The sequence below is a fragment of the Ursus arctos genome, unplaced genomic scaffold (assembly GCF_023065955.2).
Source record: "Ursus arctos isolate Adak ecotype North America unplaced genomic scaffold, UrsArc2.0 scaffold_37, whole genome shotgun sequence".
Taxonomy (NCBI): domain Eukaryota; kingdom Metazoa; phylum Chordata; class Mammalia; order Carnivora; family Ursidae; genus Ursus; species Ursus arctos.
The window spans coordinates 9,655,684-9,799,862 of record NW_026623053.1 but is presented as its reverse complement, the minus strand read 5'-3'; positions in this window follow the sequence as shown (position 1 = coordinate 9,799,862).

The following is a 144,179-nucleotide window of genomic DNA, read 5'->3' as shown; positions in this document are numbered from 1 at the left end:
TTGAGGGAGGCTCAGGAATCTCTATTTTTAATAAACATGCCACATGATTCTGATGCACACAGTCTAAAAACCACATCTTTAGTACTTATTTTAATATGTTGTTTCCTGAAAAAAGTACGCATGTTGTTTATATTTAAATTAGTGTCTTCGTAGTTCAAGAAACTGGGATTCAATTAAGGAAACAAGGAAAATATATATCAGACATAAAGGGTTAAGCAACAGCTCTCTCTGGTGTCTTACTGTCTGTACTTTACAAGCTGATACCGATGCTGGACCACAGCTGACATTGATGCTGACATTGCATTCCCTCTATGAATATATTTTATCCCTTCTGGTGTCATTTCTGGGTCATCCCTCACTAATAATATTGTATTATCACTAGACCTCAGGCTCTTTGAACCTGGGAAACTGGCGGGAAATAGGTGATCCCTGGGTACACACTTCCATCTGGGGCCTTTGGTCTGATTTCTGAAGGCAAGCGTCCAGATGTCATCTGTTATTCTTACTCTGTATCTTTTTTTCCCCCTCTCTCCTTTGCTATGTCTTTTTAAAGAACTTTTCATCTATAGATATCATTTCTAATTGCCTTATTTTCTCTGTGTTTTTCATTTCAAATTTCATAGAGAAATACGGATTGATCAAAGTCACGTTTGTTCTGTTTTTTGTTTGTTTGTCCAGGTAACATCAGGTCATTCTCCCACCTGTATGTCTGCTATCTCTATGGCAAGAACCCAGGGCTTAATCTAATAAACTGTGGCTGGGGCATAACATCCACATGAGGTGTACTGTATTAGAAGGGGACATGGATGGAAAGCTTTCACTTAGAAACCACTAGCATATCAAACATCGTAACGGAAAACCTAATATACTCATGAAATAAAAGGAAAGGAATATGCAATATGCCATCAATTTTCTTTACCAGTTTTTTTTCCTCATTTTATGCATGAGACCAAGGTCCAATGTCAGAACATTCTGAACTAAATTCTAACAGTGACAAATCCTATTAGCTACAGAATAGCGTTAGAAAGTTTCCCACAAACTGAAGAGCCTAAAGCAGATAAACTATGGGATAGAAATTGGGAACTAAGGAAAAACAGTAAGGTGAAAGCAAGTGTGGCATTGCCTTATGCAATTACCAGGGCTTTTTTTTCTTTTTTTAATATTCATTCAAAAGTAGCAGATAAGAGTGACAGTTGGGTTTTGGATGAATATTAAGGAAGACATCTTTAATTTTTTCACTAGAGGAAAGCAGGTGTAAAATCACCAACACAGTAAGGGGGGGGGTGAGGTGGAAAGAACAAAAACCAGAAGCAAAGAGAAATGAACTATCCTATAATAGCATTTTTTTCAAATAGGATTAATATGATATATTCTTTTACATTAAGCCAATTAGAATATAAAACTAAATTATATTTGGAATAACTGACAATAAAACTTTACAGCAAATTTATTTTACCACACTAGGAAGTTTCACGCATTTGTGATTAAATTCTGATTTTAGTAGTCAACGTAATTTATGCACAAGTGTATAAGAAGAGTATTTATATGAATGCATTTAAAGCCTTTAATGACATTGTATGGCCTATCCCCCAAAAGGAACAAATCAACATTTAAAATTTCACAGGCATTCCCACTGATAACATTATTCCACTCAAATGGAAGAGAATTAATGAGTTTGACAAGCTCTTCCTTCTTTGATAAAGGGTAAGCAGGAGAAAGAGATTAGAAATAAAGTCAGAATATATCAAGTCTCCAAAGAGGAAATATTTTCATCTATAGATTAGATTATAACACGGATATGGTATTACTCTACAACATGGGTTCAGCTGATGGGCCAGGGGAAGCTTTTGAGTCCAGAGCCTATGGGAATGAAATTCAGGAAAGTGGCTATGACAACTATCTTTCTCTTTTGTAATCTGTTCTTTGTTACTGGGTTTAGATTGATAGTATGCTTTCTGCTAGACCAGTGGCCTATGTCAACAGGCCAAGGCGATAATACTAAAGTGAGATTTTGAAGACGGGCAAAGAAAATGTGTAGCAGATGAAAATGACAAGGCAGTGCTGATAACTGGCATAGTAAAATGAAATCCATTCCCAACGTCCCTTAACAAATGCAGTATCAGAACGCTCTATTCCACAGGCATGTTGGTCAAAAATGATGAAAAACTCCAAAGCTCTAATAGTCTTTCTACCAGTAACGAATTCGCAGGCGACCTTATAGCCCTAAACGAGGTTATCTTTTTTACTGTAAATCCTATTTCTCTTTTTCACCATAAATTATATGAATGCCATTTGAGTATTTCAGCAAAATAAATGTCAATTTTATGGCATGCAACATGTATGTTAATGCAAGAGTATTGTGCGCTGATAAGGATTTTGCTACAAATATTTTAGAGATTCTTTCAAAATTCACACTCTCAGTTACCTAAGTTTCTTAATTTTAATCATAATGGAAAACCATTCTATAGTAATTGAGTACCTACTGTATGTAGACTATGGTACTACACTCAAGGTTATAAAGACAGCCTCAGGCAATTAACCCTTCTAGTATCCATAGACCTATTCATTTGTGTTTTAATTAAAAACATGGCAGTGCCCTTCAATATACCTGCCATACTTTGTACTTGAGATAGACTGCTATCATGCAGATAAATCACATAGCAACAACCTGAGAAAATTATCTAGATAATCCAGAAAACAGAGAATTGTGAAGAAAATAGAGAAGGAAGGAAAAATCCAGTTTAATAATCTGTGCTGTGAGCACGCCTAGGTGGCTCAGTCAGTTGGGTGCTGGACTCCGGATTTCGGCTCAGGTCATAATCTTAGGATCGTGAGACTGAGCACCCTGTTGGGCTCTGCGCTCAGCAGGGAATCTGCTTGAGATTCTCTCTCCCCTCACCCCTGGTTCTTCCCATCAAACAAATAAATAAAAATCTTTAAAAAATTAATAATCTGTACTGATTTTCAACTGCATTTGAAATAACATTATACTACATATCTAAATTTTCATGTTTATACAGATGAGAGAATTGATTTTTAATACTTTATTATGACAGAAACAATCACGTTCAACTTCTCATTTTTATTAGTTGACCTTTGAAAATGTTCAGTTATAAAGAAATTAATTTTAAAAGTTTCTTTAAATATTCTTTATGTTTATAAAAGATTTTATTTATTTATTTGATTTTATTTATTTATTTGAGAGAGAGAGAGCGCGCGCACAAGCAGGGGAAGGGGTAACAGAAGAGGGGGAGACAGAGAATCCCAAGCAGATTCCATGCTGACTGCAGAGTCTGAGGTGGGGCTCAATCCCACAACTCTGAGATCATGACCTAAGCTGAAACTAAAAGTTAGCCACTTCACTGACTCAGCCACCCAGGCACCCCTATATATTCTTTAAATATCATATTCTATTAAATACAAAGTTCTCAAAATAATGTAAGCTACTCTTAGGTGTGAAATGCTCCTTGAAGTTCTAATTCGTCCTTCAAAAGAAGAAATTTTTCTCCTCTATTTCAAGTATGCAGAGTAATTTTTTTCTATTGTCTTGTTTTTGCTTCTTTTGTTATTTCCAGTATTACTGTTAACGCCAAAGAAAGTTTGTTCTCCCCTTTTTGGGTTACAATGAGGACTTTTATGATTCCGTATGCAATGAATTTTTGCATTTTTTTCAGGATTAGGAAGAAGGTTTGCGAAGATTGAAGGATAGGAAGATAATCTGATATTTACTCTTTTTCCTGAACCACCTGATTCTACGTATACCTGAGCCTCTGAACTACAGATTTATAAAACCATATAATTAGAACAAACAACCATCTTTTAAAGGCAACATACACCTTTCAAAATGAAATCTAAAATTAAAAGTAGGGATGCCTGCGTGGTTTAGTTGGTTAAGCGTCTGCCTTCGGCTCAGGTCATGATCCAAGCGTCCTGGGATCAAGTCCCACATCGGGCTCCTTGCTCAGGGGGACCCTGCTTCACCCTCTGCCCCTCTCCCTGCTTGTGCTCTCTCTCTCTCTGAAAAAATAAAATCTTAAAAAAAAATAAAAATAAATAAAATGAAGAGTATTTGGGGGCTGAGTTTGCAGCCAAAATCAATACATAGAAAAGCTAAAGTGATCTGACATAACACTGTCTGGAAAATAAATGCAAGAATCCAGAGTAACAGAGCTTAAAATACAAGAAAGTCTTCAAAAATTCTAAAACAATCACCGTCATGGGCCTATATGAAAAAGTTTTAGGGAACTCTTTCGAACTACAAGAAAATATTGGTTGCTGTATTGACCTCATTTTACGACCAGCTAATTCCCATATTCCCAATTCTGACAGAAAAAAATCTGATCCTGATTTTGATCATGCTTCAGTCTCTGTGGACTTGACATTTGAATATGTTCCCATTACCATTTGACTGTAGACTCTGACTTCATTCACTTGTATCTTCAACTCTCTTGGCACAGCATGTGGCTTCACTTGAACTATAGTTTCAAAGCTCATTGAGCAAAATCTGTTGACCACAACCCCTAAGACACTCATATAAAAGAAGGTTTACAACATTCTTTGCCAAAGGAACTAATGAATAAGTATGTAGTTTTTCCCATAAATTTACAAGAAACATGCACTGAATGCGTCCTGTCCTATGTGCTACGATCATAAAGATTAATACCTCTATCCGTTAAAGTAATTTTGATTTTAAAAAAAAAAGTATGATTCCAAACAAAGTAAATGGAAATTATTGGCTCACTTAAATTGTAAAGTGTGTGTGTGTAGAAATAGCTGATGGGGAGAGTTGATTCTATAGCTCAACATGGATCAACTTTATTTCTCTTGCTTCTTTGAAATCTTAGTATTACACATATTTATAGTTTGAATCCTTCGTAAATTCAAGACAGCTTCCAGTAGCTTTGGGGGGTAAACATTCCCTTTTCCTGGCAGAAGAAAGGGTTAAGTCAGCACTCCTAGTAAAAGTCCTGACTCTGCTCACAATCGTTTAGGTCGTATTTTCTTAGAGAGATCACCAAACTACAGCCCTTGGATAAAATCCAGCAAGTGATCTGTTTTTCTAGGGGAAATTTAGAGTGATTTTTACATTTTTAAGTGATTATAAATAAATAGCATGAAGGATATGCAGCAGACAACACTACAGTCTGAAGCCTAAAATATTTATGTGGCCCTTTTTAGAAAAAGTTTGCTGACCATCATCTTGAACAGTCAAATTGGTTAGGTAACGTGATACAGTAATTTGCGTAAGGTTGGGGCATATGCCAATCCTTCAATAACTTATGTTGATTAAAGGGTTGAGTTATGCTGATGGAGATTGGGAATCAATTCCATGGACACTGAAAAGCTGAATTAGGAGAACAGGTACATTTCCAGACTAAAGGCAAACACATGGATGATGGATAGAAAATGAAAAGTTGCCTACCATCTCACTGTTGAGGAAGTTATGCAGGGGTAAAGACAAACACAAGTAAAACATGACCAACAGCATGCGAGGAGTAAAAATAAGGATGTGTGGTTTTAAAATACAGATGAAGAAATAACCAATTTCATACATATAGGACAAGTTAACTTCATTTAGGGAACGAGGTACTTCACAAGGCAGTCGGAATGATAAAGATATGGAAAATTTAAAGGAAATCTTGAAAGAGGAAAGAATGTGGAGAGAGGTCTAAATATATACACGGCTAACTGTACTGCAGTTGCAATAGTCTTCTAAGACATCAAATTCAAAAGCTGTAAACTGTGTTTGTTTTTACAGAAGGACTGAAGGAGACATCCAAAATCATCTGGACTGCCTCTGGTGTTTTCGGAATCTGGAGAGGCAACTGAAGAATCTGTGCATACACATCTTTAATCTCTTCCTTAACTTTCATGGATATGAGGAACTAAACCACGGGTTATATTAATGATGTTAAATAACATGTTTCATGCATTAAGGCTTAAGTGACTGAAGTCATGGCTTTTATCAGTAAATACAGTATTCTCTATAAGAACTCAATAGGAATGTCTAGGAATAGAAGGAACTTTCCTCAACATGATGAAAGACATTTCTGAAAAATACACAGCTAATATACTCAATGGTGAAAGACTAAAAACTTCATTAAGATTAGGAACAAGACAAGGATGACCACTTTTACCACTTTTGTTCAACACCAAACTTACCATTCTAGCCAGAGCAATTAGGCAAGAAAAATAAGTAAAAAGCATCCATATTGGAAAGGGAAAAATAAAATTATTCTGATTCTCTGAAGATAGGATTCCAGTTTTAGAAAACTCTGAAGAATCCACAAAAAGTACTAGAGCTAAAAAAAAAAAAAAAAATCAGCAATGCTTCAGGGTACAAAAATCAACAAACATTATTTGTTTTTTTTTGTACACTGGTGAAGAACAATCCAAAAAAGGAAATTAAGAAAACAATTCTATTTATAATAGCATTTAAAGTATTCAATACCTAGGATTAAATTTAACGAGGGAGGTGAAAAACTTATACACCAGAAACTGAAAAAATATTTCTAAAAGAAATTAAAAAACACTTAAAGAAAAGACATCCTGTTTTTATGATCAAGAATTCTTAGTATTTTTAAGATGTCAATATGACTTAAAGCTATAGTTTCAATGCAATTCCTATCAAAGTTCCAACAGCCTTTTTCACAGAAATGGAGAATAACCTTCAAATTCATATGGAATCCAAAGGGCCCCAAATAGACAAAACAGTCTTGATAAAGAACAAAGTTGGAGTACTCACACTTTCTGATTTCAAAACTGCAATGTCAGAGTAATCAAGACAGTATGGTACTGGCATAAGGATAGACACATAGACCATTGGAATAGAATTGTGAGTCCAGAAATAAACTCATACATTCATGGCTATTTTTGACAATGGTGCCTAGTCCACTGATTAGTAAAAGAATATCTCTTCAATACAGGATGCTGGGCAACTGAATTTCTGCATGCAAAGAAATAAAGTTGGAACCCTACTTTCACCATTAACAATTAAAAATGGCTCAACAACTCAAATATAAGAGCCAAAATGATAAAGCTCTTAGAAGCAACATACAGGTAACTCTATGCCTTGGCAATAGATTACAAAAGCACTAACAAAAAAAGAAATTTAAGTAAATTGAACTTCATCAAAATTAAAATCTTTTGTGCATTAAAAGTCATTACATAGAAAATGAAAGACAATCTACAGTGTAGGAGAAAATAACTGCAAGTCATTATCTGATAGGGCTTAATATCTAGGATATATAAGGAACTATAATTCAACAACACAAATAACCCAATTAAAATGGGTAAAGGATATCAGTAGACATTTACCCTAAGAAAATATACAAATAGCCAATAAACACATGAAAGCTATTAAATATCCTTATTCATTAGGGAAATGCAAATAAAACCCACAAGGAGATGTCAATGCACACCTGCCTAGGTTGTCTATAATACATAAAATTAGTAAGAGTTGGTGAGGATGTGGAGAAATTGGAATGCTCATACGCTGCTGGTAGGAATGTAAAATGGTGCGGCTGCTGTGGAAAACAGTGTGGCAGTCCCTCAAAAAGCTAAATATAGACTTACCATGACCCAGCATTCTACTCCTAGGTATACAGGAATGAATTGAAAATAGGGACTCAAAGAGATATGTGTATGCCAACGATCACTGTAGCATTTTTCACACTAGAGAAAGGTAGAAGCAACAGAATTATGAATCAACAGATGAATAAACAAAATGTTGTATATAAACACCATGTAATATTATTCAGCTATAAAAAGGAATGAAGTTCTGATACAAACTACAACATAGATTAACCTTGAAAACATTACGTTAAATGAAATGAGCCAGTCACTAAAGGGTAAATGTATAATGCCACATATATGAACTATCTGGGATCAGAAAACCTACAGAGAGAAAATAGACTGGGGGAGCTAAGAAGAGAAGGAAGAGGAGGAATGGGGAATTTTTAACCTAACAGGTACAGAATTTCTCTTTGGGGTAATTAAAATTTTTTGAAAATGGATACTGATGACAGTCCCACAATAGTGTGAATCTAATATCTCTGAAGTGTACACTTAAAAATGGTTAAAGAGAAAAAATTTATGTTTTATATATTTTACTACAATAATAAAAAAGAGAACATGAGGGGTGCCTGGGTGGCTCAGTCTTTAAGCGTCTGTCTTCTGCTCAGGGCGTGATCCCAGAGTCCTGGGATCGAGCCCCGCATCAGGCTCCTCTGCTGGGAGCCTGCTTCTTCCTCTCCCACTCCCCCTGCTTGCGTTCCCTCTCTTGCTGGCTATCTCTCTGTCAGATAAATAAAATCTTTAAAAGAAAAAAAAGAGAGAGAACAGGAATGTGTTGGTAGAATCACTGCAGACCTCATCAAGACATTTTCAAAAGTACTTTTTTCTATTTATCATAGAAAATTTTTCATCCGTAATATATGTGGTATCATTGCAAGGCAATTAGAAAAAACAAGTCTATTTCCATAAATAACCACATCTGTCCACACTTGTTATTTTGTATGTTTATCTGTGCATGTGTGCGTGCATGTGCACGCGCGCGCGCACACACACACACACACACACACGTGAAATGAATGTAATAAATCCTGGGGCTCCATATGACTTAGTTAATAGACAGATGTGTATGTAATGGGGAAGAAAAGGTTGATTTTATGATCCGGGAACTTAGAATAACTATGTAGCCCTTTACTGATTTTATTCTTAAAATATCCTGCTTAGGGGTTTTCAGAGAAAAACAGGGAGCTTCCTATAAATCCTAAATTTACTAGCTCTGCTATTTTGCAGTGAGGAAAACTACTGGAAATCTCCTCTGTGTTCTTTTGACCACGGGGTTGCCATACTGACCTACCATTCCATTCCATAATTCCACATTTGCTCCCATATGTCTCCTGGCTAGATGTATCTGCTGAGACTTCTGGTTCCCCATGACCTCTCCACCCCAAGCAGACTAACAATTCTGGGATTTCTGCATACTCTCTGTATCACCTTCTTCTTCCTAGAGTAAAACGAGGAAAACCTTAAGAAACATAGCCTTGTCCCCCTCTGAATATTATTCTCGATTTTTAAAAAAATAGATAAATTAGCTGGCCAGAAATGGCCATGTAATAGCTCTCTCCAGTGAAAACTTGGTGCATACACAGCAAACATTATCATAGCTACTTGGGACTTTCAGGGGCTCACCAAATTCAAGTATACGTGGTTATCTTTTTACATTCCCCATAGGGTAATGCTAAGACACTGGTGAGCTGAGCTTTATTGTGTCATTTAAGTTTCCTTTTTGAAATTCTTGGAGCTCAAAAATGTAGATAAAAACCTAAGGTGCAATATGACAGTATTACATTTATCACCTCTACATCACAGATGTGGGTTTCTAAAAGTTGAGGAATGTGCTGCAGCCACTGAGTTCTGTCAGGAAAAGAATTACATGATTTTAAGTCCCTTCAAGGAATGTGCATTTAATTTATTTAGATGGTTATCCCTAGTGGCACGGTGAGTAAGGAAAGAAAGTGAGAAAGAGAGCATGAAAGGGTACTAAAGTTTAAATTAACCATCAAGTTGCCACTGTGTGCCACTGACATAGAACCCCTCTGGAAACACTTAGAAAAGCTTCATAGAGCACGTCCCATAATTTTCCTACAAAACAAAATGGTAGCTGGTTTATTTTACATTTCCCCACTGACTCCCAACCTTCACTAGTTGCAGATTATGGCTGGGGCATTCAATACCTGGCCAAACACCTGGCATTTCTGTGATGTCAAAAATATGAGCTGACCTAAGTCCTCTGGCACTAGAGAAATCTCCCAAATGGACAAGCAGAGGCTCAGGGACTTGAATTGGGAAGGCATCAGAGTACTGGCAACTATTTAACACACCCACTGATTAGCTCAGAAGTGGCCCTAGGAGATAAAGAGTGAACTAGCAATAAGGAAGTATCTCTATATAGTCTACTCCAAGCTATCCTTCACTGCCACACTTATGACAAGTTCAGAGCTCTTTCCAAATTCAAAGTTTGACAATTTTGGAAGTAATTATTATATTGTCCCCAATTATGTCTGTATCTCATGAAAACAGATATAATTGTCTAAGCAACCAAAATAATTCGGTTTATGTATTACTTTGCTACCCAGAACCTGGAAATTAGCAACCTTAGTTTCCAACTTAAATTCAGAGTTGTTTCTTGGGCTTTCAGATTGAGGCCTCCCCCCACACACAATAGCACCTCACTTGTCTACTTCCAATCTCAAGAGATTGAGGCAAATATTCATTTTCTTATGTTCCCAACTCTGCCTTGACACTATGAATATGAGCTCCATTTGCTGGTTTGGTCATACAGAGCTGCTAAATCCACTTTCCTCTCTTCCTCAAATTTCACTAACAAACATCAGCATCTATCACAAGTAGGAAGTTCACACATTGAGACTATCTGGCCTACTATTATATAGTAGTATTATATATTTTCACTTGCATAGCTGAGCTCAAAAGAGAATAAAAGAAGTATTCAGCAACATAAATGCTTATAGTTTTTCTCCTCCTCTCGGGAAAATAATTCATTCAAATACAGAAATACAAGAACATGAGGACTTTTCAGTTTTGGCTTCAACATGTAAAGAGCTTAGAAGTTGTCATTCCTATCGTTAGGACAAGAAAAGTTGGACAAACTAAAAATCAGTGACTTTCTTGTACCCATCAAAGAATTAAAGTCTCAGGGATAACTGTGACTCCAATAATCTGGAGAGATAGATTCAGAGAGATATAAAAGAAATCTACAAATTTGATTTCATGGAGCAGAAACCACTGTAGCAGAAAATCACTGATAGGAACACAAATTATAATTTCAAGGAATTGCTGGAAGCTGAGTATGAACTAGCATGAAAATGAGAAATTCCTGGAGACTATGGTCATAAAGGTGTGGCCGTATATCTATGGACACTCTCTCCCACCAACTTCAAATAGTTAGGATTGATAAAGATTCCACTGAGGCCCTGGAAGGAGAAAGGAAGGAAGATCATTAAGAAATAGGTCCAGGACCTTCTCAAGAAATGCCTACTATACGGAGTAAAATAATTTGGTAGAGCCTTATCAGAGCTAGGGAAAATGTTGATTCACCAAAGCTTTCCTCTTTTACCTAAAGGAAGAAGAAACATAGTCAACTGGGGTCAAGACTTCAAATAAACAGACTGGGAATAGTGAAGCCAGGAAAGAGAATAGCCGTCAGTAGGGAAAGAAGCTAACCCACTAGAACAACCCTTATTTACCACAAGCCCCAAGACCCAGGCCCATTGATACACAGATTTAATCCAAAGATGAGTTCTCTTTCCCAAGCATTACTACTACAACAATAGGGTCTCATCATCCTAACAGTAGATTGTAACAGAGAGAGCTGTAAGACACAGACTGACTTTGAAGAGGAATGCTTATGGAAGTAAAATGTTAAGAGGAAAGACAAAAACATAGATATTAGAAGTATTTGAAGCCTCTGCCACCTATAGCTACAGAAACATCAAATACAGCCCCATTCCTGACCACAATGACATAAAATTTCACTTAAGAGTCCTAGATGTCTCAGTTCCTCTTATCTGATACAATAGGTCTGGTTTTCAATAAATAATTAAGAAAATGACAAAACAAACAAACAAACAAAAAAAACCCCACCAAAACCCAAAGGAGAAAAAAAACACAGTTTAAAGATACAAAGCATGTATCATAACTAGACTCAGATGACATGGACATTGAAATGATCAGATAGGGAATTTTAAATAACTATGATTAATATGTTAAAAATAATAATAGTAAAAATAGACAACATATTAAACTTAGAGAAACCGCAAGGAATTATCAAAAGGAAATGCTGGAAATTAAAACACACACACACACACACACGCTAATGAAGAGAACTTCTGATGGGCTAAAAAGTATACTGGACAAAACCAAGGAAAGATCCAATGCCTTGGGAGATAGATCACTAGAAACCTCCCAAACCAAAAGTCAAGGAGAAAATAGGAGTGGGGGGATGAGACAGAACATCCAAGGACTGTAGAACGATTTCAAAAGGTGTAATATACATGCAGTTGGAGTAGCAGAAGGAGATGAAAAATAAAATGGGGGAAGAAATATTAAAAATAATGAGCAAATCTTCCCAAAATTGACGGACACCAAGCCAGAGACACATGAGGATCAGAGAAGACTGAGAAAGATAAATACCAAATAAAACCAAGGTCAAAACAGAAAACAGGCATAACATATTCCAATGTAGAAAACGAAAGACGAAGAAAACTTAGAAGAATTCAGAGGAAAAAAGGAAAATTTATACTTGGAGAAAACATAAAGTAAGAATTACAGTGGACTTCTCATTAGTAATCATGCATGCAAAAATACAGGGAAGGTAAATATAGTATCGAAAGACAAAAACACACTAACCTAGAATTCTCTATGCAGTAAAATTATGCTTCAAAGATGAGAAACTACTTTCTTAGACAAGCAAAAGGTGAAAGAATTCATCACCAGCAACCTGAAAGGAGAATTTTTTAAAGTTCATGAGTCAGAAGGAAATGATACAGGTTAGAAACTTGGATCTATATAAAGAAAAGAACATCATAAATGAAGGAAAAGAAGGTAAAATAATGTTTGATTCTTAACTGATCTAAAAGATGACTGCTTAAAGCAATAATAGTAATAATTTATTTGGTGACGTAGCATGTGGATAAGTGAAATGAGTAACTCGATGTCAGATGAGACAGTGGGAGGAACTGGAAATATCTGTTACAAAGCAACTAGACTACACATAAAATGGCATAGTGTTATTTGAAGGTGGCCATAGATGATAGAAATGTATACTGGGAAATCTAACATCCAGTGTCTACCCAAAATTAATGAAATAAGTATAATTAATATGTTAGGAAAGTAGGTAGGTTTAAGTTTATAAAGTTCTCAGTAAACTTGAAAAGGCAAAACAAAAAGTGGAAGAAAAAAGAACAAATGCAAACACAAATGTGGTGGGTATTAACCCAGCTATTTCAATAACCACTTTATTTTTTTTTTTAAGATTTATTTATTTGAGAGAGAAACAGAGAGACACAGAGACATAGAGAGCATAGGGGCAGGGGGAGGGGGAGAGGGGGAATCCCCAGGCAGACTCCCTGCTGAGCAAGGAGCCCCACACAGAGCTCAATACCAGGACCCTGAGATCATGACCTGAGTCAAAATCAAGAGTCAACCACTTAACCAACTGAGCTACCCAGGTGCTCCTCAACAATCACTTTAAATGTGAATGACCTCAATCCATCACTTAAAAGACAGACTTTTTAGAGTAAGTACAAAAATCATGACCCAACTGTATGTTGTCCATAAGAAACCCACTTTATTAAATATAAAAATGTATTTAGGGACACCTAGGTGGTTCAGTTAAACATATGCCTTCAGCTCAGGTCATGATCCCAGGGTTCTGAGATGGAGTTTAGCGGGGGCTCCTTGCTCAGTGGGGAGCCTTCTTATCCCTCTGCCACTCCCCCTGCTTGTGCTCACACTCTCTCTTTCCCTCTCTTTAAAATAAAATCTTTCAGAAAATAAAGAATTAAAAAATAAATAAAAAATGTATTTAGGTTGAATAAAAAGGGATGAAACAGATACAACATCCTAACACTAACTAAAAACAAGTAAGAGTAGCTATATTAATGTCAGACAAAGCTAATTTCAGGACAAGGATGATTATTTGGAACAAAGAAGGGCATCACATAATGATAAAGAGGTCCGTTTTCCAAGAAGATATAACAGTCTTTAACATGTATATACCAAACCAAAGAGAGTCAAAATACATAAGGCAAATACTGATAGTACTAAATGGAAAATCAGAAAAATCCACTATTACATTAAGAGATTTCAGTATCTCTATGGCAGGAAGGGGTAGATTAAGCAGTCAAAAATCTCCACAGGTTGGGGTGCCTGGGTGGTTCAGTCAGGTAAGCATCTGCCTTAGGCTCATCGTGATCTCGGGGTCCTGGAATCAAGCCCCATGTCAGACTCCCTGCCCAGCTTCTCCCTCTCTGCTCCTCCTCCCGTCCGGTGCTCCTCTCTCTCTCAAGTAAATAATAAAAATCTTTAAAAAAATCAACACAGATATAAATGATCTATGGGCACAATCAGCTTGATCTAACTGATACTTTTACAATACTCTATCCAACAAGGGCAGAATGCACTTTTCTTCTCAAGCTCCCATGTTTTATTCTTTAAGGTACACCACAAAGCACACAACAAAAAATTTAAATAAACAGAACACACAGAAAGTATGTTCTTATACCACAACAGAAGTAGAAATCAGTAACAGAAAGATAGCTGGAAAAATCCCCCATCTCTAGAAATTGAGCAACAGAGTTTTAAATAATCCATGGGTTAAAAAAGAACTCTTAAGAGAAATCAATATTTTGAACTAAATAAAAATGAAAATATATTTCCTAAAAATTTTGGGATATAGAGAAAGTAGTACACAAAGAAAAATTTGTATCAATAAATACACCCATTAGAAAAGAAGAAAGATCTAAAATTAGTAACTAGGCTTAACTTCAGCAAATTAGGGAAGAAAAACAATCAGTCTAAAGCAAGTAGAAGAATACAAATAATAAAAATTAGAGCAAAACACAATACAACTGAAAACAGGAAAACAATGGGGAAAATCAATGAAATAAAACCAAAAGCTGGCTTTTTGAAAACATCGATAAAATTAATAAGCCTCTGTTATGGACTAAATTGTGTCCCCCACTCCCCAAATTCACATGTTGAAGTACTAACTCCCAATGTGACTATTTTTTAGAGATAGGGACTTTAATGACATAATTATAGTTAAATGATGTCTTAAGAGTAGGGCCCTAATCCAAGAGGATTAGTGTCTTTTCAAGAAGAGGAAGAGACCGGAGTGTACATGCATAGAGGAAAGGCTATGTGAAGACACAGTGAGAAAGCAACCATCTGCAAGCCAAGGAGAGAAGGAGACAAGCTTCACCAGAAATCAGTCCTGCTGATGCCTTGACCTTGGACTTCCAGCCCCCAGAGCTGTGAGAGAAAATAAATTCTGTTGTTTTAATAGCCATCCAGTCTGTGGTATTTTGTCACAGCAGTACAAGCCAACTTATGTATCTCTAGCCAGGCTAACAAAGAAAAGAGAAAAGACACAAATTAACCATTACTGGAAATAAAAGAAAGTTAGCACTACTGATCACAGGGACATTAAGAGGATAGTAAAGTAACTCTACAACTAAATCACTACAAATTTGATAATCTATACAAAATTGACCGATTCCTTTAAAGATAAAAAATACCAAAATTCGGGGGGGGAGTTAAGATGGCAGAGGAGTAGGGGACCCCTTTTTCAGCTGGTCCCCTGAGTCGAGCTGGATAGGTAACAGACCAGCCTGAACATCTACGGAATCAGCCTGAGACACAGGAAGATACATCTGGATCTCTACGAATGAACATCTCCAGCGCTGAGTATTAAGGTACGAAGCGGGAGCCGTGAAACCGCGCACAGATATCGGAAGATAAATGGAAGGGGGAGGGAGCCGCCGCGCTCGGGCGCCAGGAAGTGGTAGCCACCTGCATGGGGGAGCGGGCAGACTCGCGGACCGGCACCCCCGAGAGAGCTGACTGAGACCGTGAGCCGGGGAACACGCGAGACCAGACTGAAACGGAGCTCCGGTGCGCTCATTGGAACCAGACTGAGATCGGGAGCTCCGGGAGCACGCGGGGACAGCTGGTGGCTGGGGGCTGGCGGTGTTAGAAACACAAAGGACAGAGACGTGCTGGCCCTGGAAGTGAGGGCTGGGACGCCGGGTGTGGGGTGCACATCCCAGGACGCTGCAGGGTTGAGCAGCACCAACAGAAACAGAGTTAAAGTGGCCAGAACATCAGTGGAAAACTGTCCGCGATTCCTCTGTTCTGAGACAGAGGCTGAGATTCGGCCACTGCTGCTCTGACTCTCAGAAGAGGCACAGCAAACCGTCAGGGAAAACCGCCAGAGAACAAAAGCCTGAAAATACCGGCTCACAGCGTGCCCATCCCCATCCCCCCTCTCAGGGGACACGGAGACTCTACCCAAACAGGGTTGCCTGAGTATCCACGGTATCAGCATGGCAGGCCCCTCCCCCAGAAGGCAGGCTGAAAAATCAAGAAGACCACATCCCTAAGATCCCTATAAAACAAGGGTGCACGGCCTGGGTCCTAGTCAATAATTTGGGCTCTGGACAACACCACACCCTCTCCTCATCAGAATGACGAGAAGGAGAAATGCCCCTCCAGCAAAGAAAAGACAATGAGTCTGTGGCCTCTGCCACAGAACTAATGGATATGGATATAACCAAATTATCAGAAACGGAATTCAGAGTAACAATGGTCAAGATGATGTGTAGACTTGAAAAAAGTATTAACGAAAATGTTAATGAGAATATAGAATCTCTAAGGGTGGAAATGAGAGCGAAACTGGCAGAAATTAAAAATTCTATGAGCCAAATGCAGTCAAAATTAGAGGCTCTGACGGCCAGGGTGAATGAGGCAGAAGAATGTATCAGCGAATTGGAGGATGGGTTAGTAGAAGACAAAGCTAAAATAGAACCTGGACTTAAATCCACGCTCAAGAATGTAGGTCATGGGAGATTACTGACTCAATGAAACGTTCCAATGTCAGAATCATCGGCATCCCTGAGGGGGTGGAGAAAAACAGAGGTCTAGAAAAGATATTTGAACAAGTTGTAGCTGAAAACTTCCCTAATCTAGCAAGGGAAACAAACATTCGTGTCAAGAGGCAGAGGGGACCCGTCCCAAGCTCAACCACTACAAACCTACACCACGTCACATCATAGTGCAATTCGCAAATATTAGATCCAAGGATACAGTATTGAAAGAGGCCAGGGCAAAGAAATTGCTCACGTACCAAAGCAAAGTTATCAGAATTACGTCAGACCTGTCTACGCAGACCTGGAATGAGAGAAAGGGTTGGGGGGGGGGGCATTTTTAAAGCTCTTTCAGAGAAAAACATGCAGCCAAGGATCCTTTATACAGCAAGGATGTCATTCAGAATTGATGGAGAAATAAAGACCTTCCAGAATCACCAGTCATTAACCAATTTCGTAACCACGAAACCAGCCCTACAGGAGATATTAAGCGGGGTTCTATAAAAGTAAAAAGGCCCCAAGAGTGATACAGAACAGAAAGTCACAATCGATAGAAACAAAGACTTTACTGGCAACATGGCATCATTAAAATCATCTCTCTCAATATTCAGACTCAATGGAAATGCCCTAAATGCTCCTATAAAATGCCACAGGGTCGCAGATTGGATAAAAAGACATGACCCATCCACTTGCTGTCTACAAGAGACTCATTTTGAACCTAAAGATACATTCAGACTGAAAGTAAAGGGATGGAATACCATCTTTCATGCCAATGGACCTCAAAAGAAAGCTGGGGTAGCAATTCTCATATCAGACAGATGGGATTTTAAAGACTATAGTTAGAGACACAGAAGGGCACTATGTTATTCTTAAAGGATGTATCCAACAAGTGGATATGACAATTATAAATATATATGCCCAACAGGGGAGCAGCAAGACACACAAGACAACTCTTAACCAGAATAAAGAGACATATAGATAAAAATACAATAATACTAGGGGACCTCAACACTCCACTATCAGAAATAGAGCACCTACGCAGAAAATCGACAAACAAGGGCTTTGAATGCCATACTCGACGAGTTGGACCTCATAGATATATATAGAACACTACACCCCAGAACCAAAGAATACTCATTCTATTATAATGCCAATGGAACATTCTCAAGAATAGACCATGTTCTGGGGCACAAAACAGGTCTCAACCGATACCAAAAGACTGAAATTATTCCCTGCATATTCTCAGACCACAACCCTTTGAAAGTGGAACTCAACCACAAGGAAAAATTTGGAAGAAACTCAAACACTTGGAGACTAAGAACCATCCTGCTCAGGAATGATTCGATAAACCAGGAAATCAAAAATCAATTTAAACAATTTATGGAGACCAGCGAGAATGAAAACACAACGGTCCAAAACCTATGGGATACTGCAAAGGCAGTCCTAAGGGGGAAATACATAGCCACCCAAGCCTCACTCGAAAGAATAGAAAAATCTAAAATGCAGTTTTTATATTCTCATCTCCAGAAGCTGGAACAGCAACAGAGGGACAGACCTAATCCATGCACGAGGAAGCAGTTGACCAAGATTAGAGCAGAAATCAATGAATTAGAAACCAGGAGTACAGTAGAGCAGATTAACAGAACTAGAAGCTGGTTCTTTGAGAGAACCAATAAAATTGACAGACCACTGGCAACACTTATCCAAAAGAATAGAGAAAGGACCCAAATAAAATTATGAATGAAAAAGGAGAGGTCACAACCAACACCAATGAAATTGGAAGGATTATTAGAAGCTTTTACCCACAGCTTTATGCCAATAAATTAAGCAATCTGGAAGAGATGGAGGCCTTCCTGGAAACCTATAAACTACCAAGACTGAAACAGGAAGAAATTGATTTTTTAAACAGGCCAATTAAGTATGAAGAGACTGAGTCAGTGATAAACAACCTTCCAAAAAAACAAAACTCCAGGCCCAGACGGTTTTCCTGGGGAATTCTACCAAACATTCAAAGAAGAAATTATACCTATTCTCCTAAAGCTATTTCAAAAAAATAGAAACAGAAGGAAAGCTACCAAACTCATTCTATGAGGCCAATATTACCTTGATCTCCAAACCAGGCAAAGACCCCCCTCAAAAAGGAGAATTACAGACCAATTTCCCTAATGAATATGGATGCCAAAATCCTCAACAAGATCCTGGCTAATAGAATCCAATGGTACATTAAAAGGATTGTCCATCATGACCAAGTAGGATTCATCCCTGGGATGCAAGGGTGGTTCAACATTCACAAATCGATCGGGGTCTTAGATTTTATCCAGAAAGAAAAATTCAGAAATCATATGATTCTCTCAATAGATGCAGAAAAAGCATTTGAAAAATACAGCATCCTTTCCTGATTAAAACCCTTCAGAGTGTGGGGATAGAGGGTACATTCCTCAATCTCATAAAAACCATCTATGAAAAGCCTACAGCAAATATTATTCTCAATGGGGAAAAGCTGGAAGCCTTTCCCTTAAGATCAGGAACACAACAAGGATGCCCACTCTCGCCACTATTATTCAGCATAGTACTAGAAGTCCTTGCAACAGCAATCAGACAACAAAAAGGGATAAAAGGTATCCAAATTGGCAAAGAAGAAGTCAAAATGTCTCTCTTCGCAGATGACATGATACTCTATATGGGAAACCCAAAAGAATCCACTCCCAAACTATTAGAAGATATAGAGCAATTCAGTAATGTGGCGGGATACAAAATCAATGCTCAGAAATCAGTTGCATTTCTATACACGAATAATGAGACTGAAGAAAGAGAAATTAGGGAATCCATCCCATTTACAATAGCACCAAAAATCATATGTTACCTTGGAATTAACCAGAGACGTAAAGGACCTATATGCTAGAAACTATAAATCACTCTTGAAAGACATTGAGGAAGACACAAAAAGATGGAAAAATATTCCATGCTCATGGGTCGGAAGAATTAACATAATTAAAATGTCCATGCTACCCAGAGCAATCTACACTTTCAGTGCTATCCCGATCAAAATACCGATGACATCTTTCAAAGAACTGGAACAAATAGTCCTTAAATTTGTATGGAACCAGAAAAGGCCCCAAATCACCAAGGAACTGTTGAAAAGGAAAAACAAAGCTAGGGGCATCACAATGCCGGATTTCGAGCTGTACTACAAAGCTGTGATCACAAAGACAGCATGGTACTGGCACAAAAACAGACACATAGACCAATGGAACAGAATAGAGAACCCAGAAATGGACCCCCAGTTCTTTGGGCAACTAATCTTTGATAAAGTAGGAAAAAACATCCGGTGGAAAAAAGACAGTCTCTTCAATAAATGGTGCTGGGAAAATTGGACAGCTACATGCAAAAGAATGAAACTTGACCACTATCTCACACCATACACAAAAATAAACTCCAAATGGATGAAAGACCTCGATGTGAGACAGGAATCCATCAATATCCTAGAGGAACATAGGCAGCAACCTCTATGACATTGGCCAAAGCAACTTTTTCATGACACATCTCCAAAGGCAAGAGAAAGAAAAGATAAAATGAACTTGTGGGACTTCATCAAGATAAAAAGCTTCTGCACAGCCAAGGAAACAGTCAAAAAAACTAAGAGGCAGCCCACGGAATGGGAGAATATATTTGCAAATGATGCTACAGATAAAAGACTGGTATCCAAGATCTACAAAGAACTTCTCAAACTCAATACGCAAGAAACAAACAAATCATAAAATGGGCAGAAGCTATGAACAGACACTTTTCCAATGATGACATACAAATGGCTAACAGACACATGAAAAAAATGTTCAAAATCATTAGCCATCAGGGAAATTCAAATCAAAACCACACTGAGATACCACCTTACGCCAGTTAGAATGGCAAAAATTGACAAGGCAAGAAACAACAATTGCTGGAGAGGATGTGGAGAAAGGGGATCCCTCCTACATTGTTGGTGGGAATGCAAGTTGGTACAGCCACTCTGGAAAACAGTGTGGAGGTCCCTTGAAAAGTTAAAAATTGAGCTACCCTATGACTCAGCCATTGAACTACTGGGTATTTACCCCAAAGATACAGACGTAGTGAAGAGAAGGGCCATATGCACCCAATGTTCATAGCAGCATTGTCCACAATAGCTAAATCATGGAAGGAACCGAGATGCCCTTCAACAGATGACTGGATTAAGAAGTTGTGGTCCATATATACAATGGAATATTACTCAGCTACCAGAAAGAACGATTTGTTAACATTTGCTGCAACATGGATGGCACTGGAGGAGATAATGCTAAGTGAAATAAGTCAAGCAGAGAAAGACAATTATCATATGATTTCTCTCATCTATGGAACATAAGAACTAGGAAGATCAGTAAGGGAAGAAAGGGATAAAGAAAGGGGGGTAATCAGAAGGGGGAATGAAGCATGAGAGACTATGGGCTCTGAGAAACAAACTGAGGGCCTCAGAGGGGAGGGGGGTGAGGGAATGGGATAGGCCGGTGATGGGTAGTAAGGAGGGCACGTATTGCATGGTGCACTGGGTGTTATACGCAACTAATGAATCATCGAACTTTACATCAGAAACCAGGGATGTACTGTATGGTGACTAACATAATATAATAAAAAAACATTTAAAAAAATACCAAAATTCATATAAGGAGAAGCAAGTAACCTGTATAGAACTACACACACACACACACACACTTTGTCAATAATTAATAACCTTCTGAAAGAAAGCATCAAACTCAGATGGTTTCACTGGTGAATTTTTCTCTAACTTTTATAGAAGAAATTATACAATTCTCCATCATCTCTTCCAGAAAATTGAATGCACTTAACTCATTTTATGCGTTACCCTAATACGAAAATCAGTAAGGACACTGCACAAAAGGAAAACTACAGATCAACATCTCTCATGAATGAATATGGATGCAAAAATTATCAACAAATATGAAGAAATTGAATCCAACAATGTATAAAAAGAATTACATACCCCAACAAAGTGGAATTTATTCCACGTATGTAAGATTAGTTCACCGTTCAAATATCAATATAATCCACATCATCAGGCTAAAGTGGAAAAATTATATGATCTTAGCAATTGATGAAGAAAGAGCACTTTACAAAATTTAGCACTCATTTATGATTAAAAACTCTTAGGAAATTAAGACTAGAGGGAAATGTCCACAACTTGATAAAGAGCATATTCAAAACAACCTACAGCTAACATCATACATAATATTGAGGGACTGGATGCTTTTCTTCTGAGATAGGGAGAAAGACCCCAAAAAAGGCCAAAGAAGCTGCATTCACTATCATACTGGAAGTTCAAGCTAGTAAGAAAAATAAAGGTAACAGGTTAAAAGAAGAAATGGAACTTCTTTTATTCTCAGAAGACATGATTGTATATGTAAAAAGTTCTAATAAGTCAATATACAATCTCCTGAAAGTAATAAACAAGTATAACAAGGTCTCAAGATTCAAGGTTAACATACAAAACCCAATTTACTATGTATCAGCAATGATTAGAATTTGAACTCAAATATGTATGTATGTGTGTATATATATATATGTACAAAATATATATATACACACACATATCAGTAATACATTATATGTATAGTATTACACACAAATATTTATATACTAGATATAAATATAATATGAATATAAGGTTAATATGCAGAAAACTATCAATGAACATACACCCAGTTCTGAACATACACCCCAGAAAGCAAGATACACAAATGGCAAATACGCACATGAAAAGATGCTCACAATCATTTGCCACTACGGAACTGCTAATTATAACAAACAAGAAAAATAACAATGTCCGTTAGAATGGCTCAAGAAGTGGACAACACCGAATGCTGACAAAGACGTAGCACAACAGGCACCTAGGTGGCTCTGTTGGTTAAGCATCGGACTCTTAATTTTGGCTCAGGTCATGATCTCAGTGTGGGGTGAAGGAGCCCCATGTCAGGCTCCATGCTCAGCAGGGAGTCTGATTCCCTCCCTCTGTCCCTCTCCCCACCCACACTTGCTCGTACTTTCTCAAATAAATAAATAAATAAGTAAATCTTTAAAAAAAAAAAAAAAGATACGGCCGAGAAAGAACTCACGTGCACACCAGTGGCAATGCAGGCTGGTACAACCCCTTTGAAGACAGTTTAGAAGTTTCTTACAAAGCTGAACATTGGCTTGCCATGTTATCCAGCAATTATATTCCCGGATATTTACCCAACTTATCTGAAAGCTTATGTTCAGACTAAACCAGCACACAAATGTTTATAGCAGATTTATAATCACTCTAAACTGAAAGCAACAAAGATGTCCTTCAACAGGTGCATGAATAAACAAACTGTGATACATTCACACTATGGAATGTAATTTAGAAATTTAAAAATCAGTAATTTTGTTGTGAACCTAAAGGTGCTCTACAAATAAAAATATAAAGTATTTTGATCAAAAAAATTAAAAATGAAATACCAAGCATGAAAAGACATGGATGAATGTTAAACGAATATTGCTAAGTGGATGAAGCCAGGCTTTTAAGGGTACATCATCTGTAATTCCAAATATATGATATTCTGAACACAGCAAATCTATAGAGCAAGTGAAAATATCAGTGATTTCCAGGAATTTAGGGAGAAGGACATGAATAGATGTTAACACAGGAGATTTTTGAGGGAAATGAAACTATTCAGTATGATACCATAACTGTGGATAAATAACACTATGCATTTGTGAAAACCAAAACACACAGCACAGAATGAACCTTAATTATCTCAAATAAAAAAAAGCCTTTAGGGGATGAGGGCATACCAGGATGAAATTCATAATTTACCAGTAATCTGTCTTAAAAATATGTCAAACAACCTCACTGAAGGGGGTGGAGGGAGAGGTGGTGTTCCATCCGAACTTGAAGATGACTGATACCAGTAAGACTACAAAGCAAAGGAACTTCACATAAGCACTGCGTTCTGTTGATGAACTTGTTTTCTACAAGAGTACAGATTAACAACTGTGACACTGTCTATACATGTATACTTGGATTGAAAATTGAGTAAATAAATGATGCTCATGGGAGCCAGGTTTTTCACTGTTGGAGTGGGAGCTTACAGACAGGCAAGGGGAGAAGCCTAGAATGATTCATGTGGTGGTGGATTAAAATTCAATATATCACTATGAACTCATGCTTAAAACAAATATAAATGGCTACACAGAGAAATATTTATAGGAAAATATACAAATGTGGGTTAGTACACACACACGTATTTCCTTTGTCCACTGAGAAAGCTAGAAGGAAGGAAAGATACCTCAGCACCAACAAGTATGCCGAGCACCCAAATCTTAGTTTTGAATACCATGATCCAATTAAAGGAATCAGAGATTTCTGGAGAAATAACTATTTCTAGGAGTGGAGCAAGAAATATACAAGATGATGAGCTGGTATATCTTACAGTGGCAGAAAATATGGAAATGCTAAAAAAAAATAAAAACAACAACAAAAAAATAAACCAAACAAGCAACAAAAACCCATCCACAATTATGGGGGTAGGTTAAAGGAACACAGAATTCAAATGAAAGAGCTCAACATCTGATGACCAGAGCTGGAATAATTTAAGAAGCAAATATAATGTTAGATTATAACCCTAGATATAAAACGATTTTCTACAAGGCTGCAGTTATATAAATTAATTATTAAAGAAATAAATTGGGAGAAGAAAAAGATCTCACATGCAGAGGAATTCCAAACAGTTTATGTGGATACTCTGTTCTCAGTAAGGTGGAGTTGTGCTCTTAATGACTTCCTTCCAAAGAAGGTAACATAAAGGGAGAAATAGAGGAACTTCACAGTGGAGAATTCTGACAGATGTGATCCTCAGTCAATTGATCAATATCGATATCAAGTAGTATTGACTGCATGTGCAGTCAATATGATGTAATAAGAATGACACTTTACTTCTGTAGTCTTTCTCCCAAATACCCATAACTTGAATCTAAACATTAAAAAAAATCAGATAATCCCAACTGAAAGACATTCTACAAAATACCTGACCAGAGCTCTTCAAAACTGCCTTAAAACTCCTCAAAAACTTAGAAACTGTCATAGACAAGAAGAGCCTGAAGAGACACTATGACTAATTTTAATAGTACCCAGGATGGAATATATAATAATAGAAAAATTATACCAGCTAAAACAGAAAAATCAGTAAATCTGAATCAAGTATAGACTTTAGTTAATAATAATGTATCAATATGGATCCAATAATTATGATCAGCATACTGTATTAACTTAAGATGCAAATAATGGAGGATAGTGGGTATGGAGTATACGGGAGCCTCTGTGCTATATCTGCAACTTTTCCGTAAATTTAAAATTAGGGTAATATAAAAATTTTATTTAAAAATATAGTAATAGGGGTGCCTGGAATAGGTCAGTCGGTTAAGTGTCCGACTTTTGATTTCAGCCCAGGTCATGATCTTGGGGTGGTGGGATTGAGCCCTGTATTAAGCTTTGTCCTCAGCAGGGAGTCTGTTTGGGATTTTTTTTTTTTTTTAAATGATTTTTTATTATATTATGTTAGTCACCATACAGTACATCCCCGGTTTCCGATGTAAGGCTCAATGATTCATTAGTTGTGTATAACACCCAGTGCACCATGCAATACGTGCCCTCCTTACTACCCATCACCGGTCTATCCCATTCCCCCACCCCCCTCCCCTCTGAAGTCCTCAGTTTGTTTCTCATAGTCCATAGTCTCTCATGTTTCATTCCCCCTTCTGATTACCCCCCCTTTCTTTATCCCTTTCTTCCCCTACCGATCATCCTAGTTCTTATGTTCCATAGATGAGAGAAATCATATGATAGTTGTCTTTCTCTGCTTGACTTATTTCACTTAGCATTATCTCCTCCAGTGCTGTCCATGTTGTAGCAAATGTTGAGAACTCGTTCTTTCTGATAGCTGAGTAATATTCCATTGTATATATGGACCACAACTTCTTAATCCAGTCGTCTGTTGAAGGGCATCTCGGCTCCTTCCACAATTTAGCTATTGTGGACATTGCTGCTATGAACATTGGGGTGCATATGGCCCTTCTCTTCACTACGTCTGTATCTTTGGGGTAAATACCCAGTAGTGCAATGGCTGGATCATAGGGTAGCTCAATTTTTAACTTTTTAAGGGACCTCCACACTGTTTTCCAGAGTGGCTGTACCAACTTGCATTCCCACCAACAATGTAGGAGGGATCCCCTTTCTCCACATCCTCTCCAACAATTGTTGTTTCTTGCCTTGTCTATTTTTGCCATTCTAACTGGCGTAAGGTGGTATCTCAGTGTGGTTTTGATTTGAATTTCCTTGATGGCTAATGATTTTGAACATTTTTTCATGTGTCTGTTAGCCATTTGTATGTCTTCATTGGAAAAGTGTCTGTTCATATCTTCTGCCCATTTTTTTATTTGTTTATTTGTTTCTCGTGTGTTGAGTTTGAGAAGTTCTTTGTAGATCTTGGATACCAGTCCTTTATCTGTAGTGTCATTTGCAAATATATTCTCCCATTCCGTGGGCTGCCTCTTAGTTTTTCTGACTGTTTCCTTGGATGTGCAGAAACTTTTTATCTTGATGAAGTCCCACAAGTTCATTTTTTCTTTTGTTTCTCTTGCCTTTGGGGATGTGTCATGAAAAAGGTTGCTTTGGCCGATGTCATAGAGGTTGTTGCCTATGTTCTCCTCTAGAATTTTGATGGATTCCTGTCTCACATCGAGGTCTTTCATCCATTTGGAGTTTATTTTTGTGTATGGTGTGAGATAGTGGTCAAGTTTCATTCTTTTGCATGTAGCTGTCCAATTTTCCCAGCACCATTTATTGAAGAGACTGTCTTTTTCCCACCGGATGTTTTTTCCTGCTTTATCAAATATTAGTTGCCCAAAGAGCCGAGGGTCCATTTCTGGGTTCTCTATTCTGTTCCATTGGTCTATGTGTCTGTTTTTGTGCCAGTACCATGCTGTCTTTGTGATCACAGCTTTGTAGTACAGCTCGAAATCTGGCATTGTGATGCCCCCAGCTTTGTTTTTCCTTTTCAACAGTTCCTTGGAGATTCGGGGCCTTTTCTGTTTCCATACAAATTTAAGGACTGTTTGTTCCAGTTCTTTGAAAAATGTCCTTGGTATTTTGATCGGGATAGCATTGAAAGTGTAGATTGCTCTGGGTAGCATGGACATTTTAACTATGTTAATTCTTCCGATCCATGAGCATGGAATATCTTTCCATCTTTTTATGTCTTCCTCAATGTCTTTTAAGAGTGATTTATAGTTTCTAGAATATAGGTCCTTTACGTCTCTGGTTAAGTTAATTCCAAGGTAACGTATGGTTTTTGGTGCTATTGTAAATGGGATGGATTCCCTAATTTCTCTTTCTTCGGTCTCGTTATTCGTGTATAGAAATGCAACTGATTTCTGAGCATTTATTTTGTATCCTGCCACGTTACTGAATTGCTCTATAACTTCTAATAGTTTGGGAGTGGCTTCTTTTGGGTTTTCCATATAGAGTATCATGTCATCTGCAAAGAGAGACATTTTGACTTCTTCTTTGCCAATTTGAATACCTTTGATCCCTTTTTGTCGTCTGATTGCTGTTGCAAGGACTTCTAGTACTATGTTGAATAATAGTGGCGAGAGTGGGCATCCTTGTCGAGTTCCTGATCTTAAGGGAAAGGCTTCCAGCTTTTCCCCATTGAGAATAATATTTGCAGTAGGCTTTTCATAGATGGCTTTTATGAGATTGAGAAATGTACCTTCTATTCCTACACTCTGAAGGGTTTTAATCAGGAAAGGATGCTGTATTTTGTCAAATGCTTTTTCGGCATCGATTGAGAGGATCATATGGTTCCTGAGTCTTTTCTTGTTGATGTGATGTATCACGCTGATTGATTTGCGAATATTGAACCACGCTTGCATCCCAGGTATGAATCCCACTTGATCGTGATGGATAATCCTTTTAATGTACTGTTGGATTCTATTAGCAAGTATCTTGTTGAGGATTTTGGCGTCCATATTCATTAGGGAAATCGGTCTGTAATTCTCCTTTTTGATGGGGTCTTTGCCTGGTTTGGGGATCAAGGTAATATTGGCCTCATAAAATGAGTTTGGTAGCTTTCCTTCTGTTTCTATTTTTTGAAATAGCTTTAGGAGAATAGGTATTATTTCTTCTTTGAATGTTTGGTAGAATTCCCCAGGAAAACCGTCCGGGCCTGGAGTTTTGTTATTTGGAAGGTTGTTTATCACTGACTCAATTTCTTCATAATTAATTGGCCTGTTTAAGGAATCAATTTCTTCCAGTTTCAATCTTGGTAGTTTATAGGTTTCCAGGAAGGATTCCATCTCTTCCAGATTGCTTAGTTTATTGGCATATAGCTGTTGATAAAAATTTCTAATAATCCTTCCAATTTCAATGGTGCTCGTCGTGACCTCTCCTTTTTCGTTCATAATTTTCATAATCTGGGTCCTTTCTCTTTTCTTTTGGATAAGTCTTGCCAGGGGTCTGTCAATTTTATTGATTCTCTCAAAGAACCAGCTTCTAGTCCTGTTGATCTGCTCTACTGTACTTCTGGTTTCTGCTTGATTGATTTCAGCTCTAATTTTGGTCAACTGCTTCCTCATGCGTGGATTAGGCCTGTCCCTCTGTTGCTGTTCCAGCTTCTTGAGGTGAGAATATAAAAACTGCATTTTAGATTTTTCTATTCTTTTGAGTGAGGCTTGGATGGCTATGTATTTCCCCCTTAGGACTGCCTTTGCAGTATCCCATAGGTTTTGGACTGTTGTATTTTCATTCTCATTGGTCTCCATAAATTGTTTAATTTGATTTTTGATTTCCTGGTTTATCGAGTCATTCCTGAGCAGGATGGTTCTTAGTCTCCAAGTGTTTGAGTTTCTTCCAAATTTTTCCTTGTGGTTGAGTTCCAATTTCAGAGCGTTGTGGTCTGAGAATATGCAGGGGATAATTTCAATCTTTTGGTATCGGTTGAGACCTGTTTTGTGTCCCAGAACATGGTCTATTCTTGAGAATGTTCCATGGGCATTAGAATAGAATGAGTATTCTTTGGTTCTGGGGTGTAGTGTTCTATATATATCTATGAGGTCCAACTCGTCGAGTATGGCATTCAAAGCCTTTGATTCTTTGCTTAGTTTTTGCCAGGGTGTTCTATTTCTGATAGTGGAGTGTTGAGGTCCCCTACTATTAATGTATTTTTATTTATATGTCTCTTTATTCTGGTTAAGAGTTGGCTTGTGTATCTTGCTGCTCCCCTGTTGGGGGCATATATATTTATAATTGTCATATCCACTTGTTGAATACTTCCCTTAAGAATAATATAGTGCCCTTCTGCATCTCTAACTATAGTCTGTAGTTTAAAATCCAATTTATCTGATATGAGAATTGCTACCCCAGCTTTCTTTTGAGGTCCATTTGCATGAAAGATGGTACTCCATCCCCTTACTCTCAGTCTGAATGCATCTTTGGGTTTGAAATGAGTCTCTTGTAGACAGCAAATGGATGGGTCATTTCTTTTTATCCAATCTGCAACCCTGTGGCGTTTTATGGGATGGTTCAAACCATTTACATTAAGACTGATTACTGAGAGATATGATTTTAATGTTGCCATGTTGCCAGTAAAGTCTTTGTTTGTATTGGCTGTGACTTTCTGTTCTGTATCACTCTTGGGGCCTTTTTACTTTTATAGAACCCCCCGTAATATCTCCTGTAGGGCTGGTTTCGTGGTTACGAAATTGGTTAGTGACTGGCGATTCTGAAATGTCTTTATTTCTCCATCAATTCTGAATGACAGCCTTGCTGGATAAAGGATCCTTGGCTGCATGTTTTTCTCTGAAAGAGCTTTAAATATGCTCCCCCAACCCTTTCTCTCATTCCAGGTCTGTGTAGACAGGTCTGACGTAATTCTGATGCTTTTGCCTTGGTACGTGAGAAATTTCTTTGCCCTGGCCGCTTTCAATACTGTATCCTTGCATCTAATATTTGCGAAATGCACTATGACGTGACGTGGCGTAGGTTTGTCATGGTTGAGCTTGGGAGGGGTCCTCTCTGCCTCTTGGACACGAATGTTTGTTTCCCTTGCTAGATTAGGGAAGTTTTCAGCTACAATTTGTTCAAATATCTCTTCTAGACCTCTGTTTTTCTCCACCCCCTCGGGGATGCCGATGATTCTAACATTGGATCGTTTCATTGAGTCAGTAATCTCCCGTAACCTACATTCATGGGCGTGGATTTTTTTAAGACCATCTTCTATTTTCATTTTTTCCTCTATTAACCCATCCTCCAATTCACTAACCCGTTCCTCTGCTTCTGCGACCCTGGCCGTCAGAGCCTCTAGTTTTGCCTGCATTTGGCTCATAGAATTTTTAATTTCTGTCAGATTCGCTCTCATTTCTGTCCTTAGGGATTCTATATTCTCAGTAACCTTTTCGTTAATAGTTTTTTCAATTCTACTCATCATTTTGACCATCGTTACTCTGAATTCCATTTCTGATAATTTGGTTACATCCATATCCATTATTTCTGTGGCAGAGGCCACAGAATCACTGTCTTTTCTTTGCTGGGGGGGGGCTTCTCCTTCTTGTCATTCTGATGAAGAGAGGTTGCGGGGTTTCCAGAGCCCAAATTATTGACTGGGTCCCAGGCCGTGCCCCTTGTTTTATAGGGATCTTAGGGATGTGGGCTTCTTCTTTGAAGATTTTATTTATTTATTTGTGTGGCAGCCAACCAGCGAGAGAGGGAACAGAAGCAGGGGAGTGGGAGAGGAAGAAGCAGGCTCCCAGCGGAGGAGCCCGATGAGGGACTCCTTTCCGGAACGCCGGGATCACGCCCTAAGCCGAAGACAGGCGCTCAATGACTGCGCCACCCAGGCGCCCGGGTTGTGGGCTTCTTGATTTTTCAGCCTGTGTTCTGGGGGAGGGGCCTGCCGTGCCGATACTCAGGCAGCCCTGTTTGGGTAGAGTCTCCGTGTCCCCTGCGAGGGGGGATGGGGATGGGCACTCCCTGAGCCGGTATTTCCAGGCTTTTGTTCTGTGGCGGCTTTCCCTGGCGGTTTGCTGTGCCTCTTCTGAGAGTCAGAGCAGCAGCGGCCGAATTTCAGCCTCTGTCACAGAACAGAGGGATTGCGGCCCGTTCTCTACTAATGTTCTGGCCACTTTAACTCTGTTACTGTTGGTGCTGCTCAACCCTGCAGCGTCCGGGATGTGCGCCCCACACCCGGCGTCCCAGCCCTCACTTCCAGGGCCGGCGCGTCTCTGTCCTTTGTGTTTCTAACGCCGCCAGCTGCCAGCCGCCCCGCGCGCTCCCGGATCTCCCAGTCTCAGTCTGGATCCAGTGAGCGCACCGGGATTCCGGGGTTCCGTGAGATGCCTGGTGGCGCGCGCACCCAGCTCACGGTCTCAGTCTGCTGTTTTGCGGGTGCCGACCACGAGCCCGCCCGCTCCCCCGTGCAAGTGGCTACCGCTTCCCGGCGCCCGAACGCGGCGGCTCCCTCCCCCTTCCGTTTATCTTCCGATATCTGTGCACAGTTTCATGGCTCCCCGCTTCGTACCTCAATACTCAGCGCTGGAGATGTTCATTTGTAGAGATCCAGATGCGTCTTCCTGCGTCTCAGGCTGGTTCCGTGGTTGTTTAGGCTGGTCTGGTACCTATCCAGCTCGACTCGGAGGACCGGCTGAAAACGGTGTCTCCTACTCCTCCGCCATCTTAACTCCTCCTTCTGTTTGGGATTCTTTCCCTCTTCCTGTCCCCACCCCGCCACCCCACTGCTTGCACCATTGCTCCCTCTCAAATAAAGAAATCTTTAAATATAATGTATATATGTAATATATATGTAAAATGATCAAAATTATGCAAGAAACAAAAAATTCTGTCATCAGACTGGGGATTTCAAGAAATTTTTCTTGATAATTTATAGGTCAGTGGAAAAAATTAGTAGGAATATAGAATATTTGAACTAACTCATTAATATGGGGAATATATCGAATTTTGTATCCAGAGACTGAGAAGTTCATGTTCTCCTCCAGGACACATGGAATAATTATAAAAATTGACCATGTACTAGGCCACGATGCAATTCCAACGTATATCAAGAAATTAATACCATATATACCAAAATACAGATTCTAATGTTATTTTTAAATCAATAACTAGGAAACAAACACAAAAGCACACACACTTCAAATAACTTTAAATAGCTCATTGGTCAAATTAGGTATTATACTGAGAATTATAAAATATGTAGAAATGAACAAAACTGAATAAAATGGTCATAAAACATAGCAAACTTGTATGATTCAGGTAAGGTGGTTCTTAGGGGAGAAATGTATAACTTGAAGTGGTCATATTAGGCAGAAATATGCAAAATTAATGAGCCATTCTGCAACTCAAGAATTTAGAAGGATAAATAAATGTAATAGCCTATATTGCAGGAAATAATACAAATAACAGATACTATTGAGATAGAAAGCAGAGATACAAGATAGAAAAATTGGTCCTTGAGAAGATGAATACTATTGTCAAATATCCAGTGAGATTAACCTGGAAAAATAACAGGTAAAAAAAAAAAAAAATTAAGGATGAGAAATATGGACAATTAGAGGCATAGTTTCTATGAAAATTTCTATGAAATTTTCATGTTGTTTTGAAAATGCAAATTAAATGGACAAGTAGTAGGAACATATTCTTTAATACATTTTTTTAAAAGTAGGCTCCACACAGCGCTTGAACTCAGAATACTGAGATCAAGACCTGAATTGAGATCAAGTGTCAGATGCTTAACTGACTGAGCCACTCAGGGTGCTCCTAAAATATTTTTTAAACAAAAGAATGTTTTGACATATTTAGTGATGGAGTTTAAGTTCTTGCAAATATTCTTGTCCTGTGTATTTCCATGCTTTGAAGATATGACATTTATTCTTTCAAGGGGAGGGTAAATACCACCCAGAAGGAAAAGTCCTCCATTGACTTATTTATTCATTCATTCATTCATTTACAAGTATTTACTTAATAGTACAATGTCCTGACACTGTACTAGGTACCTACGATACATAGATGATCGTGACACTTTTGTTTTGGTCTTAGTGAAGCTTACATTATAATAGGGAAACTCTTCAACAAACAAAAAGAAATAAATGTACAATTTGTTTTTGGTAAGTGCTATAATAAAAAATAAAAGGGGAACATAAGTTAGAAAATAACTTGGGCAATAGAAGGAAAGAAAAGTTTTAGGTAAGGTATTCAGAAAAATTCTTTGAGCAGATACCTAACTAACTAAAGATAAACTATCCAAAGACTCGGGAATGGGTTTTAGGTGGCAAAAGCTGTCAAGTGGAGATGGATTTGGGGTGTTTCAACGACCAGGTTAGGATGGCTGCAGCACGTTCAGAATGAGTAGGAGCAGTCGTACACAGGATTGGAGAGGAAAACAGGCATTCCACTGTATGGGGCCCATTAGACTATGTTAAAGAGTTTAAATTTCATTCTAAGTATTTTAAGAAACTGTGATAAGAGACAAAAGAAGGGCATTACATAATGATAGAGTGGCTACTCCACATGAATATATAGCATTTCAAAATATTTATATATCCAACATAGGAACACCCAAATATATAAAGCAAATATTAACAGACCTCAGATCTAAAGGGAAAAATAGACAGCAATACAATAATAGTAGAAGACTTTAATACCCCTCTTACATCAATGGCTAGACCTTCCAGACACAAGATCATTAAAAAAAATCAGTCCTTAAATGATACATTAGACTAGAAGACCTTAACAGATACATACAGAACATTTAATCCAAAGGCAACAACATACACATACTTTGAGTGCGTATAGAACATTCTCCAGGATAGGGGCGCCTGGGTGGTGCAGTCGGTTGAGTGTTGGACTCTTGATTTCAGCTCACATCATGATCTCAGGGTAGTGAGATCAAGCCCTGCATCGGGCTCCATGCTCAGCATGAAGTCTGCTCAAGACTCTCTCTCCCTGTACTTCTGCCCTTCCCCCCTATGCTTTCTAAATTTCTCTCTTTCTCTCAAGTAAATAAATCTTAAAAAAAAAAAAAAATTCTCCACGATATATATGTTAAGCCACAAAAAAAGACTTAATACGTTTAAGAGGATTAAAATCGTATCAATCATCTATTCTGACCACAATAGTATGAAACTAGAAATCAATTACGTGCAGAAAACTGGAAAATTCACAAATATGTGAAAATTAAATAACATGCAATTGAGCAACCAATGGACCAGAGAACAATCATCAAGAGAGAAAAAAAAAATACCTTGAAACAAATGAAAAGGAAACTATAACAAAATTTACAGGACACAACAAAAGCCGTTCTAAGAGCAGTTCTAAGATACCCACCTCAAGAAACAAAAAATAATCTTAAAAAATTAAGAATTAGAGAAAAAGATAAATAAAGCCCAAAGTTAGCAGACGGAAGGAAATAAGAAAGAGCAGAAATAAATGAAATAGAGACTAAAGAGACAAAAAAAAAAAAAATCAATGAAAGTAAGAGCTGATTCTTTGGAAACAAAATTGATAAGCCTTTACCTAGAGTCACCAAGAGAAATAGAGAGAGGGACAGAAGTAAATCAAATCAGAAATGAAAGAGGAGATAGACACTACAACTGATACCCCAGAAATGAAAAGGGTCAGGGGTGCCTGGGTGGCTCAGTCAGTTAAGTGACTGCCTTCAGCTCAGGTCATGATCTCCAGGTCTGGGATGGAGCCCCATATCAGGATCTCTGCTCAGCGGGGAGACAGCTTCTCCCTCTCCCTCTCCCTCTGCCTCTCCCTGCCGTTTGTGCTCTCTCTTGCTACGTCTCTACCAAAAAAATAAATAAAATCTTTAAAAAAAAAAAAGATAAGACACTACTATGAGCAATTGTACGCCAAGAAATTAAATTACCTAAGAGAAATAGATTAATTCCTAGAAACACACAACCTACCAAGACTGAATCAGGAAGAAATCGAAAATCTGAACAGACCAATTACTAGTAAAGACATGATTTAAATCAGTCTCCAAACATTCAAAGACGAATTAATACCAATTCTTTCCAAACTCTTCCAAAAAGAGAGGAGGGGGAAATTCTACCAAACTCATCCTGTGAGGCCAGCATTACCCTGATACCAAAAGAAACCAAGGACACTACAAAAAAATTACAGCAATATCCCTGATAAAAATATGCACATATCCTCAACAATTTGAATTCAGCAAACCAAATTCAACAATATATTCAATGACTCATACCTAAGTGGAATTTATCCCAGGGACATAAGCCTGGTTCAACATATGGAGAACAGTCAATGTGTTATACAACATTAGCAACATGAAGGATAAAAATCATATGATAATCTCGATAGATGCAGTAAAAGCATCTGACAAAATTCAACAACCATTTATGATAAAAACTCCCAACAAAGTGGTTAGAAAGGGAATGTACCTAAACTTAACAAAGACCGTATATGACAAACCCACAGCTAATGTTATACTGAAAGGTGAAAAGCTAAAAGCTTTTCCTCTAAGATCAGAACCAAGACATGATGCCCATTCTCACCACTGTTATTCAACATAGTATTGAAAATTCTAGTCAGGGCAGTTAGGAAAGAAAAATAAAACCATCCATACTGAGAAGGAAGAAATTAAACTGTCACTACTTGCAGATGACATATTATATATAAAAACCCCTGAAGACGCCATCAAAAATACTGTTAAAACTAATAAATTTAGTAATGTTGCAGGATACAAAACCAATATACAAAAATCTGTTGCATTTTTATACACAAATAATGAGCAGTCAAAAAGAGAAATTAAGATAACAATCCCATTTGCAATTTTATTTTCTTAATGGCATCCTTCAGAATATATTTAGCCAAGTAGGTGAAAGACCGATACACTGAAAACTATAAAACCTTAAGAAACTGAAAACAACACAAATAAATGGAAAGATCCATTGTGCTCATGAATTGAAAGAATATTGTTAAACTGTCCCTACTACCTAAAGAAATCTACAGTTTCAGGGCAATCCCTATCAAAATTCCAATGACATTTTTCACAGAAATAGCGCAAACAATCCTAAATTTGAATGGAACCACAAAACCCCAAATACCCAAAGTGATCTTGAGAAAGAAGAACAAAGCTGAAGCATCATGCTCCCTGATTTCAAACTCTATTACAAAGCCACAGTAATTAAAACAGCATGGTATTGGCATGAAACACACACACCAATGGAAGAGAATAGAGCCCAGAAATAAACACAAGCACATATGGTCAATTAATTTATGACAGGTGTGCCAATGATATATTATGGGAATAATAGTTTTTCTTCATTTATCTTCAATAAGTACTGTTGGAAAAACTGGGCAGTCACATGCAAAAAAATGAAACTGGACCACTATCTTACATTACATACAAAACTAAATCAAAATGGATTAAAGACTTGAACATAAGACCTGAAACCATAAAACTCCTAGAAGAAAACATAGGTGGTAATCTTCTTAACGTAAGTCATGGTGATGACTTTTTGAATCTGACACCAAAAGCAAAAGCAGCACACCAAACTAAAAATCTTTTGCACAGTAACAAAACTATCAACAAAACAAAAAGACAATGTACTGAATGGTGGAAAATATTTGCAAATCGTGTATCTGATAAGGGATTAATACCCAAAATATATAAAGAATTCATTCAACATAAACAATGAGCAGATCTAAATTTTTCCAAAGAATACATACCAATGGCCAGCAAGTGCATGGAAATGTGTCCAGCATCATTAATCTTCAGGGAAATGTAAACCAAAATCACAATGAAATATCACCTCTCACTTATTAGGATGGCTATTATAAAAAAGACATTTCTTGTCTTGTTATTACAAGTGTGGGCAAAGATATGGAGAAAAGAGAACCCTTGTTCTTAGTAGGAATGTAAATTGGTGCAGCCACTATGTAAAACAGTATGGAGATTTTTCAAAATATTAAAAATAGGACTACCATATGATCCAGCAATTCCACTTCTAGGTGTTTCTCTGAAGAAAACAAAACACTAACTCAAAAAGATACATGCACCCCCATGTTCATTGTAGCACTACTTACAGCAAACAAAATATGAGAACAATCTGAGTCCATCATTGGGTGGAGGGATAAAGCGAGGGGTTTGTGTGTGTGTATGTGTGTGTGTATACACACACACACACATACATAAATATGTACAATGGAGTATTATTCAGCTATAAAAATAAGAATGAAATCTTGCCATTTGTGACAACATGGATGGAGCTTGAGGGCATTATGCTAAGTGAAATGAGTCTGACAGAGAAAGACAAATACCATATGATCTCTGTTACATGGGGGGAAAATGTTTACGGATACAGGGAACAGATTGGTGGTTGCTACGGGGTAATGGTGGGGAGAAATTGGTGAAGGGGGTTAAATTTTTAAAAAAAGAAACTGATATGACATACATATTTAAACTATTATTGTAGACTCTAGGATCTGTTCTAAAATAGCAGTCCAAACAGTCAAGAAAAGCAGCAGAGAAATCATGAGGCTATTTTAGCAATGGAGGCCATACATTCATGGTACCTGTCAAGATGATGCAATGGTTAGACTGAGAAAGATATGAAAAGGTAGATTTAGATTCACCTGCTGATTGATTAGGTAGGAGGTATTATAAGATTAGATTAACTGAGACTTTTTTTGTTTACCTAATTTAACTGATGAATGGTGGTGCCAATTACTGGTATGGAAAGATCTTGGGATGAATCAGGATTGGCATGGATATTGACTAGAAATCAAGAGATCTATTGTACACGTACCAAACTTGAGATGCCTATTACATGTCCACTGTAGATATTGATAAGCAAGTCCAATATATGATTCTAGAGCTCATGATCCATGGAAATGGTTGGTACTAGAACTAGCAACAGATCTGAGTCTTCAAAGGTTACTCTTTTAAACATACAGTGAGAAAACGGTCTTGAAAGACAAGTTTTGTGGCAAGAATGTCTTTTCTAAATGCCAGTCATTTCCTTTGTACTCTTTTATTCTAGCTTTACTCTAAAGTAAGAAGAGTTAAGTCATTCAAGACTGCTTCCCTGCCAGCTAAATTCCCAGAAAAAGAGTTGGCCTTCCGTAAAACTTAATGGAGCCTGGTTATGACTCACAACTTGGAGCCTAGGCTCTGACCATGTCAGGAGAAAGCCTTTTCAACTTGAAAAAGCTTACTTTAAAGAAGGAGACAGAGATATCTTTGTGGCAATTTTAAGATCCTTTTAACTCCTACTTTAGTATCCAGTGAGAGGATAACTGTATGAATAAAGATAAAGGTACTTACAGAAAAAATACAGCATATAGTTTCAAAGCCTCAATTTTAGTGGTGAAAATTTTGACCTCATTATAAATTATTCCCACCCGAACTTTATTCAGATATCTCTAAGGTACCATGTCCTTTCAAGTGACCTCAAGCAGACAAAGAGTAATTTTTTCCAAAGTAACTACAGGGCCTGAACATCTTTCTCCCTGGGAATGATGCCAATTCATGTACTTGACCCACGAATTCTAGCTACTGTCCACCCTTCATAGAAGGCATGGTCCACTATAAGAAGGCAGTGCCCTAAAGAAACTGAATTTTATATGGGTTTGGCTCTATGAATAACACTAGATAGCCAAATCTGCAGCCCTAAGATGACTTAATTGAGGGGCTATTTGCAGACCAGATTTGGTCTACAAATATGCTTTTGGCAAACCAATTATTTAATAAATTTGTTTAGTTGCCAACAGGTAGAGATTCAAATATTTCTCACAAATTGTGGATTGACTTCTAGTTTTGTTAGAAAAGATACCCAAACTGGACATGTATTCCCTTATAGCAACAAAATCTATTTCACAGCAATTTCCCCTTCACCTCTGGCAAGAAATATTAAGTTTACTACAACCTCTATCACTATTATATTAAACTCAATCAATTTACTTATTTACACTGCCTTCCCGACCCCTTCAAGCATATAAATCTGTAGAGCCTTGACAGATACCCTCACTTCTGTGTTAGTGTATCCCTGTGCAATTTTTAGTAGAGTCCTAATGATAAATCAAAATCCTATACTGATTTTCACTGCATGGTACTCCCCACTAATTTCTCAAGTTTCTGAGAGAAATTCGGTCTGTACCATATTCCCATACCTCATTTATATTTATCACAGCTTCCACAGTAGCTGCTAGATACTCAGGCATACTGTCTTGTGTGGTGAATTTGTTTAGCAGCCTTGACCTAGTATGAAAATGTATGACAAAGACTTTTTCAACTATCAAAACCAGCACTTTTTTTCCTGATAAAATGTTATTTGAGATGTGGGTAAAAAAAAAAAATACAGCCTTCATTTTATAAAGGAGATTTTTTATATTTTAATTTTAATATATTTCTATAACATTGCCTTAACCTGATCTTTGACTGAATCATCTTATTCTAGACCATAGTGTTACCAAATATAGTTATTTCTAAGATAATTCTGACTCCATCATCACCAACCCTATGAAGTCTCTTTGACTTTTCCCTTGCATTTCAAAGAAGCCCAACAGTACGCATCTAATCATCCCACAACTCCTTTTTAGCTTGAATTCTCCAACCGGGAAGTCTCTGTCAAAGATGCTCTCAGCTTATGTCTAAGGTTAAACATTTAACATACAAGGTAGCTGAGCACTACTTATGAGGTGCTAAATACTGACATTAGTCCCCCAAATACAACTCTAATTATAGGGTCCTTTTCTTAGCTTAGAGACACATTAAAAAAAAAACCACAGATCTGAAATATACCTTGAGGATTAATGCAGATATTAACAAGTTTTAAGGGTGTAACTTGTATGCTTTTCACTCCAGAAAAAGTTTCCTAAAGGCATATCTACACTTAGTTTCTTCTCCCAAAGTAACATTCATGGCAACTACTTATCTATTCCATTTTTGGTCAATCATGAAATCTTCTTCCCATTTCTAGACGCTTATTATTTTTACCTTCTCTATTCCTCATGTCATGCTGGACACTTCCAGACCTTCTCCTTGCCACCAGCTTGACCAGACCCCTATACTATAACAGAAGGGTGTGCTGTATTCTGTATCATTGGTCTTTTCCTTCTGTAATTGGTACTTGACCCAAGGCCAAACAGTTTATATTATGGGGCTCCATCAATTGACAATGAGAATAGAATTGCTAGGAAGGACAATTATATACATAAAAGATTCACACAGAAATCAGATGGTAGCCAACATAGGATAAAAAAAAAGACCGTGTTGTGGGGGAGTAAAATTATGAAAAAGAAAATGACACCAATTAGTAAAAAAATGAAAGTGGACCACAAAGACAGAGAAAAGAAATCAACATAGGTAATTATAAAAGATACCTGAGGAGTTGGTTTACTTTTTGTAAATCTTTCTCTGTTTTTCAGTTTGCAGTTTTATCCTTTGTCTTCCAGGTGTAGACGGAAAAATAGTTTGAACTGATGGCATGTTTTTCTGTTTCCCTTTCCCCTACCTCTATTCAAGCAAATATATAGCACTGTGCACATTACTTTGAGAGAGGTATGAGTCTCAGTAGGGCAAAAGGAAGATATACCTTAGAGGTATACGTGCTTTTTTATGTTTGTTTTTAGTTCCCTGAACTATACATTAGGAGATGTAGTAAGTTTGTTAGAGTAAGTTAAGGGGAAAGGAATCTATCGGCATGAGTGAAGCACGTTGGCCACAAAAAAGAAATGACGTGTGTATACAAAAAAAAAAAAAAAAGAAAAGAAAAAATAAATCTACCTCTTCCATTACTTCAGGTGTGGGTGAGAGGGAGGGTGAGGAAAAAAAGAGAAAAAAGCAAGCTTGTTCCTTGGCTTATAGATGGCTGTCTTTTGTGTTCACACTGTCTTCTTTCTGTGCCTGTGTCCTAATCTTCTAAGGACACCAGTCATATTGGTCCGTTACATGACCTCACTTTAATTACCCTTTAAAGGCCCTATCTCCAAATACAGTCAGACTCTGAGGGATGAGAGGTTATAACCTCAACATATAAATTGTAAGTTATACCATGAAGTCCCCCCAAAAAGGGGTCTACGGATCCTAAGAGTAGAGGAGCATGTGAACTAAAACAGGCAGTGCCACCAGGGGATTTGCAGCTCAAGCAGCAGAAAGGCTCTAACTACCTGTTATCTCTTGACAGACAGGTCCCATAGGCACAAAAAAGTCTTCTGCCCTAAGAGTGGTTTGCAATCAGTAGGAAAAGATCTGAAGGGATCTAAGCATCAGTGACAGTGGATTTCCAGTAGTAACAACTTGACAGATGATTAAGGGCCTGATTTGTTCCCTTTCTCCAACATCTGGAAGTGAACGGGGGATCCTGGGCTGTGACATGAACTTAGCGGAGAGATCTGCAGTTACAAAAGTAAGTTATATTTCCCTCCAAATAAAAGGCATCACAGAATCAAAATTAAAGTTGTTTTTAGAAAATAAAGACAGAATTCTTTTAGACCTTAGGTTTGTTTAGACCTAAGTTTAGGGACTACATTTAAAACCTGCTGTCATAACAGATTCATTTAATCTTTTGAAGTAACTTTAGTAGGCTTCTATCCTTATGACCACAGGAATCTAAAACAGAAAATAGAACTTACTAAAAGTTGCTGACTATGCATGGTGGTGAAGTACACAATCAGGAGATGCCCCTCTCAATCCCGTGCTGATATATACAATGTAGTAATTAAACTGTCCACCTGTAGTACAAGGATCGCATGCTCATTGAGTGTAAAGTTCTGAAGGACCTTGTAGCTAATGTTTGAGAGAAGGTCCAAGAGAATAAGGCATGCACTGGTGAGAAAGGGATTAACTGCAGACCATGTTGCCTGCTGGAAGCAGATAAGAAAAGGCAGAGATAGCTTCTGACTCTGTTTCTGGAAACATTTCCTGCTTGTAGGCAAATTCTGAAATCATTAAAAACTCATTATGCACGTTACTGAATTCAGACAAATTTCCACTTCTGTTACACTGGTGAAAAATGAATTCCTGGTATGTTGAAGGCTAGAATTTTAGTTCACAGGAGGGGCTGGACCCTCCACAAAACTCCAATCTTTCTAAAATCTTTCTATCCTAACATACCTGTTGTACGAAGAAGGAGGATCAAAGAGAATAACCCCCCCCCCTTTTATTTTTCATTCCAATTGAGCAACCTACCAATCCCTGATAAATGTAGGTATTTCCAAATTTATCGATTAGGGCCTAAGGCTTGAATATAGTGAGATCCAAAGAGCAATAGTCAATTGTAAATAAAGTCTCTTTGATGTTGTATCTCTGTATCTCACCCTTAAGAATCATGGATTATTCACCATTATTAGGAAGATGGATTACTGAGGACTGGGTTGTCCCTAAGGAACATGAAACTTGCAGACATAATACTCCAGGCCCCTTCACAGTAGTTAGGCTTCACTGGTCAAATCAATATGGTTGTGTGATGCATACTTTAATACCCCAAAAGACTGACTCAAATCTTTACCAAATCTTAGATGCTCAGCAATTTCTTGACCAGGTTATAAAAGATGTTTTCAGCAGTCCAAGTCACTGCTGGCTAGAGAGTCCCCTTGGGGGAAACCAATCCCCCAGAAAGTAGAATGTGGAAGAATTAACACTGTGGACCAAGGGCCAGACTCTACTCTCATTGAATAAGACAATGATCAGATACCCATGGGATTCACCAGTCGTAGACCATGCTTTAATAATAATGTTGATATTAATAGTATTACATGGGGAATTATATTGCAGGGCAAGTTACTGTTCTTTGGAACAGAAATTCAAATGATTTTCTTTATTTTCTAAATGGCATTTTGACTTTTTAAAAAGGTATATTACTTGAGGTTAAATTTGCAGTTTAAGTATCATATTTAGACAAGGAGTGGAGAATATACCAGATGATTGTGCCAGAAAAAGAAGATACATGGGCACCTGCTGGAGAGTGTGGATCCAGAGACTGACAGCAGATATGCATCTGGACTGTGACTCTGGCTCTGGTATCATCATGGCATTAGTCTTAGACTTTTTCTTTTTGAGGAAGAGAGGGTGTTTCAGTGGTAGATAGATCCTGTTGAGAAGGGGTATATATGGGTTTGTTTTGTGAAGCAGATAATGTGTGTATATGGACAAAGGAACATCAATTAATGTCTAGCTGGCTTAAGCATCTTCAAAGGGCATCACCTGCCTGCTTCTTCCTGATGCCTAAACAAACATACTCGTCATAGAACTGTCTCGCCTGGGCCACAGCTGATTTGTCTACAGGTTGGGTACATGAACTATGGAGAGTCAATCTATTAATCTATTAGGTTGCCTTGTCACCTCTTTGTGTAAAATACGCAAAGATGAGGTAGGTCAGCCAGATTCTTTCTTCAGACTTTGGACTTGGGTTACTAAGAACCTGTCAGTAGCAGAGTAACTGAAAGCAGAAAGATTATGATGTAGGAAGGATATCAGGGAAAAAACAAACCAACAAAAAAAAAAACAACAAAATACAACTGAATGCCGCTGTCTAAAGCTATGCAAAGCTGGGGCGCCTGGGTGACTCTGTTGGTTAAGCATCAGACTCTTGATTTGGGCTCAAGTCATGCTCTCCAGGTGGTGAGATTGAGCCCGCATCTGGCTCAGCTCTCAGTGTGGAGTTTGCTTGAGATTCTCCCTCCCCTTCTCCCTCTTCCTCCCTCCCCACTCTTTCTCTTTTTCTCTCTCTCTCATAAATAAATTTAAAAAATCTAAAAAAAGAAAAAAAAATCCATGTGAAGCCAATGCAAGGAAGCAGAATCTATGTGTCAATTGGTGTAAAGAGGAGACTGCAGCAAAGGGACACTGGGGAGACCAGGCCGTACGAGTGCTGAGCTCAGTCCCCAGTGCTGTTTGCGGTCCATGTTTCCCTCGGAATAATTGCACTTCTCCCCTGCCTCCACCCACCTTCCTTGAGGTAGTTTTTAACTTTCCTTTCTTCTGATCTACTCTAAAAACAAAAGCATAGTAGCTAATAATCTGTTTTTTTTTTCTCAGTAACCACATGTAATATATGTATCTTCACTGTCAATATATACATATTTACTACTCATTAAATGGTTGCTTCTCATCCAAACTTGACGTTGAAAATTTTTCTGTCAAATTTAAATCTGTGGAGCCGAGAGAAAATTGTCACTTAGACACTCTGGATGGAAATACAAAATTTAAAAAGAAACAACAGATGAGGAGTCCAATAATTAAAAGGAATACACTATAGAAGAGAAGATCTGTAAAGTACTTACAAACTCAAGTCTCTACAAGCCACTGTACAGCTACAATGCAGTAAATCAAGCAAGTTTTTTTTTTTTTTTCACAGATACTAATGTAATCCTCTACTTAGCACTATGATTTAATGAGACAGATCCACGGGTCAAACTGCGTATATGAGGGAGGTCATGTTCCAATAAAACACATCAATCAGAAAGGTTGAGGATGGAGTCTCCATATAACAAAAATATCAATCCTATGATGCAGAGATGAATCTAGTATCTGGTGCAAATAGGTTAGAATAGAAAGGACACTGAAGGAAGGCATTTCGAGAACATGATATAAAACACTTGACCAGATGGTAAGTATGGATGATTATCTCCCAATCAATATAACAAAATTTCAACAGATGGTATATCAACATTATATTAATACTAAACCTCTAATTAGAATTACTACATAATAATTAGATAATAACAATTAAAATTATTTTAGGAAAGGCGGAACAAATATGTATTTTTTAAGTTGCCATTGATGACAACTTACTAAGTTATAGTTAGCAGTAAGAAAACCTGCAAATCTGAATTTTTAATAAAATTGAGAAAAAACCTCTTGATAAATTAGAAAACAGAGTGTGGGTAATAAAATGATCATGAAATTTTAATACATATTAAATTAGTAAAGAATCTGTGAGCATTGTAGGGCATTTAATCTCCACCAGAGGAAAGTAGGGTTTTTTTTATATGTATGAGTAGATAGCTAAGACTCCATAATTGAAAAAGCTATGACTATACAAAAGTCCCCTGGGGATTCTCAAGAAATATATTTCTAGCAGTACATTTAAAAAGAATATAAGGGAAATAAACGAGGACAAAAAAAAAAAAAGGAAAGAAAAGAAGAGAAGAAAAGGAATACTAGGGCATTCCCTGAACTTAAAAGTATATAAGAATTTTACCTGAGAATGTGCATTTGGCCAAAGGAGAATCAAAGCCTGACAGGGAATGTTTAGAGTAGGCGCTTATGAAAATTTTTAAAAAGGCCAAAATAATCTAAGGACAGTAAAACAGTGCTTTTAAAAAGCAGTATCCAAGGCAAAAGGGTGAATAAAGGGTAAGACTCACTTTTTTTGTGATGAGATAAAGATAATTGGTGGCAGAATGACAAAAGAATTACCCAATACTGTTTCTGAGAGATTTTCAAAATTAGAAAGGGTAGAATAAACATGTTTCAGAAGCAATTTAACCCATGAGAAGCAAATCATTAATATGAAAGTTCCAACAGGCCTTCAAAATCAGAGGAACTACATCCCAGACAGAATACACCCTTATGAGAGTTCAACTACTGTCAGCCCTTCTTGAAACATTACAAAAAACATAGTCTCTCATGCTTCATTGAGACTATGGACTCTGAGAAACAAACTGAGGGCTTCAGAGGGGAGGGGGCTGGGGGAATGGGATAGGCCGGTGATGGGTAGTAAGGAGGGCACGTATTGCATGGTGCACTGGGTGTTATACACAACTAATGAATCATCGAGCCTTACATCGGAAACCGGGGATGTACTGTATGGTGACTAACACAATAAAAATATTATAATAAAAAAATTACAAAAAACAGCACAGTGTTCGAAAATTGGGAGTAGAAAAAAGTTGACCTTCTTACCAACATGAATGAAAAAAAAAATTTTTTTGATTCTCAAAACCTTAAAACATGTTGCTGTCAATCCCTACAAAATATTTTAATAAAAGAAAAGTACATGGCTTAGCATAAAAAGGAGGCAGGAAAACAGACACAAAGCAGGCCCTGGAAAGGAGAACACCTGCCCTAAGAACTGGCTACTCCAAATACTACTTGCCTTGGAATTTAATTTTAATTTTGCCCTTTAAATTTAACCTTCTTGCTCCTAAGTCTTCTCATCCACAAATGAGGAAAATAACAGTACAGAAGACTTAGATTTGTGGAAAGCGTTTAAATAAAATAATCAAGGTAAGGTGCCTAGAACAACGCTTTCTATGCAATAAAACATTCAATGAATTTAAGGCCTGACTACAAGTACCGCTACTATCACCACTAGCACTATCAACATCATTACTACTACCGCTAATACTACTACTATGGCTCTCTAAAGTATTAAATGTTTGTTATTAAACTGGTTTTTTAAGGTAATATCCAAATTCAACATTTCTATCTGGATTCAAACAAAAGCTGAAATCAACACATTGTATTAGGTGTTCCTGCAATGGATAGGAGGTTGGAATGTATGATTTCTATGACCCTCCCAATGATTAGTAAAATTGGTTGTCTTTTCAATGGCTTATTAGCGAATGTATAAATGGCTCTGAAATGGATAAATGTGATGGCTGCATATTTAATGAACTAAGGAAAATATGATCCACTCATGCTTGGAAGGGTCAGATATGACCCATTCAGGCAGAAATTGTGGCATCTGTTTGCAGTTCAGAATTTCACAAGTACTGAATATTATCACTTATGTGACACATTAAATGAATGTGCAATGCTCACTGGTTGAAGTGATGAGAGCTGTTTTATATCAAATTTCTCCCTCTGTTAAGCCACAAAATATAGTTGATGATCAGATGATCATTAAGATGTTCTTAACGCGCTAAAATTTTGCATGAGGTTGAAACCAATACTGTATAGTTGATTACCTTTTTTTTTCTTAAGATTTTATTTACTTATTGACAGAGATAGAGACAGCCAGCGAGAGAGGGAACACAAGCAGGGGGAGTGGGAGAGGAAGAAGCAGGCTCATAGCAGAGGAGCCTGATGTGGGGCTTGATCCCATAATGCCAGGATCACGCCCTGAGCCGAAGGCAGACGCTTAACCGCTGTGCCACCCAGGTGCCCCTGATTTCCTAATTTATATATATGAAGGATGAGGAAGCCTTATATGTAACAATTATTTACAGTAGATAAATGTATGTGTCTGTGAATATTATTCAAAACAGATAATTCTTAAATTTTTCTGACTAAAAACAAAATTTTACAAGAGTTTTCCAGCTAGGACTTGAACAACTGTGTTTAAGTTACTTTGTCATGCTCAGGGGATCACAAGGAATCTATGATGGTATCATTCAGTAACGCCAAAAAATCATTAAGAAGAATGCCAACACAGAATAGAAGCAGACTCATTGTGGAGAATGAAACAGACATAATTTGGTATCTTAAAGTTTTCTACAATTTTGGGCGGAGCATTAATATATATTTTTAAATAATATTGAAATAGATCTTTACAAAGAATGGTGATCCTTTTTTTTTTTTTTTAAGTGGAAGAATTAGTCTTCGCCACGTTCTCTTAGAAATGATCTTCAAGTAAACAGCAAAACCAGAAACAGAAATAAAAACCTTCTCTTTGAAGGAACTACACTGGTAGTCCCAAACCAAAATATTTGTAGGCTGCCAAAAACAGGAAAAATCAAATGAGCATGGAAAATGTCAGGAAAGGATGATTGCAGCTGATTGCAGATACAGATGGTAGAACGCAATTCCCCAAAGTGGAATATCCTGAGGGCCAAGACAAGCATAGTGAGCACGGGCTGGTGGTGAACATTTCCCTGGACCCTGTTGGGTACCACTGAGTATGGGGGAGGTGGTGCTGAATGAGTAAACACAAAGCCACAATCTTTTTAGGATGCAGCACATCGGCAAGGTTGCTTTTGGTTGGTAAACAACGAGCAACCCTACAAAGGTTAATCTCATTTAGGTGAAAGAAGCAAGGACCAAAACGACTCTTACAGGGGCGCCTGGCTGGCTCAGTGAGTAGAGCATATGACTCTTGATTTTGGGTTTGAGTTAGAGCCCCATGTTCGGGATACAGATTACTTAAAAAAAAAAAAAAATGACTCTTTTACGTACACACAAACATATACACATTTATGTTTTATAGGAAAAATAGTGTACAGTACAAACCAGTGTTAACTGCTGTCAGCTTTATTCTTAAGAATTCAATCTGTTCAAAGATAACATATTGAAAAAACAGATCTACAAAGATAGAAGATAAACTGAACAAAGACTCAAGAATGAAAACAGATAAAGAACACTTATTGGAAAAACTTATTGCCACTGAGCAAATGCAAAGTGTATACAAGCGTGCCACCATGAACAAAGTGGTTAAGGAAACTAGTAAAGAATTCAAATCAAGAAGAGAAGAATGAATGGAAATACTTAAGTCTTCTGTCTTTTTTTTTTTTTTTTTTTTAAGTAGGCTCTGCATCAGGCGTGGAGCCCAATGTGGAGCTTGAATTCTCAACCCTGAGATCAAGACCTGACCTGAGATCAAGAGTCCGACTCTTAACCAATTAAGCCACCCAGGCACCTTTGCCCCTTTTTTAAAACTAGGGGTTTTTTTGTTGTTGTTGTTTTTAAGATTTTATTTGTCAGAGAGAGAGAGTGCGCGCACAAGTAGGGGGAGTGGCCGGCAGAGGGAGAAGCAGGCTCCTCACTGAGCAAGGAGCCTGATGCAGGACTCCATCCCAGGACTCTGGGATCATGACCCGAGCTGAATGCAGATATTTAATGGACTGAGCCACCCAGGTGTGTGTTTGTGTTTGTTTTTGTTCTTGAGCATAGGAATTCTTCATATATTTTAGATATTAATCCCGTCAGATGTATCATTTGCAAATATTTTCACCTGTGCTGTGACTTGCCTTGTCACTGTTATGTCCCTTGATGCACAAAAGTTTTAAATTTTCATGAAATCTTTTTGCACGTGCTTTTTAATTTTTATTATGTTGTGTTAGTCACCATACAGTACATCATTAGTTTTTGATGTAGTGTTCCATGATTCATTGTTTGTGTATAACACCCAGTGCTCCATGTAATACGTGCCTTCCTTAATACCCATCACCGGCCTATCCCATTCCCCCACCCCCCTCCCCTCTGAAGCCCTTAGTTTTTTTCCCAGAGTCCATAGTCTCTCGTGGTTCATTCACGTCCAAGGAATCATTGTCAAATCCAATGTCAAAGATTTTACCCTATATTTTTTTTCTGAAAACCTATAGTTTTATTAGTTTAGATCTTTAATCCATGTTGAATCAATTTTTGTCTATAAGGGTCCAACTTTATTTTATTCCATGTGGATTTCCATTTGTGGATATCCATGTGAAACAACATTTGTTGAAAAGATTGGCCTTTCTCCACTAAATGGTCTTGGGACTCTGTCGAAAATCATTTGACCATGTACATTATTAGGGTTTATTTCTGGGCTATTTCATTCATCTTGTCTTTATGCCAATATCTCACTGTCTTGATTACTGTAGCTTTGTAATTGGTTTGGAAAATAGGAAAAGTGAGAATCCAAATGTGTTCTTTTTCCAATTCCTTTGGCTACTGGGGTCCTTCCAGATTCCATATGCCTTTTATGATGGATTTTTCTATTTTTGCAAAAGAACACCATTGGAATTTTGATAGAGATTGTATTTTGAATCTGTGGATTGCTTTGGGTAATGTTAATATTGTAACAATAGTAAGTCTTTTAATCCATGTGCACAAGATGTCTTTTCATTTATTTGTATCTAATTTCTTTCAGCAACATCTTGTAGTTTTCACTGTACAAGTGTTTCACCTCTTTGGTTAAGTTTATTCTTATTTTACTTTTTTTTTTTTTGATGCTATTATCAGTGGAATTGTTCTCGTAATTTCCTTTTTGGATTATTCATTGTTAGTGTGTAGAAACAACACTGAGTTTTGTTTAGTGATTTTGTATTCTGCAATGGTGCTAAATTAACCTACTAGTCCTAACAGGTTTTTTGTTTTTGGGGAGAGTCTTTAGGATATTACACATATAAAATCATGTATTCTGCTAACAGATAATTTTACTTCTTCCTTTCTTATTTAAACATCATTTATGCCTGTGTCCTAATTTTCCTGGCTATACCTTCTAAGTACCATGTTGAATGGAAGTAGTAAAAATAGGCATCCATGTATTGTTCCTCATATTTTGATCTCTGAAAAAATATTTTTATATGGAATAATCTTAAGTGAAATATAATGATCTGAGTCTAGGACAAAAAACAAAACTGAAATAGAATAGTTTTGGTACTAGCAAAGAGATTAGTCCAAAGAACATAGGTCTCTAAAAGCTAACGGCCTGCAATAAACAAATTACAGTCTCTACATCACCTAGAATCTTACACTAGAATACATTTTTTTTTTTAAGATTTTATTTATTTATTTGACAGAGAGACAGCCAGTGAGAGAGGGAACACAAGCAGGGGGATTGGGAGAGGAAGAAGCAGGCTCATAGCAGAGGAGCCTGATATGGGGCTCGATCCCAGAACACCGGGATCACGCCCTGAGCCGAAGGCAGACGCTTAACAACTGAGCCACCCAGACGCCCCTAGAATACATTTTCTAAATATCTACCTTCATAATTTTTTGGCATAATACTTGGCCACTTAGAGGTAATATATATTTGTTGTCATCATTAATTTTGAAACAGTGCTCACTGGAATTAAGACATACCTTGGTAAAATGTGCCCTCGCAGCTACACGGTGTATACATAGTGCACTTGCTGAACTGCTCTTATGTATATTAAAATTCATCTTACTTCCTTGCGAGCAGGCTCATCCTTTAGGGAAAACTTTCTTTTCACTTCTTTCAAAAGCCCCAGGACTCTGGCTAATACACCAACTGGTGATGGATCCCATGAAATACTCTTAAAATGCACACCTCATCACCGTTATCGATAGGACTGTCTTACATTTTCACAAACTTGAGCGTGGTGTGTCTGTGTACACACATACGCATATAGTGCCTCAGCATCACATAGGGCATATGTCTCAGGATGAATATGAGCAACTTTAGTTAGAAAGGTAATTACTAAAAACTTCTGTCTTTGAGGAAGGGTTAAAATGTAAAGTTGATATGATTAAATTTTTAGAATTGAATGAAAATTAAATCTCGACTCAGCAAAGAAGGTTGAAAATAATGATTAGACTTAGCATAATATAAGTGCCAGTTGACCTTATTAACACACTTGAAAGCAGTACTTTATTATTCTCAGAAAGATGCCTGTGGTGCAAGAATACTTCACTGGCCAAAGACTATTTGAAAGTATTAGGTTCTTTCTCTACTGGAATAGTTTGAGAGGCCCCTTGTTCACATCATGTGGTTATGTGAAGGGGAAAAAAATCAGCAGATTCCTTATTTCTTATTTATTTAGAGAGTCCTTGCCAGCACAAAATAATTTTAGGTAGTATTTTCTCTGATTTAGGCAATTGAATATCTCCCCTAAACATTCATAAAATTTACCAACGGAATCTCTCTCCTCTGAAAAGAAACTAACAGGAAAGCTCTTCTCATTAAAAAATACAAAATCTTGGTATTCCCCGAGTGGCTCAGTCAGTTAAGCATCTGTCTTCCTCTCAGGTCATGATCCCAGGGTCCTGGGATCAAGCCCCTCACATTAAGCCCTGCAGGCTCCCTGCTGGGCGGGGAGCCTGTTTCTTCCTCTATACCTCTGCCTGCCACTCACCTGGCTTATGCTTGTGTGCTTTCTCTTTTTTAATTAATTAAAAAAAAAAAAAAAAACACCAAAATCTTACCTGGAAGCAAATGCTACTTTCAGTTAAATTTAATTCAGCACATACTTGTTAAGCACCAACAATCCTTTAGACACTAGACAAACTGATACAGAGATAATATTAGGCAATAAAATGTTTTCGATGTCAATAGTAGGGAGATTAAATACGGCCCACAAAAGAAAATACTAAAAAGATTGAATTAATATTGTGAGAGAGGAACAGAAGTGCCTTTTACCAAAACATCCTAAAACATAGATGCATTACTTCGGTACTTACATAAGGTAAAATTCAACTACAGAGAAGACACTGGGCTTTACAGTCAATACTACACCTACCTGACAGTCACAATAAATGTAAGCATGTAGATAAATTTTGGCCAATAGTCACTCTACAAAAATGATCATTTATGATTATGGTTATGATTATTATTATAATAATGTTCCCTTAATGGATACGTCCTATACCTCTCCTAACACATCATCAAGAAAATAAAAGATAGCATTTTTCAATTTCTTAATGGCCCATTTTAAATAAAATGACAGTAATAATCTGGAACTTTCTTTTCCTATCTGCAGAGTGCAAGTCAATGGCATTTGTCCAGCCGCAAACAGAGGAACACTGGGAGAGTTCACATCAGCATTATCCCCAACATTATAACCTCCAAAATAATTGTAAGGTTCCCTTTATCTCCATTTTGATTCCTCAAAATGAGTACATCTGTAGTAAGACAAAAAAGAATCTTGGTGGAAAACTATAAAATAGCATAAATTCTTTTTCACGTCATGGAACAGGACAGTTAATAGGGAGAAATCCATAAAGGCAAAGATTACTCTGATCAGGGAAAAGTCCACCATGAGAACAGGGCCTGGTATCAGCTCGCTGCCCTGAAGAGGCATGACGCATCAAAATGCCATCGTCGTGTGCTGTTGTGAGGTAATAAAAACGTTGGTCTGATAAATCAACTTAAATGTATGCACGGTCATGCATAAGGTACTGGAAGAGTCTATACCTTTGCTTGGCGTGAACATGCTGAATGCTTAAGATCAGCATTTTATGTCATGTCCACACTTTCAGATCTACAGGATGTTACTCTTTTTAACATCTGGAGTCTCTAATGATTATGTCTTCCTAATGCTTAGAGAGGTCAAAATATTTTTCCACTTTTTCCTTTTTCCAAACATTGCCTTTGTAGCTTTTTCTTCCCCCTTATAGTTCACGACCAGAATCATATCCTGCGGTCCATACTGAATGACTTTCCCTAAATATTCAGAATATAAAAAAATAAAGATATGAAATTTTGATATACCCTTTGCACCCTGTACTAGTCTACTGTCTATGGCCACTTAGCGAACTAGGTAGAGAACAAATTAAGAAATCAGTGAAATAAGATTTATCCTCTTGATCTTCCCATGCATTAGACGTGCAGTGTAGGGGAATAGGATGATGTTATTTTCTCAAAATGAGAGAAGGAGCTTTAAAATAACCCTCACAAGCTTGACTTTTACAACTGATAAGAGCAAAACTTCTAAAGTTGACATTTAGGTAAGATATTGCCTCAGGGGAAGTTGGTGGTAGAGGAGGACCCCATTCCCATGGACACAGCCAGGTAACACCCACATCAATGACCCAGAAAATGACCCTAAGACTGGCAGAACAGGAGTAGGAGTTCCTTTGTCTCTTACAGATTTAACGTATATTCAGCTGGTTTTGATCACTTGAGTTAGATTTTCAAACACATGATCTACCATACGTGACACTCTTAAATTTCAGTTTCATAGAAACAAAAATCTTCATGCCAACTTGCACAGCACAGACAGCCATTTTCTGCACAAGAAATACAGTACTTCAAACAGCCTGCTTTGTAACACAAGATTTTGCACTGGGAGCAACATATATGTGAGCCAGTAATTTTTTCTGCACTTCCCCATCTGACAATTGTTGCAAAATTGTAGGTGATATGCCCTCGGATAATAGAATAAAATAATTACAGCTATGTAAAAACCTTAAAATTTTAAACTTTTTTTCTCCATTATGAATAATTATCACCTTTTGCTACTGTTTTTTAAGTAGGCTCCATGCCCAGTGTGGAGCCCAACATGGGGCTTGAACTCACGACCCTGAGCTCAGGACCTGAGCTGGGATCAAGAGTCGGATGTTTTACTGAGCCACCCAGGCATCCCTCGCCTTTTGCTATTTTGTGGAAAATCTTGACAAGTGCTAACTGGAGTATATTTTTGGTTTTAGTTTTACTAAATAATGACAATAATAATGACAGCTTATGCTGGTACCATTTTAAGTACTATCTATAATAATTCCCAAAGACTTTGCTGTAGATAACAGCTTGTAAACTCCTATGCTTCCCTCAAACATTTGTCATATTCGTACCATAATGACCTTATAACAAAAAGCCTAGTTGCCTTGCATAATTATTTATCATCTTGTATGAATGTTAAGATCCTAACGCAATTTTGTAATTTGTTAGTATTTAGTTTCACTTTAATAATTACAGAATTCCATCACCAAATAGAACAAGAAAACTTGCCAGTTATGGATGTGGTTGGCAGTATAGGGTATCAGATTATTAAGAGATTCTGGGACTAGCCAGATTCGCCAAGGCAAGGCTATGCTTGCTGGGCGCCACGTTACCTATAGATGTTGGAGTGTATGTGCTTGCAGGCAAAACACAGCTCTGAGAAACAGGTAATAGGAATTTACTCCAAACTGGCAGTAATTTGGAGACTGAACTCCATTTTTGAAAGGAAACCGTTTACAACCTGACTGTTGGGAGAGAAGGATGGGTAAGAGGTGACATGACCTGCTTATACTGGAATTCAAAGAAATTGAAAGAAAAATCACTTAGTATATACGAAACAAACCCATATGTGTCTTGGAAGCTTTTCAGAAAATAGATTAGAATATTTGCATTTATGACCAGAAACAGAACCCATAGATTGCTTTATTTGCCCATTAGTCCTTAAGAGCATGCATTTGAAACCTGAGCTATTGTCCCTCACAATTAAGCAAATTCCACAGACATATTTAAAATATTTAAATTGTATTAATGACTTAAAGCCACTAATTGTCTCTGTACAAATTTCACATTCTTAAGGATATTCGTTTAAACATAGATATTCAAGAATGCACCACTTAAAAATTAGACATTTTTAGAAAGGTAGATTGAGCAATATTAATTTTTGGTTTTGTGACAAAAAGGATGGCAAGTATTTAATAGACAATTAACTGAATTGTATTTAGAAAGACTGAGATTCATGAAAATGAATCAGCACTTAAGGACTATTAATTTAGCAACTGATGTGTAATTGATAACTATTAGAACTACATTTTATATTGTTACATGAAATTGAAATATAATCTAAGTATATCACACTGAAACTTTTAATTGGATTTAATAAAATATTTTGAAGTGAAGTAGGCTTAACATTGACCAGAAAAATAAAAGAAAATTAAAATGTTCTTCGAATTATACTGTGGCTTCACGTAAGTTTGAGCAAACTGTACAGAATTCACGCCTACCATAGTTCCACACCATTTAACCCTGTGGTCCACGGAGATTGTCACTGAAATTGGTGTGGTAAATTCTGCCGTGTTAGGCGTATCAACTGGCTATTAATTAGCTAATGAAGGGAAGAGCATGGAATCGTACTGGGATTCTCTTAGTGAGTTGTATTGCATTGGGTGGTCAACATCTTTAAATTGCTACCATGTGATATTGTTTTCAAGAGGATAATATTACCACTTTCCAAATCTGGAGTCTGTCATTTCAACATCTCAGTCATGTGCATTGCGTTACACTATCCCTTTTCACTTTGAAATGGGTACCTTCTGGAGATCTTAGATAAATGTAGATGTTCAACATTGGACACTAATAACCTTCCTTTTCTTGAACTAATGCACCCCTTGGATCCTCTTTAAGAAACCCACCATTTGAAAATACTGAATATTTCAGATTAAAATATTTACTTCAGAAAAATATCATTTGACTTTATAGATACAGAGACCTATGCAATGTCCTGTTTTATTTAATCCTCCCCAAGTATGGCAGGCATGAACTTTTCCAGTGTTGCTTCTTTATTTGCAAATTTAAAGGTGGTTTAAACACTTGCATTAAAAATGTCAAGCAAGCCAAGTCACTGAATAGATTACATCTTTGTTTCTGTTAAACAATAAAAAGGTCTTTGTTTTTGCTCTAGTGGGTAGATACTTTCCTAGATATTCAAATAAAATTCATTGTCTTTCCCAGAACATTCAAGAGAATACTGTATTAGTCTTATCTTATGGAATAATTTTTTCAATAAGGATTGTATCATACTGGACGGGTCATCACTTTTCATTCTCAGAGATGTTTTTCCTTCTATTTTATTGAGTGAATGGAGGTCAATAGGCATGAGCTTCCTCATTTCTGCCTCTAAGTTCTTTGCCTTCCTCTCTCAGTCTTACTTTCATTCTGTCCTAGCTCCAGAATATGAGCCTCTACTGCTTAAGACTAACTCTCTAAGGTCTTTGTTTCTCTCCCTTTTAACCCTTCTAGGATTACCCTAGCACCCAGCTCCCCTTGCCCGATCTTAGACCTCTTTAGTCGTTCTCCAAACAAGTACATGACCCCCACCCCCCCGCACACACACACTGGAACAAGAAACAAATCCAGCAAAACCACACTCCCAGACCCTCTGTACCCTATCCCCATCTAGTTTTTATTCAGGTATTTTCACACTTACATATATATATATATATTTACATATATATATACACACACACACACACACACAAATGTATGTGGGGGGGGGACCAATAAGGTGTTTACGGTTTTTTCTTTAGCCTTACAGAATAAACTCATAACTATTTTCCAAAGTTATTCAGATTAGTTCTACTCTCCTATCTCCTTCAGTGTGCCTTTATCATCCATCTGTAATACAAGCAGATTCATTTGTCACATTCTGCGTTCCCTCTTGGATTCCCCCTGACATCCTTGATTTTTTTTTTTTTAATTCACATACAGTAAAACTAAGTGTTCAATTCTGAAGAATTTGACAAATATTAGAATCCTGTTTCTACCACCATGTAACATTCATGAAGGGTTCCATCACTCCAAAATTTGCCCCACACTAACACTTCATAATCAACCCCTTTTTCTTTCCATATCCCTGCAAACCAACAATCTGTTTACCATCCTTACACTTTTGCTTTTCCAGAATGTCCCATCAGTGGAATCCTACAACATGTACTCTTGTGTCCAACTCCTTTCATTTAGTAAAATATACTGAAGATTCATCTATGTTTTTATGTGAATAGTCTGTTCCTTTTTTATTGCTGAATAGTATTCCACTGTGTGACTCATCTGGTTTATCATTCACCTGATGAAGGGCATAGGAATCGTTCCTACTCATTGGCAACGATGAACAAAGCTGCTGCACACGTGATGCATGGCACTTCGTGTCAACCAAAGTTTTGACTTCCAAGTGTAATACTTTGCAGTGGAATTCCTGTATATGTGAAAGTATATGTTTAACTTTTTAAAAATAGCTAAAACCTTTTTTAAAATGGCTCTTCCCTTTTGCATTCCCATGAGCAATATACCCTCTCTAGCACTTGGTACTGGCTTTTTTTAATCCAGTCTAATAGATGTAGTTTAACTTACAGTTCCCTGATGAGTGATAACATTGTTCACCTCTTCATAAGTGTATTTGCCATCTGCATAACATATTTGGTGAAATTTGCTAAGAATTCTGCAGTAATTATTTATTCCTTTAATGTAAGGTGTCTCTTCTGAGTGCCTTCAAGATAGTACTTCAGGTTTTCCATTTTTTGAAATATAATATGCCTTGATTTTTTTTTTTTAATCCTGGGGGGGGGTGGTATGTGTTATTGTTGTTCTTCTAGGAGTTCTTAGATTTGTAATTTGGATCTGTTCTTTTGGGAAAATTCTTGTTTCTACAAGTATTTCTTTGGCCTGGTTTTCTCTTCTACTGGGATTCCAATTTCATATATGAAAGACCATCTGATGTTGTCCCAAAGGCTTTGGATCTACTCTCTCCCTCTTTTGTTTGTACAATTTCAATAGACATTTAAAATTCACCTGATTTCCTCTTAGTCTAATAATGAGCCACCAAAGGCACTTTTCATCTTGTTACTATGTTTCAATCCAGCCTTACCATTTGATTTTTTTAATATTACTTTCTTCTCTGCTATAATTAGCTGTGATCTTGCATGTTGTCCATCTTTCCCATTTGAGCCTTTAACCTATTAATCATAGTTCTTTAAATTCCCTGTCAGACACTTTTAACATCTTTGTCATATCTGAGTCTAGTTTTGATAACTGTTTTGTCTCCTTAGAGTGCAGTGCTTTGTCATTTTCTGTTAAAAGATGGAAAACGGTATGGAAGGTCCTTAAAAAATTAAGAACTACTATATAATCCAGAAATCTGAGGAAAATTAAAATCCTAATTTGAAAAGATATATACAGTCCCATATTCATGGCATCACTATAACAGGCAAGACACAGAAGCAACCCGAGTGCTCACTGACAGATGAATGGTACAAATACACCCCCTGGATTATTTGGCCAAAAAGAAGAAACACATCTTGCAATTTCTGACAAAATGGAAGGTACCTGAGGGTATTATAAACATGACAGAGTAAAGGTAAATATGACAGAGTAAGGCAAATACCGTATGACCTCATATGTAGAATATAAAACAAAAACTATGCTTATAGATACAGGGAACAGATTTGTGGTCACCAGAGGCAGGGGGTGAGGGGTATGTGAAATGGGTCAAGGCAATCAAAAGATACAACTTTCCAGGAATAAGTCAGGGGGATGTAATGTAGACTATGAGGACTGTAGTTAATACTGGATTGTGTATTTGAAAGTTGCTGAGAGTAGATCTGAAAAGTTCTCATCACAAAAAATGATTTAACTATGTCTGGTGATGGATGTTAACTAGACTTTTGCGGCAATCATTTTGCAACATATATAAATATCAAACCATGTACATCTAAAACTAATATAAATCATAGCTCAAAAAGAAAAATTGTAGGCAACAACCAATTGTCACCTAAGAATTTCAGTTCGATTTTTCTTTTGATATGTAATTTATATACAATGAAATGTAAAATCTTAAGTGTACATTTTGAGGCTTGACAAACATACTTGTGTACCCAAGCCCCTATCAAAATATAGAACATTACTGTCACCCAAGAAACCTTCCTTATTTAAAAAAAAAAAAAAAAATGGACATCCTGTATAGGGTATTAGAGACTGAGGCAAATACCTTTACAAGCGGAAATGGGCATGCCACTTCTGCTAGGCCTTTGGTGTGGGAGGTTACAGCTCCTCCAATTAGAAGTTCGAGAAGTTGACACAACTACGTTTACCCTTAGTATACTCTCCGTTCTCAATCCCTTCAGCTATACTTGGCATGGGAGGAACTAGGTTATTTAAATGTTTTTCTTTCCCCTCCAATTTCTATTCTACCTTCAGCCTTAGGTCTCTCCCTTATGCTCCACACCAGAGAAATATTTTGCAAGGTATTGTATACAAAGTAGTAATTTTCAGCCTGAAGATGAAGATGTGGGTGGGAAGTGCATTCTAACTAGTTTTTAATCAAGTCTCTGTTCTAAGTAGGAACCAGATCCCAAGGTTCATGGTGTTGGTGTTCTTCGTGCTCCTGCCACACCCCTGGCCTAGGTCTGAGTCCGGAATAGGATAGAAGGTTTGTTTTCTGTTCTCTTTTCGCCAAGAGAAAGGGCTTTCATATATGTTCTAAAGGCAACCATGTTCATTGCCCTTACTCTCACAGACTCAGGATTTTTGTCTGTGAGATATTAGAGAAAGTTTCCTAGTGGAGTCTCTGAACACTATCCCCACTCCCTTCCCAAGAGCTGTTCCTCTCACCCAATTCTGCAGCAGGAAGGAGCATTTGCTAGTGCTTTTTCTATCATCCATCCACCCACCTAACTACCTATCTACCTACGTGTGTGTTCTTTCATTTTTCGTATAAATTGTAATTGTTATTTTGAGTACCTGGAGGGTTCAGAGAGTAAAGGACCTTCTTTCTCTTACCATTACACATGTGACTATCTTCCACAGATTTGTTGATTATCCTAGTTGAACTCTTACCAGTGTCTGGCTTCAAGTTTCTAAGCAAGCCAGTGCCCAAGTAAGCTTGTGTCCCCTTAAGTTTTGGGCTAATTCATCACCCTGTGTCCCCAGAACTCTGACAGACTCAAGAAAGTTGTAAAACGTTTTATCCTGGCATTGTTATTTGTTGTTGTTACTATTATTGCCCTGAGAGTTTGCAGTCTCTCCCCCGCGCCCCCCGCCAATTTCCTTCTCCCGGCTGAAACCAACTCCTTGATTTTAAGACATATTTAAGTATATTTTTTCTCCTCATCTGAGAATACTGTAATAGAACCCGTATCTTGTTACTGCATTGGCTTTGCATCCACTCCGCTGGTCCATTATTTACCAGTTGTGTGGTCCTAGGTCACTTCATGCCACTGGGTCTTAATCTCCTTAAGTGAAAGATTAGGCTAATCATTGTTCTGACCTAGAATGATTATCAACACTGAATCAACTATTATATGTAAAGCACTTTGAATATTAAAAGCTATGTAAGTGTTAGCTATTCTTACTTACCATATCATGGTATAATTATCTGTGTACATAGGCCCAGGTAAAATGCACACTTTTAAAGAAGAGGTATTTGTGTACCAATGTCTAGGACAACACTAGAATATAAGAGGATTGATAAATATTTCATCAACGTATTAACAGATGGTGTTACTTCAAACTGCTGTTCTGATATTATGGTCTATTTGAAATTACAAAAGCTAGAAACTGTCAGCATCCCTACCTTGGCTCTATCTCTTACCAGTAGGTGATTGGGGAGAGTTGCATAACTTCTCTGTACCTCAATTTTTTCATCATTAAAGAATGATTATAGTTCCTATCAAATAGGGTTGAAGATTAGATGAATTATTGTGTAGCACAGTGCTAGCACATAGTAAGTGTTCCATAAATACCAGACATAGTAATTAATAGTAATGATATTACTATTAATACAATTCAAATACATTACATTTTATAAATATATTAATATTAATAATTAATAATAATTAGTATTATTTGTCTCTGTTCACTTTGATTCTGATGTTTCCCCCTAAATCTGGCTTAGCTGAAATACTTTTTACCCTTTAGGTACTAGTTTAGTGTTCTTTCTCTCCTTTCCTCTGCGGCAAAATTAATTACTTTTGGTCTTCCAAAAAACCTTTATCTAATTTTAAAACATTCACTTGTCACATTCATCAGCTGCAGGTTTTTATGTCTTCTTTTCCACTACAGTGAATAAACCTGAGGGATGGGCTAGCCTTTATATCTAATTGCCTATTGCTTTATCTAGAATAACGTGATACTTATTTTTTTCTTTCATTAGTTAATAAAGCGCCTTACATTTGGGGTCTTTCCTTTTATTAGTTAATAAAGTGCCTTATATTTGGAGTATTTCAACTTTTATTTAACACATTTAAATACTTTTGTACACATCTTTTCTTTTTATTCAATAGTTAGACTTTAACTGAGGTGGATGGCTCAGATCCACGCCTAATCTTTGCTGAATGCTTACAACAGTTCCTGAAATAGTTCTGCCGACTCCATAAAGCTCTGTACAAGCATACAATAGGAAATCATTTTTCGTGAGAGATATAAGGTATTATTCTCCATATTTAAGAAATCAAAATTTATATTAGTATCTATAGAAAGTTCTCTGGCTTTTTTCATATTCGCTGAGGAAATGTATCAGCAAATGTGCAAGTAATTATCTACAAGCTTTATTATCAAGTTCTCTTCTCATTCTCTCTCTACCTGGGGTAAAACAATGAATTTGAAAGATTAAAATCTTGATTTTTATTTGTTGTATACATGGCAGTTTCTTTTAATAAATCCCATCAACCGTATGGATTGCCTTAAAAATAATTAAAAATTCTTAATCAAATCTAGAAATACCATTTATAAAACAAGATCCATGACACTATTTTACTGTTATTTTGGATATTATTACATTTAACAGAATGGAATGCATGTTATCAAGCCTAAAAGTCTTCAGGTTTTTTTTATCAGTTACATAGCTCTCTTCCATACGCTTGTCTCAAGAAATCCGAAGTGGCATTAATAAGGAGAGTACCAGCCTACAGAACTTTACATGGTCAAAGTAATTCTTCTAAAACATGTTCTTGTTCATCATTCAAGAGCTTGTTAATGTATTTTAATGTATTAATTTGTATCTTTTTAGTCCCTGGAGCAACGATTAAGCTAGAGATATCTCTGTATCTGTACCTAGCTATGTTTTAAATGTGTGTAGAACTTAATTGACAAGTGAAATGGAAACATGTATCACTTTAAACCTTTGTTCTTTGCGATTATGTATCTATGGTCTGGCCCTGGAACTTTTCTCCTTGTCCTTAATCAGCTCCTTTAATTTTTTAAGGTTGTTCTTGCATTACAAAACAATGTTAATTATATCTCAACTTAAAAACAGAAGTTAATGCTTTGCTGCTGTCAGAAGAATCAATGAATCTAAAAGGTATAGAACTTCTCAGACTAACGGTCTGGCAACTATTTCAACAAAAAAACTGAACAAAACAACCATAAACTATATCAAACACCAACATAAAATCACTGCACACTGCTACACCATGCAGAACTACAAATCTTATGACCTATCTATTTTATTACCGTTTGTTGCAAATGTTTAGATCTTTATGATTGTTAAAACTCTTGCATTGCTTTAAAATTGTCCAAAGTTTATCTACTAGCTCAATCCCAAGATGACTTGTGACAACTACAAGCTCTCTTCACTAATCTCTCTAGCCACACACATTCATCTTAATATTTTAAGATAAATTGCTACAATCCTCTAGATATTTTTCCTTGGGGCAACTCTGCTTTTAAAATTCCTGTTAGTCTTCGCCTAACAATAGGTCTGGGAATGATAGTATTATACAACTGCAAAACGACAGTTACACAGTTGTGTCACATCAATACGTACAGACGATTCTATCCACTACCACGCAGAAAAAATGCCATTGAATGATCAATTTTTGCATCATATTATCCAACAAGAACACAGGTTTGCTGTAACTATGGCATTGCAGAAAGCATGGCACATTGTTGCACTTTTCAGCATCTCAGAGTCAAAACCATAACACACGGCCTTCTACTTGAGGATTCAAGTTTTATGGGGTAAAAATGGGGTTATAGGAAAAGAAATGAAATCTCAGACAAGAATTACGAACACCTTCCAGGAATAATACTAAAGTTTTTCCCACTCTGTCAGATGTCAACATTTTGACAGCATAGAAGAAAAGCATTAAACATTTTCCACCCCATCAAATTTTGACATTTTTCAAAAGACACATTCACTAGACACACCAGTTTTACCTATGGAAAGACACTGTGCATATTATATACTAAGGGAAGATTTAGTCGGAAAGAACTAAAATAAGAGAAACAGATGACACCTGATGTCATCACAGTGATACAGAGTACAAACAGTACAGAGAATATGACAAGTTAGGGATCGTGGCAATTTTATGTGAGTGCGATGAGAGATATATTGTATAATTAATTTTCAATCATCCATGGTAATGAGAAAAAGTAAAAGCAGGAAAAAGGACTACAAAAATTAAATCCTCATCTTACTTCTATAGAATTTTAATTGCATCAATCATTATATCCAGAACAACAACAACAAAAAAATAGTTTGAAGGTTTTCATTTTTCCGTTTCCCCTAATTTTAAACCAAAAGCGGTAGGAAGAGTATGGATATTAATAATCAGCCTTTAATTTATCAAGTGTTGTGTTTCTTTCTCCCCCTCCCCATACTGAGCCGATGGACTCTAATACCAAAGTATTTTTTTTTAATGGTAATATCCAATCTTTATTCATTTAGTAGCTTTCTTAGAAACTAACACTGAAAATTTCTGACTAAAACTTTTCCAGTTTCTCATTGTTTGTGAGTTTTTATGCCCGGAAGAATCACTTGAAAGTCAACAATTTTCTAATGCAGAAATATTAACAGTGCCTAAAACTATTTTCAGATCTCCATACAGAGACTAAATTAAAACTGTCATTTTAGGCTCCAAATGACTCATCTTAATAGTTTGTTACCGGCAAAGTATACTTTATTCAACCTCTTTAATGCAGAAACAGAATATGAGAATATCAATATTAAAGTAAATGTATCTAAATTTTAAGTAAACATCTAACTAACTGATGCATTTCTCTTGTACACAATCTGACTCATGTGCTTCTATATAGTTTTAATACAATATGGCATGTTTTGTCATAAATTAATATTTCTGTTCTGCATTAAATATTCCTAGACATATTTTTACATTCACCAAGGCACACATATTTCATATCCATTAGTTTTGAATTACAATTGAAATATTCAAGTGAATTATTCAAACTTAAACAACCACTTAGATTTGTAGAGAATATTGAAAATGAGGGTTAATAAGTGAAATTTCATTTAGAAGAGGCATTAAGAATTTTGGTTGTAAAGCAAAAAAGGTATTTTTAATTTGCTTTATTTGTAGAGAGGGAAAAAAAATCTATTCAGATTTGTGCATTTTAAGATAGATTTTGTAAATGGATTAATTTAAATGAAGGATAATCTTAAGAGGAGAGACTGCATTATTTGAAACCAGGAAGGAAACATAATGCAAAAATACTTAAGAGATCCCAAGGGACAGTGAGTCTAGATTAGTTATGGGGGAAAACTTTCTAAATAAACTCCTGAGAAAAAGTATAGGAAACCCTTCTTTGGAAGCCCTTAAAATGGAATGTTGATTTAATTTGCACCATTGAGATTACTGACCGTTAGAGATTTGAATAAAAGACCACTTATTTGATTTGTAGTGGAGTTATCTGGTTTGTGTATGGGTGTAACAGGAAGCATAATGTTAGATACTTTCTGGAAGCCATCTTTATTCTTCCCTCCGCACATAGTAAATAATGATCCAATGGTGCTTGTGCCCCGAAACAACATCCATGACTATTTGTTGTCTTTCCTATCTTCCTGAGCAGGTAAATAAGGATGTGCTGAACGTGACTATCTGTTGCCCTCTAAAAACATGTATTTTACTGAAATTTCCTCATTTAAATTTACATATAGCCTCAACAAGATATGTGTAGGTTATACATATACACATATATGTATTACACACACATACACGCACACACCTGTATGTGAAAAGGCTCTACCAGGAAGCAAAGACTTGTAAGAGCTGAAAACAAAGCATATGCTCTATGAAGAATGGAACCCTCTCCCATTATACATATATATAGATAGACCGACAGATTTCCTTATGTTATGAATGACATCATTATCAACAGCAACACAAGATGTCACGCCCCCTTCAGGGTTTCTAAAAGAAAGTCAGTAAGAGGATTTTAAGATGGAGAAGGAGAATTGTGGAAATAGATTAAACTCATTCCACATGGTTTTTACTTTGTCCTTAGGTTTCCTTAACAATGATTATCATCATGCTCAAAGGTATTGTCCATTAATTTTCCTTTAAAATCATGTACTGCCTATGATAATAAAATTTGGAAGTTTTCCAGAGGTCAGTTCGCAAGGTAGGCCAAAATTCTTACTATGTGCATGCCTTTGACTTTGCAATTCTAGTTTTCAGAATTCATCCTAATGAAATTACCTGAGGTTCATCCAAGTAATAAGGTATGTTGGTCATATTATTCACTGCATAAAAGTTAGAAAAAGATAAATATCCAATAGACAGATATTACAAGTCATAGTAATCCAAAAGAATACTACGCGACCTTGAAAATTATGTTCTAAGTCATAAAACACTTCTCACCACAGAGAGAAGAATTACATTCGTGATCATTTGTAAGTGTTAACATGATAAAAATACATTTAACAAGTGCATTTAAGTTTTCCTTATTATGTCCTTTTTCTACCTACACAAATAAAATAACTTACATTTTGAATTGTTCCACTCTTTTCTAGTCCTATAATTGTTGGCAATCAACTCTGAAACTTCACAAGAATTTCTGACTGAGAGATTGGGCATTCCCATAACATACCTTTGACTTCTTCTGTTCCAACAGGTATCTTCTCATGAATAAGGACAGACAACTGTAACTGACTTAGGGAATCTTTGAAAGGAATTCTTAGGTGCAATGCCTTGCAGGATTCCTAGAAGAAGAAGAAAAAAAATCCTTAATGAAAATGATCTGTCATGCAGTTTCTTTTTTTAACAATGTATAAAACCATGAGTTTCAACATTTCTGGGTAAATGATCAAACCAAGAAATAAAAGTACATCTTGATCTCATACATTTATCAATATCCACATAGTATTTCTGGAAGGATACTGGTAGAGGAACTAAGAGTAGCTCTCTGTTGGCAGTGATACAGGTTATTGTATTTGCTTCTATCATTTGCTTTTTTTAAAAAATGAACTTATCTAAATAAATACACAAATTTAAAAACTTGTTCAACTATGGATTAAAAAAATGTTTCCTTAATTCTGCTCAGTATTACTGATACAGGCTATCATTTTTTAAATTAACTGTTCAAATATTAAATAAGACATCAACAAAGAAAATTTTAAATTATGAAAATATTTAAACCTAAAAAAATATGACTATTACAAAGAACAGACTGAGAAAATTAAGCATCTGGAAATAGGGAGGCCCCCAGAGATTTAATGCTGATGAACGGCTATATAATGAAGTTTTCTGAGTAACAAAAAGGAAGATACAGAAATAAAGAAGTACAAGATGGCAACCCCTATTAAATGAATGGGATTCCCAACGCCTTTGGAGAAATCAGAGGCTTTGAGCTTACAGAGGTAGCAACCACTAACTAGTATATGCATTTCAAAAGGTAAAGATAAAACACCTCTTAAAACAGGATGCAGGACCAGAGACAGCCAGGAGAGGAGAATAGCCAGTGGGAACAAGACTCGGAATATTTTTCTTGCTGATGGATACTTTGAGTAGGGACTAAAGGGAGGGAATGATGAGCCACACAGACCACTGAAGCTACCTCACTGAGAGTCTAAAGGCAGATGGTGAGCTGCACATGAAAATGACCAGAACCAACTGCAAGTATTATGACCCAAGCAGGAAAGGCAGTGAAGTTCAGGCTAAACACGCTATCCCCAGGGAAAGGATCAAATCTTCTTGGCGGCAGGGAAGAATGAGGGACATAGAGTTGTAACTACTGATATTCAGCAATCTATAGTGTTACAGGCTGTCCAGTAATGTTCGCCAGGCATTGCCTGTTTTCTTGAGCTACTTAAAACTTTTAAACTACTGAAAATCAATTGACTTGCTGCATTAAAAAAAAAATACATTTCTAGACAGTTTGGCAACTTTGAAAATTATGAAAATAAAAATCATCATGTAACCCACCCCCAGATATTTTAGATTCCATGTTTCATTTCAACCATAATCTGCAACATTTACACTATCTTTTGAGCTTTTGTCCTTTCAACACACCTGCCTGGCAAAACTACAGAGCTGGACAAATCCGATTAGCTGCCTTCTCTAAGCCTGCACCTGGGTAGTTAACCCAGCTGCCAGGATAAATTTATGGTTCGGCATCAACCAGATTTTCCAACTTTCTGGCAACTGTTCTTTTTCTCCTTGTCAGGCGCTTCTCTCATTCTTCAAAACAAACGACTTTCAAACTTCTGTCTTCAACCCTTCATCCTCTCTTCTAACCCTAACCCCAACTTAAACAACTGAGCCACCCAGGTACCCTGTCCACGTGCATATTTTCAAAGCAGCCTACTTTGTCCTATCCTCTCGCCATGCCCACACCACGGCTGTCCCTCCATCTCTTAATGGCCTCCCTCAGCATTGATTCATATTTAATTCTCTGAACTCATGAAAAGCACATACACACCTTCTCCTCAAGCCCGTACCATTTTCCCCTCTGTTTACTTGCTTTTACCATGAAATTTATTAGGAAAAAAAAAAAAAGGCAAGCCTTTTCCATTCATTTGTTTTCCCTGCACTCTTTCAGAAACAAATGATAAGACACAGGGATCCTTACCATTCGACTGCAATCTCCTGTTACAATGTCTCTGACTGTGAGGTTTTTTGTTTTTTTTGTTTTTTTTGCTCTTTGCAGCTTTTGCACTTTGCACTCTTTGCACTTTGCTCTTCCTTTCATTTCTTTACATGTGAACAGCCTTTGGCATGCTGATCAGTTCATTCTCAACTCACTTTCCTTGGTTCCTGTGGAATCCTCCGTCCTGGTTTTCTGCTTTCACACATTCACCAATCAGTTTTTTATTGCGGTTTCTTAAAGCTCTTTCTGAGGTCCTCTTACACATGGCAGTCAACACTCTATGGCACATTTATTAACGCAAATATTTCAAGCTCTCCTTTGAATTCCAATTCCAAATGGCTAATTATCATCTCTAGGTGGACTTCTTTCAGGCACTCAAATTCAATTGGTAAAGAGAAGTCCACATTCTCTACTCCTCAAACCTATTTTCCATCCAGCTCTGGTTCCTGTCTAAATCCACAGCACGAAAGTCCCCTCAAATGTTCAAACCAAAGACCTGAAAATCTTCACCTCATCTGTTTTACTCCTGAAATCCCATCGAGCTTTATACCTTGGTGATGCCATTTCTTTTTTTTTTTTTTTTTTAAAGATTTTATTTATTTATTTGACAGAGAGAGAGACAGCCAGCGAGAGAGGGAACACAAGCAGGGGGAGTGGGAGAGGAAGAAGCAGGCTCATAGCGGAGGAGCCTGACGTGGGGCTTGATCCCAGAACGCCGGGATCACGCCCTGAGCCGAAGGCAGACGCTTAACCGCTGTGCCACCCAGGCGCCCCAAGGTGATACCATTTCTTAACCTCTCTCCAATTATCAACTTGTATCCTGTTCTACTCCCTTCCTCATCTACCCCATGCCATCTTTCTCTCTTCTCTGTACTCCTGCAGCAATAACGGGCTTTCCAAAAACATACCAGCTTTTGAAATTCTCAAGCCTAAAGCTTTTCTCACACCCCAAGCCTAAAGCTTTTTTAATATCTCTTAATTTCTCTTAAAGATAAAGACAAGTCCTTAAGAAATGCAAGCCCTCCAGGACCAAGCTTCAGCCTTCTTTGTGCCAGACGCTGGTTTGGGTAAGCCACAACGATTTCCAGCACAATTTCTCCTTGCTGCGAAAGCTACTCACTTTGCCAGCTTCTCTGGCAGGTAGAAAGCCTTTCAACATGGACATTTTTCTACACATATATGTATATTTAAGGTGAAACTAAAATTATTAATGTAACGTATGCTGTTTGTGGGGTTGGGTTCTTAAGATACAAGTTAGGTATTTAACAAAAAATAAAATTGTTTTACTTTCCTGATTAAAGGGTGTTGTCACTCTTCTTCTTGCCTTGAATGTGGAAAAGATTGTTGGGGTTATACTGACCATCCTGGGACTACAAGTCATTAAAAGGAGGGGAAAGAGTAAACATTAAGAATGGCAGAGCCATAAAGACAGAAATAGCCTAGGTAGCTCTTGCCATATTTGAGATCAACTAATGAGAGAGTAATTTCATTTTATGTGAGAAAAATGAGCCTCTTGTTATCACAAGACTTTAAAAGTTACTTGCTCTGAACTTATTCCCAGCAATCTATCCTTAGATCTCACAACACTTTCTCCCACCTTTCAGCTTCAGACATGTGGTACTTTATTAAAATCTATATATTTGTAATTTTTTTTTTTCAATTCTAAAACTTCATTTACCTAAGAGCCTTCATAATGAACTCACTCCTGACAGAGACACTCTTCTGACCTCCTTGCTCATACTGTGGTATCTCTTTAAATTATCTATTTAAAGAAATTGCTACAGAAAGACTTTTTTTTTTTTTTTTAAGTTTTTATTTATTTGACAGAGAGAGAGACAGCCAGTGAGAGAGGGAACACAAGCAGGGGGAGTGGGAGAGAAAAAAGCAGGCTCCCAGCGGAGCAGGGAGCCTGATGCGGGGCTCATCCCGGGACCTGGGATCATGCCCTGAGCCAAAGGCAGATGCTTAATGACTGAGCCACCCAGGCGCCCCCAGAAGGACCTCTGACTCTAGGACAGGCTCACCTGAAATGCACTCTTTGTAAACTTCATACTTTCTCTTCCTACGTGGTTTGTCCCACTTTTACTACCCTCACCCTCCTATTTAGACTGTAATCTCTGATGGCAGAAACTAAGTTTCTCCTATTCCACATTTGACTCCGCATCTAGCAGAATTCCTAGTATCCTACACACCTCAACAGTTACAGGTAAAATGCATTACTTAATTTATCATTTTGGTAATTAATGTTATGTGATTACAATCTCACTGTTCCTTAAAAACCTAATGCCATCCTAAGTATTTTTGGGTAAGTTTTTTTCCCCTCACTGATTTGTGTTATCACCTTTATTTCAAATACTGGAATAGGATCCCAAACTATCCATTCTGTTTTACTGATCTTTCTGTCTAGTCTTATGCTAGTGCCGCTCTTTCAATTATAGTTTTAGAATAACTTTTTGTCTTTGGAGTTTTCTAATTGAGGCAGACTTGAATAGAGGTAAATGCACAGATTGAACATACACTGTTTGGCCCGTGAACCCTAGCCACTTTGGCCTTCGCCAACTCTAACTTGTCTTAACTCAGAGAGACCTCACAGGTCTGCTTGGGTTCCCACTCATCTCGACATAGCCTAGACGGTCTCTCCAGACAGTAGCTAGAGTAGTTGCAGAACTCATTTTATTTCCTTGTGTCGGGAATCACTGTTCTTCACTACCTGACTCTAATGTCTGAAACCTGTTATTTTGTATTTATTTGTTTCAGGAGAGAGGATAAATCCAGTTCCTATTGCTCTGTATTGCCCAGAAGTGGAGGTCATATTTAACATGATTTAGGTCTGCCAGCTTGCTATGGGATTTCAAAGGTCTCATTTGCTTTGTATTTCCTCCCCGAGTTGGCTGGGCAGGAATAGTGAGTGTCCCTGATCCTAGACTGGGCAGTTGACAGACCTATTAACACAGTGAAAGAATAAAACACCACTAGGCATGTCTTGGGCAGGTGCCTCCTAAGACTGGAACACGCTTGCATATTCTAGAAAGGTACAGATTAAAGTCTATTACTATTTCTTATGGCCTAAATCAAGGTAATCAAGATTTTCATGTTCAAATCCACAGGGGCTCATGTATAAAACCAGGAAGAAAATAGCATGGTAACTTTCACCCTTGTTAAAGGACAGGTTTTCTCTTGTGGTAGAAGATTCAAAACCAACTGGTGAGAAACAGATTTTTGTGTATAAGGCCCAGATTTACTTGCAACCTCCAGTTAGTGTGCTAATAAACTGTGGGCCCATGGCCATTTGAATAGAGCTACAGAGTAGCTAAAAATCTCAGTATAACCTGATAATCCCACATATCAACTCTTGTTGTTCCCATTCTCTTGGAATAACGTATCCCTTGTCAAGTTAAGTCTAATGCATTCACTCGGGCCTGAGTTAACATTATACAGTATATATGAGCTTTAAAATGCTGGACTTTCCCAGGCAGAGTTGCCGAATTATGCCAGGGAAAGCACCATCTGGAAATTTAGATTGGGGTGTATACTCCTCAGATAATAGATTGTCGAAAACAAAACAAAACAAAAAAACCCAAAAAATGCAAGTGCATGATTCCACAAGATTTCTAGTTCTGTTTTTTTATACTGATTTATCAGAAATTAAAATCATAAGCCACTGACACAAGTTTTATGGGACTTAAACTGTAAAAAAATAAATAAAAATCAGTCCTGGTAAATAAGCTACAGCTCTTAAAACCTTTAGGTACCCAACCCCTAAGGAGAAGCTTTCTGACCTGAGGGCTCTTGTTTTATGATGTGGGAAACAAAGGCAAAAGAAAAAAAAATAGATTTCCTTACGATTTACAGCCCATTGACAAGTCCTTGAAACAGGCAGAGTGACCTTCTTCTGGGAGCTCAGCTGCCTCCATGTTGACACTTCGCTAAGACCAAAAGGCAATCTTAGCCTGACACAGCAACCCCCCCCCCCCCACCTGGATCCAGTGAGTCTACTTGAAGTATACAGAAAGTCCTTAAATTTTTGTCTCTACCCTCCAAGACTTCTGCTGGCAGTCATCTCCCAAGCATATGGCCCACTGACATACATCTGAAGGACCTCATGACTGAGGTTTTACTCAACAGTAATAAGCGACCTTTTCCTAACAATAGTTACCCCCTCAGGGTCCTGGAAACCTTGTTTGCAAAATACCTTGGAGGCTTGTGCGGTCCCTAACCTACTCCCAACTTCGAAGTATACAATCCGCCATTCCTCACAACCCCAGTGCAGCACTTTCTGCCCACGGGTCCTATTCCCGTGCTTTAACAAAACCACCTTTTTGCAAGAAAGGGGTCTTAAGAATTCTTCCTTGATCATTTGCTCCAAATCCCAACATTTCCCCATTATTTTACTTTAGCATCCCTGCCTTTTCATAATCTTTTTTGCAGTTTTCTAGGATATAATTCAATATCAGCAATTGTATTCACCTTTTTCCCTTTAAAGAAGTCAGACATGGGTTTCTGTCTCTACTAAAAGACTTCATATTTTCCATTTTGAATTTGCATTGATTAAATACACATTTGCTACAATTATCTATTAGATTTGCTTAAAGTAGCTTTCGGACTTATCAGTTCTAATTTTTCCCATTTTCTCCTGTACTATAATATTTTCTTCATATTTGTATTTTCTTTGTTCTTTCTCTAATTACTATAGCTGAAAGTACTTTTTCTTTAGATAACCAAAGCATGTGGACTGTGATTTTACTTCCAAGTGTAGCTTTTATTGTTCAATTTTGACATGTTTTTCCCAAAGTGTGTTTCATCGCATTTTTGATCACTTAATGTTTCAGAAAAGCATTTTCTAACTTAAAACCTTTTTTATTTGCATGTTTTAATATGTTGGCAAAATGTGGATTTTATGCACTTTTGTATTTAAATAATTTTTTAATCTAAGATATGTGCATGTTCAGCATAAAGCTTGATTCTTGAAAAGGATTCTATTAAGTTAGAGCTTAGAAATAATAATTTTCTATCAATTATGTTCCTTATGGTTTCTATTCCCCTTGTGTATCTTTGTCTAATTAAGAGTCCATAGGCTAATACTGTTGTATTGATATTTTCCCCGGTGATTTATTTCCTGCCAATTCAACATGAATTTTCTACCAGTGTCTTCTCACTGTAGCAAAAGTAACCTCCTTTTGGACGGGATACCTGATTCCAGGTTTTAACGTTTATATTCTGAGGTTATAACTTGGTATCATGTAATTGTACTTTACATTCTCTATATATTGTGCTTATTTTTCTGAAAGTAGATTTTTTTCCTTTTCCCTAGAAGGAATTTATCCAGACTTCCATGGTTTTAATTTCATATATTTGACCCATCGTTTAGTCTCTTTTCCTTTTTCCTGAAGCTTTCACGATTTTCTTTCTTACGTTACTAAATATTCAGAGAATACTTTAAAAATTATTCAGATTCAATAACTGGTCTTTTCTTCCTACTTTTATAATGCTCCTGTCTTATGTTTTAAGGAAAGCCTTTTAACTTGTCTTTTACTCAGGCTTGACTGAAAAGAAATGTTTCTAGGCTTTGTTTTTGGCATCCAATTATACAGAGACTCCCCCCGCCCCCTTACTGACCTATTCCTACTAATAGCCTCATGGTCAACATCTGAGAGGAGGAATCTACGAGAATGTATACATTTCGAAGTCCAATTTCTGGTGTCCAACAATGACAGATGCAGGTTTTATGGAGCCTGAAGCCTATACAATTTTATGGGTTCTCTTCAAGACCAAGAATATGAAATTGCAAATATAAAGTTAGTTACAAAATTGATACAGTATTTAGAACGAGTAAAGAAATCAAAATAAGTTACTGGCACCGTAAAAGTAGGATTATCTTTCCCTTTAGTTAACTTACCAGACACTTTACACAGAAATGCTTTCTAATTCCAAGTTGCTATCCCTTCTCTTCCCCATTCTGTCACCACCTCCACCCTTACTAGGACACTCTCCTTGTGTAATCCACAAACCAGAAGCATAGAAATTTGGTGAAAATGCCAAACCTTGGGCCACAGCTCAGACCTAGGCAATCAGAATCTGCATTTTGACAAAATCCCCAGGTGACTCGTGTGCACGTTCAAGGTTGAGAAACACTGCATAACCCAGCCAACTCACAGCACCTAAATGGCCTCTGCGAGTGACAGGCCTGGAGCCTAATGAAGCAGACGTTTGTGGAAATCAGCTTTGCAGTACACATCGCTTCTGCTCACTCTACTTGCTTGGTTTTCTTGCTTGGAGGGAAGTTTATTTCTAAACAAGGCAGGGCAATGGTTGGTCTGCATAGGCTTTATGCAGTTTAAGAAAGCAAACCTTTGCCCGCACTTCGCACTTCACCGAGGGCCCTTCCAACCTCTGTCCTAACAACCCCTTCTTTCACATTCCAGGACACAAGGATAATGACAAACAAAACTGAGTTTTCTCACAGCAGAGTCCCTCTAGGCAGTTAGAGGAGTTCATTAGATGAATGATTTGATAAGCCTGCTCTGAATTGGGCCTGTAGGGCCTGTAAGTCCTCAAATAGCTCCAGTTAGAGAAAAGCAAGGAATATTATCTTGTGGGGAGTACTCAGGAAAGAAAGAGGAGGGGCCTGGTGGCCCCTAAGAGGAATGTTGAGGGAAATACAAGTCTCAAATGTGTTACTAGGTTGTTCTCTTTTTCGTGTGTGGCACAAGTCCTCATTTCAGTGCCCCAAGAACCTTCTGTAAAATCTACTTTGCACCCTCATGCAAAAAAACCTACTCTTGAAGTTCCTTCTCAAAAAGGTGGATTATTTTAGCACAGTTGCTGTGGGTGCTTTTTCTCCAGGGCATGAAAACCTAAATTATTTAAGAGTAATTTTTAAATATTGAATGTAGTTCCATACATGGGAAGCTTTTTGTTGTCTTTTCTGTTTTCAGATCAAAGTTATCTGTTATTTAAAAAAATAAAATAAAATAAAAGCTTAATAGTGTTTAGGTACTATTTTATATATACTTTTTTTGGAAAAGTAGTAAGTAAACAAATTTTATCTATATTAACACTGACAGGGAGAAAACTGCTCTTCAATTGTTATGTCCTTTCTTTCTCCATAGTCCATAATAATTTAACAAAATTGTGTTTTATAATCCAAACAAGAGTCTTGAATGAGGGCTTTTGAATGTTATTTGTGTAATGTCTGGGTAGTATCTTTTCAAAGATTATTTCCAGATGGCATATAACCATTGATTCTAAATAGCATAGCATGAGTCTTAGCAGGTTATAAAAAAATGTTCATTTACATAAATATTTTGAACACTATTAAGAAACGTTTCCTTATTCTTTCAGAATAGAGGTTTATCTTTCCTTCAGGTCTTTTATTATTTTTTAACTTCTCTCATGGAAAATTTCAAGTATCTAAAAAATGAGAGAAAAGTATAGTGAACCCTGATGTAAATCTATTTTGCTAATTTTATCTAAATCTCTGTATTATTGTTGTGATTTGGCATTTTAGAGTAAATCCCACATAACCATTCTTTTACCTTTAATTCTTAATATTCTAAATATGTTTAAGAATGCAGCATATTATCATACTTATCACAATTATCATTCATTACCCAGAATGTATTAAAATCTCTAAGATTGTCTCTCAAATGTCTCCTTATAGTTGATTTGTTTCAATCAAGATCAAACAAAGGTATATACACACTGCATTTTGTGTGCCTGTTTTTAAGTATCCTTTACTTCATAACATTTTTTTTTTTGCACCTTACTTTTTAAATATCATTTTAAGAACCCAATTTTAAGACTGTTTGCACTCGAGAATGTCCCAAATTCTGGATTTGTCTGATTCCGTACTGTATTGTTCAAACTGTATCTTTATCCACCATTCACCCTGTCATTGAGGGAATACTAAGAATGAAGTTCATTTATTATCTGTAACTAAGAATACTATACAGTGTTATTTTCTATTTCATCACATCAAGGGGCAGGTGATATCTGGGCCTCCTATGGATCGATCAATGCACTTGGAGGATATTCATCTCCTCTATCTTGCTCTTAGTAGCCTTTAAAAATACTATCTTTTCAACCAGAACGTTAAATTGTCTTGTGTGTTTCACAAATTTTAAATTTCTTGAAGTCAAAACAGCATTACATTACTCTTTCTGTTTTGGATGCCTTGCCTTAACATATTTTTGAATAATTAAGTGTAAGAATGAATTAGTTAATGGAAAAACAAGTCAGCCTTGTTTTCTTGTGAATTGTTCTACACACCAAAAAAATAGAAAAATCAAGATATATAGAAAATATTCAAATGTAGGAAAGAGCTATGTATTACCAAATCACTCCACAATTAAGAACTGATACTCAAAACAGTTAATATATGCACACAGAAACTAAAACATATATATGTGTTTGTGTATGTATGTACGTATTTGTCAAAATCATAAATACTAAATTTAACAAATTAGAATAAACGGTCATATTTATCCTAACACTGAAGGAATAGTCCAGTATAAAAAAAAAATCTATTAATGCAGAACAGTACACAAAATAGAAAATTACCCAATGATCTTTCATCAGATATGGAAAAAAAGAAGACATTTAATAAAATTTACATACCGACAGCATATAAAAATGCCTTTATAGTTTCTCTAATGAATGGTGTTAGGAAAATTGGAAAGCTCCATGCAAAAGAATGAAACTGAACCACTAACTTCTAGCATACTCCAAAATCAACTCAAAAATGGATTACAAACTTGAACATAAGACCTGAAATCATTCAACTCCTAGAAGAAAACATACAGGCTAAGATACTGAACATCAGTCTTCACAAATTTTTTTTTGGATTTGGCAACAAAAGCAAAAACAAACAAGTGGAGTTACATCAAATTAAGAGCTTCTGTATAGCAGAGAAACCACAAAGAAAGTTAAAACGCAATCAGTGCAATGGGAGAAAGTATTTGCAAGTCATAGTTGGGTAAGAGGTTAATATACAAAATACATAAAGAACATGTACAATTCAAGAGCAAATGAATAAATACCAACCCCCTGAAAAAGCTGATTAAAAATGGGCAAAGGAACTGAATAGATCTTTTTTCAAAATGGATATAAATGGTCAACAATTACATGAAAATTGCTTAACATCACTTCTCTGGGAAATGTGACTCAAAACCACAGTGAGATATCACCTCACACATGTTAGAATGGCTACTACCAACAAGACAAGAAATGACAACTGCTGGCAAAGATGTGAAGAAAAGGGACCCCTTATGCACTGCTGGCAGGCATATAAATTGGCGTATCCACCACAAAAGATAGAGATTGTTAAAAAAAATAAGTAAAATTACCATATGATTCAGCAATTACACTTCTATTTATCTAAAGGAAACAAAAGAATTCAAAAGGATATATATACCCCATGTTTATTCCAGCATATTTATAATAGACAAGACATAGAAACAACCAAAGTGTCCACCAATGGATAAGTTATCTTTCATACACACACACACACACACACACACACACACACACACACACACACACAAAGAGAGAGAGAGAGAGAGAGAGAGATGTTATCTGGCCATTAAAAAAAGGAAATCCTGATGTTTGCAACAACAGGGATGGACCTTAAGGGCATTATGCTAAGTGAGATAAGTCACACAAAAACAAGTACTGCATGATCTCACTTACATATGGGATCTAAAAATAAGAATGAAACCAAACTCAGATATGGAAAACAGAGTGGTGTTTGCCAAAGGAGGGTGTAAAAGCAAAATGGGTTAAGGTCTAAGAGTGTAAGCTTCCAGTTATAAGATAATAAGTCCTGGGGATGTTAGGTACAGTACGGTGACTATAGTTAATGATAACCATATATTTGAAAGTTGCTATGAGAGATCTTAAAAGTTCTCATCACAAGAAAAAAAATATCTGAGGTGACAGATGTTAACTAGACTTAACTGCGGTGATCATTTCACAACATATACATCGACTGAATCGTTATGTTGTATACCTGAAACATTACATGCCAATGATTTCAATAGGGAAAAAATACAGAAATCACATTTTGAAAAGCCTCAACATTCGGCCATTGAAATTCTTTGTCACAAAAGAATTGATAAATGGAAAATAGTTCTGGATTTTTCCTTATTGAGACTTTCCAATCCAATAGATTTAATGAATGCTGAGCACAGAGTGAGGCAGATGGATTTAACTAAACTTTTTTTTTTTTTTTTTAAAGATTTTATTTATTTATTCGACAGAGAGAGAGAGACAGCCAGTGAGAGAGGGAACACAAGCAGGGGGAGTGAGAGGAAGAAGCAGGCTCATAGCGGAGGAGCCTGATGTGGGGCTTGATCCCATAACGCCGGGACCACACCCTGAGCCGAAGGCAGACGCTTAACCGCTGTGCCACCCAGGCGCCCCTTAACTAAACATTTTAAGGCTCATTTATCACCAAGGAGCCTTGAAGGTATGCTCTAAATTGTTTCTCATGCCATGGATTTTACTAAATGTACTAATTCGAAAACAAATATCAATCCTGAACAGAGTCCGAATTTTTGCATTTAACAAATAACAATCTTAACAAAGAGTAACTCATAATATTGAGTCAAACATTCATCCTTTAACTTCTAACATGGTTATTGTATTTTCTATATCATGACCCCCAAGAAGTTTTACTTATGCTAAACCCCGATGCATGGATAATAATCTGGTTATAGTTGCGCAAGTATTATTTTGAGTTCAAAATATGTTTAAACACACAAGATTTTTAACCTCTGTCATCACAGGGCATACCCGACACCACACTGGAGTTCCATTTCTCAACTAGTAGATTGGCAAAAATCCTAAATTTGGCAACATACACTGGAGAACATTGACTAATGCAATTTTGGAACAAAATCGTGAATAAGTCATTATGACTTGAATATAACAAAAAAAAATCCTTCAAATTTCTCAAAACTCATTGTCTCTATTTTATTTCATTCAATTCTTCTTTTTTGCATTCTTAGATTTACCCACACCTTATGCCTAGGAACTTTCTGCCTCTTGTAATGGAAATTAACCTAGCCTTTCTGACTTATCTATCTCCCATGTTAAGACAAACCCTGTTGTAAACAATAAAAGCAAAAATTATGCTGCACCACTTCTCTTACCAACCAGACAATATGTCTAATCACTTTCACCTCATGAATATTGCAAACTTGTCATTCAGGATAATGGAAGAATCTCATAAATCAAATCGTTCTTTCACATCAATGTGATTTTTGATGTGGTTTTAGCTTCGGAACCCAGAATTTTGCTTAATAAAAAAAAAACAGGCTGATTATTTCTCCCCTTTCTTTTCTTCTTGAAGGAATTAAATGTGTTTTACTATCTAAAATTGGGACGATGGAGTCAGAATCTGGGTAATCCACAAATTGCATCATCATTTACCCAACCTCTCACCTCTCAAATAACAGAATACTACTCACTTTAAACCAGTCTTTTATTCTCACCAGGTATCTGATAAGATTTCTCCAATCCTTACAAAACAGATCTATGGTTCCTAGGAGGCCTCATCAGCAATCAGGAATGTTCCTTCTTGCATCTGCCTAACTTGGCTTTATGACTCCCGCTGCAGGGAAGATTATTCAAGGCACTCCAAGTGCCAGGACAGAAAGGAGAGATACTATACCACCACCAGAGAAAGTTTTCAGGCTCAGAAACAAAAGATTAAGTCACTCTAGACATCATTTCAGGAAAATTATGTGAACTGCAATTCTAATTACTTTTGAAAATCTAAATGGGAACACAGTTATGCTGTTGTGAAAATTAATAAAGGGAAAGCTCACTAAAGTGGACTTGTGATGATAGGAGGAGAGGCTGGAAGGAGGAACTGTGCCACTCAATGTCAATTATAGGAAAGAATCATCAATTGCAGGCCCCAACAGGGAAACAAGTACTTATGTCTCCTACAAAAAATTGACTACTCCTGCAACTCAGCCAATGACAAACCATTATTACCCTGAACTCTTATTTTTCTCCAATGAATTTTCATTCAAAACAACCCCTCCCTAATCCCCCCTTCTCCGTAAAGTAAGGTTCCTTTCTTTTGTTTATGGGGTTTGCCTAAGGTTTTACCGTAGTGTGCTTGTCCCCAGTTGTAGTTATCTCCTATTCCTGAATTAAACCCCCTTTATTTGCTGGTAAAAATGCTTTTATTTCTAAGGTTGATACTATGTATAGTTTTTCATTATACAAGTTCCTTTTTCTGATCTCAATTTTATTTTGGTGTGAAATACACATACCCTCATAGCCCTATTTTGCCTGATTTCTTCCTTGTGTCCTGCCATCACTGAAAAAATACCCTGAATGATGTGAAAAGAGTAAGTTACAAGAAAATACTGTATTGCACACTGGCCAGAAAGAAAAGCTGGTACAGTATTAAGGACTGAATGTTTTTACATGGGACGTGTTTTCTGACTTAGGTGGCCCAAGTATTTTTATTACCAGAAAGTATAGAGATGAAAGAAATTAGCCAACAGCTTCTTTTTTATCTTACATGTAGGCAGGACTCTGATAGCTGTTTATAGTTTTCTTCAGACCTATCTCTTCTTGGGGCTTTCACTACTGCCATCATCTTGGTAATAAAAACATATGAAGATATACTCTCATTTCTAGCACATAATCCCTAAGTTCAATTATTGATACATCTTGGGAAGTGTATGTGCCAAGCCAATAGCTCACTGTGGCATAAAGATAAAGTGTTTGAAACTGTTCTTTACTACCCAACAGCTATATGGGTGGGGCTAACACCTTAGCCTCGGTTAACACAAGTAACAAATAGAAAGAAAGTGAAAAGTAAAAACAGTAACATATGCCTCCAGAATATGTAGATAAAACAGATAAACCACAGGGTCTGGAAAATAGCTCTTACATTTTATTAACTGGTCCCTTCTATTTTGCCTTCCTCTGTTTTATCCTGAATGGTTTGGGGCTGCTGCTGAGGGTATGAGATCTGATGATACTTTGTTAATTGCTGGTTCTTTATAAACTTCAACAGGATGCCACTTGGGCAAAAGGGAAGGCTGAAATACGAGGTGGGGGGGTCACTCTTCCTCTACTCACTACTACTTTACCTTCAGAGCTCAATTTGGTCAAAATGTACCGAGTCAATCAATCATGCCAGTGATAAAAACAAACAAATAGTACCTATCAAGATTTGCCTTTTTACATAAAAAAGAACAAATCTGTGTTCATTTACCTTTCTCTAATCTCCTATTTGGGTATTTCTACAAGTATCTAACTTTCGATAATATACTTTTTTATACTTTATACTATTTTTCTCCCTTATACATAAAAGTGCCAATAAAAGGAAAAATAGAAAGTTTAAAATTATTAGTTTAGAAATTAAAGTCATAAATTCTTATAATTTGACTTCAAATTTTACTTGGGTTAAATTAATGCCTAAATACAAAATATGGCAGGATAGGCTTCATATTATTCATGGAAAAAGTTTTAGAAAGAAAACATTTGTTTTCACAATTTCTCTTTTCTTTAACATCTTTACCCATACATGAGTTTCAGTTGGGTGCATGCAAAGGATTTGGATTAATTTGGACTAAAATTCTATTTCTGAGACCTCCCCTGTTTAAAAAAAGAAAAAAGGCATAGCTAAAAATGAATAAAACAGCTTTGGTTTAGATTGCTTGGAAATCCTCCCCTCTGTTGCAATTACCGGATGAAATAGACATTAAACTCAGAGGAGTTCTTCACTCAGTCTCTTTTGCTTCTTGCCTCTGTGAGGGACTGTTTTTCTGATGCCATTATTGGCAGCTCGCCACATTGCACCTGCTGATGCACCTGCCTCTCTCTGGCGTGCAGTATTTAAAATGTTGCGCAATTAAAGTAAATGAGTTTAAAGGGCTGGATTTGCACTACACCTCCCGGGGAGCTGTTGTTCATCCTTAAAAGTGCCTGATGATGGTTTGGGAAGCGCTGTTGCTGGCCTGGCCCTGGGGTGCTGAATTGCTTCCCTTTGAAGAACTCTGTGGCGAATCCCCTCATAAGGATGCTAAATGGTGAGGAAGCATAAAGAGAGACATTTTGTACCCCAGGAATCCAGTCTTTATGGATTGAGACTAGGCAGCAAAAGAAAGATTGTAAACTAACTAGAACCACCTAACTATTTGATAGAGAACTCTTTATCTTCACCTATTTTAATTTGTATTTATGAATTTAATTTTAATTATTTCCTGCAAAGCTGTGTACAAAATGTGAAGTAGAGAATCTCAAAATAGAGAAGTTCTCTGTTTATCAGGGTATCCTTTAATGTCTCATCATTTTTATGGTGACCATTAATTATTCTCTGGTACCTATCTTTCTCTTAGTATGCTGTGAAGTCAATTAAACTGAAGTGGTTTATTTTAGTGCATTTTGTTCTTTTGCACAAGTTGAAGCTCATCTAGGGGCATTGGTTCATACCAAAAAGCCGTGCTTTTACATCAACTTATTCACTGAAAATGCTTTTAGATGCTGGGTATTGCCATATGGGAAATTTTTAAAAAATGCTCTAGATCTTAAGGAATTTAATCTGACATTAGTGATCAGTGGTCACAGAGAACCAATTTTTGCACTCTACATACATCTTATTTTATGACCTTCTGGTCCTTCAGAGCTACCAGGCATAAAAAGGAAATGGAAAGACACATTTAGGGGCTTCTGGGTGGCTCAGTCGTTAAGCGTTTGCCTTTGGCTCAAGGCGTGATCCCAGAGTTCTGGCATCAAGCCCCGCATCAGGCTCCTCTGCTGGGAGCCTGCTTCTTCCTCTTCCACTCCCCCTGCTTATGTTCCCTCTCTCGCTGGCTGTCTGTCAAATAAATAAATAAAATCTTAAAAAAAAAAAAAAAAAAAAAAAAAAAAACAAGAAAAAGAAAAGAAAGACACATTTAAGACTTTTAGTTTCCAGTCTGGCTCACAAGGGCCCTGGAAAGCATCACTCCAATTTTCACAGGAAATAAGCTAAACTTAAAAATCAACAATGTTTCTTAGATCCACTGGCCAATTAAGGCAACAAAGCAAACCACTGCCCCCAAAGTTGGAGAGACAGGCAGATATAGAAACTCAAAACAGCAGAGCAGAAACCCAGGAACAGAAATCTCCATAGGAACCTGCACTGGCTAGATAAATCTAAATGGTGATTGGCAGATGACTGAAGGTTCAGTGTGGGCATGTTTTAGAGTTAAAAACTCTGGGACAGATGGGGGGGGGCAGTCTTAGGGAGGTCCTGCACTTGTAGGACTACTGAAGGTAAAACTCCTACAAGTTTTTACAGGAAATCTCAGAGAAAAATCCCCTATGCTTCTACCAGGGAAAGAGAAAAGTAGCCATTTTGAAATACCCCTAGAACATTCGATTCTCCTTAACAAGGATTGTCCTCAAGATGAATATTTTATCAAAGCTCAACTGACCTTGGGAAAAAGAAAAACTGACTCCAGCCACCTCCTGCTTCTAAGTGAGTGGGGGAGGGGCCAGAAATACCCAACACCAATCCCTTCTATCCTTCCTGTTGCACCTAAATGCGTCAGGGGTGGAGGGTCAGACTTAGAAGCACTTGTGAAGGTCACAGCCCAGGGGCACATTCTCACTAAAAGACTGAGACCTAATCATAGGACTATGGGATGCTTCCCCTCCCACACCTTACCATGACATCAGTGGAGCTCTGGTATAATAAGAACACAAGCAGAAGAACAGCACATCTTAGCCCTTTTCCCTAGAACACTCTAGGGAAACTCACAAACAATAGGGAGACAAAACCAAGAACATTAGAGGGGATTTTAGCCTCAGATACCCACAGTTACAGTGAACCCTAGACATAAAACATCATACTAAAAGTGTATTTACCACAATTCTTTTTACCTAGTATATGTCTTGCGCTTAAAAAAAAAAAAAAAATTCAAGGCATACTAAAGCACAAACAGTTTGAGAAAGAACAAGCATCAGAATCAGACTTGGATATCAAAGATGCTGGAGTTATCATAACAGGAAGTTAAAACAACTGATTAATATGCTAAGGGCTCTAGTGGAAAAAGTGGAGAGCAAGTGAGACTATATTGGTAATGCAAGCACAGAGACTGAAATTCTTAGAATCAGAAAGAAACACTAGCGACTAAAAACACCGTAGCAGAAATGAAGAATGCCTTTAATGGGCTCAGGAATATACTGGACAAACCTGAGGAAAGAACCACGGAGCTTAAAGAAAGGTCAATAGAAATTCCCAAAATATAAATGCAAAGAGAAAAGTGAAATCAAATAAATAAAATAAAAAGATCCCCCCAAAGTGGGATAATTGCAGAGTTGTAACATATACATAATGGGATTATCTGAAAGAAAAAAGGAACAGAATATTTGAAACAGTAATGACTCCAAGTGTTCCAAAATTGATAGACATCAAACCACAAACCAAGAAATCTCAGAACAAGCAGAAAAAATATCTTAAAAAAAAAAATCTACATATAGGCGTATCATATTCAACTTGCAAAATCTCAAAAACAAAGAAAAATCTTTAAGAAGCTAAGGATGGGGAGATGGGGATGGAGCTCGCTTATAAAGGACTGAAGGTAAAAATTACGCTTGACTGTGTTTCAGAAACTATACCAAAAAAAGCGAGTAAAGTGAAATGTTTTAAGTGTTGGAAGTAAAAAAAAACAAAACGAAACACCCCTACCAACCTTGAATTCTGTATCTATCAAAGTTACCCTTTAAAAGTGAAGAAGTGGGGCGCCAACTGGGTGGCTCAGTTAAGCGTCTGCTTTCCACTCAAGTCATGATCTCGGTATCCTGGAATTGAGCCCCACATCGGACTCCCTGCTCAGCAGGGAGTCTGCTTCTCCCTCTGCCCCTCCCCCCTGCTTGTGCTCATGCACACACATGTGTGTGCTCTCAAATAAAATCTTAAAAAAAAGTGAAAGGAAATGCAGATGACCAAAACTGAGTAAATTTGTCACCAGTAGGCCTGTTTTTCAGGAAATGTTGAAAGAAATTCTTTAGCAATAAGGAAAATTATATAGGTCAGAAACTTAAGTCTACTTAAGGAAAGGAAGAACTTGAGATACATGGTAAAAAAAAAAAAATACATTTTCCTTATTAATTGACTAACATACAGCTTTTCAGAATATTAATAGCAACAATGTATTTGGTGATTATAGCTTATAGAGAAGTTAAACAAATGAAATAATGAATAAGGGATGAAAAGAAGGAAGGAATTGGGAATATTCTGTTATAAGTTACTTACACTACATGTGAAATGGTTTGGTATAACTTAAAGAGTTTGGATTACTTGTAAATGTATATTGCAAACTCCAGGGCAGCCACTAAAAAAGTGGAGGAAGTACAACTGGTATTCTAAGAGGATAGGGGGGAAAAAAGCATTTAAAATGCTCAAAATCAGAAAGCAGAAAAAAAGAGTGGAAGATTTAAAAACAAAAAAAGAAAAAAGGAACAAGGGCAAGGAGTAGAAAACAATCTCACTCATGAACTTAGATGCAAAAATCCTCAATAAAATACCAGCAAATTATTCCAATGTATAAGAAGAATTATACACCAAAACAAGTGGTATTTATTTCAGATATACAAGTCTGGTTCAAAAATCAATTAATATAATACACCACATATACTTAATGTATTACATTAATGGATTCAAAAATCAATGTAATACATCACATCAACAGACTAAAGAAAAATCATATGATCATATCAACAGAGACCCAAAAAAAAGCATTTGAAAAAAAAAAATCCAACATACATTCATGATTAAAAACAAAACAAAACAAAAAAATCTCTCAGCAAACTAAGAACAGAGGGAGGCTTCCTCAGTTCATTAAATAGGAAAAAAGCAAATATCAAACCTAATGGTGAAATATTAGAGATTTTCCTGTTAATATCAGGAACAATGAAAAGATACACACTTCTCACCACTCCTTTTCAGCACTGTACTAAAAGTCCTGGCAAATGCACTAAAACAAGAAAATAAATGGAAAGAAGAAATAAAACTTGTATTTACAGATGACATGTCGTGCAAAAATCCCAAAGATTCAACAACCAAATCTATTTGAACTAGCAATTACAGCAAGGTTGAAGAAGTTTAATACACAAAATTAATTGCTTTCTTACGTACTAACAATGAACTCTTGGAATTTGAAATGAAAAACACAATAGCATCTACATCAGCAACAACAACAACAAAATGAAGTCCTTAGGTATAAACCTAACAAAATATGTACGAAATCTGAGAAAATTTACAAAAAAACTATTGAACGAAAACAAGAGCTAAAGAAATAGAAGATATTCCCTATTATCAATTAGATCTAAAGACACAGTGCAATCCTAATTCAAATTCCAGCAAAGAATCATGTAGCTATTGACAAACTGATTCTAAAGTCTTATGTAAAAGCAAAGGACCCAGAAAAGTCAAAATAACATTGAAGAACAAAGTTGGAGCATTGACACTACTTAACTTCAAGACATAATTTTAAACTACATTAATTAACACAATGTAGTGTTGGTGAAAGTATATACAAATAGAGTAATGGAAAATGAAATGAATACAGAAAGACCCAGAAAAATATAATCAACTGATCTTTGACAAAGGAGCAAAGGCAATTCAATGAAAAAAAAAAAAATCTTGCCAACAAATAATGCTGGAACTGGATGTCCACATGCAAAAAAGTTAGTCTAGCTACACACCTCACATTTTAACAAATATTAACCCCAAATGGATTCTAGACCTAAATATTAAATGCACAACTATAAAACTCCTAGCAGAGAACTGGAGGAAATCTAGGGGGCCTTGCATATGGTTGAGGACTTTCAAAGTGTAACATGTAAAGCACGGTTTGTGAAAGAAAAATTATCTAGTTGATTCCATTAAAAATATAAAGTTCAACTCTGTTAAAAATACTGTTAAGGGAATAAAAAGACCACGGACTGGGAGAAAATCTTTGCAAAACCTACCTGATAAAGAACTGGTATCAAAAATATGTGAAGAACTCTTAAAGCTTAGCAGTAAGAAATCAACAAATCCAACTAAATAGGCAAAAGGTGTGGACAGACATCTCACCAGAAAAGAAATAGACAAGGCAATTAAACATGAATACGTGCTCATCATACTATGCCATTTCGGAATTGCAAATTGAAACTACAATGAGATACCATTACACATCTATTAGAACAAATAGAATTAAAAAACATTGACAACACTAAACGCTGGTGAAGATGTGGAACAAGAGGAGTTCTTGTTGTTAATGGGAATACAAAATGGTACAGCCACTTTGGAAAAATTTGGCAATTTCTTATAAATCTGACACTCTTACCATATAATCCAGCAATTACTACTCACTGGTATTTACTCAAAGAGTTCAAAATTTATGCCTACACAAAAACCTACACATGAATGTTTACAAGTACTTTCCTCATAATTACCAAAACTTGGAAGCAATCAAAACATCCTTCAATAGATGAATGGGTAAGCAAATTGTAGTACACCACAATTGAATGTTATTCACCAATAAAAAGAAATGAGCTATTAAGCTATGAAAAGACATGGAGGAAACTTAAATGCATATTGCTAAGTGAAAGCAGCCAGTATGAAAATGTAACATACCGTATGATTCAAAAAGCAAAGGGATCACTGATTTTCAAGGGTGTAGGTAGGAGGAGGGAGGGATGAATAGGTAGAGCACAGGGAATTTTTAGGACAATGAAATTATTCTTTATTATCCAGTGGATATCTATCATTATACATTTGTCAAAACCTCTAAGATGTACACAATAACTGAACCTAATGTAACCATGGACAACACTGGTAATGTATCAATATTGGCTCCTTCCCGCTTCTAACCACAATCTTGATCCAGGTCCATATTCCCAAATGTTTTTGCTGTAACAGATGTACGACATAATGTAAAGGGAAGGGGGGGAGGTAAGAGGGTGTATTAGAACTCTATGTAAACTATTTTTTTGTAAACCTAAAACTGCTTAGTAGAGTATATTAATTTTTTTTAGATTTTATTTATTTATTTGACAGACAGTGAGAGAGGGAACACAAGCAGAGGGAGTGGGAGAGGGAGAGGGAGAAGTAGGCTTCCTGCTCAGCAGGGAGCCCGATGCAGGCTCTATCCCAGGACCCTGGGATCTTGACTTGAGCTGAAGGCAGACACCCAACTGACAGAGCCACCCAGGTGCCCCAGAGTATATTAATTTTAAAGAGATAGATCTACTATGCTCTGGGTAGTAAAATGCTAGCAACATACAAGACTTTAAGAGAGCAGAAGAAAAAGCAAGCATGACTAAGTGGTAAGGCAAAGATATTAGCAAACATTTCCTGAGGAGATGGTACCTGAATTTATTCACAGTAACGAAATGAACTTTTCCATGGGGAAGAAATTCCAGGTGAAGAAAATAGTATAAGCAAAGATAGAAACATGAGATCATCTCAATGGCTGATCTTCCTGCAGTTTGAGAGGATACAGAGCGGTGGGGAAGGGACATTGGAGGTGTTAGCAGAGACTATTTTCCTCAGAGCTTGTAAAGGAGGCTGGGCTTCCTAGAGATGACAAAGGCAATGTCAGAGTTTGTTCAGTGAAGTGATATGGTATGTGGAAGGCATTCAAGTCACATGGGCTCTCTACCAGAATTCTTGGAGAGTTCTTGGGTATATATTATACATATATATATATACACATTTATATATATTTAATATATATATATAAATATATATTAAATATATATAAATATAATATATATAAAATACATATTATTATTTATTTTAGAAGCAAGCATAGGTTTAAGAAACAGACAAGGTAAGCAGTTTCTGGAGATTTGCACTTTCACATATAAAGAGTGAAATTTGCTGAAGGTCATCATTCTGGATTTTATTTAATGCATTTCTACATTGTTTTTGCTTTTTAGCATTTTAAAGTAGTGTTGTAAATAATACTTCAAAATGGCCTGAGTTTTCATAAAGTTCCTAACTGAAATATTTAGAAAGACATTTTCTAAGACTTTTATGAATAGTACATGTATATGCTGACAAATATGCCTACAAATATTACATATACATCTATATAGAAAAATTGAATCTACATATAACTCTCAGAGTTTACCCCCTCCTGGATTTTGTTACTCGAAGCTAGTTGTATAGCATATAATGCACAATTTATTTCACAGCTTGCAGAACAACAGAACAAACACCAATTAGCATTTTACTGTTTATTCTTCCAGGAAAAATAATATAGACTATTTAAATTTCCTCCTGGGTTTGTCTGTGTTCACTCTAATGAGGTGGCACAAAAAATTTTTAATCGATATTAGAAAAATACACACTAGGTTAGTACCCATGGGAGTGAAAATAAAGATATTTTTAGCTGATTAAAAAGTACTAAAGAAATATGTCAAACAAAAGTCTACAGTTTGATTTTAATACTTTAATGCCAATTTTAACTGATTTACATTTTAAGCTCTAATATATCTGAATAGAAAGCTTTCATAAAGAAAAATGATCTGCTCTTTCAATTATGCACATTTAGTAAAATATTAAATGATCATAGAATAGTTGAACACAAATTTCAGTGACTTGAAATTGGTTTTAATTCAGAGAATGGTGGAAAAATATTTACTTATTTTATAAACAAACTTGGTTTTATAAACATCTTTGGGGGTGAATTTTTTTTATGAAAACTTTTTCCTCAACTTGTAAATAATTTAAATGCACTCAAAAATGTTTACCAATAGTGCTATAGAACTTAAAATTATCCTTTTCAACTTATTAAACATACTTGGGTATACAGTATATAGCAAATTTTTATTATTTTGAAAATTTATATGCACACTAAAGTAATATAACTCCACCACGAAAAGTATTTTTTGGTAGGCTTTTAATTCAGATCTGTCTTCTCTAAGTCACTTTAGAGGAATTTATAGTAATATTAAATGTTTTATATTATCATGTTGAAAAGTATACACTTTAATTTTAGCAACAATTTCTGTATTTTAGAAAAAAATTCCCTTAAAGCTCGCTGAAGTGTTGTTTATGTGTTTATTGATATATATTGTACTAATTGCCTTCAGAAATCATCTCTACAAATCCCCAACCTATTATCAGAGAGTAAATCTTGGCTGTTACTCCTGAATCTTTTACAGACTTGTTCAAGGTATGGGATTTCTTTCCACTACCATACAAGGAAAGACTAAATTTATCATTTGGTTCAGAAACTAAATCTGTCTAGTGCTTGATGAGGTGTATCTTCTTATTTATCCTCTCTTAAGATTAAGGAAACAGTTAGCTGAAGGGGAAGAACTTTCCAAAGGTTAAACTTGTCAAATGCCTGTAGATAAATCATTAATCGTCTGAGTAAATGATAAGGAAGATAATCATGGGTAACTTTTCCTGGAACTTCTTAAGATGTTCCTCCAAGCCACTTTTTTTTTTCCTACAGCTTTTTTTTTTTTTTTTTTTTTTTTTTTTAAGGATTTTATTTATTTGACAGAGAGACAGCCAGTGAGAGAGGAAACACAAGCAGGGGGAGTGGGAGAGGAAGAAGCAGGCTCCCGGTGGAGCAGGGAGCCTGATGTGGGGCTCGATTCCAGGACCCTGGGATCTTGACCTGAGCCAAAGGCAGACGCTTAATGACTGAGCCACCCAGGCACCCCCAGAATTCCCGCTTCTAACCACAATCTTGATCCAGGTCCATATTCCCAAATGTTTTTGCTGTAAAAATGTTCTTTTGAGTTTTTCTGAATCTGTACTCCCTTCTTTCAATATCTTGTATACTAACTCCAGTAACATCTTCGTGTTTGTCCATGTAGTTTAAGATTTCTTAGGTCTAGAATTGTTCGAAAGTGTTCACTGTATTTAATCTTTTCCTTTGCAGTAAATGTTAACCACCAATAGTCATCCAGTTACTAAACTGAAAGACCTGAAATTATTCTTGATTCTCCTTCACCCTCCATCCACATCACTGAGCTCTTATGATTTACCTAAAACATGTAACATCAGTCTTTCCACTGTCTTTATTATATATTATCAGGGCTTTCAACCAATCCATTGGCATCTTTTTTCAGAACTTAGTACTGGACTTCAAGGTGACCCCATTTCCACCTTTTTATTCTTTGTTCAATTTGTTACTCAGTATATAGATTAAGCTTTATGAAATGTAAGTAAGATTGTTGCTGCCTTAATACTTACCAATGACCTATAATATTCTAAATATTCTCCAATGCCTTCCCATTGCATTTAAAGTAGGACTCCAAATTTTATCATCCCTATAGCCTGCTTTGAGGTCATCCTTGATTTTCTCTCCAGACGTTTCTCAGGTTCACAACTCCCTCTTTCTCACGGTTCTTATGTTACCATGTTAGGTCACTAAACATTCCCAAGCTCTTTTCTTACACTGGGTACTAGTGGATCAGCCCCTTCATTCTTCAAAGGAACCCACTGAGGACTCTGATGTAACATTTAAGGAAGAGATACCTAATTAAATTAGCCAAATTTTCAAAGTGAATAGATGAATCAAGTATTTTTTTTTTCTTCCCCCAAAAAAGGTTTTTTTTTTGGTGGCTTGTTCCCTTGTCACATACATTAGGTCTTAAGAGCAGCAACGTCAGTGAGATAGGACTTCGCATCTCTTCTCTGTCTACCGTCCTCTTTCAGACTCCAGGCTATTTCATCAGCTGTTGTTCTCAGTCACACTTGCATTTCACCTTCGCTGATCTAAAGCTTTCTTTTAAATCTGGTTACCTCCTTTTTCTTTCTCTTTAGGCTTTTCTAACATTGATCTCCATTTCTATAAAGTCTACTTCCCCTTCTAGTCAATTCTACACAATGTAGCATTTACATATTTTAAGTGGATTCATGTATATTAGTTTGCTTTCTCCAAGTAAGTTCTTTGATGGCAGTGACTTATCTCTACAGTCCAAGAAACCTAGTCATCCCATCCTTTGCCAAATCCACCTATCAGTTAACACATATACATTTTCAAGACGTTTTAGTTATTTATGTCCTTTAATATCTAGGTCATTATAATTTTCCTATTTTGCTCCCATTCTCACATTTTTCCTCAATATTTAGTTCACTATTCTAAAACTAAGGTTTTGATATTTCTTGAATGAAGAGATTCAACCTTTTAAACTTAAATAGTAAAACTGCTTATTACATAGAGTATGGAAGAATAGACTAAACAAAATTATTGTGTCTGCTCTCATCACCTAGAGGAAAAAAACATAATCTGACTTTTCATTGACCGGTACCATGATATATATTTAATTCTGTAAGGCTTCTCAGAATAGTTATCCTTGGGTGAAAATCTGGAAGTGTCACACCCAATCCTAAAGCTTTTAGTAACTACTTACTTTACAAATAAAATATGAAGTATTTGGCCTCAATTCAAGGCTATGAATGAGTTGGCTGCAAACTATTTAGTCCTTATGACCACTATGATTTTTCACGCAACCCTCATTCTTGTCAAATCTTTTCCAAGTACACCTCAAGACATTCCATTTAAAAAAAAAAAGGGGGGGGGGGCTGCTGTGGTTAAATTAGGTCTTGGCTATTCAAAATGTCTTAGCCATTTTTAGATGTAATTTTTGTTTCCAATTTCTTATTTAAATTCCAGTTAACATACAGTAATATTAGTTTCAGGTGTAGAATTTAGTGATTCATCACTTACAACATCTGGTGCTCATCACAAGCGTCCTCCTTAATACTCTAGGTGTACTTAAAAAAAACCATTTAATAGAATAGAACTTAGCATTTCTCAAGCTTATTTATTCTTTTGACTTTTTCAGGTATTATCTAAAAATCAACTTTTGAAAAACCACTTACATTGTTCTACTTTACCACACCTAGCTTGTAAAGATGTAAAAGAAATAGCTTATTAAAAAATCATGCTCAGATGCTGAAGCATGCTTCCTCTTCTGAGTTAAGGCTGAAAATATATACAAACAGGAACCACAGTAAGGATGGGAGGTAGGAGGTAGTCATTATATAATGAATCTGCCATTTTATAGGGTTGAGCCTTAAAACATTGATCAGAAATCTGATATTATCCTATTAATCCAGTAGGAATTTGTCTTGCAATGGTTTTATATAAACCTAAATCTTGTTCATAGGAGGATATGTCAACAGAATTCCAATTTATTAATTAGAATTAACTTTCTAAGATAGCTCTTATATACCAGAATGTATGTATATGTGATTTCACAGCCAGCATATCCCCTTACAGAAAGCCAATACAGAAAAAGAAAGCTAATTAAATATTTTCAAAGATATACAACACTGAAAATATTTGTGAAGAGTATAACTGGCCAATCCTAACCCATATTTAAGACAATCCAAATCATAATAGAAAGAGTAAATAGATTGGTAAAAAATTTTTAAAAGGAGGAAATTCAGTATCTAGTAAAATTATGTTGGTGAACCCACCCTAAAATGGATATTGTATATTATTCATACATCTTTCTTTTGCAAATTAAAACCATCTCAATCTAGTTTAAGTGGTGTTGTCGTATTTTAAAGAACATACCGGCTTAAGTAAACTAGAAAAGGGATAGTACTCGCTTCCCGAACATCTTGACCCAGAAATTCAAGTAATTTTCTCAAGCTGACAGAGATCACACAATTCAGTTTAACACAACTAGTCAGCAAGAAAGTTGAGAGCTATCTCCAGATCATTAGATTTCATGCCTTGTCCTTTTTACTATTTCCATTTTTGAGCAGCTTCACATTAATTAAAGCATATTTATATATACAACTTTATCAGGACAAAATGTACAATTTTGCAATACTAATTTAGGATTTTTATAATATTTTCATCTTTTATAGAATACCAGATACCAGTAAGCTATTTTAGACATTTTCTCTTTGGCTAAAATGCCACTAAATTTGCAGAGATTTTAAGAGAATGAAGTTAGTATTTCCGGCCCGACGAAATTTTTAAACTTTCTATATCCCTGAACTGTCAAAAACAAAAAGTTGTCTCCAGTTCTAGATAAAGACTCATGAATTACCGAACAAAGAACATAGCCAAAATAAAGGTGTGGGGTCTCCATTTCAAAGCCAATTAATATGTACATTTTTTTTTTCTGTATCGCCCACAGCAAGACATCTAAAATATAGATTGCTTTGTGTATATGCAAAGTCTTTCCTAAGCACCATCTTTTCTTTTAAGGGAGAAATATGTTGTGATTTGGAGGTGGGGTGGGGGGAAGGGGTGGTGAAGAGGAACCCAGTCAATGTTCTTAAAACTGTTGTCTGTCAAATATACTTCAATATTCATGATATTTTGTGTCCAGTGGGACCAAACAAAACATAGCAAAATAAATATACGTTAAAAGAATTCTGGCCTCCGTACTCAAAGCCCTTTTTAGAAAAAGTAATTGTCTTTTATCGTTCATTCTATTTTTTGAGTAAATAATACATAAATTACAATCCAAGCTACAAAGGGAACAATCTCAGTGCTGATTTGAAATTCAGCAAACACACCAGATTATGCTTTCAGGTGGCAAAAGCTCCAGGGTTCCCTGGCTTCTTTTGTGTTCTCAGGCTTGTAGAATGCTAGGAGCTGACAGATGCTTATCAAACATTCATGTAAACACTGCTATCAAAGCTGTGCTCTCCAGCTCTGCCTTCACACAAGAGGGTCAGCATGGAACATCATTAACACTGGGCCAAAGATAGAAATGTCATGCCAGGAGGTCTATAACGTAAGCGAACGCCTGCACCGCTGTTCTCAGCTACAGCACCCAAATTGTTAACTCTGCTGACATGAAAGATAAATACGGAGGCAATAGTTAAAACATTGCTGAGTGTTCAGTTAAGCATAAATTCTGTTAGGCATTTTCAGTTCTGTTTTCTCAAGTTTATAAACTAGAGTTTGGGGCTCTTTTTGTTTTGTTCTGTTTTCGTGTTTATCTGAGAGGATGTGGAAATGTAGTTCAAATCGGAGATAATAATGCCTTCATAAACGAAGAAAATGAACAGTTACTTCACTACTTTGGTGGCAATAAAAAAGGACGCATAAAGTTGAATTCTCTAGGTAGAGCTCTACTTACCGAATTTCTTCTCCGTCTTCAGTTTCTCCAGGCTTCCGGGACCCTAGCCTTCTCCGCGCGCAGGAAATCACACTCCTTACGGGCATGACCCCTTACCAGCGGAGAGAAAGGTCGCGAAGTCATGATCTTGAAGGCGACCTCACCCTTTCACCAGAAAGATCTGGGAGGCGGGTTTCCTCCATTTTTATACCAAGTCCTAATTTTCACCTGAGAAACATTGTTACTTAGCTCAATTATTCACCAGCTTTACATACTTAGCGTCCTTTTGCCTGAATAGTGTGAATCGAATATTCTTCCAATTGCTTATAATTGCATTCAGGTGGCAGTTTCCAAAGTGTGGTCCCCAAGGCAGCAGCATGTGCCTCATCCGGGTACTTGTTCTAAATGTAAAATTAGGGGCTTATTAAAGATGCAAACGTAAGTAAGGAGACTGATTTTATTCAGCCCACTGCCATAGCGCAAACACTGAAGGCTGGAAGGTCACAATGTCACAGCTGGAAGGTCACAATGTCACAGCAGGGTGGTTTCTCCTTAGACTTCTGCAGTGAGAGGGACAGAGCTGTGGAAGGGATGATTTACATTTGTAATTGTTTTGCAATCAGGGGATGTCTCAGTCAGCTGAACAGGAGCTTGTCTCTGCATATAGCCAGTTTTAAGGGGACAAACATGAGCTAATCATTCATGGGACAAAGAACACAAAGTTGGACGGCCTGTGTTTGGCCTTGACACAAGTAAACAAGAGTCATCTGCAAGTCTGAGTTACGAGAAAGTGTGGACAGTGAGCCTTTTCTAAGTCATATGGAAACCATTTCTCGGAATCCAAAAGGGAGGGGGGGGATTTGGGGAAACAAAAGTTTGGGAGTATTTCTTACCCATTACTGTTTTCTGGGAGCACAGGGTTCACCTAATGTTCAGTATTTTCAGATTCTACTCAGACCTACTGATTCGAAAACTCTGGAATTGTGTTGGAGCAGCTGAAGTCAACAAACCATCCAGGTGATTCTCATGCACATTGAAGTTTGAGAGCCACGGTGTCAGGCTTTGCCTCCCAAACCTGTGTATCTATTTATCTGGCCTATTGCAGCAACGTGGTAGATGACTTTTTTCACCTTCTACTTGCAGTCCTATCTTAACTATAAATGAGTTCCAGGCCCCTACAATCTGTTATGTGGATCCTAAGACCTCATAATAATTGGTCAGAGAATCTTTTTCTTGACACTGCTAAAACCTCTGTGTTCTGTTTTCTTGCTTACTTAAAACTATTATTGGATAACCATTAGGTAGTGGTATTTTTCCAACTTTCTCTATGTCCAAGTCAGATTCACACACACACGATCTTCTAGAGGATTTAGTAATTGAAATATTGCCTGTGACTTCAGTTATTGTTGTATAAAACATTTGAAATTAAATGGTTCAATTGTATTCCAAAACGCAGCCTTAAGATATTTAACCTTTGAGCTTATTAAAATATGTGAATATATGTATATATACATGTGTGTATACATATATATGCTAATTAGCTTTTGTGTTATGTACATACCATGAAATAGGCATCTCAGCCCTGATGATCTGTTTTGGATTATTGGCTAAAAATAAAATGAATAATATACTAATAATGATTAAATGTTTTTAGCTTCTTTACTCTCTCCTTGTCTATATATTTTTTTGCAATGGGCAGTATGATATTTCCAATTATGAAATAACATACTACTACTTAACTTCATTTGACTTTCTGAAAATATACTCGTCTTTGGGTCCCTCAGCTCATGGACAAAATGCAAAACAAAGTTCACCAATTTACCCAGAAAATTCTTATTTCTTTGTAATGGAAAAAGTCAGACTTGGGCTCTCCTCTACAGAATGGTGTAACAAAATGGTGGGCATTTATAAAATCTGTCATTTGTTGTGATTCTTAATCCTAAATGCTGATGGCTTTGTTCCATGGACCCAATCTACTTCTATTACTCAAACCAATATGGGAAAGCATCATTTAAGATTTATCTTGCTTCATAACAAAGAAAGTATATTTCCTTTTTATTCAGAAAATAGAAATATGAAAGGCTTATACAAACTCAAAATTGCATATCTCCTTTAGATATTCCAGTTGTATCATATTTAAACTTATTAGGTCATATATAAACTTATAATGTTTTCAGTTTGGGGAAGTCTAGGCATGACTACAGTATCTGTAACAAAAAATGGTAAAACCAAATATGAAAAAAAAAAAAGAAAAACACTAGCATTTATTGCTTAGAAAGTTTAAGAGAATACTGGAAAATATTCTAATCACTTTAAATAATGATTTGGCTAACACTTTGCAAGTCTGTTGCCATTTTACTGAAAGTGGAAATGTTTGTGATTTTGAATTTATAGTCCCACTCTTGGAACCAAATGTTCTCAATTCTTTTAGTTGTTTATTCTGGTATCTCTATTTCTATATAATGGTTGTGGAATGCTGTTTCTTGGCTCATCAAATTTTCTACTGAATTCCTCTTACTATGTTTGAAGTTTCTATTCTACACCCTCCTTTCCCCTCCTTCCATCTTCCTAGTGTAGATATATCTATTGTCCATTGGTTAAATGACCAATATTATATTAATCTTTACATGTAAATATTATTGCAACAGAATCAAAATTATAATTTGATTTTTTTCTTTAATTTTTCTCTTAATTATTTTTAAAAATGGTCTTCACTTATCTAACCTTTTTCTCCCTGCCCCAACAGACCTCTAAATAAACTAGCAATATATTTTCCAAATACTGTATCACATCATTACCCCACCCTCCCTTGTCCCAAGAACTGCCCTCCCAGAGCTCACGGTCCTTCTCCCAACCTGACACATTGCTCTTTCTTCTTATTTTATAGATGTCACCTCATGTTTCTCTTCATCAGTCTCTTGGGTTAAACCTCACTTTTCCAGGACCTTCTGTCTTTCCATCTGGGTTTTACTCCTTGTGTGACACATATCCTCTACTCAATTTCTACAGTATAATGCACTCAAATACAGTTGATGAGATTACATATTGTTTTTATAGATTTAAAGATTCTTTTGGTAAGATAATACATAATGACAACTGAATGGAGGAAAGACAAAACTCTTTCTTACTTATAACCCCAAGAGAAGGCTGCCATGCAGGACCTCACTCAAAGGGTTCATCTGGAGACAGACTACCATCAAGCTGGAGCTGTAGGGAGGCAGTTTATATATGCCAAGCACAATGAGGTTAACTAAAATTTACAGGTTCCTTGTAGATTGCTAATTTGGACAATTTCACAGGCTCTGGGGAATAGGAGTGTGGCTAGTTGTCTGGTACCTAGCCCTCGGGTAATTGGTATAGGTGCATAGTGGCTCCATACACAGATAAAGGAAGGGGTTGGGGCATGGAATTAATCAGCTACTCAAAAAGTGGAACTGACCAGTCTCTAGCCAGAAAAACCCACGATACAGAAATGTGTTAATGAATTATTATATATGAATATCTTTATATGCCTATTCTCATTCATAGCCTCTTTATTCTCTCCAAAATTATCCACTTTCTTGGCTACTTTCATAATTACTTCCTTAGATGTCTTAGATGTTACTACGCCCATGTGCATTCTTTGACATTATAGTTTAGCCTTGCCCAATCTTAAACTCATTATGTATTTCATGTTTCTTATAACCCATAGGTTCTCCCTTCATTCCTTTTCCTTAGAATCCATGTGTTGAAAAGCTGGACCATTTGACCTGTAGAGTTTTCCAGTCTTACTTTTGCAGATTTCATTCTCACAGTGCAATTTGACATGTTTTTCTATTCTATCACCTGCAAATAATCAGCTAGATTCAGAGCTTTGCTCCTACTCAGGTTTAATGATGTTGGCAAGCTTATGAATGGTATTGCATCCTAGCATCAGGAGGTGCACGATAGTTAATTTTTGCTATTTTGAGCCATCCTAGTTCTTTTCTCAGGTTCCTCTTCCTATTCTACTGGCATCCCACACCTTTTTTGTTTTTATCTTTATTTTAATTCTGTCTAATGCTGGAATCCTTTCTTTAGTACAGGTTGCCATGGAATTAATGCTGAAATGAGTTGTTTTTCAAGGATGAGGGATTCATCAACGAGGTATCATTTGAGATGAGAGTTGGGCAGTAAATAAAAATTAACTAAATGGAGAGGGGAGAAGAGCTTTTAAGCAGCAGGAATAGCATTGTCCATGACACTAAAGTATGAGGAAATGAGCAAGAAGTGTCAGTAGAAGTAGAGTGTGTGGACATAGGAGCCTGAAGATGACATTGGACAGGTGTGCAGGGGCCATCTCCTAAAGGCCTTTATGTGGCATGAAATGCAATAGACGGTGCTTTTCAAATGTCCCTTGCACAACACTGAAAGGGGAGCAGAGAGGAGAAGCATAACGTTATATAAGATGAAGGTAGAGGGAGGTGAAGCCTGAGGGAGGTGGAGATAAAGGGAGGTGAACTCTCAAATCTCTCCTTCGAAAACAAAATTTCAATAAGACCACGTGTCACTGATTAAGAGCTAGGTTCCTGAGTCTAGAGTTTGCTGAGAGTGTATCCTTGTGAATTTTCTTTCTTCATCATTAACTTCACCTGCAGCTCCGTGAAGGGTGTATTTGGAACATGCATTAAAGGATTATAAACAAAAAAGACACAGACTCTCCTCCTCAGCAGCTCCTCCTATAGCTCCTCCCTCCCAGTGCGGCCGCTGTGGTTCCTCTCCTCCCCCGCTCTCCTCCCCTCTTCGGCAGCTCCCTGCTCCTGCCAACTGCTGGTCTCCAGTACTTTGTTTATAACGTGAGCAAAACAGTAGTAGCTAACACATTAAGTTTTTTGTTTTTATTTTTACAGATTTATTTATTTATTTGAGAGAGGGAGAGAACAAGTGGGGGGAGGGGGAGAGAGAGAGGGAGATTGAGAATTCCAAGCAAAGCCCAAGCCGCGGGGACGCACCCTCGATCTCACCACTCATGAGATCCTGACCTGAGCTGAAATCACGAGTCCTACACTTAACCAACTGAGCCACCCAGACATCTCAACACATGACGTTTTTTAAATGGATAATAGGCATATGTAAAACTCATCATCCACATGGTTAGCCCAAAGTAAATCTTGAATTTATAAAGACCTTTAAATAAATTCCCATTTTACATTTTATTTCACGTGTCAGTATAATTTTCATATAATAACAATATTTTCTTCCACAAATTCTAAATAGCAAGCAAACAATAACAACAAAAACCCTGACACTCAATAGCTGTGTGCCATGTGTGTCCTGTGAATTCAAGTGCCTCCTGGCCCAATGTAGGGTATAGAGTACCCCAGTTTGAGAAAATAGAGACAAGGAGGAGTTAACATATCTGAAGAACAAGGCAAATCAGATATTAAGGATTCATGAAATGACCAAATTATTAAAGTGCATAGAAGATATGGGTAGGAGTGGGTAGAGGCAACTATTAGAGTAATTCGCAAAAGGAATGATTTGTGACTGAACTGAGGCAGTGGCAGTAGGACTAGTGATGAAAAAATGGACATAAGAGGTCTGGAAGTCAACATTAGATAGTCAAGACAGTGATATATGCAAGTACAGGAAAAACTCCAAGGGTCTCTGTACTCTGCAAATTTTAGAGATGTAGTCAAAGAAATTGGCTTCCTGTGTATTCATCTTGGTGTTCAAACTTAAATTAAAAGAAGATGCCCATGAAGGAAATAATCTTTCCCTAACCTCCAGTGGCTGCACGTTTTCATCATCCCTTGCCATGAAAGTTTGGCAGTCAAACAGGCATTATGCCTGTATGTATATTTAAAGTATTTAGACCTGACGTTCTCCAAAGTTATGTCTTGGTTCCTTATCCCTTTGATTCCAAGTTTCCACGTTGAAAAAATCACTGCACATGTTAGAAATACTTAAAACATGTAACCATCAAGTCATACCTTAAATCTGGCTAACCCCTTGCCTTTCTATTTACTCTGGTATACATACAATGCAGAAAAGAATTAAATATGGTAGGAGAATGTGTTAAGGAAATTTACTCTAAAAAATGGATACAAACTTATACGTGTTAACTTGCTAAATTGCAAACATTCTGAGAATCTTAAAGTTCAGTGTCATTGCTAAGATACTCACCGAAAAAAGAAGTATAGGCTTGCTGACAATTATTACTCTGACTAACATCGCTACTTACCAACATCACATATGGTATATGAGGGGACAGATAATAGCATAAAAGGGCAATATTTCTGGGAAGGATCTCGGTCTGTTCCCCATTTTAAAGAAGAATGTATTGTTCCTTTCAACATGGGGCTTACAGCTTTGCAAGGTAGGATAAATGTATTTGTAGTGAAAGATGAAGGTCATAATATGTTAAGAGCTGATATGATGAAATAAATTATTTTTCACTCTTACAAGTAGAATTGAATTGGGAACTAATAAAAAATACCATCAATAAACTTAATGGGCAATAAGGTTCATGTGACATGGGAAACTATTCTTTATTCAGGCACACTAAGTTTCACATTTTCCATATGCAGGAGAGTTGTTACTTTTCTTCTTAAAAAATGAGTATTATTTATAATTTTGTAGGTTAGGAAAAAAATCACACTCATTTGCCATCGCAATTCTATAGTTTACTAGCTGCTTCTTGGCATTGTACGATGTTAGATATCTTTGACCCTGTAAAGATTTTTGCTCTTGCCATGGCTTCATAAAAATAATTTATTAGTATTCTTAATTGGCAGTGCCAATTAGATGTTTTGCTTTAGTTTTAATGAAAATCTCTATATTTCCGTAGTGTATGATAAACCATGATATTTCACAATATTGATGTTTCTATAACTTCTTCTTGTTTTTTTTATTCTAAAGAAGTTTGGGTTTCACAAAAATCATAACCAAACATTTGTTTTCCAACTAAAGCTGCTTTGCACATCTTTTTAAAACTATAAACTTTGTGTTTCAGAGATAGAGTTATCTCATAGGCCAAATAGCTTGAGATCCATCCTTCCAACTACGTAGAAACCAAAGAATATCTTATGTCCTCTTTCCTCACAGCTTTTTTTTTTTTCCCCTTTGCATACTAGTTCCTCCAAAGGAAAGAGACATTTTAGAGGTAGGCTTAATATCTTCTTCCCCCGCCATCTCTATCATCAAATATAAGTTTTATAAACAGGATTGGCTCTGCAAATCTGTCCAATGTCAATTCCAAAAGATGGAAGTCAAAGTCTCATCTTGTTAAAAACTGTAAGTTACATTCTTAAATCCAGCTTTTCTTATTCTCCAGAAAATTGAAAAGAAGAGCACAATTTTTATTAGAAAAATAAAGCTAATTAAATTAAGCAGCAGACTAATAGCAAAATTATACAAGATAGAATATAAAAGAAAATACTATTTGTTTCCTCATTCATTCAACAAATGTTAGTTTGGTATTACTGTGCATTAAACATTGTGGGAGGTGATGGATATAAAAACCAGGTGTGATCCCTGTCCTCAAGGAGATTCAGTGCTGTGACAGAGATAGAAAACAGAGATAAACATAAATAAATTTTTAAAAATCACAAGAAAAAATTGTCAGTATTAACTATATTTTCATATTTTTTTCTATTCTTGATTCATTAACATCTTGCTGACTTGCTTGGGGCCTTGCTGACTCAGGAGGGCCTGTCCCTCCCAGGATTAGGTAACTGCTACAGGTAGTAAATGGGATGGTAAGGAACGTGCTTTTAATATGTAAACCAGCCAATCCAGAGCCCTTACCTTCAACCACCTCCTTGTATAGGGCTCTCACACCCTGGGACACCATTGCCCTGCCCTAAAAACTCCTGGACCAGGTACCTGATATTTAGGGACCACTCCTACATCTCAGAATTCACCCAAATTACTAAAATTATACAATCCTAAATCTACTTAACTGTATGTATTACTTTGCCTCCCCCATTCCTTCCCATGAAACACAATAAAAGCACCAGCCAGCAGTTCTTTTCTCTTTCTCTGCCTGCTTATCACTCCTCTGCGCTTTCCCATGTGACCTGACCTAAGTGTGCCTTTCCTCCTGTCTCTTGGGGACTGTGAGTAGAATGAAAATGCCATTTATGACAAGCATTTTCACAACTTCATGTCTTACCATACCTGATTAAAACAAGTCTTGGGTATCATTAAAGCTAAGTCACAAGTGAATATTTAAATCAATATTATCTATTTTACCCAAGAAGAACATTTCCTAGAAAAACAATTTTAAGAATATATTTCACAAGAAATAGAAAACCAGAAAAGGCCTGTGACCAATAATGAAAATAAACCACTAATCAAAAATCTTCCACATAACCTGGGATCCCCCTTCCATCACCATTCCTATTTGCTTTTACAAGTTAGTTCTACCAAAATTGCAAGGAAAATAACCAATACAGAATAAGAAGATAGAAAAGGAACCTCAAGTTATTTTATGAAGTTTATATAACAACTCATACAAGAACTGTATGAGAAAGAAAAATATCACTTAATAATGTGAATATAAAAATCCTAAATTAATAAGGACAAATATAATTTTGCTATGCATATATATGTGTGTGTAGTTATTAGCAAGTTTTCTCAATATATAGCAGCTCCAGGAAAATTATAAAATGTAAAACTTAAAATATGCCATGAAAATAGCAACAATTATGTGTTACTAATGATAAACTTTTAAATATGTGAAATAATTATATAAAGAAAATTTTAATATTAAATAAAACACAAGACATAGAATAAGATCTAGATCAATTAAAATAATGTTCTTCAATAATATACAGATGGACATTCTCCCCAAATTAATCTGTAAATACCTTGCAATGCCAGGGAATTTGACTAATCCTAAATTTATATGTAAAGGGAAAGGGTGAGAATTTTCAATAATGATTCCAAGCAGGGATTCCCCTTACCAGATAGAAACATTTAATTAAAAGGTTAAGAAGGGTAAGTAAAAGTACAACATTTAGTATAAGATTAAGTATCAGAATTTTGTTTTCCTTCCTTGATCATCATTAGTGAAGAATAATAAATTTAACTCTATTAATTTTTTGAAAAATTCATATCCTACAAGTAACCGCAATTAAAGTGAGATTTAAAAAAAAAAGTAACAGACATTCGAGACACATATAACTGACAAAGATTTGGTATGAAAATGAAAATGAAAACATTCTACCAGGCACCTGGGTGGTTCAATCAGTTGAGGATCCAACTCTTGATTTCAGCTCAGTTCATGACCTTAGGGTCGGCTGCTCAGTGGGGAGTCTGCTTGAGATTGTCTCTCTTTCCCTCTCCTTCTGCCCCTCACCCTGCCCTCTCTAAAATAAATATAATTTTTTAATTCCATAAAATATTATGAAATAACAAACAGATTGGAAAAAATTATGGGCAAAATATATGAAAAGGTAATTCACAAAAAAGAAACCTGAATGGATGGCCAAACCTATTAGTCATCAGGGAAATGCAGATTAAAACAACTATGAATTTCATTTCATACCCTCCAGGGATGAAAAAAAGTCTAATAAACCTATGTAGTAGACAGGATATAGGAAATGGGAACTGCCATATATTACTAAGGAGAACCTGAATTGTACAAAAACCTCACAGAAAAATTGGTAAAGTTGTAGAAGTGATCCAAAACGTGGTCAATTATATATTTAGCTTTCAGTCTAGAGAAATTCTTGCACATATGCAAAAGGAGTCACTTGCACAGCTGTAAGGCTTTTTACTCCTAAGCTTTGCTAATGAGAAAGGAAAACAACCAGGCTTCAGGAGGTGAATGGATAGAGAAATGTTATTTACCACACAAAAAATCATACAATAGTTAAAATTAGTCTACATATATAAATGTTCCTAGTTTTTAAAAATGTAAGGTAAAGTGAAAAAAGAAAGGTGCATATATATATATATATATATATATATATATATATATATATATATATTCTTAAAATAATAGTGTATTTTAATGGATAAACATTGGACTCATAATAGAGTTTTCGCATAGGGATGGAGAAAGGATAAGGAGACATAGACTTTACCAGTGAGGAAAGACTGTTTGCACAACAAAACAACTTCTAACTTTTAGTGTCTTTAAACAACAAAACGTTTTTCATACATGCTACTACCTATTATGGATCAAGAGTGGAAAGGGAACAGTTTTGCTTATGCTACTCAGTGACTCAAGCTCAATTGAGCAGCACCATCTCAACTATCACTGTACCCTGTGCCAAAGGAAAAGAGATTACGTGGGCAATAAAATTCCCAGATCCAGGAGTGACAGGCATCACTTAAACTCACAACTCATTGGCCAGAGCCATGGGTATAGCTCCCTCAAACAAGAAGGATGCCAGGAACTGCAATCTTACCACAGGTTCAGAGGGGTTAAATATTTGGGGAACAGCAGCAATAACCACAAAGTAGGGAACAGACTTTACTTTTATTTGTACATTTGCATTTTTAAAAAGAGAGAGGGATTTAATCAAATCAAAAAATGGGCAGCAGATATGAACAGACACTTTTCCAATGAAGACATACAAATGGCTAACAGACACATGAAAAAATGTTCAAAATCATTAGCCATCAGGGAAATTCAAATCAAAACCACCTTGAGATACCACCTTACATCAGTTAGAATGGCAAAAATTGACAAGGCAAGAAATGACAAATGTTGGAGAGGATGTGGAGAAAGGGGATCCCTCTTACATTGTTGGTGGGAATGCAAGTTGGTACAGTCACTTTGGAAAACAGTGTGGAGGTCCCTTAAAAAGTTAAAAATAGAGCTACCCTATGGTCCAGCAATTGCACTACTGGGTATTTATGCCAAAGATACAGACGTAGTGAAGAGAAGGGCCATATGCACCCCAATGTTCATAGCAGCATTGTCCACAATAGCTAAATTGTGGAAGGAGCTGAGATGCCCTTCAACAGATGACTGGATTAAGAAGATGTGGTCCATATATACAATGGAATATTACTCAGCCATCAGAAAGAACGATTACACAACATTTACAGCAACATGGATGGTACTGGAGGAGATTATGCTCAGTGAAATAAGTCAAGCAGAGAAAGACAATTATCATATGGTTTCACTCATTTATGGAACATAAGAAATAGGAAGATCGGTAGGAGAAGGAAGGGAAGAATGAAGGGGGGGGTAAACAGAAGGGGGAATGAACCATGAGAGACTGTGGACTCTGGGAAACAAACTGAGGGCTTCAGAGGGGAGGGGGTTGGGGGATTGGGATAGGCTGGTGATGGGTATTAAGGAGGGCCCATATTACATGGTGCACTGGGTGTTACATGCAAATAATGAATCATGGAACATTGCACCAAAAACTGGGGATGTACTGTATGGTGACTAATATAACAAAATAAATATTATAAAAAAAAGGAAAGGGAGAGGGAGACAAAAAGAAAGAGAGAGTAAAATGTAGCAAATATGGCAAAATGTTAACCCTTCTCTTATCTTGTTAATTTGGCATATAGATATGTAATGCATTATTTCCCGAACATTTCTGTGTATTTAAAATGTTTAATACAATATTTAAATATAAATATTTACTATATGTGATAAATACCATAAAAGGAGGGTTTGAGGTATTTTGAAATAGATTAAAAGAATGGAACCTAATTCAAATTGTGGAGAATCGTGGAAGCCCTGCCAGATAAATTGACATTTAAAATAAAAAGTGGAAGATGAATTGGTTGGACAGGCAAAGAACTAAGGTTATGATATTCTAGGTAATAAGGATATCAGTTATAGAAACCCTGATATAGGAAAGCACTGTGCTCATTTAGAAAATGAATGTAGTCAATTTCATTTATTAATTCAATAGATATTTATCAGGTGTCTACTATATGATGAATATTACTCTTTATAATGGAATCTCTCTGAAGATAAATCTATGCAATGTAATGAATAATAGGAAAGCTGTTTTTCATATTGGAGATGTACACCTAATACAGATAGGAGTTTGCATTTTATTTGAAATTTAATGAAAATCAATGAAATGGATATAAACAGTGGTTTTTATTACCTCATTTACACTTTCCAAATATCTGTGCTGCTGATATATGGAGAATGGTTTTTTAATAGGCTGAGTAAAAAAAAAAAAAAAAAAAAAAAAAAAACCAGGAAGATTAAGATGAGGACTATAATTCTGGAAGAAGAGATAGTGAATAGGACTATCGTGGATATCATAGAGGTATAGCAACAAGAATAGATGTGAAAAATACCAATCTGAAATTCTCTGTTGAGTCATTGTCATCATACTTTCCATTAATTCTTTAAATACAAATTAGATGTAAAAAATAAAGGAGAGAAAAGATATCAAGAATAGCTGGCAGATTTTGGACTTGAAGATAGGTAGATGATAGATAAAAGAGATAATGCAGATAGATACAAGTACCGTTAATAGAGATGGTGAAAGTTGCAGGCAAACAAACTGATATTTTTATTTGGTTATTTTTGAAATAAGTTTAAGAATACTGTTAGATATTGAAATTGATATGTCAAAGAGAAAGATACATGATCTAGAGTCCAAAAGAAATTAAGATTTGAGCCAGAGTTTGGCAAATGATTTATATGTAAGTTTTGAAACCACGACCATGGATGAGACCGCATATGCTTTTTTCTTTACAGTTTGTTATTGAGGCAGGATTTTCATAAAATAAAGTGTACATACTTCAAATATACAGTTTGGTCAATTGTAAAAAATGTATACACTGCTGCAAACAGCCAAATTAAGATATAAAAAACTGCCATCATCCGGAAGTTTTTTCTCATGCCCTTTCCCAAACTCCCATGCCTCACCCTAGACAACCACTGGTCTGATTTTTATTACTACCGTTTTGCTGCTAGCTGGCCCATACAAATTAATTCATACAGCATATGCTCTTTTTCATGTCTGTTTTGTTTCATTCATGTAATATTTTTATTCCTGTTGTTGCATGCCAAGAATTCCTTCCTATTCACTGCTGAGTAATACTCCATTGTATGAATACACTGCAATTTTTTAAATCTTATTATCTGTTGAAAGACATTTGGGTTGTATCGACTTTTGGCTATCATAAATAACATTGCTATGTACAAATTTGTATATATTTCAGTGTGAATATTTACGGTGAATAGGCTTATTTTTAAATTTTTTGGTATGTCTCGTGTGTGTATGATCTGTTTGAAACATTTTTGCCTACCTAAAGTGTCCAAAATATTATCCTTTAATCTTCCAAGAAAAAATAGTCATAGCTTTTACTCAGGCCTATGACACATTTTACATTAATTTGTTGTGGATGGTGTAAAGATAAAAATTCTTTTACTTTTTCCTCCATAAGTTCATCTGGTTTTTCCAGCAGCATTTGTTGAAAATTCCCTGGCAAATTACTTATTGAATAGTGCTTTTGGTGAAAATTAACTGTTCATATATGCGTATATATATTTTTAGACTTTTTTTGTTCCATTTATCTATGTGCCTAATACAACATTATGCTCATTTCTGTACCTGCATAAAAAGCCCTGAGATGAGAAAATTTATGTCTAGCAGTATGTATTTTTCAAAATTATAATTTTAATTCCAAAATTTCCATTATTTTATATTTCTAATTTTCTATTAAAATTCTTCCTTTGTGGAGGCCTTGACATTATACTTTCCCGTAACTTTTTAAACATTTTTAGCTATATATATATATATATATATTTATTTATTTATTTATATATATATTTATATATTTATATTTATATTTAGTCATTGTCTGCTAATTCCATGTAGGCCCACTAAAAAATAGTTTTTATTGACTTTCCCAAAGTATATGTTACGGTTTCTTGTTTCTTTGCATATCTTATGATTTTTTTCTTGAAATCTGAACACTTTAAAGTACACTTAGATAATATATTTTAGCAACTTTAAGGGGCGCCTGGGTAGCTGCATCTGGTTAAGCAGCCAACTCTTGGTTTCTGCGCAGGTTGTGATCTACCTCAGGGTTGTGAGATTGAGCCCCGCTTTGGGCCTGTGCTCAGTGCAGTGTCTGCTTAAGTTTCTCTCTCCCTCTCCCTCTGCCCCTTCCCATCCTGCTCTCTCTCTCTCTCTCTCAAATAAATAAATCTTAAAAAATTATATATATATATATATATATATATATATATATATATATATAAAAGCAACTTTGGATTCTAACTTCCCCCTTGAGGTTTGCTATTGCTGTTTTTGTTTATTATTTAATGTGTTTCCTGTAATAAATCTGTAAAATCTGTCTCCAAAGCAGTGTGTGGCTATTAATGTCTCTGCTCAATTTTATATATCTATTCTTTTTATTTTTTCTGAACCGGGCACTTTAAGGGTCACTCTTTAGTTTGCATTGCTTGGTGGTCAGGACAATGATTTGCCAGAACCTATGCTCAAGCTAGTCGGGGAGTGTCTTCAAACACCTGGCAGTTTTCAGACCTGTCAGGCTTTTCTCTGGCCCCTTTTGCATCACCTCCACACATGTAAGCAGTCTGCTGGGCAACCAGGGAAGTGTTTATCTTGGACATCCTCTAGGTCTTATGCATGCAAAAGGTGGCCGGGGCTGTGTGGAGACCTTATACAAGGCTATTTCTTTTCAGGATTTCCCTGTTAAAATTCTTGCTAGTTCACTGATCCCTTGCTTGCTGTAATTGGAACTGCAACCTCGGGCCATCAGAGCTGCTCACGTCTCCATTCACTTGCCACTGGGATTGCTACTTTTACCTACAACCCGAGCATGATTTTTTCTGCCTTCCACTCTAAATTGAGTGAGTCATCTCTGGTACTGAAGCTGAGGGGTTTTGTGTCTTTCTCCAGCCCAGCAGAACTACAGCCCTACTGCACTGGGTGGATGGAATTGGCCTCAGTCAAGTATGCTACATTGTTCTTACTCGAAGTTCAGTAGTTTTTCACAATGCATTGATTTGTGTTTGGTCAATCTCTAGAGTCCTTAATGTTTGTTTTCAGCAATACTGTTCAGTAGTTAGAGTTGGTTTTTGGAAAGGGGATTTATCAACCCCCTCACATATGTCATTCTACTTTTCCCTTCAAACAACTGAAGAGCTATCTAAAAATAATTGTTCTATGGGGCACCTGGTGGCTCAGTTGGTTAAGTGTCTGCCCTCAGCTCAGGTCATGATCCCGGGTGTCCTGGGATTGAGCCCTGAGTCCAGCTCCCTGCTCAGCAGGGAGCGTGCTTCTCCCTTTCCTGCTCCCCCTGCTTGTGTGTTCGCTCTCTCTTTCTGTCCAATAAATAAATCAAATCTTTAAAAAAATAATATAAATAAATGAATAAATAAATATAAGTGTTCTAATAATAATTTTAAAAATACTGTGACATTTTTATAGATTATATTTTTAAGTGAATTAAAACATCACGGTGAAGTATTTTCTCTTCTTTTATATCTATAAGTAACATAAGGAGCTGACTAGAAAGTGGGCCAGACGTACATGTATAAATCCATTCCTCTATTTTTAAAGTTCATCTCTACCCAACAAAACATACAGTGCTATAGAATGGATGTAGCATTCTTACCCCACTAATATTACATAAAACATAAGGCTCTTGTGTTTAAATTTGGACTATCCCAGTAGAATTGGGCATTCAATTATTTACTTAGGGGCTAATACAGTAGTGCTGTATTTCATGGTAAAAGCAGAAGAAAATCTTGAAGTGTAGCCTTGAGCTTCACGCTTAGTTTTGAGATGCCATCAAAAAATTTCTTGACAAGAAACTCCATTCAATACCCAGATAAGCATGAATTTTCCCAGGTCAGAGTTCAGGTTATCTGAACCTATTTACACTGGTCCAAGCATAACTTAAGATGCAATTTCTGTTGTATGTGATCTGAAATTCAATGCTACCTTTTAATATTTGATGGTAGATTTTCAGCATTTTCCTATACACATATGAAGAACAGATTTCTTTGTTCATGGTCTATTATTTATTGTGATCATTTGTATTTCAAAAAAAATACAACAGAGATGTAAAGATAGTGAGTTTCAAAAATCAAAATTAACACTTTATTTTGATAAAACAAGTTTATGTGTCACTAGTTATAATAAAATGTCTATAGACCAAGGATAAGTTCAAAATTTTGCTCAAATGGTCAGAGGTTTAAATAAAAACTAGAAACTTTTGCAGCTTATTTATGTAAACTTGTTCTTACTCTCCATGAAGGAGAAAAAACTAGTTCAATTCATTTAATCTAAACTCTTCATGATTCATCAGCAACCGAACAAGAAAATGCATAAGAAAAAAGCCACATTTGGATGGCTTTGAATTAGGAATATTAACCAATAATTTAAAATGTAAACTAAATACATATAACAAGATACAAAAAGGCATATTTCTCCACCCACCAATAACTATATATGAAAATATTATGCTGATATGGCTTTTGCAAAATGTCCTAACATTTTAGGAATACATAAAAATTTGCTGATGTGATCAAACTAAAAATTTGCTAATTTTTGTATTAATTATCCACCCAAAGTCTTTTTATTTTCTGTCATACATGTTTAAACATAAAACCTAATAAATAAAAAAAAAAAAGTAGAGTACAGAGATGTACTTTATACTAAATGCAGCCCAGCTGTAATAAGTTTCTGTCTCCCCCCAAAATCAATAAAATTATTATTTATCTCCTTACAACAAAATGTGTAATCAGAGGAAATTACTTTCACTTTTATCTATGTGATCAGAGTTAAATAAGGGGTTAAATCAAATATTGTGATCCAAGAATTTTATTGCTTAGAGTTGGCAGTTCCTTAATTTGTTAACTGGGATGATGCATGAAAATGTCTTTCTGGGGTGCTTCGAGGACAAATACCTTAACAAAACCTGTCCTTAACAGAAATGCATTGCTACTATACAGAAATAGACATATAAGACAAGTGCATTATTCAAATAACTAACAATATGATAGCAAACATGGGAAGAGTACTTTCTTTATCAGGTAGTCTACCAAGTACCTACCTCTAATTAACTCATTTCAGGCTTTCATTAACACTGTAATACTACAATTAATGCCACAGTTAATACTTTTATCCATATTTTAAAGATGAGAAAATGGGGACGCAGAAGGATCACACAACTAGCAACTGACAGAAACAGAATTCAAACCTATGCAATCTACCTCTAATGACTATGCTCCACTACAGTGCACAGTATTTATATACATTTTGCTAGGTTCTCAAATAATACGATAAATTATGTTATCAAGTAACAAATTTCTATTAATAGTGCACAGTTTCTTCCTATTTCTCCTGGGATTGATATCAGAAGAGCCCATTTCACAGTTGAAATTCCTGGGGAAATACATGGAGAGACGGGGGACAGGGAAATATTAATTAATTTTTGATTCCATGGGATTAAATGATAAATGCTTACATCAAATTCTGTATGCTGGGAGGTGGAGGAACAAGACAAAGATGGAAGTAATTAAAGCTTTTTCACTGGCAGGTAAATTGGCTCCTCTCTCTATCTTATATCAAATAATCAAATAATTAAGTTTTACATATATAAAAACTGTGAGACTAAAATTCATGGAGAAAGACCGGGAGGGAGGAAAAATTTATAGAAATGTAATAGGGTATCCATGATCTTTTATTCCAATATATATTGGATAGTGTCTTTCTCAATAAAGAAATGAGTCTTGATGTTTGACATATAAGGCAATTCCCTGGGTTCAAAATCAATCACCTTTTTTTTCTAAGAATCTGATAAAGACAAAAATGTTTAATTATAATTGCAAGAAATCCTCTATGGATTTTCGCAATGAATTAATCATGATCTGCTTTGAAGCAGAACATAGGAGCAAATGAACATCATCATGAATAGTAAGAAATATCCCAAATCTTTTTATTTTTGACCATTGAAATTTTTTTAATTATAAATCTTCTATTTTAATATATGCATTTGAGAATGTCAATACTTAATTATATTCTCTCCTCTATAAAGCTGTAAAATTGATGTGTATAAACATCTTTTAAGAAAAATCAATGGATCTAATGTCAAGGGAATGAAATTTCAACGCATGAGACCTTTTATCTTTCCAATAGAATTGGCCCTAATGATATCTACTTAACAACACAAAAATTCTTTGATTAATAAAAAATATTTGCAAAGCCAGACAATCTTCTATTAAATAGAATAAAAATACTAAAATCAGACTGAAAATTAGAGACTTAAAAATAAAGCTAGATTGGAGATTATACTAATTTCATTTATACATGGTCTAAACTTTTGATATTTCTAGGTAATGAGCACTGTTAATCTTACTACAGTTTCTATTTGCTATAGCTGTGTTTTCTCTGTATGTTGAAGCCAACTTTGGGTTTGTGTTTTTTCCTTCCTTCCTTCCTTCCTTCCTTCCTTCCTTCCTTCCTTCCTTCCTTCCTTCCTTCATCTCTTTTTATCTATTCATATATCTGTCTGCAAGGGACAATTTTATGTGTCAACTTGTCTGGGCCACAAGGTACTCAGATACTCAGTTAAATATTATTCTGGGTGTTTCCGTAAGGGTGTTTTTGAAAGAGTTCAATATTTAAACAAGCAAATTGACTTGAAGTAAATGACTGAGGAAAGCAGACTGCCCTTCCCAATGTGTGTGGGCCTCCTACAACCAACTGAAGGCCTGAATAGAACAAAAGTCTGATTCCCCAGTGAATAAAGGGAATTTTTCCTGCATGACTGCCTTCCAACTGGGCCTTAGATTTTCTTCCTGTATTTAGACTTAAACTGAAACATTAGCTATTCCTGGATCTCAAGCTCAGTGGCCTTTCCACTGGAACTACACCAGTAGCTCTTCTGGTTCTCTAGCTTGTGGACTACAGATCTTGGGGCTTGTTAGCCTCCATTATTGCATAAGATAATTCCTTATAATATATGTTTTGTATATTATATATTATGTATAATATATATTACCTATTGGTTCTGATTCCCTGGAGAACCCTAACTAATCTCCCTCTCCTTCATTTATCTATCTATACACATATATGTGTGTATGTGTGTGTGTTGTTCAAGTGAGAATCATTGTACATGTAAACTAAATTTTTTGGCCTTTCTTAGTACAACTGAAAAGAGAAATTTGAGAACATTCAAGAATACTGCCTTTACCTGAGAAAATAAACTTCCATTTTGCCCATGATACATTGGCTAATTTTATTTCTGGATATCTTCTCTGGAGATTTACACCCACACTATGCTGGCTAAGAATATTAGGTTGGAAGTCTGACAAACCCAGCTTTCAATCCAGGTCCTGAAATCTAGGTCCTAACACTTATTCCTTGGGTAAATTATTTGCCCCACCAAAACTCACTTTCCTCATCTACAGACTACTGGCAAAAAAATTATCAGCTTCTATGGTATTAGATACTGTGTCTTGCACATGATAAATCTCAAAAAATGGTGTTTTCATTGATTATGTGGTTATTTTTTGTAAGTTCACAAAATCGTAATAAAAAGTATTCTGTGGGGTGCCTGGGTGGTTCAGTCAATGGTTAAGCATTTTCTTTCAGCTCAGGTCATGATCGCAGGGTTCCTGGAATGAGCCCGGCATCAGGCTCCCTGCTCAGTGGCTAATATGCTTCCTTTCCCTCTGTCTCTCCCTCTGCCTCGTGCTCTCTTCCTCTATCCTTTCTTTCTCTCTAATAAACTAACAAAATCTTTTTCTAAAAAAAATGTTCCATTAGACATTTCATCCAGTGAGTTGTCAGATAACCTATTATATTTACTTTTTTTTGCTCCAGACTCTATTATAATTGTATCAGAATTTCATTTTAAATCTTATTAAGATACCTCAACTTTTAAAAAATGATTTAACATATACATAAGTGGAAATATATGACAAGCATACCAATGTATTGGGGAAGGGAGTGCTACATTCTTCTTTTACATTCAAAACCCACATATGATTTGAGAAATAGACACCCAAATTCCTCCTTAGGTAAGTCATATTTCTTGGATGTCTCTAAACTCCTTTTTCCAATTGCACTAACAAGAGCCCAAAGAGGTTAATCTCTCTAGATAGTGATGTATCCCTACAGTTAAAAATACATTGCCTGGGGGTGTCTGGCTGGCTCAGTTGGTTAAGTGCCTGCCTTTCCAGGGTCCTGAGATCAAGCCCTGCATCGGGCTCCCTGCTCAATGGAGAGCCTGCTTCTCCCTCTGCTACCCCTCCCCACCCCTCACTTGTGCTCTCTCACTCTCTCTCTCGTTCTATCTCAAATAAATAAATTAATTTAAAAAAATACATTGCCTGGGGGCACCTGGGTGGCTTAGTGAGTTAAGTGTCTGCTTTTGGCTCAGGTCATGATCCCAGGCCCCCATGGGGCTCCCTGCTCAGTGGAGAGCCTGTTTCTCTCTCTCCCTCTGCTGCTCCCCCTGCTTGTGCTCTCTCTCTCTCTGTCAAATAAATAAATAAAATCTTAAAAAAAAATACATTGCCAGAAGTTGTAATGGGTCATTGCTGTTGTCACCTGTCCCAGGGACCTAGATCTAGATAACTCTCAGGAAGGCCAACTGATGTTCATTGGGTTCAGACTGCAAGACTCTCAAATGACTTATCCTTCCCAAAGGGCCCATCCAATGGTACAAAATCAGTGAACAGAGATTGATCTAACTTTAAATTAGCATCATATCATGATGTGTTTGATCTTATTTTATTTTTTTGGCTTTACTTTGTCTTTGATCTTTCCAGTTCAGAGAAAAGCGCAGCCAATTTAACTCAATCTGTTCATACAATATATACTAAAGAATTATTCTTTATTTTAAAAAAAGGCAATGTATTTAGAAAATTGTTATAGCTTACTATACTTTCCTTTGTCTTTTTGCAAGAAAAAGTCATGTTAGATATAAAGGATATTTCATAGGGCATATTTCATAGTCTCCTAGACATAGCACTGTGTTGTTGAAGGTGCTGATGGGTCATAAAGACAGTGTTCCATATGTCAAATTTACCTTCTCATCTCTTGGAGACCTGAGGGGATACACTTTACTAAATTCAAATGTCAGAGCTCTATTCTGCATCCCAGCATGATGGCTCAGCAGTACGCAATTGCACACTTAAGCAGAAATATCTGCCTGTACAGATTAATGGTCAGATTAATGGTATCTGTTTATTTTAAATAAATCTATCTTGAGGCAATGTCTCAAATTGTTTGCCTAGTTAATACACAAGACTCCCTGGAGAGGCCTAGGATAAGCATAAAAGAAATAAAGGATTTTTAAAAAGTAATTATCTCTAGTCAATAATAATTAGTCAATGAGAAGATTGATTGGACAAAGGAAAAATCATGTCTTGATCTTTTTTTGAAACCTGAAAACATTAAGATTAGATTACTTTCTACTTGTTTTCAACTCATAAGCTTTTGGGATGTTTACCAATGTTTTCAGATATGATGTTTTGATAAATGATAAAATATTTCCTAGTAACCCATTTTGAGAAGATAACAGGAAGGAGCTCTGTTGACCCTTATTTAGCTCTTCCATGCCTATTTGAATCCATGTGTAGGAATATAACCAAATTCACCTCTGCAATGTCCTGATCAATTCAGAAATGTAATTTCAGCTCCTTTTGGAAAGGTGACCAATTGGTTTTGAAATGATAAATATAATTATCTCTTTGGTTCTCTTCCTATTTTCCTTCTCTGCAGGTTTGACACAATTGAACATCTTCACCCACAAATTTTTTGCCTACTGAGTTTTTTTGAATGTCCTGGGAATTCTTCATCTCAGGCTTTTTTTTTTTTTTTTTCTTTTTTGTTTAAGTAGGAGGAGGAAGTGAAGAAGTAGAGAAGGAGGAAGGCGAGAGGGGGAAGGAGGAGAAAAGAAGAAGGGAGTATTAGAAAGGGAAAAGTAACTAAAACAGATTGATCACCTTTTATATGCTATGTGGTTTACATATAATCCTATTTCATCAACACTGTCAGCTCTATGCTTTTAAAGGTTTATTAGTTTGCAAGGGCTGCCATAACATAGTACTACAGACTAGGTGGCTTAAACAACAGACATTTATTTCCTCACAGTTCTGGAGACTAGAAGTCTAAGATCAAGGTGCTGGCAGGGTTGGTTTCTTCTAAGGGCCTCTCTCCTTGCTTGGTAGATGGCTGCCTTCTTCCTATGTCTTCACTTGGTTTTCTGTGTCTATCTATGTCTTAACCTCTTCTTATACGGGCACGAGTCATATTGGATTACGGCCTAAGTCATGTAAACTAATTTTCCCTTAATTACCTCTTGAAAAATCCTATCTCCAAAACCAGTTACATTCTGAGGTACTGGGGGTTAGGATTTTAAGACATGATTTTTGGAGGGGACACAATTCAGGAGGGTTATAGAGGAGGCAACTGAGGCTCATTGAGTTTAAGGGTGGGTCATACTCTTATGACACGAAGTGGTCATTTCAGAAATTTTCTCCCTATGAAATCAATAACACTGCCTACCATATTCTGCTTTCCACCTGGGTCTTACTCTTGTTTTGGTCATTAATTTCTGACCAAACGACCAAATGACTTTGAGAGAGTTCCTAAACATTTTTTTTTCTCCTGTTCATTGTGCAAAATAAGAAAGCCATGTTATATGGTATTCAAGGACTCTTGTAACTTTAACATTCTTTGATAAAACAGCAATTGGTTTTTTGCCGTAAGTCCCGATTTCCCAATAACATTGTAGAATCCTTTTGGGGTAAAACCAAATGTCGCATTTTCACTCCACCAATAATTATAACAGTACTGAGTTTATGATTAATTATTCAAATTAGAGCTTTTTAGTTCTCTATTATAATGGGGAAATGAAGGGTTTTCACTTTAAAATATATACTATATGCTGATTTTGTAAAAGCATCTAATGATTTCATCTAATAATTTCAGTCTAAATTAGCAATAGAGCAGCAGCTACAAAGGTAGAAAATTAGGAAAAATTATTGTTAACTGAAGAATTGTCATGTGATTACAATTATCCAAACAGTTTCAATTCTTCATTGGATATGATATACAACTCCTTTTTTCCTTTTTTTAAAAATGATTCCACACAGTCATAACTGGACAATATAGAGCAAGCATGACACAGAGGGCCTACAACTGATTTATTAAAGACATTCAGTTTTCAGGTTATGGAATATAATTATCCCAGTTAGCATAGGCCCAATTTAAATTTCACTGTCATGTCATCTGTGATTTCTTGAGGTTGGAGAAATTTAAGCGTAAATTGTATTGTTTTAATGCTATATATATGTTTTACCTGCATAAGTTTTAGCCTCTTGAATTTCATTTATTTTAAAATAATAAACAACTAATTTCCTTGAAGACATTTCAGTAAAAGTTTTCTTTAGGTTAACATAATTAATATATATTCAAATATTTTCCACCTTCAAATTTTATATGTAGAATTAATATTGATACTAGATATAATATCCCATCAGTGACCCGTTACATGGTTTTACGTGGTCTATTTCCTAACTAGTAAAAAATGTAAGTTTTCATTATCTCTGTGGTGGAAAACACGAATATATTTAGGAGTAAAATTGTGTTAGAATTTTTGTATTTTAACTTAAAAAAAAAGCACATTATGGTCTGAATGCGTCCCTCCAAAATTCATATGTTGCAATCCTAACCCTCAGAGTTTAGGAGGTGGGGACTTTGGGGGAGTGCTTCAGCTATGAGGGTAAACCCTCACGACCAGGATTATGCTCTTATAAAAGAGGCTCCAGAGAGATCTCTCATCTCTTCCGCCATGTGAGGACATAGGGAAAAGTTTCCAGCTCTGCACCAAAAAGAGGATCCTCACCGGAAGGTGACCATGTCGGTGACTGATCTTGGACCTTCCAGCTTTCAGAACCATAAGCAGTACGTTTCTGTTGTTTGTAAGCTCTCTGTCTGTCGTATTTTGTTATAACAGCCCAAACACTAACCACAGCCCTCTTACCATCAATACACTCTTCAAATCCATTATGTGACCCTCAACAACTGTTTTGCATTATTATGCCTGTAATAATGTTGAATAGGAATGACCTTTTTGTCAATAGTAAGCTAGACGGATACAATTTATCTATCTGCACCAGTATTAGGCTTTTTAAGACTGACTGCACAACCATTTTATGACTCTGTAAAAGAATGTATTATTCTTAACCTTGACTTATAGTGTAAAGATCTTCCACACAGCAAAGGTGCAATTCCTTTTTAAGGAACTCCTCAGTGATGTTATCTCTAGAAGCTGTCGTTCACCCTTATAAGGAAAATAAGTGTAAAGTTAACTATATTTTATTTCACATAAGTGAAAGTGTGAATCTTCTAAAATTCATGTTCTTACTTTTATAAAGATGAATATCACTTTTTCCTAAGACAATAGTGTTTAATGTTTAGATCACTTTTCATTGCTTAAAGTGTATTCTATGCAAAATATGTGATTATTTCATAGATATTTCATAGTTTAAGAATGAATAAATATATTAAAACCCATTTGACAACAGATGTCTTGCTACGTCGATTTTAAAACATTTATAAATTTCAAAGTATTGGCCTCTAATTTTCACATGCACAGTCATACTAAAATGAACATTAATCATTGCCAATACTTTTTCTTGCTTAAAATATATTTTTGTTTTAGCCCAATTCTTAAGATTTTAAAATATGAGAATTACACTTCTCTGCCCAGATGACATAATAATTACATATGAAACTACTTTGTATGACAATCAAGAAACCTAAAATTCTGAAGTTCAAAATTATCTCCATTTTCTCTTGTTACTTATTCTGCTTGACCTATAATTTGCTTTTTTGAATGCCTCATGTAACACAATATCTAACCATGTCAGACACAACAAATCTCTCATACGATAGGAATATTTTAATAACATCAATATGACAGTGCTTAATAATGAGCACTTATTTTTCAAATTACTTATAGATGGTATTTTCTGCCAGGGTCTGTTCTCTCTTTTATTGTCATTGCTATTCTTGTTGTTTGTTTTTTGCTTTAAAAGGTATCTTAAGGGATGCTTGGGTGGTTCAGGGGGTTAGGCGTCTGCCTTGGGCTCAAGTCATAATCCCGGGGTCCTGGGATCAAGTCCTGCATTCAGCACCTTGCTCTGTGGGGAACCTGCTTCTCCCTCTGCTTGCTGCTTCCCCTGCTTGTGCTCTCTATCACAAATAAATAAATAAAATCTTTTAAAAAAAGGTATCTTAAAATTCTTTCTTATACTAGATTAAAATCACTCTCATTACTTCCATACATTTTTTCTTTCTTTACTTTGACTAAAGATTAAGTATAATTCTCTTCCAAGTATCTCCAAATAGCTGTTATTAAATTGAGAAATATTTATTCTAGAGAATAATCATTTCTAGTTTTTTTTTTCTTAACAATCCATTCCCTCACTCCTCCCAAACTATGTTAGAATACCTTGTGTTCAATAGCAGTCTGGGATACTGTTATACCCCTTAAAATATAGTGCTTAGGGGGCGCCTGGGTGGCACAGCGGTTAAGCGTCTGCCTTCAGCTCAGGGTGTGATCCCGGCATTCTGGGATCGAGCCCCACATCAGGCTCTTCCGCTATGAACCTGCTTCTTCCTCTCCCACTCCCCCTGCTGTGTTCCCTCTCTCGCTGGCTGTCTCTATCTCTGTCGAATATAAATAAAATCTTTAAAAAATATATATATAGTGCTTAGAAGTGACAGGACTATCTTAGAAATGTATGAGAATAAGGAAAAACTTTTCTTCTTTAAAGATAATGTACTACTAGGAATTAAAACTTTTTAAAAAAGTAGCATCAGTATTCTGGGTTTAAATTTGTTTATTTTTAATTAAAACTGCTTTTTGTATTTGGTTTGTCATTTGATTACATGTGCAGTTTGTTGAGAACTTGAAGAGTTTATTTCTGGGGAACTGAATATGAAACTTTGTTTATATCCCTCTTGAATTTTATATCCTGTAACCAATTTATCTTTCTAGCTTGTGAAAAGCCTTTCAAAAACCTCTAATTGTAACGTATCATCTCTTTGAGTTTCATGCCACTGTGACAATAATTAGGAATACTAGTAAATACTATAGTTCACTTTTCTTCCAGGCTTATGATAGGATTACTCTCCCTGAAGTCTGGAAGTTAAGTGCATTCTTGTGATTTGCTTCGTCCCATAAAATGTAGCCAACATGTCCAATGTGAGTTTTCAAGGCAGCTTTGTTCAGAGACCCAGGCTGATGGTGGTCTATCTTGACACATGCACATTTCTTCCTGGTGGGGAAAGTATGAGGGAAGTCTCCCCTATTCTTAGACTGTTAGCAATAATATGTTGCCCAGAAATGATACAAATACTTTATGTATTTCATTGCCCAAAGGAAATCACACGGCTACATCTAATTTCAAATTGGCGGGGTATTTCAGTTATCTGTTAACAATTCAGTGTAATTACCAAATTCTTTCAAAACCTCCTCTACATAACAGTAAAGAAGCTTCAAACTATATTTTCCTAGAATCTTCCTTTAGAAAGCAGGAGAGAAGCAGAGGTCATTATTCCCTGGAAGTGATTACAAGCACACAAGTGAGCAGATATGAGAGTCACAGCTGCTTTTGGGTGAGAATTGAGAACAACCACTACACAGCTGCCAACCGACATAGTGGTGGGAGATTTCCTAGAAATTCCTTTAAAAAGGCTGTAATTTCCACTTAGTTTTTGATAAACACCTTCTTCAGTATGTCATGCCAGGGGTTCAGCTCTGCTTCCCTAAGCTTATGGTGGCAACTTCTCTGCCTTTTCATAAAAACTTCCCTGTGTTTTGCTGCCTTATTACTTCCACATTTAAAAGAAACCTCAATTTCTTTGCTACTTTATATTCAGAATACTTAGAAGGTAGAAAGTGTTCCAGATGGCAGCATAAGAGGACCCTGAGCTCACCTCCCTTGTGCACTATTGCTGGGAATATAAACTGGTATAGCCACTGTGGAAAACAATATAGAGTGTCCTCAAAAAATTAAAAATAGAACTACTATATGATTCAGCAATACCACTTCTGAATATTTTTCCCCCAAAAAATGCTTCTTAAAAAAGACCTAATTGAAGACATAAATCCATTGGAAAATACAGTATGTTCATCAATTAGAAGTCTTGATAATGTTAAGATGAAAACTTCCCCCAAACTGATCTACAGATTTAATCAATTCCAATCAAAATTCCAGCAGCTTTTTTAAAAACTGACCAGCTGATGCTAAAGTATATATGGCAGTGGAAAAGGATGACTTTTTCAACAAGCTTACCACAGTAATTGGTTCTCCATACAAACGTTTTATCTAATGCCATACACAAAAAAAGATTATATGGATTATAAAATTAATTTGGAGTAACCCAATTATGTTTGTAGAAGACAGATAGAATACTTCCCTAACATTGGGCTAGATAAAGGTTTTATGAATAGGCTAGAAAAACATTAAAGACATTAATCATAAAGGATCTGGCCAATAAATTGTACTTTGTTAAAAGGAAATTTCTGTTCTTCAAAGATACTATTAAGAAAGTGAGACTGCAAAGGAAGAAATGGGGGATGATACCTTCCATATGTATGTAAGAAAAAAGACTCATCCAACCAGAGATCCTCATATATCTATATCCTCATATAGACATAGATATGCTTATTTTAAATGTACGTATTATTTATATACTACTTAGTTACATAATCTGTTCATTTTTAAAGTATGATCTAAACCTCAAAAATCCACTAAGAATACAAATATCTAAAATAAATTAATAAATTTTATTTCTATCTCTCTAAATATTTTGTTACAATTTATTTATTTTTAAATTTTGTGATTATACACCTGAACTTTTTCAAATATTTGAAATAGGAATGAAAATTATGGCCTAACTCTTTAAGTTGATAACACATGGACTAGTTAAAAGCTAACTATCTGGAAAGTTAAGGAAAAAACTATTTTCATTAGGATGAATTTGGCAAACATGTTTTGTTTCAGGTATCTTCTGAATGTATTTTGAATCATAACCAATCTTACAGTTCAAATTGAACAAAAAGAGACAATCCTGGATTTTTACTTTAAAAACATATAGTAAAATTACAAAAGAAATGCTATTCCAAATATGAAAACTATACTTATGTCTAGGTTTTCTTAGTATTTTTAAGACAAGAAAAATGCCTACAATAATATCAGAATAGCCAGGTCCACAAAAGTTGTATTTAATCTTAACAACTATATAACATAGGTAAGGGAAGTACCAAGGGTACATGTAATAAGAAGTATGTTTTATGTTGAAAATTTTAAAACAATATGAAGACCTACTGAAAGAAAGTCTTGGCAGTTTTAAACAGTGTCATTGATAGAACACTGCTTCTCCGCATGGTAGCCGACAACTTACATTGCCCTTCTCTTGTGATGCCACTGCTGGGTGCAACCCATTTTTGCATGGAAAATTGGGATAATAAATATATGGTAAGTCCACACAAATTCAACTATCAGATCTAAACTAAGTTATTTGTTTTATTTGTATGAAGCAAAGAAAATGATTATTTTGAACAAGCCTACTATAACTCCAAAATGAATATTTTTCTTTAATCACAATCATATGCATCAGAAATACAGACTTTCCAACTTAAATCATCAAAATCCATGAGTGTAACAGCTGAGTAGCTAAAAATTCAATTTAGAATTATTTCATAGCGGTTTGTTAGCCTGTTTGTTTACTCTTCACTGGAAACATTTTTAACTGTATGAGAGGTCATGAGAATGATTGTTGGACACATGGTGGTTTAGAATGAATTTGTATGTATTTATGTTCAAAATGTTTTTGAGCTTAAAGTCCACCCACCCCATTAAAAGAAAAAACTAAACTTGAAAGAGTTAAGAAAATATAATTAATCACATATGCATATGCACTAATCTGACAAATTCATACTACTCAGTCTTCTGAAACTTTAATAACGAAAATTTCTAAAACTTCAAATGCATGAACTGCAAATGTGTGTGTGTGTGTGTGTTGTACACTGAAAGAGATGACTTGAGGTCTTGATATTGCAAAGAATTTTTGTTGTCTATTAGAAACGCATTTAGCAATAAGACTTAGTTGTTAATACATTAAAATGTTAAAATCTAAATATACATCATTAATATCCACTGTTAGATTATTTGTAATCCTTTTTAATACTTTGCCTAATGTAAAATGTATTTTATATCAGGGCAGTATATAAACCCATAAGGAACTTTTATATCTGATTTAGAAACTACTCACTCAGGCTTCACCTTTTAAAAATACTGTTTTGCTGCTAAGGAATATAGTAAATTACAATATTATTGAAGTATAAGGATAATTAATTCATTAGATGATTTCATAAGAAGTCATTTTTTTCTTAGCAACTTTTTTTAATAAGAATTTTCAGTTTTGATTTAATTGAGGAAGCATTTTATTTGCTTCACAAGGGCAAAAGTTAAGGTAAATGAATAATTTATTTGTAAATATTATGATATGATGCTTTTAAATGATTTTATATTAGTTCACTCTGTGCTTCTAACATTGCCTTTTTATTTTTTGCCTTTTTAATTGTTTGTTTTGTTCACTGAAGTAAATGTCAACAATGTATTACTTAAAATAATTAACATGGAAAGAATTATATTTCCTAGCAGTGGAAATGTCTGGATTATCATGCACTATAATTCATTTTCATGAATATAATTATACTGCAAATAGGTTGAATATCTCCATCAGATGAAAAGTTTTCTAGTTGAGTTCACAGGAACAATTACAGAATGTTGACATCTAGCCCACATCTTGAAAATAGTTTAAAAAATATCAGACCAGAAATTTCTGGTGGAGGACAGAAAAACATTTACAACCTAAGGGAACTGAAGAATCAACCACAAGAAACTATTTTCACAAGCCCCTGACACAAATTTAAAAACATTGAAAATCAAACTTGGGGGTGGGGGCGGGGGTGGGGAGTGAGGCAAACCAAGGCTATCAAATTTGAAGAATTGCAAATGAAAAGTCTATTGCCAGTTTAATTAATCTGCTGAAACACATTAATCATTATATGAAAGATACTATTTTAATTAAGAGTAGGTCAGTGTATTCATTATTGGAATTTACTTCAGGGATTCATATATAAACATGAAAATCTAAAGTTGGTAGAAAGTTGAAAAATGCCAGCTACTGAGTGATGGATGCAAGGATCTATAACAGTACAAGACAGAAAAGAGAATCTTGACACTAAATCCACTTAACTTTAATCCATTTACATGTATTCTTCTAAACCTGTTATTACTATTTTTAAACCTCTATTTTTATTTATTTATTTTTAAAGATTTATGTATTTGAGGGGGTGCAGAGGGAGAGGAGGAGAGAAACTCAAGCGGACTCCATGCTAAGCATGGAGCCTGACACAGGGCTCGATCTCACAACCCTGAGATCACGATCTGAGCTGAAACCAAGGGTTGGATGCATCACCGACTGTGTCACCCAGGCACCCCTAAATCCCTACTTTAAAGTATGTATTTGATATTTTTTTCAGACAAGTTTTACTCTATTTCATCTTTCTAGTCTCTTTTAGGTAATGATGTGGAAATGTTGGGGTTCAGAGCTGATGGCCAAGAAAGAATTCTTGAGATGTTTCCGGAGCAAAAAGGTGGTTTTATTAAAGCACGGGGACAGAACCCATGAGCAGAAAGGGCTGAGCTGGGATTGTGAGGAGCAACTGATTATATACCATGGAGTTGGGGGAGGTAAAGACAAGGGAATTTTCCAGAAAGATTTTCACATGCTGAAGAATGCTCCCAGGATCCTGGAGGCCTAGCTATTGTCAAGCTAAGGTTGTCTTCCCCCTAGCAAAGCATTAACATTAAGACAGTTGGGAGTGTCCTGGAGGAATGTTGAACTCTGCCTGCCTCAAGTGTTTGTCGATGGGCTGCAGGTTATAAGAAAATATAATTTTATCTACATTTCTTTTGCCTTTGTTCCCCCCATCAGGTAACTTCCATTTTTCTGTCTGATCATTGTGTCCTCTGTCTCTGGAAGTGTTTCAACTACAATCAGTGTCTATTGGAGACATTGTTGAGGAAACTCATGAATCACAGGAATAGTTGGCTCCTCAGATGCCCCAGAACTCTGACATTCTATGAAATACAGATTATAGTATGTCTACAATACTGATTTCCTGGGGAGAAGTTTTTATTGGTAAAAATAGGTATAAGTACTTGCTTTAGGTAAATTAAAGGGCTGAGAATAGCAAATAACCAAAGGAATAAATTTACTGTTGAGTAATAAAATAAAAATCTCTTTGAGAATATAAATCTGATTATTTGTGGATAATATACTACAATATTTACAGAATAAAGTCTCAGGGAATATAAACTAAAACATACTTGCAGCGTTCCAGTACTTAGAAAACCAGGACAAAACCAAGCCTTCTGTTTCACCATCAAATAAATTCATATTTCTGTGCAATGACTTTCTGAACAAAAAGTAGCGATTAGGGGCGCCTGGGTAGCTCAGTCGTTAAGCATCTGCCTTCGGCTCAGGGCGTGATCCCGGTGGTCTGGGATCGAGCCCCACATCAGGCTCCTCCACTGGGAGCCTGCTTCTTCCTCTCCCACTCCCCCTGGTTGTGTTCCCTCTCTTGCTGGCTGTCTGTCAAATAAATAAAATCTTAAAAAAAAAAAAAAAAGTAGCGATTAAAAATAAGGTCTCCACATAGAAAGGGACTCTTGGAGGTGGTCACTAATGCTATGGCCAATAGTCAAAACGCCAAGTCAAAAGCTATTTGTGGGTCAGTTTAGGTAAATTTTTATAAATAATTTAAAATATCAAAGGATGAAATAAAACAGTCTAAAAGAATTGAATCACATATAACTGGAGTAAGTACTGCTTCACAAAACAAATTTTGCATATGCATACGTCTACTACAGTAATATATATGTATATACCATCACATTATAAATAGCATTCTTACTGTGAGTCATAGTCTTGACATTTGAAAGCACTTGTGTTAATCTATGCATAATTGTTTTGACAACGTGGCTCGACAGATATTAAATAAATTTAAGAATTGTTTTAATGACAGTATTTATAATGTATTGACATCGTGCAAAATGGCATAGGGAAGTCAACCAGGTAGGTGCTGTAGTTATATAAGCACAAAAAATAGATAATAAATTAAACCAAAGTTATTTTAAGGAGAGAAGCAGTAGTTTTAAGACTAGGGAAAGAAAGAATAAAATGAAGTAAATTGCTTAGCAAATTCAGAAGAATTGGAAACGTGACGATGGTATTAAAGATGATAAAGATATTTAAAAGTGTAATGAAAAAACAAATTCTCAAAACGTGTTTTTGTAAATGTAACAGAATCACATAAGGAGTTGACAATTAAAATGCAAAGTTTGGGGATTCCTGCCAAAGTATTTATTTCAAATCTCTAGAGATGCAGCCCAGGAAAATGTAGTTTTAATGAATACCTCAAATGAGCCTTATGCACACCAAAATTTAAGAACAGCTTCTTAATATTCTAACTTAAAAATATCGCCTTTCATCAACTCTGAAAATTTCACTGAGAGAATGATTTAACTATGAGCCACCTTACAATTTTCTTACAAAGCCCGTTATGACTTTAGCATTGCAAGAGAAAAAATAAAATGGCATGAAATGCATTCTGATGAAATTCTGAATATTATAATAAGAGTACATTCATATCAAATGTATCTGGTATTGGAATTTTTATGACTACATAGGACAACATCATGTTCCTGAATTCTAATGCCATAGGGTAAGAATAGGATATGATAGAAAATTAATTCCAGCAATTGTCAATCTCATACTTCTTCTAAAGTACACACTTTGATGTTTACTTATTGGGATGCAAAAAGGACTATGGAAGCATTGAGAGCCACTTGGTATTTCAAAAGAGAATTAAACATCATCTAGTTAAAAGTTCCGGTTGATTATTTGTAGGCAATGCACTGCAATTAGCATTTAAATAATTCAATGTTAGAAACCATTTTCTCTGAGATTAACAATGATTCATTCCTACACGCTGTGTTTTTAATCAAAGAGGTGAAAGGTATAGAGCATGGGACAGGAACAAAGATGTCTAGTTACAAACTCACTCTTGCAATTTGCTAGTAACGTGCTTGCCTGCATGTTTACAAGGAACTCAAATGTGGTGTGCTGCCTATTCAGACCTTAATGAGAATGTAAATGAAGGATTATTGGTTTCACCAGCAGATGATATTTCTTTAGAAATATTGCCTGAACCTCACTCTATTATTTCCCAACTTCCAAAAAAATCTGTACAATAATGCACCTCATTAATGATATTGTCATTGTCATTTAGGAAACATGTGGAGACCTGCAAAGTCATTATTAATTATAGCCACATGCATCAAAGCAGAAACACTCAAATTCATCACTGTATTTCTTAATTAGCTGAAAAATCAGTCCCATTTTGTCAGATTTCTCTGAAAATAACCCTATTATTTTTTTGATTAAGGATCAATTACTTTTTTTTCAAAATGGACATTGATCAGAAGAATCATAATATACTTTTCAACACAAACTGCTCAATTTATTCCAGTCCAAATTGTCTCATCCAAAAGAACATGGTAAATACTACAATAGCAAGGAGATCCCCCCCCCGCCACTCTGTCTCTATTAAAATGGTCTGATTGCCCCTTGTCCATTTCTAAATGATAGATAATATCCTCTCCTTTTTTGCTTTTCTTGTCTATTATGTCCTTTATAGAAAACCTAAAATGAGGCATTTCCTGCAAGCCTGCAGAGAGAGAAGCCTGAATAGGAAGCTGAAAGGGAGTATAGAGACCAGGATAAAAGGCAGTTATTAAATTTGTGAACTCTATCAGAAGACAAGAAAATAAACTGTACCACTGGCTGGAAGGGTAGTGAAGTATGACATTTCATTTTTATGCAGGTCCCAGCATGATAGAAGTAACACATTGAAGAGCACTGTAAAAAAGCAGTTAGTGCATTCATTGAATGCCAGCATGGCTCCTCTGCTGTTCTTTGGTTGGTCCCTTTCTGTGTCTTTGTGGAACAGTAGTTCAGAGATCCATATATATGAGATCAGACTCACCATCAACCCTTTGTGAATTTTTATGATGAGAAGCCCGAAGCACATTCTATGTAACTCCATGAGATTCAGATCCGGGTGCGCTTTATTTTCTCCCACATTTTTCTCTTTCAATGTCTGAATGAAGTCTCAGTCTTTCTCTCTCCCTTTCTCTCTCTCTCTCTCTCCCTCTCCCCCCACCCTCTCTCTCACACACACAGCCTCATAGAATAGGGGTTGTACATCATGTTCTTATGAGAAGAATTCTTAGACGTTTAATGGATATTTTTTACTTTAGTTCATAAAAATAGTTTGAAACAATATTTCTCATTCTCTCTAGTTCTTTTAGATGTCACACAAACAGGTATTAGACAAATAAGCAAGTGTGATATCTCTTTTACTTACATATTTATAACTTGTTATAAGACTGTTCAATACATTTTATTTTTCCTCTTTTCACAAATCTGATTTCTAGTCCCCATGTTTACCAAATTTGGATGAAATCTCGAGTAAGACTTACTGCTTTTTAGATACTATTTGATGAGAGAGCAGAAGGCCAGCTAAGGGCAAAGCACAAGCAAACACCCTGCAACCCCCACTCCCCCCAGGTGGGATCTGTGTGACATTCCTCAGGCACTCCTGGCTGCCCTAAAGCTAAGGGAATGAACAACAAAAAAACAAAAAACAAATGGTTAACTGATAGAGATCACAGTCTTGCAGGACATGAGTCCCCATCAGTTTATAAATGTCTTAGTAATTTATAAGAAAAAAACATTCTTATCAATAACCTAACTTCCAGAGACCCAGACCCATAGACTCAATTTACTGGAGTTCTAACATTATTACACTCCTCTCCACAGAGATGTGGGAAACAAAGAGAGAAGGGAATGTAAATAAAATTAAATTTCTTTATAACCTGTAGCCCATTGACATATACTTGAAACAGGCAGAGTATAACATTCCTCCAGGAAACTTGCAACTATCTTAACGTTGATGCCTTATTAGAGGGGGAAGAAAACCACCTTAGCCTGACTATAGGCAGGCCTCCAGCATCCTGTGAGTCTTCTTTAAGCATATGAAGGTCCTTTTGGAAAACTCCCTTTTACCTTACCTACCCCCTACTCCTAAGTATATAATCAGTCACCCCTCACAACCCCGGTGCAGCAGCTCTTTCTGTCCACGGGTCTTGTCCCCGTGCTTTAATAAAACCACCTTTTTGCCCATGGGCTCCAGACCCCAACGCCATCACTCCAAACCACATCACTATTCAATCACAAAAATTGCCTCAGTTCAATAAATGTAAATTACTGTGCTACGTCATATGAATGCTCAAAACACATGAAAACTTCAAACTTTTCCCCTTCTGCTGCTCATGCTTAACCTACGCTTCAAGGTCTAAAGTAGAGAAAGGAGCTTTATAAGCTGGTTATTATGCCCTAACTTGAAAACTCCATACCACCCAACTATCTTGGCCCCTCTTGGAATAGATTCCGAAAGGAGCAGAAAAGGTCTTCCAGTCTGGGTGCTTGTGCCCTGTAGGTGCCAGATGTTTAGTTGCTGAGTCTTTTTCTCTGGCATGTTGTGTGTGTGTACATTTTTGATGAAGCTCCGAGACCTCCAACTATAGTAATTTCATACTTGCTATAGCTAACTGCTTTACAATACTCTCTGAGTCTTGGGCCTTTAGCAGTTCACCATTTCATCGAGATCTCCTTGGCTTTCCAGGTATCCTCCTGGATAGAAGTTCTTTATAAATCTCCTGGCAGATCCACATCCGGTCCTTTGCAAATGGGCAGGTCTAAATAGGCACGTGTTTACTTCTAGCAGTGCCTTTCTTTTCTTTGTTTTCTTTTCTTTTCTTTCTTTCTTTCTTTCTTTCTTTCTTTCTTTCTTTCTTTCTTCTTTTTCTTTTTCTTTCTTTCTTTCTTTCTTTCTTTCTTTCTTTCTTCTTTCTTTCTTTCTTTCTTTCTTTCTTTCTTTCTTTCTCTTTCCTTTCTTTTTTTTTTTTGCCATCTCAAGCCATTAGTGCCATAGTCCTTTGTATTTAGACTTGTCCCTGCCGTGCCTGAAGTCAGTCCGTATGTCCCATCAACGTCAACTAGCACCAGCCAACATCTCCTAATTTTGCCTTAAAGATACCTTCACTTGGTTTGAGAAGAAGGGAAAGTATACATCTTTTCTCCCAACTTCTAAGGAAAACACCACACATACCACTAGCTCACTCTATACTCTTTAATTTTTCCTCACTCTACAGAATTCTAAATTGGCTTAAAAAGCCTTTGGGAGAAAGGTGAGTTTAGGTTTGTAAAACTGATTTTGCCCTCAATTACTTCACAGATGCCAAAAAAGGAATTTATTTGAAAGCTATTGCTTTGTTATCAGTTTTCAGTGCCTTTGAAAGATCCCACATGACAGGAAATGTCTTAATATTCATATCACAAATAAAGCTATAATGTGTCCAACCAGCTCACATCAACAGATATGTTAGTGTTATTGGTGGTCACTTCAACCTTGGCCACCTTATTGTTTTTAGCGGTGGTCCTTAACTCTGCTTGCACATTTAAATTATCTGGGAGCTCCTAAAACACTTAAACATTCAAGCCCTACTTCTTCTTCTTCTTCTTTTTTTTTTTATATTTTCTAATCTTTTTTTTTTTTAATCAAAGTATAGTTAATGTTATGTTAGTTTCAGGTGTACCACACAGTGATCGACAGCCCTACACATGATGCTATGCTCACCACAAGTGGGTGGGCAAAATGGGTGAAGGAGAGTGAGAGGTTCAGGCTTTCAGTTTTGGAATGAGTAAGTCACAGGGATGAAAGGCACAGCATAGGGATGATAGACGATGGTATTGTAATGGCGTTGTATAGTGACAGATGGGAGCTACGTGTGTGTGTGTGTGTTTCCTTGTATGTATCTTGTCAGGGTTTTTCACAGAAATAAAACCAATTATATATATATATATTCTTTTTTTCATTCCATCAATTTCTTATTAAAAGATATTATACTATTTACATTTTTTGGAACAGCATATCCTGGAGATCAACCCAAAGCATTATCTAGAGATTGTCCCTTTTAAAGGTGGTGCCATGGTGTCTATGTATAATAATTTCTTATACATTCCATTATGGATGAACATTGAGTTCTTTTTGTCTTTTGCTATTTTAAAGAGCACTGTAATTAATAGCCTTTAGCCTATAGTCAGTTTGAATTTTTGCAACGTGTTTTTGGAATGAATTCCTAGACAAAGGATTATGGGGTTAAAAGGTGAATAAAGGTGTAATTTTCTTAGAGATAGCCAAATTCACCTCCGTAGGAGGTTGTAACATTTTGTATTACCACCAACAGTGTAGAAGCATACTCGTTTCCCACTAGCTCATCAAGGATGTTGTTAAATGACAAATGTCTCAATGGGTGAGATGTAGTATTTCATGTAATATTAATGTACATTTCTCCTAATTATAAATGAGAACAGTTTCTGTGTCTATATTTTATCCATTTTCTAAGTGATGGTCTTTTTTATATCATTTTTAGAACTTTTTAAATATATTCATCATATAAACTCTGTGATATCATTGCAGTTTTCCCTCAGTATTAAATGTTTTTTTTACTTTTATCTTGGTGTATTTCTATATGTAATTTTTGCTTATTTATATTTCATCATGTATGTTATTCTTGCCAGTATTACTCCTGATTTTGAGCCTTATTTGAGCACATTTCCCCACAGCCATTTTATTTAAAAATTGCCCAAACCTTTCTAGTAATCATAAATTGTTAATTTTATCTGCATATCTCTAATCCACTTATAAATTATCTATTTTCTTGTATGTGGTATCTGAACCAGATCACATTTTAATTTTTCCATATGAATACCTAATTATCTAAGACCTCTTAAAACATTGTTCATTTCCCACTGATTTTTTTTTAAGATCTATTTATTTATTTGAGAGAGAGAGAGAGAGAGAGCACACGTGTGTGAGAGATAGGAGGTGCAGAGGGAGAGGGAGAAAGAATCCCAAGCAGACTCCCTGCTGAGCGTAGAGCCCCACACGGGGCTTGATCTCATGACCCTGAGATCATGACCTGAGCTGAAATCAAGAGTTGTACGCTTAACCCACTGAGTGACCCAGGTGCCCCTATTTCCCACTGATTTATTTGCTACCCTTTCATATGTAAAATGTTTACTTCAATCTACTTTGGAATATTCTATTGCTACCCATTTGATACATTAATGAATTAATTTTGATTAAGGGAACTTTATAAAATATTTTAATATCTGTTATGTCTGTCATTATTCAAGAACAGCATAGGTTTTTTCACTTTTCAATTCCAGTTTTATATCTTTTAGGAGTGTTTTATAGTTTTTCCTTGTATATATTTTAGAAACTCTTGTTAAGTCTATCATGCATAAATATATTTAAACGCTTTCTGAGTGAATCTTATTTAAAGCTCAGGTAGGGACATGCTCACCAGTCAACAGGTTTTTTTGCTGAATTTGTGCTTAAGGTAGTAAATATTGAAGTCTAAGGTGAGTTAAAAGTGTAAAATTAGTGGGATTGTTACAAGTGATGATATGAAGAAATATAAAAGTTTAATAAAGAAAAAAATTAAGTGCATCACAAAATTAGACTTTTGCTTTTAGCAAGATGTGAACCACAAGTTCAGTAAACAATGAAAAGTCTGACAGTACCCACTAGATTATGTTCACTATTAAGGCAGACTCGGGTCTCATTCATTGGCACAGTAATTGGTGCAAACAGGCATTCAGTAAATTTTAAAAAATCAGTTGTACAGTGTATGCAGATGTTGTATCTACATGACCAACATTAATCATCAAGACAGGAAGAAAACTGATTGATAAAATTGAAAAGAAACAAAGTTTTTGAGTGTATGACTATAGGAAAGGTCTCCAATCCTTAGACCTATAAGCTTTGTGGTCGTCAAATAAAAGGACAGAATAGGAACCCTAAGCATTATGAAAATAATATCATACTGTATTTGTTATAAGCCAAGGATGGTCCTATATAGTTCATGAAATTAAAAAGAGAAGTAAAGAGTTTGAGTTTTCCCTTGGTCATAGAACTCTTGTTTCTATAATAAAAAAAATAAATCATATGGCAATGTGTTTCTGTCCTAACTTCCTTCATCATTGTTATATTCTTCTATAATTTGGCTTAGAGGATAGTCTAAATAACAGAAAACTAAGTTTAATACAGCATTAATTTGACCTAATAAGATTTTTCTTATTATCATATGATACAGCATGAAGAAGCAATGATATAGCAAATAATTACTTACCAACAGTTATGCTAGGCTCTGAGGGTCCAAAGATGAATAAAATGAAAATCCCCTAAGAAGATCACAGTCTAGTGTCAAGGCAGGCATATTTTTTCTGCAGATTTATTTTTAATAACATGAAACACTCTTATCCCCCTAGCCCCAATAAATTCGCTAAAAGGAAAGCTGTCTTCATTAAAAATATCAATGTTTACATAATTCCTCATTAATGCTTCACAAATAATGGAGAGAATTAATGGTGTGTTTTTCTGCATATTTCAGTTGTGAATGATAATCACACAAAACAAAGCAAACCAAAATAAACAAACAAAAGCAGCCAGTATGAAAAGTATGGATGAAATCAATTCACAGTTTGATAGCACTAGCTTTCCCTGCAGTCTTTTTGCATGTACTATAATATATTTATGGTAAGCACTTGTGATAACGCCAGCAAAATTTTTCCATCTTACTGCATGCTTAATTTCATCTAACTTGTTTTATGGCAGTGTGCTAAAACACAGAGCAAAGCTCTGTTTAAACCATTTGTCTCTGTTTCTCTTTGCAGAATGCCAACAGATTTGTTTAAACCAAAACAAAATGCATAAACAATCACGTCTTCTTTAAGCTCACTATACAACCTAAATTCTAGGACTTATTTTTTAAAATATGCTGAAATTTAGTAATTAAAATTCTGATTCTGGTCCTAGCAACTTCCTTTTTTGTCCCTTTTTTCTTAAGGTGAAGAATGCTTACTCATTTATTATTCTTTTCCTGTGCTGTGTATTGTTTTGGTTTTATAAATTACACAATGTAAATATCCCCTTTTTTGAAGATAGGATAATTCAAGGTCAATAGCCAGCTACATGTAGCATTTTTACCTTTTTTTTTTTTTTTTTTGGAATACCAGATCTAAAATGTGGTGACAGGTCCCTGATCTATTTTTCAATTTTGAGAGCACCTGTAAAATTTTTCCTGCTTGAGCTGCTAACATCAAATTATTTCCCACCACATTTAGTTGAGTCTAATCCCTTTCATGTGTGGTTTGCTGACAAGCAGTGTCAGCCTAAGAAATACAGAATCTCAGACCCCCCCATAACTACAGAATCTGCAAATGGAGGTCCTAAGGTAATTAATATGCACACGAAAGTGAAAGAAGTATGATCTTACTGAGAACAAGGTGATGAAGGAGGTTTATTCCTGTATTAGTTCTTACTGGTACTAGGTGGGGACGGAAAGGACCGGGTAATTGTTGCTTGTACTTAAAAGAGTTCGTAGAGTCCTATATTATTTGGGCTTAAAAAAGACCTTATATATTAGATAATTAGTAATCCTATTTTTACACGAGAAAACTAGAGATATATTGTTGTGTCACTTACTGGTATTTTTTTGGTATTTTGTGAAAACATAATGCTTTCTTACAGATACCAACGTATATGGATTCATGTCAGAATTGTAAAAATACGTATTTCTATATTGATGCCATGATTTGTTCCAGAAAGGTTTTCAAGAATTTACAATGATACACAAAATATAACATGATATAGAAAGTTAAAATAAAAGGAACAACAAGAAAAGAATGTAATTCCACAGACGTACAGGAAAAATATAGCTAAGAAAAATGAATGCCAAATTTAGGTGTAAGATTTTTAGTTTCAAAGAAACAAAAGGAACCTGGTTGGTTAGACAAATTTACTGCAAAGATAAGATCAAAACAAACCATTTACTAATGGTACTTGAGAGGTGTATTATTCTTTGTACAAATTGCAGACAGAAGTTTCTCTGCTGTGTAATAAACATCTTCAAATTATTCTTAAAAGAGACACAGGTAGAATGAGTTTCATGAGACTGTATTATTTTTTCTTATAATGGAACTTAATATCAATTGGCAGTATCACGTAGAATTACATTTTGGGTAAACAGTTCTGTTAGTGGGCCAGGGAGATCCGAATAACCAGTTTTTGCTGATCTGACTGCAACCAATGAGTAAGTAAATTTCAACTATAGACTGTTTTATGGAAATTACTTTCTCTAAATATTGTTTGAATATAACTATTGTTTTTGTCATCTCAAGCACAACTGGTGCACATAAAAGTTTGTTTGCATACTTGCTCACTCTATTCCTGAGGGCTGCAGGGAAGAACAGATATTCCCGACAACAAATCTTGCTACACACCCTAAAAGAGATAACAGAAACATAAGATACTTATTCTCTCCAGTAACCTAAACTGCAAAAATTCCAATAAACATTTACTCATCTATTTTCTAAATTCCTCTATTACAAATAGTGTAATTGCAAGATAATATTCTTCACCTGTAAAGGCGAAATCAGTTCTGATTAAGTATAATAGATAGTAGGTCTCATTGTATTGGCTGTGGTTTCACTGGACTCTACCAAGATTTATGTGTCTCCTCACCCAGGACCTGGACTGAAACAGCAACCACTCTCTAGGCTTACTAGCCTTGTGGTAAAAGGGAGGAGTACAGGAGAGCCAGAGGGGATCACACAATCATATTTAAAGCATCCACTCTGATGGGCAATGCTGTTCTATGACTGACCGTCTCACTGGCCAAAGCGTGTCATCTGGCCAAGCCTAAATAAAGTCAATGAGACAGGAACTCACAAACCTCTAAGGTGAATTATAAGTAGGGAAAACATACTTCTACCTAACTTGTACGTAACAGAGTAAAATATTGTCTATTCAAAAGAACAATAATTCCTAAGGGAGGTTCAGAAAGGCTGGCTGAGGGGCACCTGGGTGGCACAGCGGTTGGGCGTCTGCCTTCGGCTCAGGGCGTGATCCCGGCGTTGTGGGATTGAGCCCCACATCAGGCTCCTCCGCTATGAGCCTGCTTCTTCCTCTCCCACTCCCCCTGCTTGTGTTCCCTCTCTCGCTGGCTGTCTCTATCTCTGTCGAATAAATAAAAATCTTTAAAAAAAAAAAGAAGAAAGGCTGGCTGGGAGTCAGGAAGCATGGGTTTGAACTCTGGATCAGTTACTGTGTTAAACTTGGGAAAGTTATTCAAAGTCTCTGAAACTAAGATTTCCCTCTGCAAAATGAAGATTATATTCATTCTATGAACACTTGTGATGACAGTAAGTCACTGATTTTTGTCTCCCTTCTCAACTTCATTCAAAGCAATTAAAGGGTCTGAGTCTAAATTCATTGTTTTAGACTTGTTTTAAGCTCATCATAAATGAAAACAATGCTTTTTCAAAGATGTGCCAAATTGTAAAGGGACATTTTACTCTGTGAGTACTTAGATGATATTCACTTTTTCAATCACGCCAACCAATTACTGGTTTTTGTTATCATGGAAAGTTGACTAGTGAATAGCAATTTCCCTTGAGGCATATTAACATATAATAATGGAACTCTTTCCAAAATGTTTCTAAAATGTCTTCTCTGTAATATAAAGGTTATTCTTTGAAAAAAAAAAAAACTTAAAATCTCTTTAGTTATCACACTTATACTGCAGAGCAGCTTTAAGTTTTATATTTTTTAATATTAGGTTGCACTCTCACTTTTTTACTTTATCATCTCGGCTAACCAAGAGCTCTTTCTAGGGATAGTAGTGTTCAGCTTACTTTCTGTCACTCCTTCCTTTTAACTGTATTGTTAATATTTTCTCTAATCCATGTTTTTGTGTAGAGATATTTTTATGCTACTTTTCCATTTGGTAATGCATAGTTAAAAACTACATCATATAATTCATGACTCTATATAGAGTATATAAGATATATAGATGGATAGATTTCATATCTTACATACCACATATATATCTTCTATGCATATATAAGATTTATGGAGAGTATGCTTGCAGAAATTTCACTTAGGTATTTAGGAATCAGAGGGTTTCTCATACATAGAGGAAGAAGGGTGTGGATGTTGCCCCCGTCCTAGTTCAGGCTGCTATAACAAGATATCATAGACTGGGTAGCTTAAACAAGAGATACTTATTCTTACAGTTCTAGAGACTGGTAAATTCCAAGATCAAGGTACTGGCCAATTTAGATCCCAGCGAGGACCCTCTTTCTAGCAGAGATAGACTCCTCGCCTTACATGGTGGAAAAGGAGATCCTCTCTTTCTTGTCTTTTCTTTTAAGGGCAGTAATCCCACTTATGAGGACTCTAATCCCATGACCTAATTATCTCCCAAAGGTCCCACCTCCAAATACCACTGCATTGGGGATTAGATCTTCAACGTATCAATGACACTAATCAGTCCGTACCACCTACATATTGAATATAAGTAAAGCTTAATTTTTAAATTTTAATTAAACATATACAGAGAGATTGTCCAACTTTATCTTTCTATTTTTTAATTATATTACGCTCTTCTAAACTGCATGTAGGAAACCGGTAGTTAAAGTACAAATGCAAAGTACTATGAGAAAAACAAAACACAAGGGCAGTGTCGACAGTGGGAAGATGATCTGGAGCCGGCCCATCCCAAGAGCCTGATTATGCAGCATAAATTAGTTTGACCCAGTCTTCTGTTGCACAAGAATTTCACAGATGTATTGATTCCCAACTTCTCGAGTGGACTTCTATACACCTATGCTAACTGTGAAGTAAATAGGCATCTCTTAAAAATTTAAGTTAGTCAACAGAGTGAACAAGTTTCATTTCAAAAATCATTGTTTTCTATTTTTATAACAGTGTTATTGAGATAAAATACTAATCTATAAAATACACCTGTTTAAAGTATACAATTCAGTGGCTTTTAGTCTACTCAGAGTTGTGCAGCCATCAGCACTATCTGCTTTTAGAACATTTTCAACACCCCAAAATGGAACCCCATATTCATTTGCAATCACTTTCCATCATCCCCTCTCCCAGAACTTGACTACTGCTTTTTTTGTCTATTAACAATCTATTTTTGCCTTTATTGATTTGCCTACTTTAGATATGATATCAATGGAATCATACAAAATGTGTTTTTTTGTATTTGGCTTTTTTCACTTAACATAATGTTTTCAAGGTTCGTTTATGTTGCAGCAAATTTTGCTAGCACATTCCCTTTTTTTGCTGAATAATATTCCATTGTATGGATATACCGCATTTTTAAATCTGTTCCTTAGTTCATGGAAATTTGGTACTTTTACACTTTTGGCTAACTATTAATAATGATATTGTGAATACCCGTGTACTAGTTTTAGTATGTTCATGTCTTTAGATCTCTTGTATATAATCCTAGGAGTGCAACTGTTGGGTTTTACGGTAACTCTCTATATAACTTTCTGAGAAACTGCCAAACTGTTTTCCAAAATGGCTGCATCATTTTACATTCTCACCAATTATTTATGAAGGTAAAAATGTCTCCAAATCCTTGCTAATACTTGTTATTGTCCAGCTTTTTTAAAATTATAGCAATCCTAGTGGGTTTGAATTATATCTCATTATGGTTTTGTTTTGTGTGTCCCTAATGAATGACTAACAATGTTGAGCATCTGTTCATGTGCTGATTGGCCATTTGTATATCTTCTTTGGAGAAATATCTGTTCAAATCTTTGCCCAATTTTTAATGTTCAGCTGTAAGACTTTTTTTAATATATTCTAGAAACAAGTTACTTGTCATATATATGATTTGCAAATATTATCTCTGAATCAGTGGATTGTCTTTTCACTTTATTGGTAGTATCTTTAAAAGCACAAAGATTTTTAACTTTGATGAAGTTCAATTTTTTTTTTTTTTTTTTTTGCTTCTGTTGCTTCTGGTTTTGGTATCATATCTAAGAAACCATTGCCTAATCTAATGTTGCAAAGATTTACTTCTATGGTTTCTTTCTTTCTTTTTTTTTTTTTTTAAGATTTTATTTATTTATTTGACAGAGACAGCCAGCGAGAGAGGGAACACAAGCAGGGGGAGTGGGAGAGGAAGAAGCAGGCTCATAGCAGAGGAACCTGATGTGGGGCTCGATCCCAGAACGCCAGGATCACGCCCTGAGCTGAAGGCAGACGCTTAACCGCTGTACCACCCAGGCGCCCCTACTTCTATGGTTTCTTCTAAAATTTTTATAGTTTTGTGTATTAAATATGGTCTCTGATTCATTTTGGGTTATATTTTGCATACATGTGCTGGGAATTTGGTTTCATTCTTTTTCATGTAGACATCCAATTGTCCCAGCACTATTTGATGAAAATACTTTACTTTCCCTTATTAAATTGTTTTGACTCCCTGTCTAAAATCAATTGACCATAAATATAAAGGTTTATTTCTGAAATTTCCACCCATTTTTATTACTCTGTATATCTATCCTTAAGCAAGTACCTGACAGCCATGATTACTATAGCTTAGTAGAAAGTTTGAATCACAAAGGGTGAGTCCTCAACTTCGTTTTTCCTTTTCAAAATCATTTTCATTATTTGGAGTTCCTTGAATTTTTATATAAAGTCTAGAAAATTTCCGCAAAAAAAAAAAATGCAGCTGGGATTTGGATGGAGATAGTGTTGACTCTGTAGATTAATTTGGGGAGTATTGCCATCTTTATATCAAGTCTTCCAGTCTATGAAAAAAAACCAGATCTTTCTATTTTTAGGTCTTCTTTAATTTCTCTCCACATTGGCAAAAATTGTCAAAATTCAAATACTTCTTTCTATATTGACTTGTAGAAGGTAAAATTATATTTAAAGGCTTTGGCATCATACTAGTTATCTTCCTCATGGGATATTACCTTTTAGAACATTATATATTTTTAAGAACCTAATTAGGAAGACGATTTTAAAATCATGTTGATTGTATTTCTCTTTATTAACAACATGATTTTAAAATCATGTTGATTGTATTTCTCTTTATTAACAATAGAAATATATAAAAATTCAATTTTTTTCATACTTAAGTGCTCTTGGTTCAGAACTCTTGATGAGGAAACCTCCAAACTGATATATTACTACTCAGAAAGTGGTTACAAGTAATATTCAAGATCAACTTTATAGTGCATTTAAAAAGAGGACTATATGGCAAGAAATTACATGTCTGATATTTTAAATGATTATTTTAATTACATTTTGCAGAATTTTAAATCCCCAAACTCAATCAATACATACTCATCTACAAATAATTTTTGAATTACTATACTTTTTCAGTAAATAAGGTGAACATGACCCAGATGATTTATATCACTCCACTAATAGTAGGAGGAAAAGGGAGAATTGACAATCAGATTCATTTACTCTCTGCAATATTATGGCTATTCTGCAATATTATCCTGCATTGTTTCTAAAATCTGGAAACTTACAGTTATGGCTGCCATATTTAGCAAATATACATATATGAGACCCAGTTAAATTTGAATTTCAAATAAATGAAGAATGAGTTTTTAGTATAATTGTGTACTATTTCATGGGACAAAATTATACTAAAAAACATGTGCTATATCCTGAGATCCAAATATAATTGATCATTCTGTTTATTATCTGGCAATCCTATATACAGTCTGTGTCAAAACTGTGCTCTAACATAGACTTGATCAGTAATTGGATAGATTTTTAAAAACTCAATAATTCAAGATTGTTCTTTAGTAACACACACTGATCCCCATTTATTGATTTCAAGACACATGAGAAAGTTTGTGAACTCCTACAGACCAAGATTTTATCTGCATAGTTCTCTTTGGGAAAATATTCTATAAAACCATTTTCAATTCAAAGATCATTTAATGCTTTGCAAAACCAAATGAAATTTGGCACTTTACAAGATATACTTTCTTAGTTAATTCTATAATTTAGTCAATTCTAGTCAATTTTACTTCACAATTTTCTTTATCTTCATTTAACTGAAAGATACATGTACGTTTTCCCTCATTAAATGGAGATGAACAAACTGAAACTCGGATAACTCCTCAAGGCCTTAGAGTTGTTGATACTACAATTAAAATCTGATCTTATTTTATATCCTCTATTCTTCCCTTACATACTTTTTATGCTTTTAAATGTTTGCAAATGGCTACCTACCTTATCTAAATGTTGTAAATATTCACCATGTCCTTCATTTTATTCATGCACACCTGTACTTTAAGATATTAATTATCTGAAACTAAAATATACTGATTAATTTAACATTAAAAAATTTTTAAGTCCAGAGAAATTCTATACATACTTTATATTTCACTGATGATGATGCATTCCATGTTATTATGTAGGAAGAACACTAAAGAACAAAATTGCCTTGTTTGTTATTTTAGCCCTTGTAGAGACATTTCAAAAGAATAATTTTCATTACTTATCCTATAATATGCAGTTATTCCTTGACATAAAAACATCTTAAATGATGCCAGATCACTAATTAAAGTAGAACCTTGTATTTTATTGTATTTGGTATGTTGATGCCTTTATGTTCTTTAGTACTGCTCCAAGGTACAAGAAGCATTTATATTCAGGACAGTTTATAGATCCCAGCTCTCTGGTACGTAGCAAAGTGAAATATAAGTGCTGCTTGTCATTTGTTGGATACAGGGTTAAGTTTCACTAGGATGACACAAACTGCTTTTCTAACGTAATTCCCCTGCAGTGATTTAACCGACCAAAAATATCAATAAATCATAAATGAAATTTTGCTTTAGGCTGAATCTAGTTTAATCATATTTTTGCCTGGAAAAAAATCTTACTTATAAGATTTGGGGTTATCTACTATGCATATATTATTGGAAAGCATCACCTACTAACCTTCATGAATCTATGATACATTTTCAAAGTGTCAAAGTGGAAAATGAAGGCTTTTATTATCTCTTTAAGAAATTGGCAGGTAACCAACATGGCAGATATATTACACATAAAAAACTACAATAATCTATAACTATCTAGGCTTCTAGTAATTTATATTCCAAAATTCCAATACTTGCTACCTTTTTTTTGCTAAATCTAACAGTCTCAGCCCCAGGTTTAGCCAAAGGCAAAGCTGTGAGGTGTTTGAAATTTGCCTGTACAATTTTAGCCTCCCTCTTTTATACTCTTCTCCCAGAGTAGCACACCTTCATTCAGCTCTATCATGTTTCCTAGGCTAAGTTCTTAAGGCACTTTGCATACTATTTTCATTCTTCATTCAAAATTATATGCCACACATTCCAGAATTATTCGTAACTTGACATCTGCTTTTTCATTTATTCAACATAAATTGAGTAGACACTGGGTGCAAGTCACTGATGCCAAGTTCTAGGAACCAAAGCTCCTTTAAAGAGCTCACAGGCTATTGGCTACATAGAAACAAAGACAAATAAGAAACAGGACATATCCAAGAACAAAACAACCACCATATTTTTACTTAGCCCACAGGGTGCCATGCCCTCTTGGTTTCGTTGCTACTTCCCTAGTAACAGTTTCTCAGAACTTGTGCTATTGCTTCTTGTCTTCCAGCAATTTGGAGAGTCCAGGGATCCATCATGAGTTTCTTCTCATCTCTATCTACACCCACTCCTTCCTTGATGATCTTGTACTTTCCAATGTGTTTAAATAAACTGATGGTCTTCCAGATTATTATCTCTATCCCGGAGTTCCCCTTTGAGTTCCAGACTAACATCTAAACTTCTACTTGGCATCCACTCTTTGATGCTTAAGAAACATCTCACATTTAACATGGAAATTACAACTCTTACTTCTTCCTTTGCCTCTTCATATCCCCTGCACCAGGCCTTCCCACCAAAGGTATTGTCATTGCCTTCATCCCAGACGCTCATGGCAAAATGCTATTCCCCTCTTTATGTCCTACTTTTCAACCAATCCTTCAGCAAATACTACGAAACTGTACTGTTAATTCTATCAAGTTTAGTTCTTCGATTTCTGATTTGTTTTCTAAGCCATAATGATTTTTCCTCTCAACTATAGTAATAGAATCTACCCTAGCCTCTCATTTCCACTCTGTTCTCTCCGTCTCCCTATGATTTATTCTCTACCACCTTGAATGTAAGATACTTAAAAGGAAAAGAGATCATGAGTTGCTTTCAACTCTCAGGATGTTAGGTCACACTTGGAATAACGTTTGAAGTTTGTAACATATCCAAAAGAACCTACGTGAGCAGACGTCTGACAAAGTCTTTAACTTATCTCCTAAGGCCCTCTACCCTGCTCACCAATCCAACCACACTGCGCTTTTTGTCATGCCTTGAACACATC